At 41.2% G+C, this 144,179-nt stretch overlaps 2 protein-coding genes and 1 pseudogene across 7 annotated transcripts; all 3 read right to left on the bottom strand.

The window, feature by feature from the left end:
- Window positions 1–6,363: 6,363 nt before the first annotated feature.
- On the bottom strand, window positions 6,364–54,804 carry Card8 (caspase recruitment domain family member 8). 4 transcript variants are annotated; one of them, XR_015738821.1, is made up of 12 exons: window positions 54,595–54,803; window positions 52,135–52,959; window positions 39,818–39,931; window positions 38,076–38,225; window positions 34,730–34,916; window positions 33,609–33,832; window positions 28,100–28,362; window positions 20,528–20,653; window positions 19,545–19,686; window positions 16,394–16,445; window positions 7,577–7,621; window positions 7,060–7,150 (listed from the first exon to the last, which is right to left on the bottom strand). XR_015738821.1 is itself a non-coding variant. In XM_087910377.1 (11 exons), the coding sequence occupies exons 2-11, from the start codon at window positions 52,391–52,393 to the stop codon at window positions 6,855–6,857; spliced, it is 1,806 nt and encodes a 601-aa protein (XP_087766503.1). In that variant the 5' UTR covers window positions 52,394–52,959; window positions 54,595–54,804; the 3' UTR covers window positions 6,364–6,854. The 4 variants fall into 4 exon arrangements, 3 of the variants coding, with proteins under 3 accessions (XP_087766503.1, XP_087766504.1, XP_087766505.1); XM_087910377.1 differs by lacking the exon at window positions 16,394–16,445 and having other exon boundaries at window positions 6,364–7,150; window positions 54,595–54,804; XM_087910379.1 differs by lacking the exons at window positions 7,060–7,150; window positions 7,577–7,621 and adding an exon at window positions 7,632–7,702.
- Window positions 42,229–43,423, bottom strand: LOC148120909 (SIN3-HDAC complex-associated factor pseudogene; annotated as a pseudogene).
- Window positions 54,805–68,636: 13,832 nt separating the features above from the next.
- On the bottom strand, window positions 68,637–142,286 carry LOC125409583 (NACHT, LRR and PYD domains-containing protein 1a-like). Of its 3 annotated transcripts, XM_087910366.1 has the most exons (17): window positions 142,154–142,286; window positions 138,630–139,468; window positions 137,453–137,623; window positions 103,322–103,399; window positions 100,542–101,571; window positions 99,909–100,373; window positions 93,669–93,839; window positions 92,746–92,916; window positions 91,130–91,219; window positions 88,935–89,026; window positions 84,173–84,272; window positions 82,168–82,391; window positions 79,841–80,103; window positions 79,226–79,351; window positions 78,217–78,358; window positions 70,208–70,252; window positions 68,637–69,784 (listed from the first exon to the last, which is right to left on the bottom strand). In XM_087910366.1, exons 2-17 carry the CDS (start codon window positions 138,895–138,897, stop codon window positions 69,492–69,494), a joined length of 3,729 nt encoding a protein of 1,242 aa, XP_087766492.1. In that variant the 5' UTR covers window positions 138,898–139,468; window positions 142,154–142,286; the 3' UTR covers window positions 68,637–69,491. The 3 variants fall into 3 exon arrangements, with proteins under 3 accessions (XP_087766492.1, XP_087766490.1, XP_087766491.1); XM_087910364.1 differs by having other exon boundaries at window positions 99,909–101,571; XM_087910365.1 differs by lacking the exon at window positions 103,322–103,399 and having other exon boundaries at window positions 99,909–101,571.
- Between the last annotated feature and the right edge of the window lie 1,893 nt (window positions 142,287–144,179).

The raw sequence follows: 144,179 nt of genomic DNA, 5'->3' as shown, positions 1-144,179 counted from the left end.
ATTAACAGTAGGACTAATTTCCATAGTTCCATTTGTATTATACCATTGCTGTCTCAATTCTGAGTGAGAATATTTTCCTGAGGGAAGCTAAAAGGGCTCCAATCAACAATTTCTCCATGAGAGATATTAATAAGCACTTGAGGTTTCTCACTTTTACATTGTTGCCAATGTACCCGGTCAGATTCCTTGTTGATAACCCACATCTCACAAAATGGAAGGTTTAAGGAATTAGAAGCATTAATCTCCTGTCCTCTAAAACCAGATGCATGAAACATGTAAAACTTATGAAAATCCTGGGTAGTATTAACTATAGGTCAGTGCCGTCTTGTCTCTGCCACGCGTTTCTACTGTCTGTGAAATGGTGCTTGGCTGGAACTGATGGAGGTGACCTGAAAGTAAAAGAAAGAGCGGAGCGGCCTCTGCAGTGCAGATTGTGATCAGAGCAGCCGAAGGACTCTGGTCTCCCCTGGGGATGGAAGACTGTGGCCAGGTGCAGGGCTTGGGCTTCATAGGGCAGAAGAGGAGGCTCTGGGGAGGAAGGTTTTTCAGGAGTGAGTTCTCTAGTTTCATGAATCATGTCGGTGGATGTTCTCCTTACTGTGTTGGCTTTCCTGTCCTGCAGGTGTGCTATGCTGAGTCAGGGGTTCTCAGCTTGTCTAACGTTTCTTATTTTAGGTGATTAAGGTCATTTCTCTGACCCTGAGGACAGATAAATAGAAGGGGGATGTATTCTCTCATTGGCTGTTTCCTGAAGGAGGGAGAGAATGGAGGTGGGGTAGGCTCTGTCCACAGGGTTTAAAGGGCCATAGATTGGGGTGACTTCATGTAGCAGGAAAAGAGTTTTGACTTGATCTGCTGCAGTGGATCCTGTGATCACTGTCATTCACTCCTGGAGAAACTGTGAACACAGTTAATAGACAGGGGCTACAGTGAGTAAGATGAGACCGAAGACAGGAGACCCAGTAAGCTCCTAGCCTAATGTGAATCTAGTGATGGCAGTGATTTGATCCAGAAGGGACTTGTGTGAAACTTTTAAAGGACAGGGAAAATGGAAGGATGAGGATGAGGAGGAATGGAGAGATAAAGGGGAAGGAGTCAGAGTGGGAGGGAACCTGAAGCCCACCCTTAGGAAGATGACCGTCACTGGATACTTGTCTGGTTCTTAATATAGTTTTGGGCCTCTCAAAAAAGCTTGTGTTTGTTGGTGCAGAAGCAGCGCTGTCCCTGGAGGAGGGCACAGTTCCCACCACCAGCAGTAGACAGGAGATCTAGGTCTCTAACTTTGGAGAAGCACAGCAGCAATAATGTGACTCAGGGCTAGCCGTGGGAAGTGATGGAGGGGGGATTAGGAGGGTAGGCATCTGAGGAGGGGAGGGTGGGGAATTATAGGGGTGGGAAAGCAAGAAGATGGAAATATGCAGGCATGGAACATGACCGCAGGGAGGATTAGAGGATGGGAATCAAGGGAGAAGGGTTGGGGATGGAGGAAAGGGTGTTGGGATTACAGGGACAGGAGCTGAGAGAATAGGAAGACAGGAATGGAGGGTGCAGGGATGGAGGGTGCAGGGATGGAGGGTGCAGGGATGGAGGATGCAGGGATGGAGGATGCAGGGATGGAGGGTTCAGGACACTCACTGCTCTGTGTTCCTCAGATTCTTCCCTTTCTAGTGTCTCATTCTAAGGAGATCAATCCTTCAGCCATCACTGTATCAGAGGGTAGGATGAGGAGAGGTAGCACAGAGTGCAGGACTCAGGTCTGAGCCTCACTTCACTCATTTTCTAAAGTACAGCCTTCCAAGATTGCCAACAGGTCCCAGTTCAGCAAAACTCCTGGATCTCCCAGATTTGTGCTCTGGATTGAAAGACCTGGATAAATCCAGATCCCCCTAGCAGGAAAACAGAGCCAAAAATCTAGCAGGAAGAGAAGAATCAGAAATCTAGGATTAACCAATTTCAGGGTTTCAGGAACTAGCTGAAGATAAAGGTAGATTGTAATCTTGAGAAACAGAGAGATTCCCCCTAGTAATTATCACCCCCTAGTAATTATCATTGGTATAGGAACTGGCTGATTACGACCTTGAGAATGATCTTGAGAGGCAGGGAGTTGCCCCCTTGTAATCACCACTGGAATTTTCAGAGTTTTCTGTGATACCCTCCCTGCCCCCCTTTTCGGATTACTGGGCTGTGTGGTTTCTTCCTATAAAAACTACTTCTCCCAGTCACTCGAGGTCGAACTATTCCCCTGCGTGGGTTATGAGTCTCGGCCCCAGTGCACTGGTCCCCGTCTTGTCGTCTTGTCATTAAACCTCGTGTGATTGCAGCAAGGACGGTCTCTCGTGAGTTACTGGGGGGGTTCGCGTCATCCCGAGACTTGAGTGAGAGTCTCCCCTAATCGGGAGTCTTTCAGGATCTCTGTACTTCCTCTCCTCCCTGTAGCCTGTCCAGCTCACAGACTCATTTCAGTAAGTGGCTCTCAGGTTCCAAATCCTTTGAATATTTTTGACTCTTGATGCTGGAGATGGCAATGGAAAGCCTCCCTCCACATGCAGTTCCCACTGGCCCCCAGTGGCAGCTAAACGAGCGTGTTACTTGCAGGCCAAGGAGAAAACACCTACGTGCCCCAGGATTGCATCTATGGCATCTACATACGCGTTTGGCAATGTTACAGATGATTCTGGTTATAACAATTCTACTAGTGTGCTTGCTCTGCATGTTCTTTTTCTCCGTCCACACCAGTGCCTTCTGAAAATATGGATGTGCTGTGTGATAATATGAGCCTTCCTGATCTGATAGAGAGGGCAGGCGTTAAAGCTGTGAAGCAGGTGACAGGGAAGGTGAGCAGAATGATAACACTCAGGACAAGCACACAGCCTCTCAAGCCTCAAGTGCCGCTGTGAGATTTGGTGAGATAGACACTTCTGAGAGATGGGTGAGTAGAGGAGACAACTGTGAATTATCATTCTTTAAAAAAATTTAAAAAAGTTTGTGTGTGTGTGTGTGTGTGTGTGTGTGTGTGTGTGTGTGAAAATGTGCATTTTAATGTGCAGCTGTGTGTGGGTTCCCATGGAGTCCAAAATAGTGTGCTGGTTCCCGTGGAGTTTATGCTCCATGGCATTAGTTGTGAGCTGTCTGGTGTGGGTGCTGTTCAGTCACCCATCTCAGCACTGTACATCAGTTTCTTAAACTGTGAATCCCACCTCCCCATAGGATGACAGAACTAAATGCAGTTGCAATATTGTGCTAAGAACCAAAAGGTTTGTGCATATGCAATGGCCAAGCTTGATTCACACTGTGCACTGAACCTGCAGTGCTTCATATGGTTTGCACCACGTGACTTGTGCACACCTGTGGCTCTGGGCACACAGCATGAGTACTTGGCACTGCATGAAGTGGCACACCACAGCCCGAACGAATGTTCCTTGAACATCTTGGCTCCTAGTCTAGGCTATTGCTTGCTCTGATTACAGCATGTCCCATAGAAGGGTTCGAGAATCTCTGAAGGAAGACCGCAGGCTCAAGTAGTATGTAAAAACAAAGAGCATTTATTCTGCAGAAACAACCAGCACGCAGGGTTGGCCACTCGTACAAAATGGCTACAAACTGGAGGAGAATACAGGCTCCTTTTAAGCACAGCTAGGGGAATGCCACGAACAGTTAGATCATCTCCAATGTGATAGGTGACTGGGGTTCTGATCTTACCCTCTTTGGACATATTTGGGCACGTCTGGGTGTGGCGTGTAACTCGGCCCAGGGGTGTGGGTTCATGCGGGTTCTGAAATGAAGACTCAGAGACCCTTGAGAATGAACTTGGCCTCTGTGGCTGAGGGGGCTCAGTCTCGGTGAACTGAAGCATTTTCCCTTCATCTCTAGGCATCTTATTTTTTTTTTCTGTATTTATACTTTAGCTAGTAGATTTCCATATCTCCAAACAAATTGAATGAAGCTTCCAAAAATACAATGCCAGGTGCAAATACCTGATTCATGAGGTACCATGGTTTTCTGGGTTCCCTCTAAACCAAATTTTGCATAGACTTTGTATCCATGGGAAACTCTCAGACAAGATTTACATAGGGCAACAAAAGCTGTTTGTAACACAAAGGATGGATTAGGGGCAGAGCGGAAACTTCACAGCTAGGCCAGGTATGACCCAGGGAGTTTTCACGGCTAGTGGAGGTTGTTTGCTATCCCTCTGGTGCCAGGTCAGTGGGACATGTTTCAGGGGAATTGCAAGAACTGCCCTTTTTGGTCACTGCCTTGAGACACTGTGGTGACTGGCTTTCTTCCTCATCCCTGCTGTCAGAGGGGATGTTGTTAGGAAGGGAAGTTGTTCATTCTTAGGAACTGAAACCTAAATACAGTTGTACAAATGGTGGGAAGTTCAGTCTCTTTATTCCCTCTTGAGTTTGGTTCCATCTCAAATCCTTGAGACATATTTAGGGGCTGATATTGGGATTTTTAAAACCATTAGCTGAACTGTGGAGATTCACTCCTTAAAGAATCTTATAGGGGCACTGAGAATGCAGGGACTATAGAGTAAAATGAGAAATAACAAAATCACAGTCTGTCTATTGCAGAGAGGACCATGAGCCAAAAGGACCAGTTAGACAGCTGTTTGAGCTGTTTTAACCCTGATTCTCTGATTACTCCAGAGTGGTTAGCATAAAAACAGCTATGCTTCCCCCTGGCTTCACAGAGTCCCCCTTATTAATCTCGGCCATGATGATTTTGCAAAACAACTTCAGCCAGGAAAAAAAAGGAAGCTTCTAAGTGAACGATGGATTTCCCCAGCTCTAAGAGGTTATTATCAATGGCTTCTCTTAGGAGTTACATTTTTTTGTCCTGCAATATGGGAACTGAAGTCCCTAGTCTTGCTGACCCAGCTAATCCAGATCTGAGTAGAGTTGAGACTAGAACAGTGACTGCCCCCAGGGATCCTTTATGTCTGGCCTTGGGGAGGGAAGGAGCTGTCTTTCTATTTTCTCATTGGTTTGATAGAGGATGCAAGGTGTGAGTGGAACCAAGACACAGAATTCTCCCATTTGGTGTAGGATCTGGGAGTGAACACAAGAGGTGAGGCCTAAGGAGCAGGCCCTGCAGGCATGATCAGAGGTACCAGAGAGTCTGAGCTACCTTAGGGGAAGATTTGGCTCTCATTACAAAGGTGTATACCAGTGAGGGCAATTTGTTTCCTTTGGCCAACAATACTGTCCATGCTGTGCGCCATTTCTAAGGTGACACCGGGGCTTGTCCCCTAGCCCATCCATAATACGACTCTTTTGAAGTCTGCATATAGTTAGTGGACACCTATTATACCCTCTGCATATAGTTAGCGCACACAACTATACCCTCGGAGTAAGGAGGTTGTGTATCCAGGCAAAGTTGGCAGTCAGTGGTCCATTCAGACTGAGAGGTGTTTAGAACCCTATAAAGGTTGCCTTTAGGAGGTCCTAAGGAGTAGATAGGGTCAGGGAAGCAAGCATATGGACATCAGATCCAGGATGAGTCAAAGGGACTTTTGTAGCAGAAATTTGTGGCCGTTGAGTAGGAACCAGCATCTGGAGTACCAACAGGAGGATGGGGTTGGGTCCCAGTGGGATCTATTTTGGGCTAACAGTTTGGACAATGTAATATATGAATGATAATATAAATTATATTATGATAATGAAGGATAATTCAAAATCTCTGACTGATGAGCATAGCATTGGCCTCCAGGTCCCTCTCTCTTCCCATTTTAGGGTATTTTTCCTTTTTGGGTAAACTTTATCACAATGGGGTGAGAGGGAGACATGGGTCCTCTCTTAAGTCTTCTGTCGACTGTGATAAGTCCTTTGTTGGGAAAGGAACTTGTTCATCCTTAAAGAACTGAAACCTAAATTCAATTATATAAAGTGATGGGAAATTCAGACTCTTCACCCTGTACATACAAGATTTTCTGCTCTTATGGAAACATGATAGCTTCATTATGGAACATAAAGATTTAAATATTTTCCTATTTTGCTTCTTCAGCATGTAAGAATCAAGTTAGCATATCTTTACATTGTATTATATGAGAACATTTGGTTTTAAAATTTGTATTTTAAGTTGTTGATGAGTTACATAAAGAGATGCTAAGTGAATTCTGTCCTGGGATTAGGACAGACTTTCCACCAGCTTCTGGAATGTGCACTGCACATCTGCACTAAGTACCAGGAATGCAAAATATCCACCAACTCTGTGAGACGCTAAGGTTCCCTGTGTCTGTAGCACCAACTATTCAATAGAGATTTAATTCCTTATGCAAAAATAAACAAATACATCCACTAAATTAGATTGAAAATTTGCTTTCATCTTTAACAAATGGTAAAATTATATCACAACAAAGAGTTGTTTAAAAATAAATTTATTTAAGATTAATTTTGAGTAAAAATGTTTGATTTATGTACTTATATATCTACATACCCAGAATTATATAAAAATTATTTGGGTAAAAGGAATAGGAAATGTTTAAGAAGCCCTCTTCCTTTCATTTTCATGGAAAAGTACCATCTTTTGTCTCCATTCCCATGTTCCCCAGTCCTGTTTGAATCATGGAAGATCAGGTGGGCACAAGCCTGGCCACTCAGGTCATGAGAGCAGACTGGACAAGGCCTGAATGACTTGGTGGCTCCACTGGAGATATTTACTGAGATGTCCATCCCACATGAACATACGTCTGGGGAAGGCCAAGAGGGAATATCTGGGTCCCCAAGAGTCTCTTGGAAACAATGCCACCAGGAAAGCAACTCAGGTGGCCATTGGGTTATAGATGTAGAAACTTAGGGCAGAGCAGAGCCAGGAATACTCACGTGAATGCTCACACCTCAGCCACTAAGATGTCAGGATCCCACGGAGACACTGCTTGACTTCTCAAGGAGGTCCATGATCAGGTAAGGATGGGTCTCCTTCAGAGCTCGGTAGACTTGGTCTTTGCAGGCCCTGGACCAGGACCGGCTGAAGCTGAAGAGCTTCCGCATCTTGTCTTGGTTAGTAACTTCAGCCCGCACAGCCTCATACTCCTCTTCACTCAGCACCAGACACTGAAGCAGGTTGTCCAAGAGAGGGTCCACTGATGTCACTCGGGCCACCAGCTGCTCCCTATGCTGGTCTATGAAGTGTAGTGAGGCAGGAATATCTAGGGGCAAAGATGAGGCTGACAGTGAGCATAGAAAGGCTTCTCCATGGTCTCTCTCACTCGCTGCCCACTTCTTGCTATTTTTATGCATTTCATCTGCACCCCTGGCTCCCTTTTTCCTTTTTCGATATTTTTCATTTGAAAAATATCGGTGCCCTCCTTATGCCAGTTACTAGTCTGACAATTTGCCTGACCGGGAAGGGGGGCTTAATGGTGGGATATTCATATTGGGAGTGGGTGGAGTTGCTGTCAACATGGGAAGCAGCAAGGGGCGTGAGAGGAACTCTGTCCTGAGCAGGCACCTCTTCTACCTGTCCTGGTGAGTTAGTGAGGTTCCCTCCTTTCTCATTGCCATTGTCTCAAAGGTCAGGTGATCTCCCAGCAGATTGCTATTGGTTTCTCTGGCCTCATATAGTTGTTTCTTACCTTTTTGAACTGCAGGCATCATGGGCTGTGCAGGTCTGAGGTCCCCTGGAAGACAGGAGAGATGAAGCATCTGTAAGGATGTCTGTCACCGACACTCAGTGCTCTCTGTGCAACTCACAACCGCGCCTGAGATTTTGAGAATGAGCTACATAAATTCTGATATAATCTGGAAGGTGAACATTTCCTTACTCACACAAGGAATCTGGGCACCAGGCCTAACAACATTGAGAGAAAAAAAAACATGTGAATGAGGAAATAGACATTTCTCCCACAAGATCACAGACTCAGCTTTATCATAGACTGAATTTTCATACAAAACTAACTAAGTCCCTCGTTGGCTTAAATAATTTGACATTTGATTCTTGGTAGAAAGCTATTTTCTTGATTTGACCTTGTACACTAACATGTCACAAATGCATGTTCTTGATTTTATGGCAGAAACAGTATGAAGTAAGACTGAACACATAGAACAGATTTTAGCATCAAGTGAAGGGGTTAATAAATTTGAGCTCGTGAATAAGTCCCAAGAGTTTGAGAAGACTCTAAAATTCACGCTTCTCTAACAGTTTAGCAAAGTCATCTGAATGACTGAGTTTGTAGTATTGGAAGCACTGGTTTCATTTGTAGGAAGGAAGGATGATATTCCTCACACTCTATGCTAACTGGGTCATCTTGGTGCATCCTGACTTGCAGATAAACTCGAGCATCTAATGAAGACAACGACAGAGTGACCATGAATTTAAAAACCAAAATTTAAGATTGAGGACACAAGACAGCCATGATTATAATCTTCCAGTATCTGAATCCTTTCTCATGTAGAAGGGAATAGACATTAATGAGTCCCAACTAAAATTAATTAACACGTAGAAGAGGTTGGTTTAATATAAAGAAAAATAGCAACATTGCTCCCATCAGCTAAGGATCACACTATGAGATGGGTATGAACAGTATTTTAACCTTTCTGTTCATCCTATGAGTTACTCATTCTGACCATCAGTTTACAGTTGAGGAAGGTCAGACTCAAACGAGTTAAGTCATTGCCTGAGAAGTAGGGGCTGAAGATAAGATTCAAACCCTGGCTGATGCTGGGGCAGGTCAGTTCTCCAACTGACTCACTCATGATGAGGCTGAGCAAAGCCTGTTCTCTGACCACATGAGGAGCCTGTTTGTAGCAGCTCAGGAGCAGGAGCCATGACTGTGTGACAGCTGTCAAGGGCTGGGCATCCAGAGGAACTGATTAGGAAAGCTTGGTTTGGGCATTGTGAGGGCTGAACTAAGACTGTGCTGAAGTAACAGCATCACTTGAGAAATTTCCCTATTTGTTTTTTCTTGTTCATGTCAGCTTGAAAATATGGATGAGTCTACAATAGACAAACAAATAAAACCCCCAAAAATTTTGGACAGAAAAATCTAACCATGGAAATGAAACCACATTACACGAAAAATGTTAAGATACACGTTAAAGAAATTGAGGAAGGCCTTAGAAGGTGATAGGGCACCCCCTGCCATGCTCATTTGTTTGGAAGAATCAATATGTGAAAATAGCCACCCCATTAAAAGCACATTACATACTCAAAGCAGTCTCAATCTATATGCCAGGGACATTTTTCACAAACAGAGTGGAAAAAATGCTGAAACACATGTGGAACTATAAGCAACACAGATGTCCAGGTAATTATGAACAAAAATAATTTTGTGGAAAGATTCATCACACCTGATTTCAAATTAATATTACAGACATAGCAAAAAGATGTGCAGATAAACAGAATAGAAGGAAGACCTAGATAAAATCCCCATAACCACTGACCTTTGACAAAGAACCCAAAATATACTTTGGAGAGAACGCAGCCTGTTCAACAAATGGCACTGAGAAGCCAACACGTGGGAAGAGTAAACAAGGCGCCTATACCTCCCCTTTAGAAATCAACTTCAAATGACCAAAGACCTCAATGTGAGATCCAATACTCTGAAACGGTGGAGGAAAAAGTAGGGAGAACATGTCAACACAGAAGCAGAAGGTAGGATTGTGTGAATAAGACTCCAGTAACACAGGAAATAGATCCAATAGTTGATAAATCACATCTCAGGACACTAAAAAAGTTCTGCATAGAAAAGGAAACTTAATGGAGCGAAGATACAATCAAGAATGGGAGAAACAATTTCCAAGCTAACATCTGATAACAGAAGATAATACTGATGGAACTAAAAAACCTAAATGTCAGGAAAATAACCCAATTCTAGGATTGGCCATAGCAGTAACAAAATGCTCAAAGGAAGAAATACATATGGCTAGTGAACTCTTAGCAATTAGGAAAACACAAATTTAAATTATTTATGATTCCATTTCATCTGTTGAGATTGTTCACTACCAAGGATATAAATGTTAATGAATGAGGGGCTGTTGTAGTGCACACCTTTAATCACAGCACTTAGGAGGCAGAGGCTGGTTGATTGTAAATCTGAGGCCAGCCTGGTCTACAGAGAGAGAGAGAGAGAGAGAGAGAGAGAGAGAGAGAGAGAGAGAGAGAGAGAGAGAGTTAGTTCCAGGATAGCTAGCGTTACACACAATAAAACCCGATCTCAAAAAACTAACAACAAACAAACAAACAAATGATAATGAATGCTGAAGTATGTGGGGACAGAGAAACACATACACTAGCATGTTAGAGTTCAAACTAGTGCAGCTGATGTGGAAATCATTCTGGATGCTTCTTAAAAACTGGCAATATAACTACCATATAACCTAGCCACACCACTCTTGGTAATATATTCAAAGGAATATATTTTATACCAAGGAGACATTTGCACAACCAGCTTATGGAACTTCTGGTCACAGTATCTAAGATGTCCATCAATAGTTAAGCTGATAATTAATGTTTGCTACATGTATTCCATGGAATTTTATTCAGGTATAAAGGAAATGGCCTTATGAAAGGCAAGTGTACACAACAGGAAAAATATTGGGAAAGGTAAGCCAGGCCCAGAAAGAAAACCACCAATCTCTCACATGCAGCTTCTGCCCTGAAGGCTTTAGTTCTGTGGGTTTAACTTGGTGAACCTCTGGAAACCAGAAAACTAGAAATGGGCAGGGCTTCAGGGAGAAAAGGAATACAGTATTGGCAAAATGAGGGGAGAGAGGAAATATTGGGAACAGAGATGTTCAAACAGCAAGAGGGGTGGGAGCGAAGGTGATGAGTAGGTCAGTGGGATGGATCCCAGAAAATGAAGACAGTATTTAAAAGTCACAATGAAACTTATTAATTGGTAATCCAACATAAAAGTCATAAAGGAGTTAGAATGGAAGACACCCTATGAGGTTTGAAATTGGAAGTCTGAGAAGTAATGTGTTTCAAAACAAAAACCCAGTTCCAGTTGTGGAATATCTTCATAGGAGCTTTTGGTCGGGGAGGCCCTGCAGGTCCCCAAGACAATATAGGTGCACTCATTCTTCTCTGTTCCCCATCAGAACTAGTGAAGAAGACATTGTTGCTGAAGACACCACACATCTTGGGTATGTGGTATAGAGAATTCAAACTGGAACTGAGTTGGAAGCTTTCTTTTGATGCCAAACTTTTATAGTGCCAGATGGTGTTATGCAGGCTGCTGAGAAGAAAAAGACACCAGCAACCTTCCTGATAGGCCAGATGGTCCTTTTGCTGCAGTAGTGGCACAAGAGTGATGGGAGCAACCATTATCTACCTCATTACATTTCAGGCCCAATCACAAGATAGAATCTATCCCTACAATAGAAAGTTAGTAGGGTAAACAAACCCAGGTCTTTCTAAATCTTAGTCCCTTGAGAGAAGCTATTATTGCCGCTTAGTTAAATGGACATAGCTGATGTGGGATTCCCCTCTGTATGCTGTGAATACCACTGGCTAATAAAGAAGCTGTTTCGAGCCTGTGATAGGGTAAAGCAGAGCTAGGCAGGGAAAACTAAACTAAATGCTGGGAGAAAGAAGGTGGAGTCAAGAGAAGCCATGTAGCCCCACTGGAGACAGAGGCTGGAATTTTACCCAGTAAGCCACAGCCTCATGGGAAACACAGTTTAATGGAGATGGGTTAAATTAATATGTAAGAGCTGGCTAAAAAAGAAGCTAGAGCTAATAGGCCAAGCAGTGTTTTAATTAATACAGTTTCTGTGTGGTTATTTCGGGTCTGAGCTGCTGGGCAGCTGGGAAACAAACAAGTGGCCTCATACTACACATAGCATGAAAGCCCTTTTAAATATCTGTGTTTGTACCACAGAAAAAGCTGCCATCCGTGTTCCTCAGAAGAGTCTCTCACTTATGTGAGTGGAAGTGAATGTAGATACTTAAAGCTGTGTAGGATACTGAGAATAGGGAATGGTTGAGCACTCATCCATATAAGTAGATATTTTTACCACACCCTTAAGGCTCTAGGAACATTGTGGAAGAGAAACTGGAAAGAATGTAGGAACAGAAGGTATGGAGAAGGGTTGTGAAATGCTCTCTTCTAAGCATGACATGACCATGGCCACAATGGACTCTTAGCACCTGTACCTACTGTCTCTGGACTAAACAAGTAGGGCCTACCCATAAGTCAGCAGGACACGGGAAGAAGCTCACAGGGACAGTACCACTAACTGTTAAACTATTGGCCATTAACAGATTATGGAGACAAGGGAGGTATACATTCTATCTGTATGTCTGCTGGTGAGCTCACTATATTTTACTGGATAGTGCAAAACCCATGGGAACACAGATGGCCCCAGTTAAACTCTGTGAGACACAAAGCAAAACTTTATGAATGTGGAAATGAGATTTGTACTGAAGAAGAGGGGCTGCCAGGAGTTGGAGGGAGATAAGAAGGTGTGTTTAGGGTAGAGTTACTAGAATGCACTATATGCATGTATAAAATTGTTAACAAATTTTATTTAAAATATGTGTATAGATTTGAGATTGAGTATCTCATGTTAGCAAAGTCCCCTTATTTTAAAGCTGAGATAATATGTGAACTGGAGCCAGATGGTTTGTGTGTCTCCAAATCTGTCACTTCAAGGGCAGTGGGGGAAGAAATCAGGGATACAAGACTGAGAAATGGAGCTTACAGTATGCAATGATTTGGATATGATGATGCTCATGTGTTGAAGGACTAGTCCTGCAGTCATATTAAAAGGTGATGGTCCTGAGGGCTATAAATTTATGAATGACATTATACACTAATACACTCATAATGGTGTGAGCACTGAGAACATAAACTATTTAAGAATGTACATTGGGAGTGTGTGTCATCCCTGGGCGGACAGTCAGGGAGGGAGCACAGGGCCCCTCCAGCTCCTGCTGCAGGGGCTTCATTGCTTCACACAACCCTGCCTCTCCCAAGCCTGCCATAGTGTCTGTGAGGCCCTTGGCCCAGGAACAGTTCGTGCTGTGCTCCTGCACTGAGGAGATCCACCCAGAGAGTCAGCCACAGCAAAGATTGGACCAAGACGCCAAGACTCTCCTGGTTGCATTTAAAGAAGAGATGGGCAGGCACCAATGTAAGAATTCCTCCAACAACCTGAAAGGCAACATGACAACACCAGAATCCAGGGATCACACAACAAGAAGACTTGAACACCCTATTCCAGAAGAAGTAGAAGAAATCGACTTTAAATGTAACATTATGAAAATAATAGAGAATCTTAAACAGGATGTGAAAAACTGCTTTAAAGAAATGGAGAAGACAAAAAAAGGTAGAAGAAATGAATAAATCTCTCAAAGATATCCAAGAAAGCCAAGAAAAAGCAATCAAACAGGTAATGAAAATAGTTCAAGACTTGAAAAATGAAATAGAGGCAATGAAGAAAGCACAAATCGAGGGAAGGCTGAATATGGAAAATCTGGGTAAATGAACAGGAACTACAAAGAAAAGTATAACCAACAGAATACAGAGATATAAGAAAGAATCTCAGACACTGAAGATACTATAGAGGAAATAAACTCATTGATCAAAGAACAAAACAAATCCAACAAATTTTTAACACAAAACATACAGGAAATCAGGGACACGATGAAAAGACCAAACCTAAGAATAATAGGGGTAGAGGAAGGAGAAGAATTACAACTCAAAGGTTCAGAAAATATATTCAACAAAATTATAGAAGAAAACTTTCCCAACCTAAAGAAGGATGTGCCTATGAAGGTACAAGAAGCATACAGAACACCAAATAGACTGGATCAAAACAAAACAAAACAAAAAACAAAAACAAAACATTCTCTCACCATATAATAGTCAAAGCACAAAACATACAGAATAAAGAACGAATATTAAGAGCTACAAGGGAAAAAGTCAAGTAACATTTAAAGGTAAACCTATCAGAACTACACCTGACTTCTCAATGGAAATGATGAAAGTCAGAAGGTCTTGGATAGATGTGCTGCAGACACTAAGAGACCATGGATGCAAGCCCAGACTACTATACCCAGCAAAGCTTGCATTCACCATCGATGGGAAAAACAAGATATTCCAGGACAAAAACAGATTTAAACAATATGTAGCCACGAACCAACCCTCACAGAAATACTAGAAGAAAAATCACAAACCAAAGAAGCCAACAGCACCCATAATAACACAAGCATCTGACAACCCTCCACCAGCACAACTCAAAGAAGGGAAACACACAAACACTACCACCAGAAAAAATAACCAGAGTTAACAACCGCTGGTCATTAATATCACTTAATAGCAATAGACTCAATTCACCTCTAAAAAAGGCATAGGTTAAGAGAATGGACATGAAAACAGGATCCAACATTCTGCTATTTACAAGAAACACACCTCAAACACAAAGACAGACACTACCTCAGAGTAAAGGGTTAGGAAAAGGTTTTTCAATCAAATGGAACAAAGAAACAAGTGGGTGTGGCTATTCTAATATCTAACAAAATTGATTTCAAACTAAAATCAATCAGAAGAGATGGAGAAAGATACTTTATACTCATAACGGGAACAATTTGGCAGGAGGAAGTCTCAATCCTGAATATTTATGCCCCTAATATAAAAGCACCCACATATGTAAAAGAAACATTACTAGAACTCATAGCATACATCAAACCCCACGCTCTAATAGTAGGAGATTCAACACTCCTTTCTCACCAATGGACACGTAAACCAGACAGAAACTTAACAGAAATAAGAGAACTAACAGATGTAATGAACCAAATGGACTTAACAGACATCTATAGAACATTTAACCCAAACAGAAAAGAAAATACCATCTTCTCAGTATCTCATGGAACCTTCTAAAAATTGATCACATAATTGGTAACAAAGCAAACATCATAGATACAAAGAAATTGTAGTAATCACCTGTGTACTATCAGTTCACCACGGAATAAGTTAGAATTCAACAACAATTCTAACCCCAGAAAGCCTACAGACTCATTGAAACTGAACAATCAAGTACTAAACCACCCCTGGGTCAAGGAAGAAATAAAGAAAGAAATTAAAGTCTTCCTTGAATTCAATGAAAATAAAGACACAACATACCCAAACCTATGGGACACTATGAAAGCAGTGCTAAGAGGAAAGTTCATAGCACTAAGTGCCCACATAAAGGAAACGGAGAAAGCATACATTAGAGACTTAACAGCACAGCTGAAAGCTCTAGAAAAAAAAGAAGCAGATGCACCCAGGAGGAGTAGAAGACTGGAAACAATCAAACAGAGGGCTGAAATCAACAAAATAGAAACACAGAAAACAATCCAAAGAATCAATGAAACAAAAAAGCTGATTCTTGGAGAAAATCAACAAGATTGACAAACCCCTATCCAAACTAATCAAACAGCAGAAAAAGAATATGCAAATTAACAAGATCAGAAATGAAAAGGGGGGCATAACCACAGACACAGAGGAAATTCGAAGAATCATTAGATCTTATGACAAAAGCCTGTATGCCACAAAATTGGAAAATGTAAAAGAAATGGACATTTTTTATATAAGTATCATATACCAAAATTAAATCAAGACCAGGTGAATAATTTAAATAGACCTGTAAGTTGTGAGGAATTAGAAGCTGTCATCAGAAGCCTACCTACCAAAAAAAAAAAGCCCTGAACCAGATGGTTTCAATGCAGAATTCTATCAGAACTTCCAAGAAGAGCCAATACCTATAATCCTTAATGTGTTTCACAAAATAGAAACAGAAGAGTCATTTCGAAACTCCTTTTATGAAGCTAGTTACCCTGATACCAAAACCACACAAAGACTAACCAAGAAAGAGAATTACAGACCAATCTCACTCATGAACATCAATGCAAAAATTCTCAATAAAATATTGGCAAACTGAATCCAAGAACACATCAAAAAAAATTATACATTAAGATCAAGAAGGCTTTATCCCAGAGATGCATGGCTGGTTCAACATACGCAAATCTATCAATGTAATCCATCATATAAATAAATTGAAAGAAAAAAAACCATATGATCATTTCATTAGATGCCAAAAAAAGCATTTGACAAATTTCAACACCACTTTATGATAAAGGTCTTGGAGAGATTAGGGATACAAGGTTCATTCCTAAATATAATAAAAGCTATATACAGCAAGCCGACAGCTAACATCAAATTAAATGGAGAGAAACTCAAAGCCATTCCACTCAAATCAGGAACAAGACAAAATTGTCCACTCTCTCCATCCCTCTTCAGTATAGTGCTTAAAGTTCTAGCAATAGCAACAAGACAACATAAGGAGATCAAGGGGATTCGAATTGAAAAGAAAGAAGTCAAACTTTCACTATTTGCAGATGATATGATAGTGTATATAAGTGACCCCAAAAACTCTACCAACGAACTCCTACAGCTTATAAATACCTTTAATAATGTGGCAGGATACAAGATCAACTCCAAAAAATCAGTTGTCCTCCTATACACAAAGAAAAAAGAAGCAGAGAGGGAAATCAGAGAAATATCACCTTTCACGATGACCACATATAGCATAAAGTATCTTGGGGTAACTCTAACCAAGGAAGTGAAAGATCTATTTGACAAGAACTTTAGTCTTTGAAGAAAGAAATTGAAGAGGATACCAGAAAATGGAAGGATCTCCCATGCTCTTGGATTGGGAAGATCAACATAGTAAAAATGGCAATTCTACCAAAAGCAATCTATAGATTCAATGCAATCCCCATCAAAATCCCAACAAAATTCTTTACAGACCTTGAGAGAACAATAATCAACTTTATATGGCAAAACAAAAAAACCCAGGATATCCAAAACAATCCTATACAATAAAAGTACTTCCGGAGGCATTACCATCCCTGACTTCAAACTCTATTACAGAGCTATAGTAATAAAAACAGCTTGGTATTGGCACAAAAACAGAGATATTGACAAATGGAATCGAATCAATGACCCGGATATTAATCCACAAACCTATGAACACCTGATTTTCGACAAAGGAGCTAAAATTATACAATGGAAGAAAGAAAGCTTCTTTAACAAATGGTGCTGGCATAACTGGATGTCAACCTGTAGAAGAATGAAAATAGATCCATATCTGTCACCATGCACAAAACTCAAGTCCAAATGGATTAAAGACCTCAGTATTAATCTGACCACACTGAACCTGTTAGAACAGAAAGTGGGAAGTAGCCTTCAATACATAGGCACAGGAGACCACTTCCTAAGTAGAACCCCAGTAGCACAGACAATAAGAGCAACAATGAATAGGTGGGACCTCCTGAAACTGAGAAGCTTCTGTAATGAAAAGGACACTGTCATTAAGACAAAAAGGCAACCTACTGAATGGGAGAAGATATTCACCAACCCCACATAAGGCAAAGGTCTGATCTCCAAAATATATAAAGAACTCAAGAAACTAGACATTAAAACTCTAATTAACCCAATTAAAAAATGGTGTACTGAACTGAACAGAGAATTCTCAACAGAAGAAGTCCAAATGGCCAAAAGACACTTAAGGTCATGTTCAGCCTCCTTAGCGAACAGGGAAATGCAAATCAAAACAACTTTGAAATACTATCTTACACTTGTCAGAATAGCTAAAATCAAAAACACCAATGATTGCCTATGCTGGAGAGGATGTGAAGCGAGGGGAACACTCATCCATTGCTGGTGTGAATGCAAACTTGTGCAACTACTTTGTTAATCAATGTGCTGGTTTCTCAGGAAACTGGGAGTCAACCTACCCTAGGATCCAGCAATACCACTCTTGGGAATATATCCAAGAGATGCCCAATCATACTACAAAAGCATTTGTTCAACTATGTTCATAGCAGCACTATTTGTAATAGCCAGAACCTGGAAACAACCTAGGTGCCCCTCAATAGAAGAACGGATAAAGAAAGCGTCACACATATACACGTTAGAGTTCTTCTCAGCTGCAAAAAACAATGACATCTTGAATTTTGCATGCAAATGGATGGAAATAGAGAACACTTTACTGAGTGAGATAACCCAGACCCAAAAAGAGGAATATTGTATGTACTCACTCATAAGTGGATTCTAGCCATAAAGAAAGGACATTTAGCCTATAATTTGTGATCCTAGAGAAGCTAAATAAGAAGGTGAACCCAAAGAAAAACATATATTTATCCTCCTGGATATTGGAAGTAGACAAGTTCGCCAGGCAAAAGTTGGGAGCACTGGGGTGGGGGAGGTTGAAGGGGAAGGGGAGATGAGGAGAGAGAAGGGAGAAGGGGAGAATTAGGGAGCGCTTGGGGGAATGGGATGGTTGAGATGGAGGAAGCGTCAATATGGGAGCAGGGAAGAAGATATCTTAACTAAGGGAGCCATTTTAGGGTTGGCAAGAGACTTGGCTCTAGAGGGGTTCCCAGGTGTCTAAGGGGATTTCCCCAGCTAGGTCCTTGGGCAGCTGAGAAAAGGGTGCCTGAACTGGCCTTCTTCCATAGCCACACTGATGAATACCTTGCATATCACCATAGAACCTTCATCTGGCGATGGATGGAGATAGAGACAGAGACCCACATTGGAGCACTGGACTGAGCTCTTAAGGTCAGATGAAGAGCAGGAGAAGGGAGAACATGAGCAAGGAAGTCAGGACCGTGAGGGGTTCGTCCACCCACTGAGATGGTGTGGCTGATCTAATGGGAGCTCACCAAGGCCAGCTGGACTGGGACTGATGGAGCATGTGATCAAACCGGACTCTCTGTATGTGGCTGACAATGAGGGCGGACTGAGGAGCATATGATAATGACACTGGGTTTTGATTCTACTGCATGGACTGGCTTTTTGGGAGCCTAGTCTGTTTGGATGCACACCTTCCTAGACCTGGATGGAGGCGGGAGGGCCTTGGACTTCTCACAGGGCAGGGCACCCTGACTTCTCTTAGGACTGGAGAGGTAGGGAAGGTGGAGGAGGAGTGGGGGGAGTGGGAGGAAAATAGGGAGATGGGAGGAGGTGGAAATTTTTAATAAATAAAATTACAAAAAATTATTGCAGAAAAAAAAGAGTGTACATTGGAAGAAGTAGGTCTCTAGAGGCATGACCTGGAAGAGAATATTTGCATGGACTTCATTCTTTCTTGCCTCTTCTCCTTCTCCTTCCCTTCCCTCCCCTCTCCTCCCCTCTTCTCTCCTCTCCTCCTCTTCCCCTTTTCCTCCTTGGTTCTTAATCTTAACTCCTGCTCTCTGCCACCTCTCCGCTTCAGAGGTCCCAGATAAACAGCCTCTTCTCTCACAAGCTCCCTATCCATGATATCCTGTTTCACATTAGACGCAAAAAGATGGACGCAGCTTATTATGGACTGAAACTTATTTCTAAGACCATGAATCAAAGCAAAACTTTCTATTTGTAAGTTGTTTTTCTCACACATTTTGTCAAAATTGGGAATTTCTGACTAACACAGCATCATAGATTAATCTGTGGTCAGACCCTCTGTTTTGGATCTAGCAAAAGCCACACAACTAATCTGGTCATTTCATGACACCTAGCATTAGTTGCCTTTCTTCTGCCCTTTGGGTATCTGGACCTAAACAGATTTTACCTGGTTTCAGCAAGGCTTCCCATATGAGATTGCTACTCTTCTTGTCTATGATTTGCAGCTTAATCCCTAAATCCATGTGGCCAACATAGATCTCGGAGAAGAGCTGGGATTCCCCGGGGCTCCGGTAACACAGCTCCAGTTCCTGGAGAGAGAAAGAATTACTGTGTGAGGATCAACTACTCATCCTGTGGAAGGGATGAAGGTGGGCTGTCCCCACCCCCATACTTTCACGATCTTGCTCACCACATTAGACACTGGTTATCTTTCACACTGAGGTAACCCACAGCCTTTGCATACACGTCTTTACTCAGAAGGTTGAGGACCCAGCTGGGACCCCCATCCTGCTGATTCTGTTCTCATCACTCTGACAAAAACATGACAGGAAGCAACTTAAGGAAGGGCTGATGTTGTTTAGTTTTATAGTGGGGAAAGCATGGAAGCCGGGGCTCTAGTCTTGGTGGCAGGAGCTTGTGGCACAGCTTGTTATATCCAGAGGATCTGCAATCTAAGTCTGAGGTGGGGAGAAAGGCATGGCTGTAACCCTCAAGGACAGCCATTAGTGGCCTGCTTCTGATGGTCAGGCCTCACAAATTTGTTTCACGACTCCCCAGATATTAGCAATAACGGGGGGTCAAGTGTTTAACATTTGTACCTGTAGGAGACTTTTAAGATTCAAACCATAACAAGTGAGAGCTCATCCTGAAAGTCCTGCTCACACATCTTAAGCCAGGACTTGCTGTCCATGTTAGGCAGGTCCCTTCTCTATGCCATGTTGAATCTAATTCCTCGATTCTCCAGGCCTTCTGTTTTTCTGTGTGACCCCTTAAACTGCTTTCTACCTAATGTCGATGTATTCCTCCTCTTCCTAAGCCCCAATTATTTTCTCCTCAATCTCAGTTTGTCGCAAAGCCCTGTAACCTGCCCCACAGGGTTCCCAAGTCTGGCATCTGATCCTGAAGAGTAGCAAACTCCTGGATGCTCACCTCAGGGATGATTTCCAGCTTCTTGGAAGCAGACACTGTGTAGCGGGAGCCAATGTAAAGATAACCTAGTGGGGGTGGCTTGTTTATTCGAACAAACTGAAACTTCATTTCTTCATCATCAATGGCCTAGGGAACATTGCAGACAGTGATTTAGCTAGCTTTCTGGGCTACACATCTCTCTGGTCTGAATAAGGTGAGGTGGTCGATCAGTAAATTGGTGTGGAGTGGGGTGGTAACACCTGCTGGGCACCCTTCAGACTTGTGTTCTGTTACACAGTCTGTTCAATTATTGGCATCTGTCATGTTCATTGTGGGACAGGGTCCCTGCCAGAGAAGAAGGGAGTTCCTTGGGTGTGGAGCATTCCCATCCTTCTGGTGGGTGGAAAGAGGTCATAGAAGGCCTTGCAGAGATAAAGAAACATTAGAGGCAGGTGGGGGAGACTCTTGTGTGAGGGACCCAGAAGAGAGTAGAATCATCACTAGTGTTCTCTTTACAGAAGTATATTCCCACTACAAAGTGTGGGACAATTCTGTATTCTGTCAATTATGTTTTAAATAAATGCTGATTCTCCAGTAGCAAGGCAGTAAGTATAGGAAGGACAACCAGACAGGAAGTAGAGGTGAGACAATGAGAACAGAAGAATTCTGGGAAGAGGGAAGCTCATTCCTCCGCAGTCCTGCCCAGACACCGAAGAAGCAGGATGTGACCTGCCCCGCTGAAAAATGTACTGTGGCCTGAGTCCTGGGAAGACCAGCTAGCCCTGTTGCCCTGCTGAGCAGTTCTTCCCAGAGAGGTGAGTGGGTGCTAGCCTGGGCAGCCTGCCTGCCTGTCTGGGAAGGGAGCACAGCCCTCCCCGCCTCAGCTTCTGCGGCAGGGTCTTCGGTGTTCCAAGGGACCCCTCCCCTCCCCCCACTGCTGCGGGCCCTTTGTCTCCTGAGTCCTGGGAAGACCAGCTAGCCCTGTTGCCCTGCTGAGCAGTTCTTCCCAGAGAGGTGAGTGGGTGCTCACCACTGCCCAGGAAGAGAGCACAGCCCCCCCCCCCCAGCATCTGCAGCAGGGTCTTTGGTGTTCCAAGGGACCCCTCCCCTCCCCCCACTGCTGCAGGCCCTTTGTCTCCTGAGTCCTGGGAAGACCAGCTAGCCCTGTTGCCCTGCTGAGCAGTTCTTCCCAGAGAGGGCTGAGGAGCTCTATCCAGAGAGTGCTGTGAAGTCCTACCCAGAGAGTGCTGAGGAGTTCTATCCAGAAAGTGCTGAGGAGTTTCATCCAGAGTGGAAGAGATGGGCAGGCGCCAATGCAAGAATTCCTCCAACAACCTGAAAGGCAACATGACACCGCCAGAATCCAGGGAGCTCGAAACTAGAAGAATTGAACACCCTACACCAGAAGAAATAGAAGAAATTGACTCTAAGCGCTTCTTTATGAAAATAATAGAGGAAATTAAACAGGAGGTGAAAATCTGCCGTAAAGAAATGGAAGATAAGTATAACAAAAAAATTGAGGAAATGAGTAAAGAAATGGAAGAGAAATATACCAAAAAGTTTGAAGAAATGAGTAAATCCGTAAATGAAATTCTGGGAAACCAAGAAAAAACAATCAAACAGGTAATAGAAACAGTTCAAGATTTGAAAACTGAAATGGAGTCAATGAAGAAATCACAAACCGAGGGCCGGCTGGCTATGGAAAATCTGGGTAAACGAACAGAGACTTCAGAAACAAGCTTAACCAATAGAATACAAGAGATAGAAGAAAGAATCTCAGACTCTGAGGACACCATAGAGAAATTAAACACTCTGTCCAAAGAAAACAGCAAATCCAACAAATTCTCATCACAAAACATTCAGGAACTGTGGGACACAATAAAAAAACCAAATCTAAGAATAATAGGAGTAGAAGAAGGAGAAGAATTGCATTTCAAAGGTCCAGAAAATATACTCAACAAAATTATAGAAGAAAACTTTCCCATCCTAAAGAACGATATTCCTATGAAGGTTCAAGAAGCATACAGAACACCGAATAGACTGGATCAGAAAAAAACATCCCCTCGTCATATAGTAATCAAAACACAAAGCATTCAGACTAAAGAAAGGATATTGAAAGCTGCAAAGGAAAAAGGTCAAGTAACTTATAAAGGTAAACCTATCAGACTTACACCAGACTTCTCTATGGAAACCATGAAAGCCAGAAGGTCCTGGATAGAGGTACTGCAGAAACTAAGAGACAATGGATGCAAACCCAGACTACTTTACCCAGCCAAGCTATTGTTCACTATCAACGGAGAAAACAAAATATTCCAGGATAAAAACAAATTTAAACAATACGTAGCTACTAATCCAGCCTTACAGAGAATACTAGAAGGAAAATCACAACCCAAGGAATCCAACATTCCCAACACTGCCTACATTAACTCAGACATTTAGCGACCCTCCACAAGCACAACTCAAAGAAGGAAAACACATACACGCTACTACCCAAAAAAATGACCGGAGTCATCGATCACTGGTCATTAATATCACTTAATATCAATGGTCTCAACTCACCTATAAAGAGGCACAGACTTAGAGATTGGATACGAAAACAGGATCCAACATTCTGCTGTCTACAAGAAACACACCTCAACCACAAAGACAGACACCTACTCAGAGTAAAGGGTTGGGAAAAGGTTTTCCAAGCAAATGGACCTAAGAAACAAGCGGGTGTGGCCATTCTAATATCTAACAAAATCGACTTCAAACTAAAATCAATCAGAAGAGATGGAGATGGACATTTCATACTCATAACAGGAACAATTCATCAGGAAGAAGTCTCAATCTTGAATATCTATGCCCCTAATATAAAGGCACCCACATATGTAAAAGAAACTCTTCTAGAACTCAAGGCAGTCATCAAACCACACACACTAATAGTAGGAGACTTCAACACTCCTCTCTCATCAATGGACAGGTCAATCAGACAGAAACCTAACAGAGAAATAAGAGATTTACTGGAGGTACTGAATCAAATGGACTTAACAGACATCTATAGAACACTCCACCCAAATAGGAAAGAGTATACCTTCTTCTCTGCAGTTCATGGAACCTTCTCGAAAATTGACCACATACTTGGTAACAAAGCAAACTTCCACAGATACAAAAAAATATTAGTGACCACCTGTGTCTTGTCAGATCACCATGGATTAAAATTAGAATTCAACAACAATGGTACCCCCATGAAGCCAACAAACTCATGGAAGTTGAACAGTCAACTACTAAATCACCCCTGGGTCAAGAAAGAAATAAAGAAAGAAATTAAAGTCTTCCTTGAATTTAATGAAAACAAAGACACAACGTATTCAAACCTATGGGACACAATGAAAGCAGTGCTAAGAGGAAAGTTCATAGCACTAAGTGCCCACCTAAAGAAAACAGAGAAAGCACACATTGGAGACTTAACAACACACTTGAAAGCTCTAGAAAAAAAAGAAGCTGATTTACCCAGGAGGAGTAGAAGACTGGAAATAATCAAACTGAGGGCTGAAACCAACAAAATAGAAACACAGAAAACAATTCAAAGAATCAATGAAGCAAAAAGCTGGTTCTTGGAGAAAATTAACAAGATTGACAAACCCCTATCCAAACTAATCAAACGGCAGAGAGAGAACTTGCAAATTAATAGGATCAGAAATGAAAAGGGGGACATAACCACAGACACAGAGGAAATACAGAGAATCATTAGATCTTACTACGAAAGTTTATATGCCACAAAGTTGGAAAATGTAAAAGAAATGGACATTTTTTTAGATAAGTACCATATACCAAAGTTGAACCAAGACCAGGTGAACAATCTAAATAGACCTGTTAGTCGTGAAGAACTAGAAGCTGTTATCAAAAATCTCCCTACCAAAAAAAGCCCAGGACCAGATGGTTTCAATGCAGAATTCTACCAGAACTTCCAGGAAGAGCTAATACCTATACTCCTTAATGTATTCCACAATATAGAAAAAGAAAGGTCACTGCCAAACTCCTTTTATGAAGCTACAGTCACCCTAATACCAAAACCACACAAAGACACAACCAAGAAAGAGAATTACAGGCCAATCTCACTCATGAACATCGATGCGAAAATTCTCAATAAAATACTGGCAAACCGAATCCAAGAACACATTAGAAAAATCATCCATTATGATCAAGTAGGCTTCATCCCAGAGATGCAGGGCTGGTTCAACATACGCAAATCTATCAATGTAATCCATCATATAAATAAACGGAAAGAAAAAAATCATATGATCATTTCATTGGATGCTGAAAAAGCGTTTGACAAAATTCAACACCCTTTTATGATAAAGGTGTTGGAGAGACTGGGGATACAAGGATCATACCTAAATATAATAAAAGCAATATACAGCAAGCCGACAGCTAACATCAAATTGAATGGAGAGAAACTCAAAGCCTTTCCACTAAAATCAGGAACACGACAAGGCTGTCCACTCTCTCCATACCTCTTCAATATAGTGCTTGAAGTTCTAGCAATAGCAATAAGACAACATAAGGGGATCAAGGGGATTCGAATTGGAAAGGATGAAGTGAAACTTTCGTTATTTGCAGACGATATGATAGTGTACATAAGCGACCCCAAAAACTCTACCAAAGAACTCCTACAGCTGATAAACACCTTTAGTAACGTGGCAGGATACAAGATCAACTCCAAAAAATCAGTGGCACTCCTATACACAAAGGATAAAGAAACGGAGAGGGAAATCAGAGAAACATCACCTTTCACGATAGCCACAAACACCATAAAATATCTTGGGGTTACTCTAACCAAGGATGTGAAAGACCTATTTGACAAGAACTTTAAGCCTTTGAAAAGAGAAATTGAGGAGGATACCAGAAAATGGAAAGACCTCCCCTGCTCTTGGATTGGGAGAATCAACATAGTAAAAATGGCAATTCTACCAAAAGCAATCTACAGATTCAATGCAATCCCCATCAAAATCCCATCAAACTTCTTCACAGACCTTGAGAGAACAATAATTAAGTTTATATGGAAAAACAAAAAACCCAGGATAGCCAAAACAATCTTATACAATAAAGGAACTTCTGGAGGCATTACTATCCCTGACTTCAAACTCTATTACAGAGCTACAGTATTGAAAACAGCTTGGTATTGGCATAAGAACAGAGAAGTCGACCTATGGAATCGAATAGAAGACCCAGATACTAACCCTCAAACCTACGAACACCTAATTTTTGACAAGGGAGCTAAAGGTATACAATGGAAGAAGGAAAGCGTCTTTAACAAATGGTGCTGGCATAACTGGATGTCAACCTGTAGAAGAATGAAAATAGATCCATATCTATCACCATGCACAAAACTCAAGTCCAAATGGATTAAAGACATCAACATCAATCTGTCCACTTTGAACCTGATAGAAGAGAAAGTGGGAAGTAGTCTACAAGATATAGGCACAGGAGGCCACTTCCTAAGTAGGACCCCAGCAGCACAGACAATAAGAGAAACAATGAATAAATTGGGACCTGCTGAAACTGTGAAGCTTCTGTAAAGCAAAGGACACTGTCAGTAAGACAAAAAGGCTGCCTTCTGACTGGGAGAAGATCTTCACCAACCCCTCATCAGACAAAGGTCTGATCTCCAGAATATACAAAGAACTCAAGAAACTAGACACTAAAACTCTAATTAACCCAATTAAAAAATGGGGTACTGATCTGAACAGAGAATTCACAACAGATGAACTTCGAATGGCCAGAAGACACTTAAGGTCATGCTCAACCTCCTTAGCGATCAGGGAAATGCAAATCAAAACCACTTTGAGATACCATCTTACACCTGTCAGAATAGCTAAAGTTAAAAACACCAATGATAACCTATGCTGGAGGGGATGTGGAATGAGGGGAACACTCATCCATTTTTGGTGGGAATGCAAACTTGTGCAGCCACTTTGGAAATCAGTGTGGAGGTTTCTCAGGAAACTGGGAGTCAACCTCCCTCAGGACCCAGCAATTCCTCTCTTGGGAATATACCCTAGAGATGCCCAAACATACTACAAAAGCGTTTGTTCAACTATGTTCATAGCAGCACTATTTGTAATAGCCAGAACCTGGAAACAGCCTAGGTGCCCCTCAATAGAAGAATGGTTAAAAAAGGTGTGGAACATATACACATTAGAGTTTTACTCAGCGGTAAAAAATAATGACATCTTGAATTTTGCATGCAAATGGATGGACATAGAAAACGCTTTACTGAGTGAGGTAAGCCAGACCCAAAAAGAGGAACACGGTATGTATTCACTCATAAGTGGATTCTAACCATAATTAAAGGTCTTTGAGCCTATTATTCGTGATCCTAGAGAAGCTAAATAAGAAGACGAACCTGATGAAGATTATTTACCTATCTGCCAGGAGGTAGGAAATAGTCAAGAGTCCCAGGTAACCTTGGGTGCATGAGGGGGGGGTGGGAGGGTTGATGGAAGGGGAGAGGGTTAGAGAGAAGGGAGTAGGGGAGGAATGGAGAAAGCTCGGTTGACCGGGATGGGGGGAAGGGAGGAAGGATGAATGTGGGATCAGGGAAGAATATATTTCAACTAAGGGAGTCATATTAGAGTTTACAGGAAACTTGATTATATATGGGATCCCAGGTCCAAGGAGAGATCCCCAGATTGTTCTCTGGACAGAGGAGGGGGTGCCTGAATCGGCCTTGGCCCGTGACCATACTGATGAATATTTTGCTTATCACCATAGATCCCTCATCTGGCGTTGGATGACGATACAGATGGAGGCCTGCGTTGGAGCACCGAACTGAGCCCCCCAAGATCCAAACGAGGAGCAAAAGGAGGAAGAAAATGACGAAGGACTGCGAGGGATACTATCACCCACTGATACAAGGGGTCGGATCTAATGAGAGTTTACCAAGGCCAGATGGACCGTGACTGAACGAGCATGTGATCCAACCAGATTCTCTGAATGTGGCCGGATTTTCTGAATGTGGCTGGCCTGCAGTCTTTCCGAGAAGCCATTGACAATGACACTGGGACTGGTTTCCTCTGCATATACTGGATTTTTGGGATCCAGTCTGTTTGGATGCTCACCTTCCTGGACCTGGAGTGAGGGGGGAGGAACTTGGACTTCCCACAGGGCAGGAGACCCTGACTTCCCTAGGGGACAAAGAGGGAGGAGGAGAGGGAGGGGGGGAGTGGGAGGGCGTTGGGAGGAGGGGCGTAAATGGAAACTTTTTATAATTTAATAAAATTACAAAAAAAAAATAAAAAATAAAAAAAAAAGAAAAATGTACTGTGCCATGTGGATAACATATACTAGAATGATGAACAGGCTAATATAAGTTATAAGAGCTAATACGAAGCCTGAGGTAATGGGTCAATCAATTTATAACTAACGCAGACTCTCTGTGTGATTTCTTTGGGACCTAAACGGCTGTGGGAACTGGGCAGAACAAAAACCCCAACAAGCAGGCCCTCATATTACACTCCAAGTTGAGAATCTCTCCAAGGGGTTCATTTGCTACATCTCAAGTTTTTTGCCATCCCACCCTGGTCCCTCTTTTGTGGACATCAGTGTCACCTTCCGAATGGTGCAGTCATTGGGGACCAGGTAGAGATGAAGGGTGACTTCCTCGACATTGATGTGATAGTAGATCAATGTGATGGGAGTGATGGGGATGAGGCTCCTGATGGTAAGGTAGATCCTCAGTAGAACTCCCACTGGGGAGAAGCTTGGGTTTTCCAAGATTGTGTAGTTCTGCTCCACCCTGGTTGGAGTTTCTAGGACCATCCCATATTCTTGAAAGTGGGCTACATGGAACCAGGAGATGTCCACCTGACCTTCTGTGAAAGAACAAATTCAAAGATGGAGATTTAGTGTTTCCATTGAGCCATATTTGTCTGGAAAATTATCATCAGAGGACTTAGAATGACTGTGGTGGTTTGAATGAGAATGGCCACCATTGTTGGTGGAACTGTTTGGGAAGGAGTAGGAGGTGTGGCCTTGCTGGAGGAGGTGTGTCACTGGGGTGGGCTTAGAAGTTTCAAAAGCTTGTAATTTTTCTAATTTCCTTTCTCTCTCCTCATTGACAATAAGGATGTAAGCTCTCAGCTACTGCTTCAGCACCAAGCTGCCTGCTGCTGCCATGCTCCCTGCCATGATGGTCATGGACTCACCCTCTGAAGCTGTAAGCCCCAATAAAGTTTTTCTTCTATAAGTTGCTTTGGCTATGATTTCTATTTAGTTTGCATTTAGTTTGATGTTTATAAGAAAAAATTACAACCAAAGTTTAAATTTTATTAATTAACTTCCAGTTATAATACAGCAGAACTGTTTCCTCATTATCAATTCACTATGGCAGAGAGGTAAAGGTGAGCTGCTGTCAGAGGTGACTCATGCAGACTGCCCCTCATTGGAGGCAGTTTACTTTTGACCTTGGCTAGCTGCTGTGAACATTCACAGTGGAGTGGAAGTTCTTGATGGTCACATCCACAGATGCTGTACACAGATGTTCTTACACAGCCTCAGAGGCGACTTTCAAAAACCTGACAATCAGCAGGTTCTTTGAGGCGCTGCCGCCACCAGCTTCAGGGTCTTGGAATTGGCAGTTTCCCATAAATTTTTATTTGCAGGATGGAGTTTTTCTGCTATCAAAGAGACCTAAATGTCTTTGTTCACTGAATACAGGTTGGATGGATCCCTTTAATGATTAGTGCCAAATGTGGACTTTAATTCTAGAATTATTTTGAATGTAGGCCTCAGAGCAAGATAGATATTATCTTGATTGGATCGATGGAGTAGGGAAGCCTTATCCACTGTGCATGTGGCATCATTCCACAAACTAGGACTCAGGTCTGTGTAAAATGGAGAAGGTCACATGAGCATAAACTTTCACTGTTCTTTCTCATTCTGTTGACAGAGGTTACCAGGTGTCACATGCTCCATGTTCTCAGAATTCCATGTCATGATGGACTGTTCCTTTGGACTGTGAGGAAAATAATCTTTTTAAAAGTTCCTTTGGTCAAGTATTTTGTTGAGTTACAAGTGAAGTAACCTGGACAGAAAATTGGTATCAGGACTCAGGGTTTTGCTGTATAAACAGAATCACGTGGTTCTTAAGCCTTTGGAACTGTTTTGTGGCTGGAATATAGAAGAGTTTTGTACCTAGTACTAGGAAAGCCCTTCCATGCTGAGGGCAGAGTTTATGGGGATATTTGGGTGGAAGCAGGAAAACAAGAACGCTGAGAGAGACAGTGGAGGCAAGTCCACTGTTGCAGAGAGTAGCAAGGTTTCTATTGGGAACTGTAAAAGGATCCATTCATGCAATTTATTGGGTTAATGTCCTGAATATAAGGGAAGATGAATTTAAACATAAGGGAATAATTTGGCAGAAGAAGTCTCAAGACAGAAAAATATCCAGAATAATTCTACAAAATCATCTATAATTTTTAGAAATCAGCATCACAGTGATAATAGAAAAGGTGTCCTGAGAATAAAATCTCACTCTTCATAGGCTCATCTTTTGAAGATCCAAATTTCATTTAAAGGCAAAAGCCTTAAGTGATCGTGTTCCCTGTTCCACAAATGCAAATGCCCAAGGAGGTGTCCCCCATGGTCAGCACACCATTCAGCTATGGTCCAGGGTGGGAACATCTCAAGCTGTCAACAAGACTTGGCAGAGCCATTACTATAGTTTTTAGCCATGAAAATGCTAGATTGATGGGTATCATGCTGTACAGTTTCAGATAGTAGCTGAGGCCAGGAAATGTGCCTGAATCAAAGACCCTGTAAGGATCATGAGAGCTCATCATATGGACCTTTGAAAGTGTAACCTAAGGTGGAATGAAGATGCCAGAATCACATTTTTTGGCTAAATAATGGTTTAGGGAAGGAATAGAGTAATGGCCCTAGGAGAGGATATGTGTGCTTCAAGTGGTAGAACTGGAAGGGAGTTATCTATGTCCTTTGGAATACAGTGGATGACATCATGATCTCCATAACTGGACATGGAACTGCAGGATTTGGTGTTTATGCTGATGGAGTTTGGTCTTGCTGTGGTCTTCTAATCAGTCCTTGGTATGCCCTGATTCTTTTATTTTGACATGGCCATGTCTGTTATTGTACATAACCAATGTATGTTATAAGTTGTTTTCTATCTTACGGGAGCTCAGAGTTAAGGTTGCCTTGAGTCGCTGTCGAGAGGAAGACCTTTTGGACTTTAAACTGTTGGAATTATTAAGGACTATGGAGACCTTTGAAGTTGGATCACATTTTGATTTAGGAGACAAAACTAAAACTTTGGAAGATGAAGGGGAAAGTTACGAATTAAAGTGACGTGCTTGGGTGTTAAGCTGACAATGGTAGGATCATGATGATGAATCTCACCAGCCAACTTGATGTGACCCCTGTTAATGGAGGGACAACTCTGCAGCTCACCATGTTCGCATCCCTTCAGCACTGAGTTTGCTTCCAACTTGCACCATGACAAATAGTGCTGCAGTGTGTGCCGTTTATCCGGGAGCATTTCTATTTCTGTCGATGGAGGCTGCTTGTTCTTTTCCTGCCTGCCCACACCCAAAATAATCACACAGTAACTATATTAATTAAATCACTGATTGGCTTACTAGCTCTAGCTTCTTATTGGCTAGCTCTTACATCTTAAATTAACCCATTTCTATTATTTTGTATTTTACCATGAGGTTTGTGGCCTACCAGTAAGGTTCTGTCTGACAGCTTGTGTCTTTCTCCTTTGGCAGCTACCTGGTATCTCCTTGACTCTGCCTCTTTTCTCCCAGCATTCAGTTTAGTTTTCCCACCTAGCTTTATTCTGCCCTCTCATAGACCTAAGCAGCTTCTTTATTCATTAACCAATAGAAGCAACACATATACAGAAGGACTTCCTACATCATATTTCTCTTAGGTGATTGCTTTGGAACCAACAGCCACCAGAAAATGAGGCAATGAAATTGCTCCCATCAGTAGTACAGCTTAGGATTTCCATCAATGACATGCTAGTAAACAGTTTCACATGGAACCACACAGCACTAAAATGCCCTCTGTGTGACAGTTCTGGTCCTTAAACCCTGGCTCTCCCCAAGTCAGCTTCAGCCCCAGCACCAGATCCTGGCACCCATGTTTTGTGCTGTGTTGATTTTCACAGAATCCCAGAAGATGTACCTCTCCAACTTCCCTTCTTGCTAGGGAAACTGGTCATGACCTTCCTAGGACTTGAGGGGAATGTAAGGGGCTGGACTTTTATTGTTAAAACAAGAAATTTCCTGAGGCATCCAAGATGACTTGGTAAGTTTTGGGTTTTTGGATACAGAGATTGACTATATATCTCGGTCCAGAAGTCACCCTGCTCTTGCCTAGTCTTCAGAACTCTGGGACCACAGGTATGTGTCGCCATCTGTCCCTGTGACTGTCCTTCCAGTACATATTGTTCTATAAGCTTTAACAGAATCACATATATTTACTTTTCCAAAGGTGTAGTTTTCAGATCGGAATGGAAGTGAGAAACAGGAAAGGCGGTGACCTTCAGGGAAGAGCTTGAGTGGCGACTGCGGAGGTGTTGTTCTTAGAGAGACCAGGAGCTCTGTGTAGACCTGCTGCACTGGCCTCCTTAGACACACTGGGAAGTCACCATCTGGGTATCAGTGCTGCTTGTCAGGGTCTGGAGTGCAAGACCTCATGAGTTTATAAATGTAAGTATTGTCTTTCTTTGTTTTGTGAGTTCTCTTCAACTGAGTCCTGTTTGCTTTCTTCATCTTCATCTGTTGTCTTCTTTGGGGCTTGGCATTAAATGCAAATATTTTAATTTGAGGGATGCTTTGCTTGTTTTTTTATTCATGATTCTCATATCAGCTGGAACCATCTGCTTTTCTAGTTTTTATGACTTCTTCAACTGCCAGGTCTTCCTTCTTGGATCTATTCCTCATCTTCAACACTACCAACAAACACCATCTCCATCTGCAGTGAGCTGGATTCTCCTGGTCCCTGTGGTGGGTCCAGTGTTGTGCTCCATGAATGTACAAGGCCTGATTCTCTTGCTTTCATTTTTTTTCCTTTTATAGGTAGAATCTGGATGTGTAGTCTAGGTCGCACTTGAATTCTAAATTCCCTTGCCTCAGTCCCAGAAGTGCTAGGATTACAGGCATATAGTAATACTTTCTTTATGAGATCTTTCACTGAGAACTTTGTATTTGTTAAAACATCTTCTTTGTGGTCACATGCTCTGCTTGTTTAGCTTGTTGTTCTTGTGGGACTCCCAACAGTGGGAATGTCTCTGACTCTTTCCTTTTCTCAAGACCATTTTCATCCTGCAGGGTTGCCTGGTCTACCCCTTGTGCTTAGTCTTATTGCGACTTGTTATGCTGTGTATTTTTGATATAACTTGGGAAGCCTGCTCTTTTATGAAGGAAGACAGAGGAGCAGTGGATCTGGAGGGGAGAGGAGGTGAGGGGGAGAACTGTGATGAGCACAGAGAGAGGGGTGGGTGCGGTATGTATGTACCGTATAAGAGAAGAATAAATAAAAAGAAAAAAAAAAACCTCTGAAGGAATCAGTTTGGAACACTTTATGAGTCCCACCCTGATTTCTTAGGAAACCCCTCTTCTGTTGCTCCAGTTCTCAAATAGAATCTGGTGGTGCCATTTTCTCCCTGTCTGCAGCTGTTCAATGGATTACAGTGTTGGAAGACACTGGGTAGCAATGTTTCTTGTTAATTTCTTTAGTCTTACTTTGCAGCAATCTCTTCAAATTGCTCAGTTTATTCTAAGTTCCCTGCTGGGCCCATGAGGGACATGGTGTGTAAAGAACATTTAATAATCACCAGCAAATACTGCTACTGAGGACATCACTTTCCACTCAGGGACTCCTTCAGGTAAAGCAGAAAGAAAGTCATAAGGCTGGGAGAGACGTGCTTCAAAGAGGGGATGAGAAAACAACTCAGTGTCCACCTTCACAGTCTGCTCTGCCTCACTAAGGAAGCCATAGGCCTTTCCTCATCACCATCACCCTGTGCTCTGCTTTAGGACATGGCAGGTCCTCCCATCACCACCACCCGACTCTTTATGCTTCCCTTGGTTACCTTGGAGATCCACAAAGTGAGGGAGGTACACAGCAGCCACAGCTCCCTGCTCAGCCTTGATGTCAAACAGAGGCCCGGCCACCATGTGACTGTCCGGCAAGGGAGTCTTGTCCAGGTGTTGGCTCCAGGCACAGAATCCAATCTCGATGGTCACTGCCCTTGTCACCACAAAGTGGAGTCCTGTGCAGGGACAGTGGTAGGAACCATGCACAGGGAACTGAACTCTAGAAAAGGGAGAGGCAGACACCAATGAACACCAGCTCTGCTCTTCCATTAGGTGCAGACCCAGTGCAGGACTGGGGACTCAGCAGACTTGAGCCAGATGGTTCTGAGTTCTGGTTCCACTTCTAGCTGTATGTGGATCCCTAACTAAGTCAGTGAGCACAGATCTGTTTCCTCATCTGTATATATGGATAATGACAATACCAAATACTGAGTGATTTAGAACAAAGTTTTGGGGCTCCAGCTAGGACCTTGCACACTAGCCAAAGACTCTACCACTGAGGTCTATCTTCAGGTTTTAGACTTTATGTTCCTAAAGTATATATTTAAGGTTACGTATGAGAAAGAGAAATGAAATATAATGAGGGGGTTAGTGTTGTTTACATTATGAATAAATTAATCTGCAAAAAAGTCAAAAATTAAGATAATAAGCAAAGTTGAGCACAGATGTTTAGATGGAATGAAGGACTCACATCAGCTTATTGATGTGGTAATGGTGGGCTGGTCATGGAGGATGAGGTCCTGTCTTACATACAGGGGAGGCACAGGGAAATGTTTGTGGGTGAAGTCACCTGATGTCCTGGACTCACTCTGCTGTGACAGTGATGACAAAAGGGGAATGTGAGTAGTTGAGATGAACTTGAAAAAATGGTTGCTGGAGCTGAGTATTTGGACATGGAATTCTTGTGCTCTCCTGTTTTGCACGTCAGAAAAATTTTATGATAAAGATCCCTATTTTCATAACAGCCAAACTTCTTATTCCAGTCCTGGCATTGCCTCCCCGGTTGGTGAGGGGAGGAGGAGACACAGTAGAGAATATACAGGTGCAATCTGTGGGGGGTCCTTTGTGGAAAGTGTGCTTGGTAAAGGCTAGCCTTTGCCAGGCAGAGCTCACTCACCGGTACAGGTTTCTCTCTCTGTCAATCACCTCAATAGCAACAGGCCCTGTAGGGCCCCAGAAGTCATCTTCAGTCCACGGTGGTTCCATGTGCTTGTCTCTTGAAGAGGCAGGAGAATATGGATTGAAGGAAGCCAGCAATGCCAGTTGTGAGTATTCCTCCTCGCACTCCTCCTCAGACTCCTCCTCTAGAAGAGGCCAGGCAGTGGTCACTATGCCTCCTCAGCCCTCCCTAGTACTGGTCTAAGGTTCAGCTCTTTCCTAGGTTGGCCAGCCATCATTCCCAGGGATGATCTTTCTAATAGTTATCCAATATTAGGTGCTCTGGAGAAGTCATATATATATATATGAAACACTACATGGACTTAGCAGGTTACATTTAGATATTTATTTGAATATATATATATATATATATATATATATATATATATATATATGTGTGTGTGTGTGTGTGTGTGTGTGAAAATAAGACTTAAATAATGAGATCATGAATTTGAGATGAAGCAGGGTGGGGCTATAAGAAAAAAGTTATTCTGAAATATGAGAAAGAGAAAAACCTTTGTTTTTAAGTTTGATTAGGAAATTACCTGCTCCAATGATCCTAATGAGGTTAACTTTAATACTCTTATGATCAGTGGTTAACAAACCCCATTAAAACACACACACACACACACACACACACACACACACACACACACACACACACAGAGAGAGAGAGAGAGAGAGAGAGAGAGATTGGTGGGGGAGGGAGACAGAGATAGAGACAGAAACAGAGAGAGAGAGTTACCTGGCTATATTTGGCCAATGTTTGTCAACCTCAGCTGGCCACTTATTTTTGTAAGCTGAAAATAGCAGAAATAATATTTAAGAGTGCAAATAGTTAGATAAAATCAGAAGAAGACCATTTCATGTTAGGAAAAGTATATGAAATTCAAAATTTAGTGTTTAGTGTAAGAGGACTGACCATGAAGGAAAGGAAGAAATCTGAAGGGAAGGGGAGGGGACAAGAAAGGGTAATAGAGCCCATGTGTCATAAAAGGAGGGAGGCTGTCTGGGGAGAGGAAGGGGCCAGGAAGAGAGGGAGGAGTAGAGGCGTGGACAGCAAGAGGAAATTAAAACACAGACTGGTGATGTGTATATGTTAAAATGCCACAGAGCCCATTTCTGCATGTTAGTCAATACAACGAAAGAAATAGCAAGGCACTGCAACCACAGCAAAACAGCAAATCAAACAAAAGGTAGTGTCCACAAACAGCATGGTGCACAGTTGGAGCACAGCATGGTCATTTGGTGTTCTGTCGTCTGTTCATCTTTGAGACTGTGTCAGCAGAGCTGTACAGGTGTGATAGAGACCCACAGAGCCTACAGTATCAGTCAACATGTCCCTTACTCAGTTTCCCTCCTTTCCTCTTGATACATTACAATGCATGCCATGTGGATTGAACATTTGCTATGAAGCTGTTGTTAGATATTATGTTATGTTCTCAGATGAGACTCCCCATCAGGACTTAGAATCAATGAGAACTGTCTCTTCATTTGGTCTTTGCTGTTGATAACACCTAATACCCCTGCCTGCCAGGGTCCTCTAATTCATAGGCTGTTCAGTTACAGCAACTCTTTAGTCCTCATGGCTTCACACTTGCTATTGTCGTTCCTAAGGTTGCTGCACTGCATGGATGTTACTGCATTTGTATGTGTGTATAGAAGTCTCAAGTCCTTCCTGTTTTCCTTCTTCCCTTTCTTTCTGTTTTGAATGTGAAGTGGTGGGACTGATTAAGTCAGTTGATGCTCTTTAAGCCTAGGTCATATTTTAAGGCCCTGGATTCTACAAGGTCACTGCAAAGCTGGCAGTGGTAGGAATCCTTCTCTTTGAGTGTAGCTCAGATTTCAAAGGTGGCATCTCCTAGCACTGAAAGGCTGTGTTGCTCAAAGTCAGGTCCTTAGCACCCAGAGCCTTTACTTCCCTGTCTTTGGTGTCACTGTCTTTATTGCCCTGATGACAGAGAAAGGGAGACAGAGGTGTTAAGTGTGTAGATTGTAACAGTGAAGGATGAATTAAGGTTTTCAAATTTCACTGAGAAGTCTGCTGGTTATTTAGGTCTGTAGGCTGAAGATGATGCCCATATGTTGCAGAGGAACTTTGAGTGACTGCCCAGGCAGCCAATGTCTCTGTTGTCAGGTAATTTTCAGTTTTCCTTAATTATGACAGAAAGTAAATTAATTATAAAACTCTGGAATCACGAAGACTGGATGGATGGTGGAGTGTTTTCTCTGAATTTGTTAAATGCAAATGGACTGAATGTATATCAAAGCTTCTGTCTCACCTGGTCCTGTAACTGTTCAGTCCCACAGAAGCACACAGAGGTTTATATTAATTACAAACTGTTTGTTCTATTAGCTCAGGCTTATTATTAAGTAGCTCTTACAACTTAAAATAACCCATAATTCTTATCTACATTTAGCCACATGGCTTGGTACTTTTTCTCAGTGAGCCATTCTCATCTTACTTCCTCTTCATCTGGTTGATGACTGTATCTCTGTCTTTCCTCTTCTCAGAATTCTCCTAGTCTGGTTGGCCTACCTATACCTCCTGCCTGGTTACTGGCCAATCAGTATTTTATTAAACTAAAACTAGTGACAAATCTTTACAGCGTACAAAAACATTATCCCATAGCAACTGAATATATGTTAAAGTTAAAACCTTTCATTTTTGTTTAGACAAAAGGGGGAAATGTTGTGGAATGTTATTTTAAGATGTGTTATATTTTTTTATGCTGTGGAACATTTATTTTAATGATGCAAAGATGGGTTGAACTCTTTTTTTGCTGCATTTGTTGAATTCTGTGAAGCTGTGTTATTTTGTCTGTCTAAAACCCTCGATTGGTCTAATAAGGAGCTTAAAGGCCAACAGAAAGGCAGGAGAGAGAACAGTCATGGCTGGCAGGCAGAGATAGAAGGAGAAAAAGAGCAAAGAAGAAGGAACTAGAATTAAAGGAGAAGAGGACACCAGGGGTCAGCCATCTAGCTACACAGCCAGCCATAGAGTAAGAAGTAAAGAAAGTATAATAGAACAGAGAAAGGTAAAAGCCCAGAACAAAAGGTAGATGAGATAATTTAGGAGAAACTGGCTAGGAAGAAGCCAAGTCGAGGTTAGGCATTTACAAGTAATAATAAGACTCCCTGTGATTTATTTGGGATGTGGATGGGAGGCCCTCAAAATAGTCAATGACACACAGCTACACTTTAAAGAGCCAAGAGTAGAAAACAATCAAACACAGAGGCTTGCATGTAAAGAACCACCATCTACATCACTAAAAGTCCCACTGCCAGCTGCCAGCTCAGCTTACCTTGGGTTTTGAAACCAGACTCCTCAGATTTCCATTTATCAAGCTCAATATTTGATGTCAGAATTGATCTCCAAAATTCATGCTCTGAGTACATTCCTTGTGAAGAACCTTGGTAAGGAGTGGGATCCACAGAGGGCGGGATTACTGCACCTGTAAATGATGGCCATGGGAAGGGGCAGTGATTGTGTGATTGTCAGAGAGGCAACAGCAGCAGTCAGGGCAGCAAGGCTGGGGTCCTACCTGCTTATCCACATGCCCTTCTCCACAGTGTCCTGGAGAGAGTGATGCTCTTACAGGTGCTGCAGGCAATGATCCTGCACTGGGACCATTAAGTTGACACACCTATGCTGATCTACTCTAGTCCTAAGTGTGAGTCTCCATTCTTCTCTGAGTCTCAATTCCCTCCTGTGGGTCTCTGAGCTTCTACCCAACAGAAATAGGTAGATTCTTACTGTGTAGCTCAGGCTTCCCTTGAACTCCTATTTTCCTGCATTAATTTCACACTTTCTAGGATTATTGGAATATGTCTACGACCAGTCAGCCATCATGTTTTTGAAGCCTTTTGATTTTTCTTAGTGTTCGATCTACAGCTTCAATGTGGATATAGTGTCCATCAGACAGAGTGATTCAGAGATTCTTGGGGGCTCAGGAAAATATTTCAAATAACAGCTGACTGTTACTAAGTGGCACTCAAGGGAGGAAGGTGAGAGTCTTTTAAACAAAGCTTTGATAAGCTATGAAAATGAGCATGGAAGTGTGTGATGGAGTGGAATTGTTTTAGTGGAGCAACTTGGAAGAAGGGAATAGTGTGGAAAAAACATGAAAGGAGGATACTGGTGGCAACAGAGGAGCAACCTTTCTTGGGAGAGAGATAAGAGCAGTAGAATATCTGATACAATATCAGTGGAGTCTTCCTCAACCCATGTGCACTGGCCTTCTTGGGTGCAGCCTGAAGATGAGAGACCTGTGCATGATGCTGAGTCAGCAGCAAAACATGGGTGAGCAGAGTCAATGCTCAGATACTGAAACTGAGACACAGACTGTGCAATGTCCTTTTCTGTGGCGTGCATTAAATGAGCTAAGGTGACAACTACAGGCCTTGGCTTTTGATTCTGTATTCATCATTCTCAAGACTTTATGTGGGGTGGGAAGAATGGAATAGAAGGGAAAGACAAGGGTTAGGTGTGGGAAGGACTTTCACAGAGTAGCAGCAGGATGAGGGAGGAATAAATCATTTCTCAGGTCCCATTATTCTAAATTCCAGCCCTGTGTCTGTCGTTCTATGCTGTGAGCTAGGCCAAGATAACCTCTTTCTCCAGACCTTGTGCACTAGAGAGTGGTGGCTACTTTGATGCTCGAGAAGAAGAGGCTATGGTGTAGCCTTGCTAAGCTGAAAGAAGGGAAGTCAAGATGAAGCTGAGGCCTTTTCTCTCCTTGGAGTCCATCTTCATGGAACTTCAGGACCTGTATGACCCCTGGAATTTCAGAATCAACTTATATTTTGAGCTGAACTCTGGGTGCCATTTTGGGCTAGGCTCACTGCTGACCCCCATGGGTTCCAGTTTCTTCATGTGTCAGAGCCCAGGGGCATTTCTAGCCTGTAACTCTTTGCACTCTACCATGGATCCTCTGGTCTATTTACATTGCCTGTCCCAGGTCCCCATACAGGGGGAGGTTCACCTGTGAAGAACTACCATCTAGGTGAACTAGAGGTCCCATCTCCAGCTGCCAGCTCCACTTACTGTCACTGCTGTATCCAGACTCATTAGATCCATACACATCACGCTCAGAATCTGAAGTCCGACTTGGTCTCCGAGGTTTATGTTTATGTTTCTGCATTTCCAGGACCGTTGAGCCTGGAAATGAAGAAAGGGCCATGGGAAGGGATAGTGGTTGTGTGATTGTCAGAGAGGCAGCAGTAAAAGTCAGGGTAGCAAGGCTAGGGTGCTGCGGGATGGTTTACAACTTGTAATTGCCTGCTGGGGCGTGGCCCCATAGACTATTTACCCGGATGCGGAAGCGCTTCAACCCCCCCCCCCCCATGCCCCGTTCCCGCTTGTCTAGTTCGGTTTGTTTTGGATCTCATCTCCATCTGCCATTCAAGCAGTGAATCCTGGTTTTGTGAGTTTTCCCCCTAAATAAATAACTGTCTGTCTCTCAGTTCTAAGCCAGTGTGAGATTTCTTTTAAGCGCCCAATATCTTTACCATCACTGGGGTCCGACCTGCTTATCCTCACACCCTTCTCCACAGTGTCCTGGAGAGAACGCTGCAGGAAACAGTCCTGCACGGGGACACGAAGTTCACACACCTATGCTGATCTATTCTAGTTCTGTGTGTCAGTCTCTGTTGTTCTCTGACCCTCTCTTCCCTCATATAGGTCTCTGAGTTTCCATTCCACATGAATAGTTAGAATCTTACTGTGTAGTTTAGGCTCACCCGGAGCTCAAACTCCTCCCACATTAATTTCATAAATTTTGGGATTATAGGAGTATGTCTGCAACCAGGTAATTTAACTTTTTTTGAAGGCTTATTATGTTTCTTAGTGTTTGACCTACAGTTTCAGGGGGGATATTATGTCCATTACACACATAGATTTTTTTTTTGTGGAATATTAGTTGAATATATGTCACATTTGTTTATGTTGTGGAATATGTGTCTAATGATGCAAAGATGTATTGCATTCTTTTTTTTATTTTCTAGTAAGACTAAATTTATTCAATACCCTAGAGTAAAAGTTTTGATTATAAGTATCCAACAGTATAAAAAGTACAAAACAGATCTGTAGATTTCTAATATATTAATACAAAGTGCATGACTACATACAGTACATCCTACGGCAGAGAGTGGAGGGGAGAAGACTGTGGTTGAGGTCTAGTAATAAATAAATAAATACAGAAGTAGAGATGATCCATCAAAGTATATTCTACCACTAATACTGCAGCCAAAATGTACAAAAGAAACATCCCGTGTCAAAGCACCGCGGGAGAATGGTAACGGCTGAACTCTGTACTACACCAAGGGCTGTGGAGAACCAACCCACTCACTGGGCAGTCTGTGCATGCGGTGGCTTGTACTAGGTAGGTTTTTCCAAAAACGAAGAGACACACAAAATGTAAAACTATAAAACTATAGGATGCCACAAACTGTGGCCCTCCCCGTTGTGAAACACCAACAGACTTTTAAAAATCCAGTTTTTAAAATAGCCATGAGCGACAGAATACTAAGGCAGCCACACACCCCTCCCTCTAGAAGAGGTCTGAAATGGCACTATTTTTCCTGAACTCTGAAAAGAGGCAATCGGACAACTTTCAGTCTGGCTCAACTGAGAAGCCCTTACTGAGATCTCCACACGAGGAGCTCCATTCAGCTATCTTGATGTTCAGAAGCCCAACTCCAAGAAGCCGACCCAATCCAACCAAACAACTTAGCCTCAACACACAACTCTTTTCTTCTAATCAAACTTTAAATAGAGAGAGAAAAAAACAATAAGACAAAACCCAAAACCCTAATAAAGTTATGACAAGGCAAAGAGCTACTCTATAGATAAAAAAAAACCTCCACAAAAGGTCAACTGAGGTAATCCAGAGCTAGAACTGAATCGTGTGGATTTCAGTGAATCCCAGACAGTTGTGTAACACCAATGTCAATTGTTTACACACTGTAAGCCCTCTAAGAAATGTGCCCCAAGCAGCATCAACTGTGCCCCACGCATCCCCAGGACTTACACATTCTGTTTAAGTAGTTTATAACCACGTGTTCTCTACCGCATGGTGATGCTTTGGTACTATCCCTATAGGACCTTGCTCATCCTACAGGCTGGCCTTCCCCAGAAGGAGCTCTGGTTCTGTTTTCTAAGATTCACATAAAGTCTTTTTATCAAATATGATGAGGGGAGGCGACTCGGTGCTGCCTGTGTGTTCAGAGATTGCTTCCTCCTTCAAGCTATTTGCAGAAAGCTCAGTCTGTCCTGCGTAATCATCAGTAGTACAGGTCTGAATCATCAGAGCCTTGGCAACACCTTAGCATTTAAAAATTCTTAACTACCTCTAGGGGGCAGGTCATGCTACTGAGTTATGACAAATAATCATGAGGGAAAACAAGTGTAGCCAGCCATATAAAAATGCCCCAACCACTGCCTCTCCACAGAAAGACTAAACTACATATGGTTTATTTATCACACACAAATCCCATCTCTGTCCCCTGAAATTCCCCTACTTCCATTCATTAGAGGGGATTTAAAAAAAAAAAAAGACTTTAAAGAGCACTTTACAGCAGCATTCAGCTTTCCTATGAAATACCCAGCATCTTAAATATTATGTACACTTCTTTCTTGTAGTAAGCTAGAAGAAACTGGCTTCAAAGTTTGTTGGATGGGGGGGATGGGTAACCCATGAAACTATTTTAGAAAAATGTCTTTTGGCAGAATAGCAGGTATCCAAGTTAAAAATAGGAGGGTCAATTTGTTGCTTTGTGGTCTTTTCAAAGTTTAAAATCGCTCTTTGTTCCCTTCTACATGAACCTCAGTCACCACTCCTGAGTGGAGATGGGCAGAGGCGCCGGCCCCTGCTCCTCGGGCTTCTCAGCAGCTGCCTTCTTACTGCTGCAGCAAGGCTTGAAGAGATGCGTGTCGATGAGGACCTCCCCAAAGCGGCCCTTGTAGATGATCCCACAGCAGACCTTCTGTCTTTTCCAGTAGGTAAGATCTAAGAAGGAAAACACTGGAGTCCTACTAGAGCTGGACGCCATCTCTGTGTCTGAGCCGTCGTCTGACTGGTTACTGTAGCAGGGAGACTGGGCAGGGGAGGCACTTGAGGTGGTGCTGTGAGCATCCGAATTGTGGCGTTTAAACTCCTTCTGCAGTTTACTGATCTGGTTGCTTTTCATCCTGTTTCCAGACAGAGTTTTCACTTTCTTTGGTTTCAACGTTGTCTTCAGACTGGGTCCTGCCCTTGCATCTACCACGTGATTCCAGTTTTTTTTTGATCCCGCCGGCAACTTCTTCCATCTTTTCACGAGCAGCACACAGGCATTGCAGATGTCTCCTGAGCGAGTCTCGTGCAACCCAAAACAGCTCTGGAAGTCCTTCTCGTAGCGTTTACTGTCCGTGAACCGAGAACTGGAGGACTTGGCTCTGCAGATACAGCAGCCCTCTATACTTCGGTACATCTTTGGCTTGTGAAAACCAAACATCTTCTCTTCTGGGCAGTAGCTTCCACGCGCAGCAGTGTCCCCACGGTGCGGACTGCACCAGGCCAACCCCCTGCAAGCACTCCCTCCGCCTGCGCCGAGTCCAGAAAGATTGTCTCCTGCAGTTCTCCAGTTGCTACCGCGGACGGACGTGTAGATTCCGCTTTCCCTCTCTTGCATTCTTTTATGTTGCATTTGTTTAATTCTATTAAACAAATTTTTATTAATATTACTTTGCCTGTCTAAAATACCTAACTGGTGTAAGAAAGAGCAGAATGGTCAATACATGGGAAGGCAAAAGGACAGGCGGTGCTGGCAGGCAGAAAGAATAAATAGCAGTAGAAATCTGGAAGAGACAGAAACACAGCCTGCTAGTACACAGAGAGGACCAAGAGGTGAGTGACCACCTGCCCGGTGGGACACCCCATACTGGGGCAAAACCCTGGGCCCCTCCCCGACCTGCATCAGTTTCTCTAGCCAGTCAGCAGGAGAGTTTCTTACATGTAGGTTGCTCCAATACCCCCATACCACACATTGGACCCCCGCAAGCTACAAGTCCCACCCCACCCCTGAATCCTCCTATCCCCCTGAAACCTCAGTAGAACTCTGAAATACAGCCTGCTACTACACAGACAGGCTACTACAAGAGCCAGCCAGTAGGTGAGTTTCCTGCAGGTAGACTGCTCCAAAACCCCTGAGACTCAGAGAGTGACAGTACAGAGCAAACCAAGAACAGTTCCCAAGACACAGTTATTGCAAGGATTGGACCAAAATGCATAGACACTGCCAGCATCAATTGAAAAAAAGAGGTGGGTAGGCACCAAGGCAAGAATTCATCCAACAAAAGAATAAAATTAAATTAAAAAAAAGAATTCATCCAACAACCTAAAAAGCAACATGGTAACACTGGAACCCAGTAGTCATACAACAGGAAGACTTGATCATCCTAACCTCGAAGAAGAAGAAAAAAACAATTTTAAATGTAACTTATGGAGATGGTGGATACCTTAAAAAGGAAATGAAAAACTCCCTTAAAGAAATTGAGGAAAAGACAAACAAAAAATTGAAAGAAATTAATAAATCTCTCAGAGAAAATCAAGAAATAGCAATCAAACAGGGGAAGAAAACAGTTCAAGACTTGAAGTCTGAAATAGAGGCAATAAAGAAAACACAAACTGAGGGAATTTTGGATCTGAAAAATCTGTGCAAATGAACAGAAACTACAGAGGCAAGCATAACCAACAGAATACAAAAGATAGAAGAGAGAATTTCAGGGCTTGAAGATACTATAGAGGAAATAGATTCATTGGTCAAAGAAAACATTAAATCTAACAAATTCTTAACACAAAACATCCAGGAAATCTGGGACACCATGAAAAGACCTAACCCATGAATAATAGGGATAAAAGGAGAAGAACTCCAGCTCAAAGGCACAGAAAATATATTCAACAAAATCATAGAAGAAAAATTTCTCAACCTAAAGAAGGATATTTCTATGAAGGTACAAGAAGCTTACAGAACACCAAATAGACTAGATCAAAAAACAAAACAAAACAAAACTTCATATAATAATCAAAATGCAAAACATACAGAATAAAGAAAGAATATTAAGAGCTGCTAAGGAAAAAGGTCAAGTACCATATAAAAGTAGACCTATCAGAATTACACCCAACTTCTCAATGGAAACCATGAAAGCCAGAAGGTCCTAGGCAGATGTGCAGCAGACACTAAGAGACCACAGTTGCAGGCCAGACTACTATACCCAGAAAAGTTTAAATCATCATCGATGGAGAAAACAAGATATTCCATGACAAAATCAGATTTAAGCAAAACATATCCACAAACCCAGCCCTAAAGAAAGTACTAGAAGGAAAACCCCAAAACAAGGAAGCTAACTTCACCCACAAGAAACACACTTCAACCTCAAAGACAGACATTACCTCAGAGTAAAGGGTTGGGAAAAGATTTTCCAATCAATTGGACATAAGAACAAGTGAGTGTAGCTATCCTAATATCTAACAAAATAGACTTCAAACTGAAATCAATCAGAAGAGATGGAGAAGGACACTTTATACTCATAACAAGAACAATAATACATAAAGATGAAGTCTCAATCCTGAACATCTATGCCCTAAATTCAAGATTATCCACATATGTAAAAGAAATATTACTAAAACTTAAATCACACATCAAACCCCACACACTAATAGTAGGAGACTTCAATACCCTACTCTCTCAAATGGACAGGTCAACCAGACAGAAACTTAACAGAGAAATAAGAGAACTAACAGATATCATGACCCAAATGAACTTAACAGATATCTACAGAACATTCTACCCAAACACAAAAGAATATACCTTCTTCTCATCAGCTCATGGAACCTTTTTTAAAACTGACCACATATTTGGTAACAAAGCAAACCTCCACAGATACAAAAAACAATGGAGTAATCCCCTGTATCTTATTGGATCACCATGGTTTAAAATTAGAATTCAACAGCAACACTAATTTCAGAAAGTCCACAAACACATGAAAATTGGACAGTGCTCTGTTGAACCATATCTGGTGTCAAGGAAGAAATAAAGAAATTAAAACTTCCTAGAATTCAATGAAAATGAGGGACAACATACACAAACCTATGGAACACTATGACAAGAGTGCTAAGAGGGAAGTTCATAGCACTAAGTGCCTACATGAAGAAAGTGTAGAAAGCTCATGCTAATGACTTAACAACACACGTGAAAGTTCTAGAACAAAAAGAAACAGACTCACCCTGGACGAGTAGATGACAGGATAATAATAATCAAACTGAGGGGCTGAAATCAATAAAAATAGAACAAAGAAAACAATACAAAGAATCAATGAAACAAAGAGTTTGTTCTTTGAAAAAAATCAACAAGATAGACAAAACTTTATCCAAATTAATCAAAAGGCAGAGAGAGAACATCCAAATCAACAAAATCAGAAATGAAAAGGTGGACATAACAGATACTGAGGAAATTCAGAGAACTATTTGGTCAAACTACTAAAACATGTGCTCCACAAAATTGGAAAATGTAAAAGAAATTGGCAATTTTCTGGATAGGTACCACATATCAAAATTAAATCAAGACCAGGTGGACAATTTAAATATAAAATTGCAGGGCCGGGTGGTTCCAGTGTAGAATTCTATCAGAACTTCAAAGAAGAGCTAATACCTTTACTCCTCAAAGCATTCTACATAAAAGAAACAGAAGGAACTTTGATAAACTCTTTTTTATGAGGCAACAGTTACCCATACACCAAACCATACATAGACTCAGCCAAGAAAAAGAATTACATGTAACATGAGGGCAGGCTTGTTGGGGTTTCTATCCCGCCCGGTACCCCACAGCCGGCAAATCCCAAAGAGAAATCACACACAGGAATCCATAAGGTTATAAACTGATTGGTCCATTAGGTCAGGCTACTTATTAGTTCTTATGACTTATCTTAACCCATTATTCTGATCTATGTTAGCCACACGGGCTCAGTACCTTTCTCAGTGTGACAGCTTACATGTTGCCTCTTCGGTGGTCTGCACAGAAATGGCAGAGGAACCTCCCTGCTTCCCAGTATTCTCCTGTTCTCATTGCATCACCTCTACTTCCTGTCTGGTTTTACCGCCTATACTGCCTGCCTGGCCAATCAGCGTTTTATTAAAATATGATTGACAGAATACAGACAATTCTCCCGCATCAATTACAGACCAATCTCACTCAAGAGCATAGACGCAAAAATACTCAGTAAAATACTGGCAAGCCGAATCCATGAACACATCCAAAAAACCATCCACTATGATCAAGATGGCTTCATCCTAGAGATACAGGGATGATTCAACATATGAAAATCTATCAATGTAATCCACCTTGTAAATAAACTGGAAGAAAATAACCATATGATCATCTCATTAGATGCTGAAAAAGTATTAGACAAAATCCAACACCCCTTTATGATAAAGGTCTTGGAGAGATCAGTGATACAAAGAACATATCTAAGCATAATAAAAGCAATATACAGCAAGCCAACAGTCAACATTAAATGGAGAGAAACTCAAATCAATCCCACTAAAATCAGGAAGAAGACAAGGCATCTTGTCTTCTTGTCCACTCTCTTCATATCTATTCATCATAGTTCTTGAACTTTTGGCTAGAGCAATAAGACAACAAATGGAGATCAAGAGGATTTAAATTGGAAAGGAAGAAGTCAAACTTTTGTTATTTCCAGATGATATGATAGCACACATAAGTCACCCCAAAAACTCTACTAGGGCACTCTTACAGCTGATAAATAACTTCAGTAATGTGGCAGGTACAAGATCAACTAAAAAAAAATCAGTATCCTTCCTATATACAAATGATATAAAAGAAGCTGAGAAAGAAATCAGAGAAACATCACCCTTCATAATAGCCACAAATAACATAAAATATCTTGGGGTAACAGTAGCCAAAGAAGTGAAAGACCTGTACGAAAAAGAACTTTAAATCTTTGAAGAAACTGAAGAAGATACCAGAGAATGGAAAGATCTCCTATGCTCTTGAATAGGTAGGATCAACATAATAAAAAATGGTAATTCTACCAAAAGTAATCTAAAAGTTTCAATGAAATCCCTATCAAAATTCCAACACAATTCTTTACAGACCTTGAAAGAACAATAATGAACTTCATATGGGAAAACAAAAAACCCAGGATAGCCAAAACAATCCTCTACAATAAAGGAACTTCTGGAGGAATTACCATTCCTGATACCAAGCTCTATTATACAGCTATAGTGATGAAAACAGCTTGTTATTGGCATAAAAACAGAGAGGTTGACCAATGGAATAAAATAAAAGACCCAGACATTAATCTACACACCTATGAATACCTGATTTTTGACAAAGAAGCTAAAATAATACAATGGAAGAAAAGAAAGTATCTCCAACAAATGGTGCTGTCATAACTTGATGTCAACATGTAGAAGAATGAAAATAGATCAGTATCTACTCCCATGCACAAATCTCAAGTTCAAATGGATTAAAGACCTCAATATAAATCCAACCACACTGAACCTGATAGTAGAGAAAGTGGGAAGTAGCCTTCAATGAATGGGTACAGGAGATCATTTCCTAAATATAATCCCAGTAGCATAGACACTGAGAGCAACAATAAATAAATGGGATCTTCTGAAACTCAGAAGCTTCTGTAAAGGAAAGGACACAGTCAATAAGACAAAAAGGCAGCCTACTGAGTGGGAAAAGATCTTCACCAACCCCACATCAGACAGCGGACTGATTTCCAAAATATATAAAGAACTCAAGAAATTAGGCATCAAAATTCCAAATAACCCAATGTAAAAATGCAGTACAGAACTAAGCAGAATTCTCAACAGAAAATTTTGAAATGACCGAAAGACACTTAAGGAAATGTTCAACATCTGTAGCCATTAGGGAAATGCAAATCAAAACAACTCTGAGATACCATCTTGTACTTGTCAGAATGGCTAAGATCAAAAACACAAATGATAGCTTAGGGAGAGGATGTGAAATAAGGGGAACACTCATTTATTGCTAGTGTGAATGCAAACTTGTATAACCACTTTGGAAATCAGTGTAGCAATTTCTCAGAAAATTGGGAATCAACCTACCTCAGGATGTAGCCGTATCACTCTTGGGCATATACCCAAAGAATGCTCAATTATGCTGCATGGACATTTGTATGAACTATGTTCATAGCAGCATTATTTGTAATAGTTGGAACTAGATGCCCCACAACTGAAGAATGGATAAATAAAATAAGGTACATTTACACATTAGAGTACTACTCAGTGGTAAAAAACAATGACATCTTGAAATTGCATGTAAATGGATGGAACTAGTAAAAAACCATCCTGAGTGAGTTAACCCAGACCTAGAAAGGAGAACATGGTAAGTCCTCACTCATAAGTGGATTCTAGCTGTAAAGGAAAGGATACTGAGTCTATAGTTCATGATCCTAGAGAAGCTAAGTAATATGGTGAACCCTAAGAAAAACATACATAGATGCACGTGGAAAGGGGAAATAGATAAGATCTCTTGACAAAACTTGGAGCATGGGGGTGAGGGGAGTAGGGAGAGCAGACAGAGAAAATGAGGGAAGAAGGGGAGTGGGGAGGAGAACTTGAGGGAATATGATAGTTGAGATAGAGGAAGAACAGAAATGAGAACAAGGAGAGAGATGTTTTGATTGAGGGACCTATTATGGAGTTAGCCAGAAACCTGGCACTATAGAAATTCCCAGGAATCCACAAGGATGACCCCAGTTAAGAACCTAAGCAATAGAGGAAAGAGTGCCAGAGCTGGTCTTGCCCTGTAGTCAGACTGATGAATACCTTAAATATCACCATAGAACCTTCACCCAGCAACAGATGGAAACAGAGGCAGAGATCTGCATTGACACACTGGACTGAGCTCCTAAAGTTCAGTTGAAGAGTGGGAGAAGTGAGAATATGAGCAAAGAGGTCAAGACCATGATGGGGACACCCACTGAAACAGCTTACCTGAGCTAATGGGAGCTCACCAACTCCAGCTGGCCAGGGAAGGAACAAGCATAGGACCGAACTAGGCCCTCTGAATGTGGGTGACAGTTGAATGGCTAGGGCAGACTGTGAGGCCACTGGGAGTGTCACCAGGATTTATCCCTACTGCTTGTACTGGATTTTTTGGAATCTATTCTCTTTGGATGGATACCTTATTCAGCCTAGATATAGTAGGGAGGGCCTTGGACCTTCCCTAAAACAATGTGCCTTTCCCTCTCTGAGGAGTAGGTAGGGGTGGGTTGGGGGTGGGGGATAGGAAAGAAAAGAAATCTGAAGAGACAACAGGACATGAAAGGAGAACAAGAGGAGTACACCTGGGGTCAGCCACCCAGCTACATAACAACCCACAGATAAATCAGTACAGAAAGTTATATAGAAAGGTTCAGAAAAAAGTTCAGAGCCAAACATTAGATGGAATAATTTAAGTTTAGAAAGGCTGGCTAGAGTCAAGTCATGTGAGGTTGTGCATTTAAAAGCAAGATACAGTTAACAAGACAAAATGGCAGCCTACAGAATGGGAAAAGATCTTCACCAGCCCCACATCACACAGAGGTCTGATCTCTAAAATATACAAAGAACTCAAGAAATTGGTCATCAAAATAACAAATAATCCAATAAAAATGGGGTACAGACCTAAATAGAGAACCCTCAGCAGAGGAATCTAAAATGGCCAAAAACCACTTAAGTAAATGCTCAACGTCCTTAGCCATCAGAGAAATGCAAACCAAAATGACTCTGAGATTCCATCTTAAACCTGTAACAATGGCAAAGATCAAAAACACTGAAGACAACTTATACTGAAGAAGATGTGGGGTAAAGGTAACACTCCTGCATTGCTTGTGGGAGTGCAAATCGGTACAGCCCCTTTGCATATCAGTATGACAATTTCTCAGAAAATTAGGAAACAATCTACCTCAAGACCCAGCAATACCACATTTGGGTATATACCCAAAGGATGCTCAATCGTATCACAAGGACATGTGCTCAACTATGTTCAGAGCAGCACTGTTTGTCATAGCCAGAACCTGAAAACAACCTAAATGCCCCTCGACCAAAGAATGGATAAGGAAAATGTTGTAATTTGCACAGTGGAGTACTATACAGCAGGAAAAAACAATGACATGATGAAATTTGTGGGTAAATTGATGGATCTAGAAAACATCATATTGAGTGAGGTACCCAAGACTCAAAAAGACAAATATCATATGTACTCACTCATAAGTGGCTTTTAGACATAAAGCAAAGAAAAAACAGCTTACAATTCACAATCCCAGAGAACCTAGACAATAATGAGGACACTAAGAGAGACATACATGGATCGAATGTATATGAGATGTAGGTAAAGATAAGATGTCCTGAATAAATTGGGAGCATGGGGTCCATGGAAGAGAGTAGGAGTGGGGGAGTGGAGAAAAATATAACTCAATAAAAAATAAAATAAATAAAAATAAAATAAAAATCTCCATGTTAAGTGTCCCCCTGGAGCCTGAAATGAGGAAGATTGGGCTCTGAGAAAGAAACAGTTGTATGGTTGTCAGAGAGGCAGAGGAAGGAGCCAGGGGAGTAAGCCCAGGGTCCTTTCTCCTTACCCTCATAGCCTTCTTCACTGTCACATGGGAAGAATGATGCTCTCAGAGCTCCTGATGAGGAAAGATCCTTCTCTGGGACCACAAAGTTCACACATCTGTCCTGGTTCTATATTAGACTCTTATCAGAATGTCTTCTCTGTAAGCCTCAGCTCCCTCATTGGGGCTCTGAGCTTCTGTCCCACCAGGTTTCAAACTATTATAATAACAGCAGCAGCAATTGCATGGGCTTGTTCTTATAATACCTGAACATTTACTGAATATTGACTATTTATGATTCAACATGGATTATCACTTTACTCCCACAGCCCAAGGAAATATGTTTTTACTTATTTATAAGCGACTTGTACAGGGTGATGGAACCAACACTGGAGCCCAGCTCCAAAGTCTGGTAACTTAAGTTGTCACCCAGCACTCCTTTTGGGGACTGGCTTGAACCCTGTGCTCACTCTTTTCCTGAATGCCAGCCTCTTCCCACTCCTGAAGCTTCAGAATGTTCATTCCCAGGGGTCTGAGAATGCACTGCTGTAGGAGAGGGTGTGGGACTCTAAGGCTCACTTAGGAGTTTCTGCATGCCTTCTGGTTCCAGGCTGTCCTGGGCCTGTGAATCCATTGGAAAGGAGATTAGCCTAACCATGGAAACCCCAGAAGGCGGGCTCAATGGTGATGAAGGAGTCACAGTAGTGGTTTGGGGTCCTTGTTGTACTTACTTATCACTAAGTCCTTCTCTGCTGGGGCTTTGGTCTGCTGTGGCTCCAGATCCATCTGCTTTCTCTTGGGGTCCAAGACCTGTTGGCCCTTTTGCTGAGCCTCCTCTGTGCCTCTCGCCTTCTGGGACTGGGCTTCTTCCATGGCCATAGAACCCTCAGAGGATGCTTGACTGTGCGCCTCGCACTGGTCTTGCTTTCGTTTTCCCTTCTGCTGCTGCTCCAAGTTTGAGAGCAGTGGATCCTTGTCTCTGCCAGCCATTTCTGTGCTGGGAAAGGGTGTTTTACCAGAACTGATGGAGGAGAACTGGAAATAAAGAAAGAGTAAAGCAGCCTCTACAGGGACAGATAATCCTCTGATCAGAACAACTGAAGAACTTGGGTCTCTTTTGGGGATAAAGACTGTGTGTCCTGGTGCAGTGCTTGGGCTTTATAGAGCAGAAGAGGGAACTCTGGGAGGAAGGTTTATTGGTGGATGTGTTCTCTAGAGATTCATGAATGATTGCCAGTGGGTGTTCTCTTTACTGCTTTGACTTTTCTATCAGGCAAGTGTGCTGTTATGCTGAATTGGAGGTTTTTCAACTTGTCTAAGGTTTGTTATTTTAGGTCATTAAGGTCATTTATCTGACCCCGAGGACCAGTAAAAGGAAGGGGGTGTATTCTCTCATTGGCTGCTTTCTGCAGGAGGGGGATGATGGAGGTCGGGCTAAGCTCTCTCTTGGGTTTAAAAAAGGGAATAGGTTAGGGTGACTTCATGAACCAGAAAAAGAGTTAACTTGATCTGCTGCAGTAGATCATGTGATTGCTGTCATTCACTCCTGGGGAAATCTGTGAAAACAGTTAATAGACGGAGCTATAGTAAGTAATGTGACACTGAAGACAGGGGACCCAGTTAGCTCCTAGTCAGGGTAGCCATTGTCCTAATATGGACCTAGTGATGGCAGTGATTTGAACCATGAGGAACTTGTGTAAAACTTTAAAGGACAGGGAAAAATGGAAGGATGAGGATAGGAGGAATGGAGAGATCAAGGGGAGGAGCCAGAGTGGGAGGGAACCAGAAGCTCATCTTTAGGAAGATGACTGTCACTGAATCTTTGTCTGGTCCTTAATTAAGTCTTGGGGCCCTGTCAACCAGCTTGGGTTTGTTGGTGCAGAAGCAGCTGGATCCCTGGAGGAGGGCACAGTTCTCGACACTAGCAGCTGACAGAAGATCTAGGTTTCTGACTTTGGAAAATTGCAAGAGAAAAGACTTGGTTCAGGCCTAGCCGTGGTGATGGAGTTGGGGAATGGGAAGGTGGGCATCTGGAGAGTGGAGGGTGGAGAAATGTAGGGATGGGAAAGCAAGAGGATGGAAAGATTCAGGACATGGAACATGACAGCAGGGAGGATTAGAGGATGGGAATCAAGGGAGAAGGTTTGGGGATGGAGGAAAGGGTGTTGGTATTACAGGGACAGGGACAAGAGAGGATAGGAAGACAGGATTGGAGGGTGCAGGGATGGAACATGCAGGGCACTCAATACTCTGTGTTTCTCAGATTCTTCCTTTTTCTAGTGTCCCACTCTAAGGAGATCAATCCTTCAGCCATTACTGTGACAGAGGGTAGGATGAGACGAGGTAGCACAGAGGGGGAGTCAAGAGCTCAGTATGAGTTCAGGCTATCCCCTGCGAAGGAATTTAGAAGTCTCTTGTCCATGGGTACCACACAGGGAGAATAATCCAGAGCCAACAAAGTTGGAAGGACAAATTACACAGAGAAAACCAAAGAGCCACATGGACAAGTGTGGGGCGTTAGAGTGACCCAAGACTTTCCAAGAGGACCCCAAAAAAGGACAAAGGGAACATTAGTTCTATGACCTTGTCCAGGAGTGAAACTGGTGAGGCTGGTCTGACACTGGAGCCAGTGCCTCGGAGGAACTGAAGTTGTGGCTTTTGGGGACCTGACTCTTCTCCATGGACTGTGGTTTTCAGTCATAAGGCAACTGTGTCTCAGGGATACTGTGCTCTCTTAGCACATTGTCTGACTTAGCTCTCTTCTGACCTTGGCTGTCCCCTACCATCCCTCAAATAGCATAAATGATGCCATACTTCCTAATAAACATGTTTGGCCTATATCATCAGTTTATGCAAGAGCTGTTGCTCCCAGCTGTTGTTTCTGTCTTCTTTGTTTCTCATCCTAAGTCCTCCCACTTAACTCCTCCCCATTCACGACCCTTATTCCTGCAGCTTCAGGACAGACAGGAGAGAGGAGGGTGCAGGACAGGCTATAACAGCAGCAGGCACATGAAGTACACAGGTGAATCCAGCAACCTCCCACCCCAGAGCTGGCCTGCAGACTCTCCAAGCAGGACTGGAGCCTGGGCGCTGGCTCTCAGGACAGGTCCCCATGTCTTACACAGTTAGGCCAGCACGTATCTTCCCATACTTCAAACATTTTGGTGGTGTCTGTTGGTCCCACTACTCACTTGTTCCTCCATTGGCCATCTGGTGTGTGTCCCTGGCCGAGGCTCCTCAGCTAGAAATCACGCTCTTTAAAAGTGATAGAGTCTGGCTTCTCCAGGACGCCAGACATCAGAGTCTGCGCAGATGTTCTTCCTCTGAAACTTGATAGTGGAGACTAAGCAATGTTCAGCTCAGCTCATTTCCTGTTGTAAAGACTCTGCAGATGCCTGGGCTGGAGGAGGAGTCAGGCTTGAGAACTTCTTCCGGGCTTGCAGAGGCCCTGCCTCCTGAGTGCAGGACTCATGTCTGAGCCTCACTTCCCTCATCTACTGAAGTGGGGCTGGGGGTGGGGTTGGGGGGGGTGCGGGGGTGGAGTGGGAGTGAGGGGGTGTTTGTTAACAGTCCCAGTTCAGCGAAAGCTTCTGATCTCCCAGATTTGTGCTCTGGATCTCTGTACTTCCTCTTCACCGTGTAGCCTGCCCAGATCACAAGTTCTTCATTTCAGGAAGTGGCTGGTAGGCCCCAAACCCCGGGGCTTTTCTGACTGCTGGAATCTCCTAAATCTCAAATCTGGTATTTGATTCCTCCTAATATCGTTTTTTTTTTTCTGTAGGTGTGTGGAGTCTGTGCATGTTCTTATGCATGCATGTCTGTGCATGTGTATGATTTGAGAATGTATGAATACAGTTAGTCTAGCTACTTAGACAGCTGGAGGGACTTCCTGTTTCCTCCTTCTGAGCTCTGGGATCACAAGCCTGTAGCCACGCCCAGCAGGCATCTGTGAGGATGCTGTGGATCAGAGCAAAGGTCCTCATGCTTGCATAGCAACTGCTTTATCCACTGAGCCATTGCCACAGTCCTGACACTGGCTTGTAAACAGACCTGTAATCTGACCCTTCTCACTGTGCCCAAGGAGACTGCTGGTCCAGTCAGCATCCTGGGTGTGTGCTCCACCTTCCTACCTCTTCCTGCTGATGCTTCATGGTCTATTCTCAGTCTTGAAGCCAGAGTCACAACCTAATATGTGAATTACCTTCTTACCTCTTTCTTGCAATCCTCCCTGTCTCGCTCTGAAAGAAACACAGGTTCCTTTCCCTGGGTCTCGAGGCTCTATATGGCCTGACTCACCTCACCCTGCCCTATTTCTGTCATTGGATCCCACTTCTGGCTCCTCACTCATTCTATTGTGGGCCACCTGCTCTACCTTCCTACTGCTCAGCTTTCCTTGAACACACCAGGAACTTGCTCACCTCCAGACCTTTGCGCTGGCTTCACCTTTCTCTTGGGATGACTTCATACCAGGTAGAAACTAGCTGCCTGCTTTCTGAAATAGCACTGCCGCTCCTGAATTTACCCTCCTTTATTCTTCTGTTTGTCACTTGTTACCACCAGCACAAACTTGCTTTCTTTCTGTCACTTCTACAAAATAGAATGGAAACTCTCAGAGACAGTACTTAGCTTGTTAGTTTGTTGATTGCCATGTCCCCTGGGCAGAGATTAATACACAGCCATCAGTATCAGCACAGAGGGGCTCACAGTTTCTGGGAACTGATTATTCCTTTAATATCAACATTTATTTATTTATATGTGTGTGTGTATGTACATGCACACATGCCACTAATCACATGTGTTAGTCATAAGAAAACATTCAGGAGTCAGTTCTTGCCTCCCACCATGTACAACCCTGTGATCCAATTCTGGACATAAGGTTTGGTGTCAGATACCTGTTGTGTGAATATCTACCTGGGAAAACATGATTGATAAAGGAGGGCCACACCCGTTGTTGGGTGCCACCCCTCGATAGGTGGCCCTTGATTGTATGAGAACGCAGGTCTAGCAAGCCCTGGAGTGCAAGCCAGTAAGCGATACTTCTCTGTGACCCCTTGATGGGGAATCTCTGTCAGTCAATGGTCTTTAAGAGGTGAGACCAGGTTAGTGCGTGACCTTTTGGGTAGCTGAAGAAATACACCGGCCTGCCCAGGATTCGCTCTCTCTGTGGTTCCCACGCTACACAACTGAGGTTGGACTTCTCTTTCTTGTTTCATGAGTTTGCCCCTTAAAATAAAGAAAATATAATTGGTTTATCTTAAGAGTTAACCTGGGATTTTTGGACCCGAATCTGGCAACAGCTTCTGCTGCAGTGCTCTGGCAAATGTTTTCTTATGCAGTGTATTTTGATCATTCAGACCACTACAAGTACCAACCACAAATATTAAGAATTATTCTTTCTCTATATCCTAAGCAGCATTTTTTAAAAAATGGATAGTCATTTTCACTGTGCTGAGACCCTGTGATGGTTTGAGTAGAATGGCCCCCATAGCTCCTATATTTGAATGTTTGTCCTCAGTCTGTGCAACTATTTGGAGAAGATTTGTTGTGTGTCCTTGTTGGAGGAGGTGTGTCACTGGGGGGTGGGCTTTGAGAATTCAAAAGCCCACACAGTTCCTAGTGTCTCTACTTCTCTCTCTGAATTCTGCTTGTGGATCAGGATGTGAGCTCTCAGCTACTCCTCCAGCACCTTGTCTCCCTGCCTGCTGCCATGCTCCATGATGGTCACGGGCACCATCAATGATCTCCAGATGGCATTCTTTAAATTTCATGTGGTCCCATTTGTCAATTGGTCCCATTTTCTTCATGAATGGAGCCTTCCTCAGAGAGTACTTAGCTCTGCCCGCATCAGGAAGTGTTTTCCCCAATTTCTCACTAGCAGATCCAGAGTTTCAAGTCTTGTGTTGATGTCTTTGGTGCATTTGGAGTTGAGTGCTCTGCAGGGTGAGAGGAGAGGATTGTTCTTCTACCTGCAGGTGTCCAGTTTATCAGCACCACTTGTTAGCGAGGCTTTCTCTTTGCTGATTAATAAATACTTTGTCATCAATGAGTGTTTTGTTTGCCATTTTCCTTTAGAACAAGAACAAAAAATCCCCTTATTTTTGTCATGTGAAACTTTTTCCATCCAAAACATTCTTTTTCAATGGATTGTTTTCAAGTCAGAACTTATTTGATAAGTTATTAAAAAAAACATGAAATAATTTCAAACTGTCTTACTATAGGATGAAAACACTGCCAGGATACTTGATTAATTTATTGTTAAAATTGATAAATCTTAGTCTATCTGTTTTGATAAGTCATGGTTCCAGAACTCTGAAAACCACACACATGCTTCATGTTCTTTGTAGAGTCATTTCTTGAGCTGCTTAGACTTGGACAAGAAAAGAAACAATAAATACAATTAAATTTCTTGAGTTTAAATAATTTGATGTTTTAAACAACATTTGGTTCTATGCATTTGCACACTTAGTCTGTATCTGCATTTAGCATGTAGCTTCATTTGTGTACGCTCGAATATTTGTTGACCAACTTTGTGTAACTTTTCTGGGGAGATGTAAAATTAACACTTGCCTCTAACTTTCCAAAACACAAAGATTGACTTATTAGCCAATCTTATTGAATGTAAATGCATTTGTTAGAGATTCCTCATGGAGCAATGAAAGACCACAGACATTTACATGTTACCCCCAATTGCTTCTTCCCCTTTCACCAAATTTTGGCTTGGCCTCAGAATTAATTTAAACGTTGGTTTCTACCACCATCTAGTGTCAACAAGGCAGAGGTGACCCAGGCTCACAGTTTTATGTGTCTGTCTTTGACCTTGTTAAGGTTCTGCAGGTTGAGCAAACACTGTCCATCTTGGGAGCATTGGCTTGTTTCCTGCAGGGTGGCATGTTGGATAGCTGCATTCATCCTGCTGTAGGATGGGGATGACAAGAATTCAGAGGTCTGGGTCATTCTCCAGCTGGTCCAAAGTTCAGACCAAACATGACTGCTACACCTTGAAGGAAGCATGCACACTTGTTAAAACACACTTCCTGCATGGCCATGGTGGCTAACACGACTACAGACCCATTGCAGCTCCTGTACTAGACCTTATAGACAAGAGTAAAGAGTGATAAGAAATTGTTGATACACTTCTAGAATGGGTTGACTGCGTCCGTATACTGTTGAAAGATGTGACAGTTTGAAATTATGCCAGAAGGAAGAAGCGTATAAAATTAGATCAGATTTTACTAAATGGAAATAATGTAACAGTGCTGGTTTCTGGAAAAGAAAGGGGCTGAAGTGACAATGAATTTCCTTGAAGTATGTTACATTCTGGTTTTCTAAAACCTTTAATGTCTAGATTGCATAAAGCAAAGCTTTTTGTTAAAGGGAAATATTTTAAATATATATACCCTTTTTCTAAGCTAATCATGATTATTTTGGAAAAAGAACAGTTTTTAATACTTAAAAAATAAAGATGATTATGGCATAAAAATTGAGATTATTTTAAGAGCCAAGTATTTTGTTTTTAAATTTTATAATGTGTCTACTGTAAGACAAACAATGCTAAATACAAATTCTAATATCGTAGGGAAAGACCAGATGAAAAACACAGCCACCCCCACCCCACACTCTCCAGGCACAGAAGCAGGTTCCCTCTGCTCTCTGTTGTGTCTATTGGTATCAGGTCACACTGACAAACAAATTTTATTGACAGCTAATCCAGAGCTTGTAAATAGACAGAAATCAGTCTTTATTAATGAGCATTTGTAGAAAAAAAGAAAGCTTTCCTCCAGCAGACAGCCACTTAAGCAGATAGTTGTCATTTCCTAGCCCAATGTCAAGTAAGTTTCTCTCATTCAAGCCCCTGACTTAAGGGCATTTAAAACCCATGAACCCTTAATCATCTTAAAGTTCAAATTTCAGAAGTTTTACTGTTGTAATTGTCTTTACTTATCATCAACACAAAGGGAGTAAACTTGTGAGTAATTTTCCTTTTCTTTGTATAAAACCTGTCTCTCCCAAATCACTGGCTCATGTATGATGAAAGTGTGCTTTTAAGTCTTCATTTAAATACTTATTGTCCCTTTGAGACTAGTTTGCTGTGGGATTCCCCTCCCTATGCTGTGACTATGCTTTAGGGAAATGAACAAGCAATCTCCGTTTACACTTATTAAAGGATCTGAAACTCACTGTAGATTCAGGAGTCTCTTGGTGGCACCACACTGGGGTTGTATTAAAATGACAATAGCTATGCAGGCTGCACAGATCACATCTTAGGGCCCCAGCATAGAAAAGGCATAGAATTTCTTTGAATGAAAATTAATACTGTGATATTCTATTTTCTGACCATTTTTTCCTGTGAATGTGCCAGTATCTGGCTGAAGTAACAAAACCCTAGGCCATTGCCAGGTGACATGCCCTCTGGAGGTGCAGAGCTGAAGACTCAGTTATGGAGACTGTGTCAGTCTGTTGGACACAGTCTGTCCTGTCATGTCTTGGTTCTCAGAGCATCCTAACCGCATCTGTAGAAGGCATGGGTTACTTAGAACACTCAGTGACCTTGCGTTCAAGTAAGCAGCCAGAAGAAAGGGATGTGAACTTGTTTTTATAACCAATTCTTAATGAAATCAAATTTAGTAGACCTAAATATATTTCTTTTTATGGAGTTTAAAAGCTCAGATTACTAAATATATATTTAACTATTGATATTTTAGCATTTCCTCTCATTTACAAATAAATCCATTGTGTTGTATTTGTTGAACACATTTAAGAACATTTGCTTCACTTGTAATCATCAATTTGTTTAAAGTTATTTCTAAATTCTCAATGAAGTCAGTGTAGCAGAAACGGAGTTCAAAACTTGGAATTACCTCTTGTCAACTAAAACCCTCGAGGATTCTGGATGAGAATCTGAGGGGAAGCTGCCTGTCTGTGGCCCAGTACAGCGCAGGAGTGAGAATAATGAAAATACTGTGTTCTAGGGGAGAAAGAGAGGAAGAACTTCAGAGATCCACACAGGCAGAGCTAGCACACCTGCAGACTTCAGAGGAGAAGATGGGAGGCACTGAGAAGCCGGGTTAGCAGCTATGACCATGGGCCTGGTAGGGAGTAGAGGCTTGATCCAGAGTGAAACCAGGTGGCCTGGGGAAAGAGACTGGCAGGTCTTTCTTTGTGGCCAATACACAGTTGCATGACCCTCAAGTCCTACTCTGGTAGATTGGTGAGCAATAGAGGATCCCATTTTGTCATTCTTTTATAAAAATTAAAAAAAATGTGTGTGTGTGTGTGTGTGAGTGTGCACCTGTCTGACTATGGTGCTAGGAGTAGAACTCTGACCCTCTGCAATAGCAGCAAGTGCTCTTCATCTCTGAGTCTTACATCTGACCCCCATTTCACCTTTGTGCATCTGCTTCCTTCTCCCTCCCTCTCTCCCTCCCTCCCTCTCTCCCTCCCTCCCTCCCTCCCTCCCTCCCTCCCTTCCTCCCTCCCTGTATCCTTTCCAACAGGGTTTCTCTGTATAACAGTCCTTGCTATCGTGGAAGTCACTTTGTAGATGAAGCTGCTCTTAAACCCACAGAGATCCACCTTCCTCTACCTCCCAAGTGCTGAGGTTAAAGGTGTGCACCACCATCACCTGGCTGATTCACAGTATCTTAAACTGTGAATCATGTCTCCATATGGGATGATGTAACTGTTGCAAAATTTTGACCAGGCCAAAATATTTGTGCATATGTAATGGCCAAGCTAAATTCAAATGGGTACTGAATCTGAGGTGTTTCTGCAGTGTGTCCCGTGTTGCATCACATGACTTCCTTGTAGCTGTGTTCTTTTCACTGCATGAACCTGCACAACACACATTCCCTATGGTGCCCCTGAAAGACCTTGGCTGGGTCTAGGCTGTTGTTTGCTGTGATTACAGCATTTCCCTGTGCATACAAGATCTTCTGCTCTTATAGAAACATCATAGTTTCATTATAGATTATAAAGACTTAAATATTTTCCTATTTTTGTTCTTCAGCATGTATCAAGTTAGCATGTATTCGCATTGTGTTATGGGGATTATTTGGTTTACAAGTTTGTGATTTGAATTGCTGACGAGTTACATAAAGAGATGCTAGGTGAATTTTGTTCTGGGATTAGGACAGACTTTCTACCAGCTTCTGGAATGTGCATTGCACATCTGTGCTAAGACCAGGAATGTAAAATATCCACTAACTCTGAGAGACACTGAAGTTTCCCTACGTCTATAGCACCAACAATTCAACCAAGATTTAATGCCTCATTAAAAAAATAAACAAATAATTCATTCCATTAGTTTGAAAATTTGCTTTTATCTTTTGTTAAAATTACATATCTTCGGTAAAATTATATTACAACAAAGAGTTGTTTAAATAAATTTCTTTAAAATTTTTATTTTTAGTAAATATGAATGAATTATATTTTATATAGCTACACACACATAATTATGTAAAAAATTGGACAAGAGAGGTTGAAGTTGAAAATGTTTTTTAAGTGTTGAATATTTTTTCTTTTATAGAAAATAGATTTGCTATTCTTTCAATATATCCTGAGTATGGTTTTCCTACTCCTATTCCTCTGAATTCCTCTCTTCCCCCACCTCCAGATATAATACCTTTCTGTTTCTCATCGGAAAAGTACAGTCTTCTAAGAGATAATAACCAGTCTTTCCATGTCTGCCCTTCACCCCTGCATTTTTTCCCCAAAGAAGAATAAGAAGAATAAGATCCACTTTGTTCCTCCATCTTTCCCACTCTCCATCACTTACTCATTTGTCATTGTGGCACTGGGAGCTGCGGTGTGTCACACATATACACCTTTGCCCAAACAACTTTACTTGCAAGTGTTCACTTTAATGAGTGGTTGGTCTGGTTCAAAGCCTCTGATTTCTGGTATGCCATCAGTACTGGGCCTTCATTGAAACTCCTCTTTGACATTCTGCTGTTGCCCTGAGTCAAGGAGCTCCTGCTGCTATGTCTCAGCAGGAAATGTCCCTTCACAGGCTTCAGTAGGTCACAGTGGGGTAGAGGGTGGGTTGCTTCATCTCAAGCCGTGGACGTGGGCCTGGGTGGTAGCTGAGTTGGTCAGTCTGGACCTCTGCATGAAGCACAGTTAATAAAAGCTCAGATTGAGGATTGGGTTTCAACCTGAAGATTCAAAAAGCAAAACCAGCCACTGGCTCTGACCTCATCCTCAGTGTGAAATGGCGATCCTGCCTCCAGGAATCTCAGAATGAGACTGTGACTGAGAACTGTTTTCTCCTGTTTTATTATCCTCTCTAGGGCTGGGATTAAAAGTATGCACCACTAGATTAAAGGCATTCACTGCCCGGTTTCTATGGCAAGCTAGTGTGGCTACTGGGATTAAAGGTATGTGTTACCACTGTCTGGTCTGTAAGGCTCATCAGGGGAGCTGTTTTAATCTGATTTTCAGGGAAGCTTTCTCAGGTGAGGGACAGAGCCAGCTCTCCCTTTCCTGAGATTTCATGGCTACCAGGGAAGGGTAGAGCCAGTTCTCCTGTACTGTCGCCATAGGAGTCAGTTCTTAGGAGTCCATCCATGCCACTGGGGGATAACTCTCCTACTGTGGAGGCAGTTAAGGAGTGGGACCAGCTCTCTCATGACCAATGAGGTGTGAGGCCAGTTCTGGTGTGCTCAGGTCACCAAGACCAGGTCTCCTGCACCTAAGCCATCAAGGCCAGCTCTTCCAAGAAGAACAGGGCCAGATGTCTATACTATATTTTTGCTCATCTACCCAGACCCCATGGGGCAATTGTGGTGGGCCTCTGGGTGCCTTTTACCATTCCTGGGCACCAACCTATGTTTTACCCCACTTTTTAATTTGACTATTTTTTTGATATCTAGTTTCTTAAGTTCTTTGTAATATTTTGGATATTAGCCCTCTATCAGATGTGGAGTTTGTACAAATCTTTTTCCATTCTGCAGGTTTTGTCACTTTGTCCAACTGATGGTGTCATTTGCCTTAGAAGTCTTTCAATTTCATGAAGTTCCATTTATTAATTTTCAGTTTTAATGCCTACACTGTTGGTGTTCTGTTCAGAAAGTGGTCTCCTGAGTCCATGTATTCAAGGCTATTCTACATTTTCTTTTCTATCAGGTTCAGTGTATCTGGTTTTATGTTGAGGTATTGATCTCTTTTGACTTGAGTCTTGTGCAGGGTGATAGATATGAATCTGTTGGCATACTTCTACTTGCAGAGATTCAATTTGATAGATACTATTTGTTTAAGATGCTGTCTTTTTTCCAGTGTGTATTTCTTGCTTTTTTTCTTAAAAATTGGTGTCTGTATGTGTGTGGATTTTTGTCTGGGTCTTTAATATGTTTTCAGTGATCAACAAGTCTTCCTTTATGACAATATCAGGCTGTTTTTATTCCGATTGGTCTGTAGTACAACTTGAAATCAGTGATGGTGAGGACTCTAGCAGTTCTTTATCAGTCAGGATAGTTTTAGCTCTCCTTTTTTTTCCCCATATGAAGTTGAGAATTGTCGTCTCAGGTCTGTAAAGAATTGTGTTGGAATTTTGATGGGGTTTGCATTGAATCTGTAGATTTCTTTTGGAGGATGGCCATTTTTACTATATTAACCTTCTGTTCCATGAGCATGGGAGATCTTTCATCTTCTGATATCTTTGTAATTTCTTTTTTCAAAGACTTAAATTTTTTATCACACAAGTCTTTCCCTTGCTTGGTTAGAGTTACCTCAAAGCATTTTATATTATTTGAGGCTAAGGTGTTGTTTCCCTAATTTGTTTCTCAATCAATTTGTCATTTGTATATATGAGGGATACTGACTTTTGTGAGTTAATTTTATATCCATCTACTCTAATGAAAGTTTTTGATCAGCCATAGGAGTTTCCCAGTGGAATTTTTAGGGTCACTTATGTATACTATTTTATCATCTGCAAATAAAAATATTTTGAATTCTTCATTTCCACTTTATATCTCTTGATTTCCTTCAGTTGTGTTATTGCTCAAGCTAAGACTTCAAATACTATATTGACTAAGTATGGAGAGAGGGATAACCTTGTCTTGTTCCTGGTTTTGGTGAAATTGCTTTCAATTTTTCTCCATTTTAGTTGATGTTGGCTATGGGTTTGCTGTAAACTGCTTTATTATGTTTAGGTATGTTCCTGTATCCCGAATGTCTCTAGGACTTTTGTCACGAAGGGGTGTTGGATTTTGTCAAAGGCTTTTTCTAATGAAATGATCATTGTTTTTCTTTTTTATCTTTTAGTTTGTTTATGTGGTGGATTACTTTAGCTAATTTTCATATATCGAAACACCCCTGCAACACTGGAAAGAAGCCTACTTGATCATTATTGATGATCTTTTTGATACATTCTTATATTTGATTTTCAATTATTTTTGAATTTATTTTTTAATGATTCTTTAAAAATATTAAATGCTTTTTCTTTTTATTTATTCTTTATGTCTTTCACATCATGCATGCCTATCCCATTTATTCTCCATTCCTTTATATTCACCCTCTGCCCTTGCAACCTCTCCCCTCAAAATAAAATAAAATTTAGAGGAAAAAAAAAGAATCAATCTCATCATGGAAGCTGTAGTGTGACTCAGTGAGACATACAAAAAACCCTTTATTCATTTATTTTCACTTGCAAATGTTCATTGCGGAGTCACTGATCTGGTACAAGGACTCTGGTTTCTACTGCGTTATTGATTCTGGGTCCTCACTGGTCTCCTTTTGGATAGCCCGTTGTTGCTCTGTGATATGAAAATCCTGTATCTTTGGGCCTACAGTACTGGCCTCTTCACTTGATCCAGCAGATTGATGTTGGGGTGGCCAACTCATAACCCTGGTTCAGGGCCTGGGTTGTTGTAGGTTTGGTCAACCTGCCAGCTCCCCCTCACCCTCACCACAATGGTGAGCTCTCCCGCACTGCCTTGGCTAGTTCATTCCCTGCAGTGATGAGCAATGGGCAGGGCCAGTTCTCCTGCTTTATGCTTTCAGGGTTGGCTCTCCTATGCCTGCATCATCAGGCACAGCTCTACTGTGTTGCCCAGACTAGATGCGGGGGCCACTCTCCAGAGTGCTGCAGCTGGTGGGAGGTAGAGACAGCTCTCCCACTCTTATGACCTCAGGACCAGCTCTCCCACCATCTCAGGTATAGGGGGCTATAGAGAGGGAATTGTTCCTCCTCCTGTGCCCAGTATGACAGATGAGGGTCAATGCCAGATCTCCCATGCTCACATTCTTGAGCTGTCTCACCCCAGGTCACATCAACAGGGTCAGCTCTGCTGTGCTGCCCAGATGAGGTACAGGGCCTACTTTCCCAAGTGCTGTAGCTGGGAAAAAGGAGGGTCAGCTAGCACCCTTGGCACCTGGAGGAGATAGAGGTTGGGGGGCACCTTTTCCTCATGCCACTGCTACATCACAGATCGGGGAGGGGGAACCAGTTACGCCCCACTCATGTCCTCAGTGCTGGACCACCTGTACCCCTGTTTATGGGGTCAATTCTACTGTGGTTCCCAGGTGAGGCACATAGCCTGCTCTCCTGAGTGCCACATCTGATGAGGGTTTGGGTCAGGTCTCCCAGATGCTGCAGGTGGCAAGGGGTAAGGGGTAAGGAGTGAGGAGCAAGGGGCAAAGGAAGGCATGTTTCCCTCACCACATGACAGGCATTACCTGCTCTCCCATTCTTACTCCCTTAGGTTCAGATGGATCTTGCCCCTTGATCGATATTGTGCTGCCCAGGTGAGGTGTAGAACCCTCTCTCCTGAGTGCTTCAGTTGGTGCTGGGCAGGACCAGTTTTTCAAAGTATTGCAGTCAGTGAGGACCAGGACCAACTCTGTACAGCCCTATCTTCTTGGCCTTCTGTGGTATTAGGAACCACAGACTGGTGTGGGGCCATTGTCTATATTCTGTCAATTATGTTTTAAATAAACACTGGTTGGCCAGTATCCAGGCAGGAAATATAGGCAGGACAACCAGACAGGAAGTAGAGTCGGGTCAATGAGAACAGGAGAATTCTGGGAAGGAGGAAGTTCATTCCTCCTCAGTCCTGTTCCAATCACAGAAGAAGGAAGATGTGATTGCCCTGCTGAAAAAGGTACCAAGCCATGTGCCTAACATAAATAAGAATAATGGGTTAATATAAGTTATAAGAGTTAATAAGAAGCCTGAGCTAATGGGCCAATCAGTTTATCATTAATATAGACCTCTTTGTGATTTCTTTGGGGTTAAATGGCTGTGGGACCTGTTGGGAGGGCAGAAACCAGGTAGGACAGAAACCCTGACAACAACAGACATCAACACAGACCTCAGCTGCATCAGGGTCATGAACCCAGACCTAGGCCCCAGTAGTAGCCTAGACCCAGACTTCACCATGGCCCTGGGTGGCAATCAAGCCACCCTCATCTGCCTGCTCCTCACCACTTTCACCTCTTCAGATCTGTCTTGGTTCACAGGACATGAACCATTCTGTCTTTCCTTTCCCATACCATACCATACCATACCATACCATACCATACCATACCATACCATACCATACCGTTGTATACCATAATTGTGCCTGTTTGCCCTGTGCCACATGTTGGTCTCTTCCTATTCAACCCATCATGTCTCTTGGCAGGACCATCTTTCCTCCTCAGAGCCTGGGACGTTCACCCTGGGTCTGCTTGTGGGTCTTGTTGTCCGACACAGTCTGTCATGGTGCTGGGCAGGTTTCTGCTGCCAAGAATCATAGTGATGTCTGGCTACCTAGTACCAGAGGGCAATGAAATTCTCTCTGCCCCAAGTCTAGAGACCGGAGTGGACCCGTGCTTGGCCTCTGGGGTCCCCAGGCTTAGACCACAAATATTTTATAAGTATTTTTGCATCTATATTCGTAAGGGAAATCTGTAATTCTCTTTCTTGATGAATCTTTCTTAGTTTGTGACCTCACAAAATTAATTTGACAATGTTTCTTCTATTCCTATTTTGTGAAACTTTGGTATTAAGCAGTATTGATATTAAGTCTTCTTTGCAAATTTGGTAGAATTCTACTCTAAAATCATCTGGTTCTGGTCTTCCTTTTTTGGAAGTCTTTTAATTACCTCTATTTCACTTGGGGTTTTAAATGTCTTTAGATTGCTTATCTGATCTTGATTTATCTTTGGTAAGTGGTATATATTGAGAAAATTATTCATTTCCTTTAGATTTTCAATTTGGTGGAGTACTAGATTTTAAAATACATCATTATGAATCTCTAGATTTCCTTGGTGTCTGTTGCTATGTCCTCTTTTTTGTTTCTGAGATTATTAATTTGAATATTAATTCTCTTCCTCTTAGTTATTTTGAATAGGGGTTTGTCAATTTGTTGCTTTTTATCAAAGAACCAGCTCTTTGTTTCATTGTTGTAGAATATTCCTTTACACTGTGTGAACATATGCCACTGTGATTGGTTTAAAAAAAACAGCTGAATTGCCATTAGCTATATAGAAAGAAGTAAGGTAGGACTTCTAGGAACAGAGAGCTCTTGGAAGAGGAAAGGCAGAGTCATCAGCCAGATGTCGAGGAAGCAGGATGGGCAATACAGAGTAAAGGTAGCCAAGCCACATAAAAGAATATAGATTTGAAAAATATAGGTTAATTAAGTTATAAGTGCTAGTAGGACAAGCCTAAGCTAAGGCCAAGCTTTCACAATTAATAAGTCTCTGTGTCATTTTTTTGTGAGCTAGCAGCCAAAAGAAAAATCTGTCTACATTTCATTGATTCTTTGTACCTTTCTTTTTGTTTCTATATTAATGATTTTAGCCCTGTTGCAGCCTTCTTTCCCCCTGCCCACATCTCCTGTGGATTCCACAGACATCCCCCTCCCAAAATCCCTCTCCCCACTTGTTGCTTTATCCTAGTTCGTAATTTCAGCAGACACCCCCTGATAACCCACAGGGTACTCCTGCCAGGGAAGCAGGTGGCCTGTTTATAGATTTTCCTTTCTCCTTCTGTACTTCTAGATCCAGTTCTCCAGTCCCAGCCCCAGTGCTATGGCAGACTTCCTGGGATGAGGTCTCTTCATTGTCCCTTCCCTCATTTCAAGGAGACTCAATAAGCGAATCCTTGTTGAACACTCTGATCTCCTTTCCCCTCTGAACTCCTTCAGACCCTTAGCCTATCCCCATTTCCAAGTGTCAGCTTCCAATGACAAGAAATACCCGGAAACCCCATGGGCCACACGTATCAGATCAATAAAATTTCATACCAGGCAACGGTTATCACATCTCTTAAAATCCAGAGAAGAAGCAGAAACCAAGGAACAAAACACCCACCTAAATAAAAATAAATCAACAAATAAGCCCCTAGACCTATAATCATCCCAATTCTGGATGCTTAGATGCTAGCATGAAAACACAATCAATAGCATCTGGGTCAATATGTCTCCACGAGAGCCCAGCTATCTTGCCACAGCAGGCCCTGAGTATTCCAACATAGTAAAAGCACAAGAAAAAGAACATAAAAGACTGTACAAAGATGCTAAAGGTCCTTAAAGAGGAAATTAATAAATTCCTTAAAGAAATCCAGGAAAATACAAACAGCATGAGGAAATGAATAAATCCCTAAAACATCAAAAAAAGACAAATAGCAGAAAAAAAACGAATGAAACTGTTCAAGACTTGATAAGGCAATTAGAATCAATAAAGAAAAACCCACACTGAGGGTGGGAAATGTTTCAGAAGCCCCCTTCCTTCCTTATTCATCAGACACTCACTTTCCAGGGAAAGCACCATCTCATTGTCTCCATCCCCATACATTTCATTCCTCTTGTATCATGGTGGGTCAGGTGGGTGCAAGCCTGGCCACTCAAACTATGAGAGCAGGCTGGACAAGGTCTGAATAGATTTCCTGGCGCCACTGTAAGTTTTATCAGATGCTATCCCACATGAACATCTGGCTGAGAAAGGCCAAGAGGAAACATCTGAGTCCCCGAGATCTCCTGGAAACAATGCCATTAGAAAAGCTACTCAGATGGCCACTGGTTTATGGATTTAGAAACTTAGGGCAAAAGAAAAGTCAGGCAGACCCAGAAATCAAATGAGTGCCAAACCCTCATCAACTAAGATGTCAGAATCTCATAGAGACACTTCTTGACTTCTCATGGAGGTCCATGATCAGGTGAGGATGGGTCTCCTTCAGAGCTTGGTAGACTTGGTCTTTGTTGTTCCAGCTCCAGGACCTGCCAAGGCTGAAGAGCTTCCGCATCTTGTCTTGGGTGGTGGCTTCAGCTCGCACTACCTCATACTCCTCTTCACTCAGCACCAGCCTATACAGCTTGTCCAAGAGAGGGTCCACTAATGACACTCTTGCCACCAGCTGTTCCCGATGCTCATCCACAAAGTGTAGCAAGGCAGGAGAATCTAGGGGTGAAGATGAGACTCACACTGAGCAAAGAAACATTCCTCCATGGACTCTCCCACTGGCTGCCAACTTCTTGTTCTTTTCACATACCTCATCTGCATCCCTGGCTCCCTTCTTCCTCTGGGAAGTCATCAGAAAACATATATGTACCCTTCTTGAGGCCAGTTATTTGTCTGATGTTCTGACTAACCAGGGGGTTTTGTGGTGGAGTATTCAGGTTGGGAGTGGGTGGAGTTATTGTCAACATGGGAGCAGCAAGGGGCATGAGAAAAATTCTGCCCTGGGCATGCACCTCCTTTGCCAGTCCTGGTGAGGTTTGCAAAACAATACTTTTTTCTTTCTCACTGCCCTTCTCTCAAGGATCAGATGATTTACCAGCAGAATACTATTGGCTACTTTGGCCTCATATAACTGTTACTGACCTTTGTGGGCTGCAGGGATCATGGACGGTGCAGATCTGAGATCGCCTGGAAGAAAAGAGAGATGAAGCATCTGCAATGATGCCTGTCACCAACACTCAGTGCTTTCTATGAAACTCCCACCCATGCCTGAGATTTTGAGAATGAGCTACAGAAATTCTGATATAATCTGGAACGTGAACATAGCCTTACTCACACATAGAATCTAGGCTCCAGTTCTATCACCATTGATAGAGAAGACACGTGAATGAGCAATAGATAATTCTCCCACATAGTCACAGTCTCAATTTCATTTTAGACTGAATTAGTTATAGAGAATTAACTAAGTTCCTTACATGCCTAAATCATTAGACATTTTATCCTGGGTAGAAAATTACATTTGGTTCTTGTTTGACCTTGTACAGTCACATGCCACAAATGTGTGTTCTTGATTTGACTGCAGAATCAAGATGAAGCAAAGACTGAGCAAATGGGAACAGTGAGTTAATTTTAGCACCAAGTAAAGGATGTTAATAAATTTCAGCTCATGACTAAGCCACAGGTTTGAGAAAACTCTAAATTTACTGTGCTCTAACAGCTTAGGGAAGTCATCCCAATGACCCAGTTCATAGTATTGGGAATTCTGATTCCATTTGTACGAAGGAAGGATGATATTCCTCACACTCCATGCTAGTTAGACCATCTTTGTGCATCCTGACTTGTAGATATACTGGAGCATCTAATGAAGAAAGTGATTGAGTAACAATGAATTTAAAAATCAAAATGTAAGATTGGAAACACAAGTGCAATATGATTTTAATCTTCCAGTATTTGAATACTTTCCCATATGGAAGGTAGTATATCTTAATGAGTCTCTGTGTTGGGAAGGTGGATAGTGGGAGGAGAAGAGGGAGGGAGAACTGGGATTGGTATGTAAAAAAAATCAATTAAAACAAAACAAAATCATGACAAAGGGGTTAAATTAATAAAGAAAAGTAACAACATTGTTCCCATAAACTAAGGATCACATTATGAGATGGGTATGAACAGTATTTAACCTTTCCAACCATCCTATGAGTTACTCATTCTGATCTTTAGTTTACAGATGAAATAGACCTCTAAATGGGCCACAGTGTTGGATAAATGTACGTAGGCTTGAGAGAGAGAGAGAGACAGAGAGAGAGAGTGAAAGAGAGAGAGAGAGAGAATAGACAGTTATAAAAGAGTACAGACAGTCAGATTAAAGGAATAAAGATAATAAAATAAATATTAAACTTGTAGAAAAAGTATAGAGTAAGAAAAATAAGCCACGTAAAGACAGAAAATACACAGAGAGTCTGGATTATGTATAGTATTGTGTTTTCTTTGAATTTTTGACTGTAAATGAGCTAAGTACAGAGAGACATTTCATCATAAGGGCTGCTAAGCTAAACCAACATATATATTTTAAAGGTATCTTGATTTCAAAATTTGTGTCTAAGGACATGTTGTTTTGGAAAGCAGGTTCTACTTTTGTTTCCACAGAGGATGAAAACCTGTGGATTTCTTACAGACTAATGTGGATTGATCAAATAAGACCTCCTGAAACAATGGCCCATATGCTCCAACATTCATAACGGCTTCAGGATTGCTGGTTGACATGGACCCATGGCAGACCTGATTAACAGCATCCCCAATCAGCAGGAAGCAGTCTAGAGAATTATGCCCAAATTCCCAAATATTGTTTATAAATGTTTCTTTACATTTAGAGGGGGATATATTATAGAGATGGATACTTTTCATTGGTATGGATCTTGATCTACTGATATAAATTTTAGGTCAATTTTGTTGTATGTATATTTCTACTCTTGATTAAGGTATTGTGTTTATGCTACTCATTTAAAAATGTAATATAAAATTAAGAAATACAAGTTAATAGACAGTCATTTATAACAGTCAAGTTTGTAGTCATGTTAGGTTTTCTAGATATATAGAGATATATTTCAGTTAGATAGATAATCTTTGAACCTTTCAATGACCTATGGATATAGCATTTACAATGTTTTAAGAACCTAAGACTTTTCATGACAATGAGACATATCTGCTCCTGTCTGCACCAATTACTTTGAGAGGCTCCGTATGGAGTTTGTTAGTTATTTGGGCAAGAAACTGCTCTTATCTGAACTGCTTGATGTTATTCTATATGAACTGGAATCGCAGGACCCATAGAAAAATGGCTGCTGCACTGGGCTAAATGTGAGACTGTCCTTCGGGGTTCCTGCTTCATGAAAGAGTCTGCCAGACATTCTGCAGGACACAGAAGAAAGCTACTGATAAACTTTGCCAATACAAGGCAGAACAAATCTTCAAATTTCCTGTTTCATGGAAAAATCTGTCAGATACTATGGTCCTGAAGATTGGATGCTCCAAAGTTACAGAAGAACTTTGGGCAACTGTCCAGGCAGCAAGACGTCTCTGTCAATTCTAGAGTTTTGGAAGTTGCTTACAATGCACTTCCTGTTTACTTAGGTAATATTATAACCTTCTGGAGTCTTTGATGGAGTTGAAGAATAGACAGTTATAGTTACTCTTTTCCTTAGTTATGATAAAAGATAAAGTAGATATAAATGTTATAAGTGTAGTTCTTGCTTGATACATGTTTTGTTATATATAATCTTGCTATGTTAAAGTTAAAACCTTCCTTTTTATTTAGACAGAAAAGAGGAAGTGATGTGGGAGGTGATATATGTAAATCCCAGTCTCTGGCCTCCATCTTTGGAGGTCCCTCACTTGTGCCCCTTGAACCTTGGCCCCTCCCTGAGGAGGGTCAAGGTAACCTGTCAAACCTTGACCCCTCCCCAGGAAAGGTCAAGACCACTCCCCCAGGCTATTTAAACTATTCCCCAGAAAATGAATACGTGGTTTTTCCTCTTCCTTTCTGGTGGTCGTGTTGGCAGCTTTCCAGTTCCCCTTGGGGCCACCTGAGAGTATAGGAGTCCAGTTAAACCTTGATATCTTTTAATTTGGTTTGTTTTGATTTGGCTTAATTGGAATTTTGAGTTGGCTGAGAGCTCTCGTTAGAAAATATTCCTAACATCTTGGAGGTCCCATTGGTGGTGGTGGGGCCTTTCGTGTGGCCCATGGCCACGTGTTGAAAGCACCTTTGTTTCTTCAGCTCTCTGTGCCAGGCTTAAATCAGCTCCCAGGCTAGAGCAGCTGCATCTTGGTGAGTCCCTTTTTCTTATCCTTGCTACTAGGGTTTTGGGGGACCCACTTGTATTTACTTTTGTCAATAATCAGGCTTTTGTGGAAGATGTGGGCCACACCAAAAGCCTGATCCAAACAGTGACAGCTGAGACTTTCGCTGCGGTGAATTTTGTTTGTTTTAGGGACGCCTAGCATTCAATTTTCACAGCCCCATTCTGGCCTAAGAGCTATTTTGGTGGATGCGCTATAATAGACTTGAACCACACAGTGGGTATAGACTTTTAAATGGGCACTTACAATTCGAAGTCAGATCCGCTATCACCCTTGGGATGCCTCTTACAAGATCTTTATAAATTGGGACTGTCCAATACGATCTGTCTTGAGTGGCTAATTTCTCTATGCACTAAGATTTGGCCCCAATATGATCTTGACAATGGGACGTGTTGGCCACCAGAGAGAAACCTTAAGCTAACTGTCCTCTGGGACTTAGAAAATTTTTGTCTTCATGGGGACAAATGGACAGAACTCTCATATGTCCACAATTTCTGGGCTCTGCATTCTCACCCATCCCTCAGTAGCCAGTGTCTCTCAGCACCAGTCTTGGTCGCTAGGGTCGCCATACCTCCAGATTCCTGTCACCTGGGAATTGGGACCCTGATAATTCCAGCTGGACCATGCAGCCAGAGACACTGGCCCCTCCCTCACTCCCTGGAACCCTTACTATCCACTCCCTCCTGACTTTTCCAGTAAAGGCAACTGTATTCCTTTTCCCACACCATGAAGGCCTGGTGTGAAAGTATTCACCCAGCCAAACCCTTGTTCTCATAGTCAGATCTACAGAAAACTAGTTCTGCACAGCTATCCTTATTGACAGTTGACAGGACTTCCACAAAGAAAGGAGCCCTAAGCAGGAGGCACTGAGCAGAGAGACAGTATGTCTGCTCTTCCTGATAAACAGGTCTGAATGGCCCTGAATTCTCTAGCAGCAGACTCAGGAACTTGTACTGGCCTTTGCTCTGACCTAACAAGCTACTAATATTCTGTATTTACCCTTCACCTTTGATGGAGGAGGGTTATCTGCCTATTGTGTTATTTTCATTGGTCAATAAAGAGACTGCCTTGGCCCCTTGATAGGACAGAAAATTAGGTAGGCGGAGTAAACAGAACAAAATGCTGGGAAGAGGGCTATGAGCCAGAAGCCATGGAGCCAGCCACCAGGTCAGACATGCTGAATCTTTTCCGGTAAGCCACCACCTCGTGGTGCTACAGATTATTAGAAATGGGTTAATATCAAGATGTGAGAGTTAGCCATAACTAACTCTCTAGAGATAATGGGCCAGGCAGTGTTTAAATGAATATAACTTGTGTGTTATTATTTCTGGGGCTAAGCTAGCTGTGCAGGAGCTGGGTGAGGCGAAAAGCAGGCCTGCCCGCAGCCCCTCACTACACATCTTGGATTCAATTGTCATAAGATCATAGCCCAGGGTATTAACTGCTTATGCCTTTATCCCTAGAGATACAGAAAAAAGGCTGGGGTCACTAAAACCAGCCCTAGAAAATGAAATTCCTTCTCACCTGGGTGCCAACAGGCACCCTAATGGAGCTACAAGGAAATTCCCTTAATTTAGGTAGCTAGATGCTGATGCAAATCAAATACTTTAGCCTTTCTCCCAGGCCCATGGGTTACTATGGTTACCAATGCTGTGTTCCCAGCCACCAGTGAAAGGAAGTTGAAGTTTCAAGTTAAGTGCAACAGCACTGCTGTATTTTTCTACATTTATTAATTGTAAACTTCTAGCTTAACTAGTTACACTTAAGAAATGTAGTTAGTGCATGAAAACTTCTGTTTAGAATTTTGTACTGATTTAAAGTCCCATTCTTAATTAATCCTCCTTGTAGCTGCTGGAGAGCTCTACAGCCACGCCTTCCCCTCTGAGATGTAAGAGAGGTGCCTCCTTTGCCTGCCTTTGTGATTCTGGGAAATGTATGTTTGATACTATTGTTACTGCCTACAGAACTGCTAACGTGTCTGCATGTCTATATAGACTGAAAGCCTTGTGGGGCTTGTCCTTCATCTTCCTCAACCAAGGAATAAAGGAACATGCAAAGGAGACATGAAGGAGTCACTTTGTTCTATCCCTTAGATCCTTTTTCCCAGCCAGTTTTAGCTTGCCCTACATGTTCTGAACCCCTGTTCTGAACCCCAAGGGAGTGCTGAGGCTGGGACTACCAATAAAGTTCTGTTCACAATAGCTAGGAAATGCAACAAGCCTAGATGTCCATCCACAGTTAATTTGATAATAGAAGTGTGGCATTTACATACCATGGATGTTTTTTAGGTGTGACGAAAATGGCATTATGAAAGGTAAGTGTATACAATAGGAAAAATATTGAAGAAGATGAGCCAGGCCCACAAAGAAACCACCACATCTCTCACATGCAGTTTCTACCCTGGAGGCTTTAGTTCTGTGGGTTTAACTTGGTGAACCCCTGGAAAACAGAAAGATAAAAATGGGCAGGGGCTCAGGGAGGAAAGTAAGACAGTAGTGTATTGATAAAATGAGGGTAGAGGAGAAGGAATACTGGGGGCAGAGATGTTCAAACAGCAAGAGGGGTGGGGTGCAGTTGATAAGTAGGTCAGTGGAATGGGTTCCGGAAAAGGAAGACAGTATTTAGATGTCATAATTATTTGACAACCTATTATTGAAACCTATTATTTGACAACCCAATACAGAAATCATAAAGAGTTTGAATACAAGACACCCTATGAGTGTCCAAATGGGAGATCTTAGAAGTAATGTTTCAAAAACAAACCCAGTTCCAGGTGTGGGAGATCTCTATAGCAGCTGTTGGGCATGTAGGCCCTGGACATTCCCAGGACAATACATGTGCTTTTCCTTCTTCTTGGCTCCCTATCAGAACTAATGGATAAGACCTTATTGCTGAAAACACCATGGTATTTTGCAGGTTGCTGAGGAAGAAAGGGTATCAGCAAACCATCCTGCCAGGCAAGTTAGTCCTTGTGCAAAGTAGTAGGCACAAATTTGATGGAAGCTCCCTGATTATTCTTCAGGCCACTGCCACAAAATAGAATCCAACCCTAGCATTTTAAACTGATAAAACAAAGAAACCCAGGTCTTTGAAAGTCTTAGGCCCTTGAGAGAAGCTACTATTGTTGCTTAGCTAAATGGACATAGTGTCAATGTTCTTCTAAATATCTATTTTTATACTGCAGACAACAGCTCCTTTCAGCTTTCTTCAGAAAAGCCTCTCACTGCTGTGAATGGAGGTGAATGTATGTACAGGATACTGACAATAAGGGATGATTGAGTACTCATCTCTATCAATAGGTATTTATACCACACCATTGAGACTCTAGAAACACTGTGAAAAAGAAATTAGAAAGAATGTAGGGATAGAAGATATGGAAGGGGTGTTCTCTCTTCTAAGCATCACATGACCATGACCATTATGAACTCAGAGAACCCGCACCTACACAAGTCTGGACCCACACAAGTAGGGCCTGCCCATCAGTCAGCTAGACGTGGGGAAGCAGCTCACAGGGACAGTACTATTAACAAATAAATTATGGGAGAAGGGAATGTATACAATCAATCTGTACCCACTTTTGAACTCACTTGCTTCTACTGGGTAGTTCAAACTGGCAGGCACACAGATGAGCCTAGTTAAACCCTGAGAGACACAAAACAAACCTTTATGTGGGGAAGAGATTTGTAGAAAAGAAGAGGGGCTGACAGGAGCAGGAGGGAGATAAAGTATGTTTAGGGTGCATTTTAAGTGTGTATAAAATTGTCAAAACACAAAATGTATTTAAAATTATGTATGGATTTAAGATTAAATATCTCACGATGGCAAAAATCATTTTAATGTAACTGTTCACATTTAAATGTAAACCGGTGCCTGTATACTTTGGGTGTCTCAAAAATCTGTCATTTCTAGTGTATTGGGGGCAGAAATCAGGATGCAGAACAGAGAAAATGGGACCTAAGGTATGCGGTGGTTTGGATATGGTGTGTTCCCAGATAAATGAGCATGTGTTGAAGGATTAGTCAGTCCTGCAGCAGTTATTAGAGGAGACTGGTCCTGAGGGCTGTGATTTTATACACTAGTTCATTCATCATTGTATGAGTTCTGAGAAAGATATTGGAAACTATATTGTGCACCTTTGGAGGAACTGGGTCACTGGAGGCATGACCTATAATAGAATATCTTGCAGGGGATTCCTGCCTCTTTCTCTCTTCTCTCCTCTGTCTCTCTTCCTTGTCTGTTCTCCTTCTCTTCACCTTTTCCTGCTCCTCTCCTCCCCCTTGCTCTTTATAGAAGGAATGGTGAGCTGCTTCCCGCCACCCGCCTGACTAGCTTTACCCGAAATAATTACACAGAAACTGTAGTCTTTTAAACTCTGCCTAGCCCATTAGTTCTATCCTCTTATTGGCTAACTCTCACATCTTGACTAACCCATATCGAATAATCTATATGCCACCACGGAAAGATTCTAACCCACGTCCATCTTGGGCAGGAGAAGCATGGCATCTGCCTGACTCTGCTTCTTTCTCCCAGCATCCTGTTCTGTCTACTCCACCCACCTAAGAGTTGGCCTATCAAAAAGGCCAAGGCAGTCTCTTTATTAACCAATGAAAGTAACACATTGACAGAAGGCCCACCTACATCAGCTCTCACTCTAACTCTACTCACCTGTTTTAGATCAAGTAAAAGCCACATAACTGATATGACTATTTCATGACACCAAGAATTAATGACAACACACCTTCCCCATTCAGTCCCTTTCTTCAGCCTTTGGGGTATCTGGACCTAAATAATTTTACCTGGTTTCAGCAAGGCTTCCCATACAAGATTGCTATGTTTCTTGTCTCTGATTTGGAGCTTAATCCCCGAACCTATGTGTCCAACGTAGATCTCAGAGAAGAGCTGGCATTCCTCAGGGTTCCGGTAGCACAGTTCCAGTTCCTGGAGAGAGACAGAGTTGGGGGGCCGTGTGCGAAGCCTCTACTTGTGTGAACAAGGGCTTTCTGCACCCCATACTTTCTTGATCTTGCATACCACATTAGACACTAGCTGTCTTTTGCACTGAGGTAACCCACAGCCTTTCAGTGCACATCTTTACGCAGAAGGTTGGAACATTGTTGAAGAGGACATAGAGAAAACATAGCACCAGAAGTTAAGGAAAATTCTGCAGAACCCAGCTGGAACACTTATCATCCTATTCCTTTTCTTATCACTCTGACAAAAACCTGACAGGAAGCAACTTAAACTAAACTTATTTTGTTTAGTTTAATGGTGGGAAATACATGTAACCTGGGGCTACATTCTTGGTGGCAGGAGATTGTGGATCAGCAATTAGCTAGTTGAGGTGGGGAGCAGGGTATGGCTATAACCCTTATGGCCTGACACTAGTGGCCTGCTTCTCATGGCCAGGCCTCACATATTTGTTTCCACAACTTCCCAAACACTAGCACTAACTGGGAATAGAGTGTTTAACATTTACACCTGTAGGGGACATTTCAGATTTAAACCATAATGAATGAGAGCTCACCTTCAAGGTACTGCTCATGCATCTTAAGCCAGGGCTTGATGCCTATGTTAGGTTGATCCCTTCTCGGTGTCATATTGAATCAAACTTCTCAGTTATCCAGACCTTCTGTATTCCTGTGTGGTCCCTTAAATTGCTTTCCACCTATAACCTTATTCATTCAACATTCCAGTTGGTTTTTTGTTCTTGTTTTTGTTTTTTTCAATCTGAGTTTGCAACAAAGCCTTGTAACATGCCCCACAGGATTCCCAAGCCTGAAGAAAAACAAACACCTACATGCTCACCTTTGGGATGATTTCCAGCTTCTTGGAAGCAGAAACAGTGTAGCGGGAGCCAATATAAAGAGAATCTAGTGGGGGTGGCTTGTTTATTCGAACAAACTGAAACTTCATTTCTTCATCATCAATTGCCTAGGGAACATTGCAGACAGTGATTTAGCTAGATTTATTGGCTACGACATCTGTCCTGAGTAAGGAAAAATGGTAGATTAGTATATTTGTGTGGGGTGGGGTAATGACACCTCCCGAGCACCCTTCTGCCTTATGTTCTGTCACACAGACTGTTGAGTTATTTGTTTCTGTCAGGTTCATTGTGGGAACAGGGTCCCTGCCAGAGAAGAAGGGATCTGACTACATGTTGGATATGGAGCATTCCCATCCTTCTGATAGGTGGAAAGAGGTCATAGAAGGAAGGCTATGCAGAGATAAAGGAGTTTAAAAGACAGTTGGGGAAGACTCTGCTGTGAGGGACTCAAGAAGAGGGCAGAATCATAAGTACCATCATGATTTATAGAACTGTATATCCCCTCTAAGTGGAGATTCTCTCCAAGGGCTCACTAGCTGTATCTTAAGTTTTCTGTCAGCCCACCCTAGTCCCACATTGCTGGTCCTCAGTGTCACCTTCCGAATGGTGCAGTCATTGGGGATCAGGTAGAGATGAAGGGTGACTTCCTTGACATTGAGGTAATAGTAGATCAATGTGATGGCAGTGATGGGAATGAAGTTTCTGATGGCAGGGATCATTCTCAGTAGAACTCCCATTGGGGAAAAGCTTGGGTTTTTCAGTACTGCATAGTTCTGCTCCAGTCTGGCTGGAATTTCTAGGGCCAGCCCATGTTCTTGAAAGTGGGCCACACGGAACAAGAAGATATCCATCTGTCCTTCTGTTAATGAAAAGATTCAAAGATGTAGATTCAGTGTTTCTCTTGAGCCATACATGGCTGGAGAAACAGCGCCCTAGTCTTTAGAATGACTGTTGCTGTTTGAATAAGAATGGCCTCCATAGTTTGTGGAGCTGTTTGGGAAGGAGGTGTGGCCTTATTGGAGGAGGTGTGTCTCTGGGGTGGGCTTAGAGGTGTCACAGCTTGTGCTATTTCTAGCTTCCTTTCTCTCTCTTCCCTGAAGATAAATATATAAGCTTTCAGGTACGACTCCAGTGCCACACCTGCTTGCTTTCTGCCATGCTTGCTGCCATGACGGTCATGGACTCACCCTCTGAATCTTTAAGTTCAAATAAAATATTTCTTCTATAAGTTCCTTGGTCATGATGTCTTTTTCAACATTTACTTATTTTTTGATGTTTATAAGAAGCACACTGTGAACCAAAATATTAAATTTTAAAAATTATTCCCCAATGAGAACAGAGAAGATCAACAAAACATTTCCAGAGTATTGATTCACAATGCCAGGGAGATGAGTATGACCTTCTGCTAGAGGTGATTCATGTGGACTGTCTCTTATTGGAGCAGCCTTGTCTTTGACCCTGGCTAGCTACTCAGGGAGGCATTTACAGTGTAGTGGAGATTCTTGATGGTCTCATCCATAGTGTTATAAGAATACAGCCACAGAGCCATTGTCAGAAAATTTATACCCATCAGGTTCTACGAAATGCTTCCATCATTAGCCTCTGTACCTTGGGAATGGTAGTATCTGCTAATGTCTTTGTTGCAGGATGGAATTTGCTGTTATGAAAGAGACCCGAGGGTACCACGCTTTTACCCGAGGGTAAAGCTGCCAGGTCAGACATGCTGAATCTTTCCCAATAAGCCACGACCTCGTGGCGACATACAGATTGTTAGAAATGGGTTGAATCAATAAGTGAGAATTAGCCAATAAGAGGTTATAACTAATGGGACAACCAGTGATAAAAATAATACAGTTTCCGTGTAATTATTTCAGGTAAAGCTAGCCGGGTGGCAGGCGGGAACGCAGCCCACCACTCCTTTACAACACCTACCTTTGTCCACTGAAGACAAACATGGATCATCCCTAGAATGGTTAATATCAAATGTGAGCTTGATGAAATCTAGAATCACCTTAGATGCAGGCCTCAGGGCACAACAGAAAGAGATTATCTTGATTGGAATAATTGATTTTGAAGGACTTACCCACTGTGGGATCCTTGGACTAGGATCCAGGGCTATGTTAAGTGAAAAAGGCCACACGAGCAGAAGCATTCACTGTTCTCTGCTCCCTCTGTTGACACAATTTACCAGGCACCAAAAATTCCCTCTTCTTAGACTTTCAAGTAGGATGAACCGTTTCTTTTAAATGTGAGGCAAAATAAGTCTTTTCTCTTAAGAATTTTTGGTCAAGTATTTTATTTGTGCTACTGGACATGGAAGTTGGATAGAAAATTGATATTGGCAGTTGGGTCATTGCTATAACAAACTTGATCATATTGTCCTTAGGCCTTTGGAACTGTTTTGTGGTTAGAATGTGGAAGAGTTTGGTTCTTAGGAATTGAAAAGCCCTACCACGCTGAGAACAGAGTTTACTGGGATATCCTGGTGAAAGCAGGGAAGACAAGAATGCTGAGAGAGACAGTGGAGATCAGCCCACGGAGTTTCAGAGAATAGCAAAGTTTCTATTGGGAACTTTAAAGGGATCCATTAATGTGACAGTTTGGCCAAGAATCTAGTTTCATTGTGTGAATGTCCTGAATGTGAGTAAAGCTGAATTTACAGAGAAAAGATGAATTTGACAGAAAAGTACCAGAACAGGAAACATATCCCATACCATCCTCAGTCCTCAGGGAAAGTAGAGGGAACTAACCGCTCTTTAGAAAATACTCTTGTTAAGATGACTTTACCCAGTCAAGGTGAAGCTCTTGCCCCTGGCTCTTCTCAGAAAACCCTTTTCCACCTCACCCTTTGAACTCATGTATGGATGACCGGTTCTAAATCCCAGCCTCTCACCTAAACCCTCACCTCTCCCTGATTGGTTACCTTTGGGATCCACAAAGTGAGGGAGGTACACAGCAGCCACAACTCCTTGCTCAGCCTTGATGTCAAACAGAGGCCCAGCTGCAATGTGACTGTGCTGTAAGGGAGTCTGGTTCAGGTGTTGGCTCCAGGCACAGAATCCAATCTCAATGGTCACTGCCCTCGTCACAACAAAGGAGAGTCCAATGTTGGGACAGTGATAGGAACCAGGTACAGGGAATTGAACTCTAGAAGGGGAAGAGGCAGACACTAGTGAATGTTAATGTTGCTCATCTACTGGATGAGGCTGTGCAGAGCTGGGGACACAACATACACCATATTACTCTGAGTTCTGGTTCCTATGCTGTCTCTATATGGATCACTGACAAAGTCATTTAACCCCCAAATCTGTTTCTTCATCTGTACATAGGGGTAACAACAGCACAATCTTATAGACTTGTGAGTATTGAGTGATCTAGAGCAAACCTACAGGTAACACACACCTAGGGTAGATAGCTGTTCCCGTGATAATAATGAGGGTAATGAAATAGGTGTGTTGTGTTGTGTGTGTGTGTGTGTGTGTGTGTGTGTGTGTGTGTGCTTCTGAGGTTCAAACTAGGACCTGGTGCACACTTGGCAAGGACTCTACCACTGAAGTACATTTTCAGTTTTTAGTGTTTATATTCTTAAAGATTTTATTTCCCACAAATAAGATTCCATCTGTTAGTATTAGTGATCAGTCTTGGCCCAGAGACAATGCTTTACCAAGATCTTCAGTGCTTTTCTCAAGGCTTCCCATTTGGTAACTAGTGGACAAGTGTCAGCTTCTGTGGGAGGACATTAAAGTGACAGTTTCTCCAGCTGAGACAGTGACCATTGGTGCGGGAGAATTATCTGTATTCTGTTAATCATGTATTTTAATAAAATGCTGATTGGCCAGGTAGGAAGTATAGGTGGGTCAACCAGACAGGAAGTAGAGGCGGAGTAATGAGAATAGGATAAGGCTAGGGAGGAGAAAGGTTCCTCAGCCACTCCTGCACAGACCACTGAAGAGGCAGCATGTAACTTGCCCAGCTGAGAAAGGTACGGGGCCATTATGGCTAACATAGATGAGACTAATGGGTTAATATAAGTTATAAGAGTTAACAAGAAGCCTGACCTAATGGGCCAATCAGTTTATAACCTTATGGAGTCCTATGTGTAATTTCTCTTTGGGATTTGCCGGCTGTTGGGGTACCGGGCGGGACGGAAACCCCAACAAGCCGGCCCTCATGTTACAGACTATGACAGTGTTGGAGGAGGATCCAGGTTATAGAGGACACCATTACTGTGGATATAGTCACCCATTACTCATAGGACTATGGCCCTTGGAGGACAGGCCTGCTGTACGTATCCTCATGGTCTCAGCTCCTAGTGGGTTCTTGGCACACAGTGGTTGTTAGTAAGCAGGAGTGCAGAGACTACAGGGATTGGAGGGAAATCCAACAGACAGAAGAAACCAAATATAATCATGGCAGGGATGCTGCTTACAGCACGAATAAAACAACCACCAGAAAGTCCACGTTTCAAATCGTGAGCCAAGTTGAGCACAGATGTTTAGATGAAATGAAGGACTCCCATCAGCTCTGTTCATGTGGTAATGGTGTGCTGGTTATGGAACACGACATCCTCTCTTAACTATGGGGTAGGCAGAGTGAAATGTTTGTGGGTGAAGTCACCTAATGTCCTGGACTCACACTACTGTGACAGCGATGACAAAGGAGGAAATGTGAGCAGTTGAAACAAATTCGGGAAAATGGTTGTTGGAACTGAGTTATTAGGTAGGGAAATTCTTGTGCTCTCCAATTTTGTAAATGTTTGAAAATTTCATGATAAAGTCCCCTATTTTTATAACAGCCCAAACTTCTTACTCCGGTCCAGACATTGATACCTGCATTGGTGAGGGGAGGAGAGGACACAGTAGAGACCAGGCAAAAATTGTGGGATGTGTGCTGGGGAAAGTCACCTTTTCCAGGCAGGGCTCACTCACCTGTACAGGTTCTTCTCTCTGTCAACCACCTCTGTAGCCACAGGCCCTGTAGGGCCCCAGAAGTCATCTTCAGTCCCCAGTGGTTCCATGCACTCATGTCCTGGGGAGGCAAGAGAAGTTGGGTGGAAGATCACTAGTGATGCAAATTATGAGCATTCCTCTTCCAGAATAGGTCATACAGAGGTCACCCTTTGTTGTCCAGGCTTATCTCCAGAGCTTTCTCTAGTGTTGGACCATGGCTAAACTCTTTTTCCAGGTTCTCTGGCCTAAGCTTTAGCAGGAAGTGCAGCTGCAGTTTTTATTGCTGTTCCTCAGGCTACCTACATGCTTTTCATTTATACATATACATTTGGTTTTATTGTTTTCCTACTCTTCTTTTTTGAACAACCATAACATCTGCTGTCACACCAGCTCCTGTGTTTTATTTCCTTTTTTCCTATTCTTTTCTTTTCTTTCTCTCTCTCTCTTTCTTTTCTTTCTTTCTTTCCTTTCCTTTCCTTTCTTTTCTTTTCTTTTCTTTTCTTTTCTTTTCTTTTTTTTTTTTTGGGACAGGATTTCTCTGTCTGTCCTGGAACTCACTTTGTAGACCAGACTAGCCGTAGACTCACTGAGATTGCCTACCTTTGCCTCCCAAGTGCTGGAATTACAGGATTAAAATGATTAAAGGTGTGCACCATCACTACCTGGCTTTCTTTCTTTCTTTCTTTCTTTCTTTCTTTCTTTCTTTCTTTTCCTTTTTTTTCTTTTTTCTTTTTTTGACAGTGTTTCTCTATAGCTTTCATGCCTGTCCTGGCACTAGCTCTTGTAACCAGGCTGGCCTCGAACTCACAGAGATCCGCCTGACTGTGCCTCTTGAGTGCTGAGATTAAAGGCATGTGTCACCACTACCCAGCCTTTCTTTTATATATATATTTTATTTTTAATTCATTTTACATACCAACAACAGTTTCCCTCCCCTCCTTCCCCTCCTCTCCCATCTCTCTCCAACCCACCCCCATCTGCTCCTCAGAATGTGTAAGGCCTCTTACAGGTGTCAACAAAATCTGGCACATTCAAATGAGGCAGAACCAAATGCCCCCCATCCCCCACCCATCAAGGCTGAGCAAGGCATCTCACTGTATGAAATAATCTTCAAAAAGCCACTTCATGCACTAGGGATATATCCTGGTCCCACTGTCAGGGATCCCACAAGTAGACCAGGCTACAAAACTGTAGCCCACATGCAGAGGGCCTAGTTTGGTCCCACGCAGGCTTCCCAGCTTTCAGTCTAGAGCCCGTGAGCTCCTGCAAGTTTAGGTCAACTGTCTCTGTGGGTTCTCTGTCATGATCTTGCCCCACCTGCACATATAATCCCTCCTTCATCTCTTCAGCTGAACTCCCATAGCTCAACCTGGTGCTTTGATGTGAACCTCTGCATATACTTTCATCAGTAATGGAATGAAGGTTTTATGATGACAGTTATGGTAGTTACCAATCTGATGACAGGGGAAGACCAGTTTAGGCAAGCTCTCCATTTTTGATAGGGGTCTTAGCTTGGGTCATCCTTGTGGACTCCTGGGAAATTCCCTAGCATCAGATTTCTCCCTAACCCCATAATGGCTCCCTCTATCGGGACATCTCTTTCCTTGCTTTCCCACACTATTCCTTCATCAACTCGACCATCTTGTTCCTCCATGTTCTCATCTCCCATCCCCTCCCCTTTACCATCCCCAGGCCCCAGTTTACTTGGGAGGTCTCATGTATTTTCTCTTCCCAGGGCGATTCATGTGTTCCTCTTAGGGTCCTCCTTGTTACCTAGCTTCTCTGGAGCTGTGGATTGTGGTCTGTTTATTCTTTGCTTTATATCTAGGACCCACTTATGAGTGAATACATGCTATGTATTCTTTCTGGGTATGCGTTACCTCACTCCAGAATGATTTTTTTTTCTACTTCCATCCATTTGCCCACAAATTTCATGATGACATTGTTTTTAACAGCTGAGTAATACTCCATTGTGTGAATGTACCACATCTTCTTTATCCATTCTTTGGTTGAGGGGCATCTAGGTTGTTTACAGGTTCTAGTTATTATGAATAATGATGTTATGACCATAATTGATCAAGTGTCCTTGTGGTATAATTGAGCATCCTTTTGGTATATGCCCAAGAATGGTAAAGCTGGGTCTTGAGGCAGATTGATTTCCAATTTTCTGAGAAACCACCATAGTGATTTCCAAAGTGACTGTATAAGTTTGCAGTCCCACCAGCAGTGGAGGAGTGATCCCCCTACTCCACATCCTCTTCAATATAGGCTGTCATTAGTGTTTTTGGTCTTAGCCATTCCTACAGGTGTAAGATGATATCTCAGGGTCGTTTTGATTTGCATTTCCATGATGACTAAGAATGTTGAGCATTTCCTTAAATGTCTTTTGACCATCTGAGATTCTTCTGTTGAGAATTCTGTTTAGATCTGTACTTCATTTTTAATTGGATTATTTGGTATTTTCATGTCTAGTTTCTTGAGTTCTTTATATATTTTGGAGATCAGCTCTCAGTCAGATGTGGGGTTGGTGAAGATCTTTTCCCATTCTATAGGGTGCTGAATTGTCTTATTTACCATGTACTTTGCCTTATAGAGGTTTCTCAGTTTCTGGAGGTCCCATTTATTGATTGTTGCTCTCAGTGTCTGTGCTGCTTGTGCTATATTTAGGAAGTGGTTTCATGTGCCCATGCATTCAAGGCTACCTCCCACTTCCTCTTTTACCAGGTTCAGTCTACCTGAATTTAGGTTGAGGTCTTTGACCTGCTTGGACTTGAGTTTTGTGCATGGGGATAGATATGGTTCTATTTGCAATCTTATACATGTTGAAATTTAGTTATGGCAACACCATTTGTTAAAGATGCTTTCTATTTTTCATTGTAAAATTTGTTTCTTTGTTAAAAATCAGGTATTCATATGTGTGTGGGTTAATATCAGGGCCTTCAATTTGATTCCATTGGTCCATGTGTCTGTTATTATGCCAATATCAAGCTGTTTTTATGACTATGGCTCTATAGTAGAACTTGAAGTCAGGGACGGTGATGCCTCCAGAAGTTCCTTTATTGAACAGGATTGTTTTGGCTATCCTGGGTTTTTTGTTTTTTCATATGAAATTGAGTATTGTTCTTTTGAGAACTATGAAGAATTGTGTTGGGATTTTAATGGGGATTGCATTGAACCTGTAGATTGCTTTTGGTAGGATTATCATTTTTTTAACTATGCTGATCCTACCTATCCAAGAGCATGGGAGATTTTTCCATTTTTTGATATCTTCTTCAATTTCTTTCTTTAAAGACTTAAGGTTTTTGTCATACAGGTCTTTCACTTGTTTAGTTAGTGTTACCTCAAGATATTTTATGCTATTTGTAGCTGTTTTAAAGCGTGATATTTCTCTGATTTCTGTCTCAGCTCATTTATCATCTGTATATAGGAGGGCTACTGATACTTTTGATAATTTTGTATCCTGTCATTTTACTGAAGGTATTTATTAGCTGTAGGAGTTCTCTGGTAGAATTCTTGGGCCACTTATGTATACTACTAAATCATCTGTAAAAGTTTTGTCTTTTTCTTTTCCAGTTTGTATCACCTTGATCCCCTTTTGTTGTCTTATTGTTCTAGTTAGAACTTCAAGTACTATATTGGGTAGGTATGGAGAAAGTGGACAGCTTTGTCTTGTTCCTGATTTTAGTGGAATCTCTTTGGGTTTCTCTCCATTTAATTTGATGCTGGCTTTTGATATGTTGTAAATGCCTTTATTATGTTAAGGTATTTTCCTTGTATCCCTAATCTCTCTAAGATATTTACTATGAAAGGATATTGAATTTTGTTGAAGGCTTTTTCAATATCTAATGAGATGATGCTGTGGGTTTTTTCAGTTTGTTTATATGGTGGATTACATTAGCGGATGTTTTAATGTTTAACCATCCCTTTCTTATTAGTCCATAAGCACTGAGTTTCCCAGCATATCTCAAGTGAGTATGTTGAGACCAGAACATAACTCAAAATATAGGTGAGCATAGATAGACATATGAATTCCAGGCCATAGTACCCCAGAATGAGACACAGAGCCCTGATATAGAGCCTTATGCAAAATACTTGAGTAAGGGGCATCAGCAGCCCCCAAAGCTGGGAAAGAAGGAAGCAGTATTCCCTGCTGTTTCTAGGTGTGGAATGTCTTGCAAGGTTTGTTACTCCTATTGGAGACAGAGGGATAGAAATGATGACTATTTCCAGATCATCTGTTGCTGGTAATGTTCCCCCACAAAGGATATTGCACCAATAAAATCTCAAGATTATCTTTTCCTCAACAAAATCTGGAAAATGACAACACTAATTGACATGCTAATGTGGATGGGAAAAATCCGAAAATGTCCCACTTCTAAATGAAGAGTTATAGGCAATTAACAGCTGATAGAAGAGGGATAAAAAATCAGTCTTCCTGAGGGAGCTTCCTGATAGTGTGTCTAGTTGGACTCAATAGGTTATTTAATGGACTGAAGTTGTGTAAATGCACATATATTTAACAATAATATTTAAGAACAAGTCATAAATTTGAAAGAGTTTGTTGGTGGGACAGAGAAGTTGTTAGAGTAGTCAGACTTATGGTTGGAAATGATATACATATAGTGCTTGTGCATTAAATTCTAAAATAAAATTAAATTTAAAGAGAAAGAAATGATGACTTCCTCCCACAGATACCCTTTCATCTGCCAATCATGATGCTCTGAATCTATCTTTCACATACCCAACTGTAGTTTCTGCTGCATGAATGAGATCAGGTTGGCCCTCATTTCTTCTCCATCTGGATTCTTAGTAGGGTCCATCACATGTGGATTCCTAAAGAAAAAGGTTTTCTTTCCCTCAGATGTCAGGGAAACCAGGGCTTTGTTCACAATATCCCCACATAAAATCCAGCTCACCTGTATTCAAACTCAGTACCATGCATCTTAGGTAGGCCAGAACTCTATGAAGGCCCCTATCCTCCTGAGCATCTATGCCCTATACCTGAGATCATCTCAATTCCTCTTTCTTCCAATTTGAGTGTTTTCCCAAGTGTTTACTCATTAGAAAGTTAATCCCCAGTGTTATAGTGTGAAAGGATGAAGGATAAGACACAATGAGGTCACGAGTGCTCTGCTGTCATGAAGGGGTTAATGGCATCATCACAGGAGTAGATTCCTGTGCCCTGACAGGACTTGTCACAAAAGCCAGCTTGACCTTTCATTTTCAGGCAGTTGCACAGTCAGATGGAACAGGAAGAAGGATTCTCTAGATGCACAGTCCATGCCCTTTCCCTTCCCTGTGTTCAAAGCTGAAAGAAATAACCTCAATTCTATATGTTTAGTGTCCAGTGTCAGACATTGTGTTACAGCTGCCCAAAACAAATAATTACTCACCCTGAATGCCAATCACCTAGACAGGATCTTCTAAATCTCTCTCCTTTCTGTTTTCTACTCTTCCCTTCCACAGACTCCATCCTTGTCCCAGGATGGAATGAACATTGTCCTGAACCTCTGGCAGGCGTCCCTGCTTCAGGTCTGGTCCCTTCTAGCACATTTTCTACATTGTACCTGACCTTAAAAAATGGGTGGAGATGCCCCTTCACTACTGGGGTGCTGGAATGCCTCTCATTTCCTCTGGGGAGAAACAGAAGGTTCTTAGGATGGTTCATATAGTTCTTTCTGTGGCCCCCGTCTCTCTCCAGGCCTTACTATGTCACCCTTTTCTGCTCAAATCTAGACCAGTGGCTCTCAAATCACTGTGTTAAAATGTCACCTGGACAGGATGCTAAGTCGGAAAGCTCACTGAAGGAAGCTGCCACACCTGAGATTCTGAGTCAGCATGGATGGAGTGGGGTCAGAGCACCTGCATTTCTGTGGAGCTCCCTGGTGATGGTGAGGCAGAGCAGATGGTCTTACACATGGTTTCCTGTCTCTTAGTGGAGCTTCTTTCTCTGCTTCCTTATCCTCTGTGTCTGCCTGGAATTTTCTTCTTGTATCAACCCCACATTTCTCATCTTTGAGATCTCACCTCAGTTTTGGATGAGGTCAGACAGACCATTGCTACACTCATAGGTTCCCAGGAACAATTCTGTAGATCCTGAGGAACACGTGTCCCCTCACTGTTGGTATCTAGTGATAACAAATGGTGGATCTGTCTGCCTTGCTCACTGAGATGCCCTCAGACCCCAAAACAGTGTATGATGTACAGTTGGTTTTGCACAAATGTTCACTCAATGAATGGATAACCATCCTATGTCTATAGCACCCTCGGTCTCACATGTGGCAGGACAGCTAGGAACTTTAGGAAGAAGGAATTCATGGTCACGGACTGAAATTGACTAAACTGGGAGAGAGCATGGGACTTTAGCAGAGTTTGTGGGGTGGAAAATGGCTTTCCTCTCCTGAGGTCCTAAATTCTGTAGTACATACAGTGTTTGTGTATGTGTGTATGTGTGTGTGTGTGTGTTCTTGTGTGTGGCATGCACATAATCCTGTGTGTATGTGTGTGTCTGATCATTAGGGTTGGTATAATGATATATAGTGATACTCATAGTGGTTTTGTTTTCTAAAAGATTTCTTTGTGTTTTTCTTAAGAGTGGTTTCTGCTTTCACTGTTCCTGTGGTTTGGGTTTACAGATGGCTACCATTGTCACTATGGCTGTGTGCAGAGAAGTTACCATTAATTCACATTTCATATCTTATTTTTCAGAAGAAAGAACTTATATAAGCATGTAATATGATCCTATTTATTTTTAAAAATTAAATGTACAATTTCCCAATACATAGAACCCTTCCTCACTTTTGCTGTGGTTTCCTGGCTTCTTCCTGGCTCTATTTTTCTTTCTCATCACATCAATCCTCTTTTCCCACTCCTCAGTTCTGAAACAGCCACATATAGGGCAGGTTGATCAGAGAGACGCCTATGTCCATTCCTTACCATATGCTCAAGATGTACAGCTTTGGATTCCTTGCCTCCAGGGCCCTGAGGTCCCTTATCACCTGGTCACTGAGATGGGCCTGGTCCAGCCTGAAAATACAAGAGGGGACAGTTTCTTCTGGAATACAGCACAGGACCACAAGGCCTAGGCTCTGGTGTCTGTAGATTGAGCCAGTAAGAAATCTTGAGCCAAAATCAGGATGATAAACAGAGAGCCCAGGATGAATAGAGAGAAATTTGTCCATAATAAATTCTAGGTTGGGCTTGGTCAGTATGCAGGGAGATCTGAAGTAAGGATGAAGACCTTTGGAATGTTCCAGAGATAAAAGGAGGGCCTGGCCCTTTATACCCCTCCCACACAAGTCAGTCACTGGAAACAGACTGTCCTGGGGAAGATAACATGGTCAGAGATGAGGGGATTTTGTTGACAAAGGGCCACAGAGTAGCCATCAGCTATTCCCAGTGGCTGGAGGTCATGACCATAATCCTAAAGGAATTCTGGACAGAGGACAAGAAGTTCCTGTGGTGAGACACAAGCCCCTCCAGGGCTCCCATCCTTATTTGTTTTAGGGCTTTCCCCAACTCTGCTTTTGTCTGGGTTGCTGTCTCCTGGTTGACCCAAACAAGATCCATTTCTCCTTCAGTTAAGCCTGCAGCAGACCCTCTTACAACAATATACTCTCACAATACTATTGACTCCACAGCATTCAGTAGAAATTGCCAATAGAGTCATGGGCTAACGGGTAATCCCTGTCAGTCTATCTCTACCTAGCTTCAGCAGGACAGAGCTGCTGTGGGACAATGGTCTTGTACCCTGTCACTTGTATTTTAATAAAATGCGGATTGGCCAGTAGCCAGGCAGGGAGTAGAGGTGGGGCAATGAGAAAAGGAGAATTCTGAGAGGAGGAAAGCCTGAGTCTGCAGTCGTCACAGAGGAAGCCAGACACAGAGGAAGCAAGATGAGAATGCTCTGCTGATAAAAGGTACCAAGCCATGTAGCTAACACAGACAAGAATTATGGGTTAATGTAAGTTATAAGAGTTAATAAGAAGCCTGAACAAATAGGCCAACCAGTTTATGATTCACATAGACCTTTGTGTGTTTCTTTGGGACTGAATGGCTGCTGGACTGAAACAATACAGAAACCTCTGTCAACATAGAGCCTTGTGTGTTTGTGATTGTATGTCTAGGGTCGAGACCAGCACTTGGCACTCATGGTCCCTGATAAGCATGCATGCATGGATTCTTGAATGAATAAGTGATTGAAGCACTGTCCTGGAGTAAGGCAAACCTGGGAGTCTTTCAGGATATACAGACTTGCTAATACATATGATTCCACTGTGCCCAGCTACCTACCTGGTATTATCTTCTTTTTTACATATGCACATTTTGTATCATTACAATCCATGAGGTAGGTATGGCATTCCATTTAATAGATGAGGAAACTGAGTTTTAAAGAAGACAGTGACTTGTCAGAGTCACTGGTCATGAGCCAGGCTGACTATGCTGACTATGAATTATCTGTCCCTTTTCTTTTCTATATCTTGTCATTTAGTAATGCACCTGTGTCCCACCCCTTGCCTTCTGCCCAGAAGGAATCCAAGAGTCTTACTTACCACAGGATTCTGAGGTTGCATGCAGGATTCCTGAGCCCCTTACACAACAGCCTCACACCACGGTCACCCAGGCCATTCAGTTGCAGGTCTAGCTCAGCCAGCCTGAAACTGGCACTGAGCACTGAGGCCAGGTCCTCACAGTGGCTGGATGTGAGGCCACAGTTGACAAGCCTGCATGGGAGATGATCACCATCAGATTCTCCAGGGCTCACTGCTCTTGGGAACTGCACTATGGTCTCCCTTTGTGAGCCCTGGCATGTTGTGTTAGCAGTGCTTAGCTTTTCTCTTGCCTTTTCTAGTCTGGGCAGATAATTCCATGCTCCCCAGGACTGAGCTGCAGAATCATGGAGCACAGGTTGAGATCCACTGCTGTGCTGTGACTGGCCATGGCAGAGCTCCTCTAGCCCCAGGAACACTAACTGGTGTATTTGAAGAGCCATCTGATATGTCATTCACCAGCCATAGAGCCACTAGTCATGATCTCACTAGTCGTGATCTCACTTGTCAAGTGAAATCCTAGTAAAGATGGAGTCTATAGAGCAGAAGGTGGCTACAAGTACAGAGAGCAGGAGGAAGTGGGGACGCCATTCCCTGGCCTGGAGCTTTCTTCCCTCTGCTTCATTTAGCCTCCTCCTCTGTGCTCCTCAGTTCTCCCGCAGCCACTTCCTCAGGATGTTTGCCCCACTGGAGTCCTCATGGGCCTGTTGTTAGCAATAGCTAGTGGGGGTCCTTGCTGAATGTCAGTCTTTTATGACTCCAAGAATCGATTTGTTTAATGTAACAAGTCTGTCATCTGTCACAGGTGTGGTCAAGAGAGTTTAGTGGATAATTGATGAGTACTTAGCCTCACCATAGACACAGCTTTTTCCTTTGTTCTTTTGCCATTCATCCATGCTTCAGGGTACATCCCAGGCCAGACTCACCACAATGTCCTTAGTTGACATGCAGGGCATCTCAGTGTCTTACAAAGGCTCCTCAGTGCAAAGTTGCTCAGTGGGTTTCCACTTAAGTCGAGCTTCTGCAGACTTCCTGTGAACTCAAGGGTGGAGAAGAAAATCTGCCAAGTGGAATTAGTGATTGGGGTCCACCTGGACCTGAGGGAGAGAGAGAGATAGAAAGAGAGAGAGAGAGACAAGGACATGAGGGAAGTGAATTGTGTGTGGATGTTCTAAGGTGCACAGCCCCACACAGCAGCTTAGGTTTCTAGCTGCCTGAGCACCAGGTGTCAATATGTCATACCCAGGATTTACCAGCTTCTACTTGCTCTTTTTATCCAACATCTGGACCCTCTCCTCTGGGTGGTTCCTCATTTACATTCTTATATTCTAGCATGCTGTGTGCTCATTTTGTGTGTCTGTTTCTGACTAGTCTGGGTGTCCCACAGGGTGTGAACAAGTGCTTGGCATCTTTTCTTTTGAATCTATAGTACCTAGCACAGGGTCTGGTATAATGGAGTACCTTGGTAATTCAGACAGCCTCTTCGTTTTAATGTGAATAAAACTTATTTCTTTTGGAACAGCATTCTAGAGTCTCATAAATGAAAACTAAAAAGAGGGGGTGAGAAGAGAGCTCAGGAGAGGTGGTTGAAAATGACTCTGTTGTGGGATGCTGAACTGATGGAGGAGGGTCATCTGTCTATTGTTACTTTCATTGGTTAGTAAGGAGACTGCCTTGGCCTTTTTGATAGGCCAGCCCTTAGGTGGGTGGAGTAGACAGAACAGAATTCTGGGAGGAAGAAGGCAGTGAGGCAGTCACCATGACTCTCCTCTCCGAGTAGGATGCCGGTTAGAATCCTCCCGGTAAGCCACCACCTCATGGTGCTACACAGATTATTAGAAATGGGTTAGATCAATATATAAGAGTTAGCCAATAAGAGGCTACAGATAATGGGCCAGGCAATGTTTAAATGAATACAGTTTCCATGTAATTATTTCGGATAAAGTTAGCCAGGAGCCTGGTGGCGGGATACAGCCCACTGCTCCTTTTACATATTGGCTCCCAGCACAGAAATGAACTCCACGTAAAACCTGAGAGAGCTTAAAAAAATAAGGAAAAGAGAGTTTAACACAGATTTTGCTGTTTGCTAGGGTGTGCTATAGAGAGATTTCCTGTTTCAGCATTAGCGGTAGAAAAAAAGCTGCGCCATTTTAAACCGTGACTTCCTGGGTTCTGCCGCTGGTGCAAACTCCGGCTATGGAGCGTTTCTGGGTCCAGACGTTGATGTGCCCACGTGAGGTTGGGAAAAAAATACTCTGAGACCATGCCAATGGCTCAGCGCTCCCTGCCTGCACCTGTACAGACGGCAAAATCAGGCTTAGGCAGGCGGGAAAGCATGGCAGATTTCTGCCTCCATACAGAGAGATGTTTCCAGGCTACACAGTGCTCTGCATGTCAGATTTGGCTGTAACTTGGATGAAAAGAGTTTCTGTGCTGCACGCTCAGTCTCAGAATTGAACTTCTGAGTGCAGCTCCAGTGTGGACCTGCTCTATGCCTAAAACTATGAGGGACTCTGAGGCTGGAGTGGCTCCGGCTCTGCTCCACCATGCTAAACTGTGCTAACCTCAGGCAAAAACGATCATAATTATCATAATAAAAGCACAGTTAAGGTTTATACTGGACAAAAAATAGACAGTACCATATTACCTCTACATGGTGCAACTTAAGTTTTTAAAAACTGCTTAACATATTAAGAACTGCTCCTAAATACTAACAAATTTACAAACTCACAATAAAACAGATTCAGACATACAAGACTTATAAATGGGTCACAATGTTGGATGACTGTACATAGGCTTTGGAGAGAGAGAAAAAAGAATATAAAAAATAAAATTAATGCCTTAAAAAAGAATAAAGTCTTCAAAGAGACAAATTACAAATAATTATAGATTAAAAAAATAAAAAAATAAGCTACATAAAAATAAAAAATTCACAAAAAGTCTGGATTATATACATTATATTTTCTTTAAAATTTTTGATTATAAAGGAGCTAAATACAGAGAGACATTTCATCATATGGACTGTCAAGCTAAACCAAAATGGATATCATAAGGGTATAATGACTTCCAAATTTGGGTCTAAGGATATGATGCTTTGGAGAGGGTCTTCTTTTGTTTTCACAGAGGATGAGACCCTATGGATTGTTTCTATCCCAATATGGTATGATAGACCACGCCCTCCTAAAAGGTTGCCATAAACACCTTCAAAAAATTACTTCACTCAACTGCCAACTGAGATAAACCTGACACACAGGTTACACCATAAAAGATCTAATTAACAGTGCCCCCATACAACAAAAAAAAGTTTGGAGAAAAATAACTGTGCCCATTTCCCAAACATTGTTTATAAATGTTTTTTTTACATTTAAAGGGGGATATTAATTTACATTGGTATAGATTTTAAGGCCAATTTTGTTATATGTATTTATACATTTCTACTCTTAATTAAGGTTTTGTGATTGTGTAGGTCATTTAAAAATATAATGTATAATTAAAAATATAGGTTGTTAATGGATAATCATCGATAATAGTCAAACTTGTAGAAATGTTAGTTTGATTTTCTAGATGTGCATAGATATATTTAAGATAGGCATTCTTCATATCTTTCAAAGACTACAGAACATGGCATTTAATGTTTAAATAACTTAGGGCTTTTCATGACAATGAGACACGTCTGCTCCTGGCAGCACCAATCTACTTCAAGAGGAAGATGGGCATTGAAGAGGCTCCTTATGGAATTTGAAAGACATTTGGGCAAGAAACTGCTCTTGCCTGGACTGTTGCATAAGCTGGACACAGAGAACCCACAGAGAGAGGACTGCTGAACTTACCTAAAGGTGAGATGGTCTTTCAGGGTTCCTGATTCATAAAAGAATCTATGAGACATTCTACAGGACACAGCAGATAATGACTGAACTGTCTTTGAAATTTCCTGCTTCATGGAAATGTCTGCTGGATACTATGGGTCTGAAGGATGCCCCAACGTTACAAAAGAACTTTGGATGACTGTCCAGGCAGCGAGATGTCTCTGTCATTTCTAGAGTTTTGGAAGCTGCTTATTTCTTATTTCCTTAGGTAATATTATATCTTTCTGGAGTCTTTGATGGAGTTGAAGAGCGGTTAGTTATAGTTATCCTTAGTTATGATAAAAGATAAAGTAGATATAAATATTGTAACTGTAATGCTTGCTTGATAACTATTTTGTTATTTAAAATTTTACTATGCTAAAATAAAAGCCTTTCTTTTTTCCTTAAACAGAAAAAGGGGAAATGATGGAGGAGGGTCATCTGTCTATTGTTACTTTCATTGGTTAATAAAGAGACTGCCTTGGCCTTTTTGATAGGCCAGCCCTTAGGTGGGTGGAGTAGACAGAACAGAATTCTGGGAGAAAGAAGGCAGTGAGGCAGTCGCCATGACTCTCCTCTCCGAGTAGGATGCCGGTTAGAATCCTCCCGGTAAGCCACCACATCATGGTGTTACACAGATTATTAGAAATGGGTTAGATCAATATATAAGAGTTAGTCAATAAGAGGCTACAGATAATGGGCCGGGCAATGTTTAAATGAATACAGTTTTCGTGTAATTATTTCGGATAAAGCTAGCCAGGAGCCGGGTGGCGGGACACAGTCCGCCGCTCCTTTTACACTAAACATGATCATAACATCTACAAATGTGCTGGTTCATGTGGTCTCTATATCTTTTCAGGAGAAGCAGGAAGAGGAGAGATAGATAGATAGATAGATAGATAGATAGATAGATAGATAGATAGATAGATAGGCAGGCAGGCAGACAGAGATGGAGAGAGACAGAGTCACACACAGAGAGACAGAATCTTAGAAAAATTGACAGAGAGATAAATTCACAGACACAGAGAGAGACACACAGAGTGAGATAGACAGACACACACAGAATGACAGAGAGAGAGAGAGAGAGATCAGAAACCAAGCATACAAGTGCAGGAGAACCCTGAATTTTAAACCAGCCTAAGCTACAAACTCTAAGAGTCTGGAAGTAGCTTTGTGTCTAGTGTGTGCAACATTTGATCCTTAACACTGTAAACAAAACAGTGTAACAAACTCAAAACCACAAATTACAAGACTGAGATTAGAGCTGACCAACTTTGACTGAAACAAAAAGTTTAGGATGTTCTCTTTTAACTTTACAAAACCAGCTGCTAATGAGAAGATAAAGGCAGGGAAGTCCATCCTAATCATATAAAATAAGAGTCAGTGAGGAGGTCACCCTAAAGAAGACAATGTATGTTTGTATGCTTGCTTGTCTGTATGTACTCTATACATACAGAAACCTGCAAAGACTTAAGGCAGAGCATCTGATCCTTCGGGGCTTTAGATAAAGGTGATTGTGAGCATCTGATGTGGGTGGTGGGAATGGATCTACATCCTCTGCAAGAACTTTAAGCTCTCTACCATGGAACCAGTCTCCCAACTGCCAAAAGATGGTGGCTATGATGCATGTTTAACATTTACACTAACTGAAAGTGAAACTTCAGAATGTGCTATCATAAAACATGACACACCATTATGAGCCACCTGCACTAAAGTTTCACACTATGGTAGTTTGAAAGAAAATGGCCTCCAAAGGGAGCAGCAATATTAGGAGGTATAGTCTTATTCTAGTAGGTTTGGTCTTACAGGAGGAAGTGTGTCACTGCGGGGGTGGGCTCTGAGGTCTCATATGTACTCAAGCCATGTTTAGTGAGACAAGCTATTTCCAGTTGCCAGCATACCAATATGTAGCAGATACCTCTCAAACACCATGTTTTCCTGCACACCATGTCCCACCATGATGATAATGGACTGAACCACTGAACTGTAGGCAACTCACCATAATTAATGTTTTCTTTGAAAGAGTTCACATGGTCATGTTGTATCTTTACAGAAATAGAAACCCTAACTAAGACACTTACCTGCCATTTTCAATTCCTTGACTTTCATGAGCCTCCACCCTTTTTTATTTACTATGAAATAACTTCCTCACTGACTTCCCTGCCTTTACCTCCTCATTAGCAGCTGAAGCCTCACCTTCTCCTATGCAATTGTCCCTAGGCTCTTAAGGCCACTGTCCTTTTCAAGCAGGCTGGCTTTCCTTGTTTCTCTTGCCTTATCTGGCCTCTGTCTCTGGACATACTCAGAATTCTTAATGCTGTCCTCTTTGAGAAATGGAATTCTGGTTGATACAAACTTTTGTTTCGATGATTTATATATCCTCATTTTTCTACATCAAGTATGTTTTTATTAGTCCATCCTAATCATATATAAAATAAGAGTCATTTATACACATATTAAACAACTTTCTATATGTGTGTAAGACAGTTTGATTATGTCTGCTCTCTTTTACCACTTTCCCCTCCTTTCTTCATCCTCTTCCTGTTCTCTAACCTTTTCTTTTCGCATGGGCCCTTGCTGTGTTGTTCAGGTTGGTGACAAAGTCCTCAGCTCTAGATAACTAGCATGTTCCTGACTATTGCAACAGTCACACCCTATGTAATTAGAGTGGTTGATTGTCTTCTCTCTCAGTTTTGAAATCCTCGGGGCAGAAACTGTATTTCTCCTCTTGAGATTGATTGTTAAGACCTGACTTAAAAATAAGTGCTTAATGAATCATCTAGAGAGCATAAAGGCACATCCTGATACCGAGTAACCACTTCTGCACAGTGACAGGGGCCCCTGGAACAAGAGGCCTATCTTGCTGCTGAGATTGATAGGAAGCTGGGAAGCCTCTGGGTTGAGTGCAAGGTTCATGTTGCCTTCATTGATACATACAGGAAAGTGATCTGGGTTGGAGAAACATAAGGACTGTTAAAAATACTCCTTCTAAGGTATGTTGGGAAGACCTTAGGGCCAAGGTCACTGTCATGGGGAGTGGGGATGGCATCTCTTTGGGTTGTATAAGAAATTTATCAGAGAGAAATCATGGTAATAGAGGATCAGTGGGCCATTTGAACCTGTGAAGGGTGAAGAAAATTGAATCAGAAAGGTGGAGAGGTAAAAATCCATAGCCCCATCACATAATCAGGCACATAGAGGCAATTAGAGAAAGGTGATCAGTTAGATGCCACTGATGACCTGTAGCCTTTGCCTTGTAGCCAGCTAAGAGTGCTGCTGGTGCTCAGAACATGTGTGCTCATGGGATCCATAGATACTCACAGAACCATCCTGGGGGCCTTTGAGATTTTTCTCTGCTGTCCACCCCCATTCAACTGAAGCCACTTGACATGACAGCAGTACTTAATGCAGAAAGTGGCCACCATGAGTTCCATGTCTGTCTGGATCACCATGTACTCCACTCCTCTCTGGGACACTGGATGTACTATATCCTTTGGGGAACGTACATTTGTTTCTTGATAATTTTGCATCACCTGTGTCAGGAGCTCTTCATCCTGAATCTCATAAAGACAATGGAGAAAACCCAGAGAATATGGTTTATGGCACAGGGTTTCCTCTAGGATATACCATTGTAGGTTCAACCTTGTCTCCAAAGGCAACCTGCAGGCAAAGATCTTCTCCATTTCTCTCATTCCATTTTCACTTAAAAGACCAAATAGGAAGCGCACAGTGGGTGCCTCAAACAGGTTATGTCTTCCATAGATGTCCTTCAGTGTTTCCATCGTTCTGTAGATACACAAATAATCATGTCTCTCCTCATTACACTGAAAGGTCAATGACATTGCTGCAAAAAACTCCTGGAGACACAAGTGGCCAAAGCTGTAACTCATAGAGTTGGGTTGCTTTTGAAGGATGCCCACCTTCAGGAAAGTGACAATGACATTGCTACCTAACCTTTGGATCCAGAAATCGCTCTCACTGAACAGGGTCCTTCTTTGGCAGATCCCCTCAGTGGCCAGTGAGCAGAGCCTTCTGAGATGGGTCCTCTGGACACGACCTGAGAGAGCCTGGGAAAGGTATTCCAGGCAGAGGGATGTGGTGGTCCGTGAGGTCAGTTTGAGGTCTTCTCCCTGATCCATCTGTTCCTTCAGGCAGGTGCAGACAAGCCAGGACACCCAGGGCACCACACACAGTGTTGAGAGCACTGGGTTTGATTTAACCAAGTTAAAAGCTGCCATTGCTTCTCTTTTCTCTGTGAAATATTTGGAGATATAGTTCTTCCGTCCAGCTTTGGAGAAACCGAGGACTTCTACCAAACAAGGCTGCCTGAAAGAAGGAATAAGCTTCTTCAGTTCTGTGGTCCGAGCTGTGAGCAGCAAGTAAGCCCCAGGCAGGACAGATTTTCCCAGCAAACTGCCCAGCAGGGTGTGGACTGGCTGTGGCTGACTCCAGTGCAGACAGAGCTCAGGATTCTTCTCCCTCAAGACCCATTCAGGCTCATCTATGCCATCCAGGATGAAGAGCAGCTGCTTAGGGTGAGACAAGATCTCCCTGATGGGAGCTGCAGGCAGAGTCTGGTCTTTTGCTATGAGCTCAGCCAGACTCAGCTGCTCACACTGGGCCAGCTCTCTGCAACTGAAGTAGAAGACATGCTGGAAGCGATCCCTGTAGAGCTGACCTTCCTCCCATGCTCTCCTCACCTGCCTGGCTAGTGTTGACTTCCCAATCCCAGCAGCTCCCTCTAATACAACTAATTGAGGCTCTTCCTGGGTATCTGGGTCTGGGTCAAATAGTTCTTGGATTTCAATCAGATATCTTCTCTCCCCTCCTTTACTTTTATGCAAGCTTTCCCTGTTCAAGGTCTTCCAGCCTCTTGGGCAAGGTTTTGGTAGAAGTAGTAGCTGAGTGAAATTTTGTAGGGTATTCTCCATTTTCCAGGACTTAGTGTAGTAAAAATTATCTCTTCCTTTATTCTGATGTGTTTCTGAAATGAATCACAGATTAGGAAAGAAAGATGGAGCATGAATGAATCCATTAGAGTTGTTTGGTTTTGATTAGTTCCTTCCTTTCTCTCTTCCTTCCACCCTCAACACCTGGATGAATTTAGGCATCTGTCTAAACTGTACAGCAGACTGGCTATGGGCGCTGTGATATTCTTATCAGTGTAGTGCAAAGAATGTGAGCTTTAGAGTAGAAGAATCTAGTTCAAGTCTTTACTTGATTAATAATAATGGTGGTGTATGATGTTCATTCATACTTCAGATATTTATTGATGTCTTACTCTGTGCCATATCTGCTCTAGTGGTTGAAACTGAAGAGTGAGTTCACAGACATAGCTCTGTCCTCTTTCTGTTTATGGGATAATCTCATAGCTCCACTGAGCTTCTGTTTTTTCATCTGTAATTTGGGGGCTGTGATCTTTCCATGTAGGAGGCCATGGAGTACTGGAAAAAATGATAGACATTAAAGTCACTGCCTGCTCCTGAGAGATCCCATTGGTCCCCACCATTTCAATTCTGACAACATCATTCTGTAAGTCCTGAGATTCTGGGTCGGAAGGGATGGTTTTGGGATGCCATAGAATGGATGTCTCAGGACATCGACTTGGTCCCCTCTCCCCAGGCCTGGCAGCCCAAAGCATATTTTGTACTTCTTCCAGATATCATTGATTACAGAAAGCCTTGGTTGTGGCTACTATTTGAATGTCTTTTGTTCCCACCGAAACTCAGGTTGAAACTAACGTTGAAACTCCAGTTGCCAGTATAACAGGAAGTGGACAAGGGACTGGTGTGAGTGTTTGGAGTCATGGGGGCAGGCCCCTTATTAATTGATCAATACTTTTCTTCTAGGAATGGGTAAGCTGCTGTGGGTAGGTGTTCCCTTTCTCTTCTGCAGGCACCCACTTCCTGTATAGGTTTTCTTAAGCAGAGTAGTCATAGTCTCTAGTTTCTGACTTCTGGACTCCAGAACTGTAATTAAATATACAAATGGTGTGGGAGAATTGTCTGTATTCTGTCAATCATATTTTAATAAAACGCTGATTGGCCAGGCAGGCAATATAGGTGGGAAAGCCAGACAGGAAGTAGAGGTGGATCAAAGAGACTGGGAGTATTCTGGGAAGCAGGAAGCTCCCTGCAGTTCTACCCAGACCACCGGAGAGGAAATATGTAAGCTGCCCTGCTGGAAAAGGTACTGAGCCACGTGCTAACGTAGATAAGGATAATGGGGTAACATAAGTTATAAGAGCTAATAAGTAGCCTGACCTAATGGGCCAATCAGTTTCTAACCTTATGGAGTCTTGTGTGTGATTTTCCTTGGGAGTTGCCGGTTGTGGGGTACCGGGCGAGACAGAAACCCCAACAAACCGGTCCCTCATGTTACATACAACTTCTAAAAACAAACAAAAAATAAAAAAAAACAAAACCTAACCAAACAAACAAACAAAAAGCCATTGAGCGCCATGGTGTACTTCCATAGTTCATCACTCAGTAAACAGAGGCAGGCAGTCAAGAGCTCATGGCCAACTTTTCCTAATGGTAATTTCGGAAACGTTCTGGGCTATAATCAGTCAATCAATCCATCCATCAATTAAACAATCAATCAACAAGAATAACAATAGTTACCCAGTCTCTGTTTCTTGTCAATGGAAAACAAACTAACATACTTGCTTTCGATTTAACCTGCTCTATCATTAGCCACAGCACAATTGGCTGGCTTCCGCCTCCTGCCCTTACCTCTTTCCTCCAACAAGTGCATCTGAGGACTCTTCCCTCCAGGTTTGGATCTGCACACAAAGCTCATCTCAGCATCTTCTTTGGAATCAGATCAAGATAAGAGAAATAGGAGGATGCCCCATGAACCAGAATCCAAGTTCATTCCTCAGCACCTCAGGTTGCCTAAAGTACAAAGAAGTTGCTTGTCCTATCTTAGACAAGGTGCTGGAGAAAACTTCAGAGGAGCACAGAACATATCATCAGTTCACACAATGAGCTCTTGAAAAACTGGCTTCAGGGGCCAACTTGCATCTGAAATAGGATCTATAGATCTGTTCTCATTGTCTTCTATAGGAGAACATCTACTATCTCCTGAGTCCAGCATGCTGACCTCTCATGTCTATGGCCAAGATATGCCTGTGTCAGGCCATTTCTTCCAAAGGTACCAAGAGAGGGCTCAACTTTTCCTAGGCTGTGCTCTCCAAGACCTTTCAGCTGGGATGTATCTATTATTGTAGGACCCAGCCATGACAAGTTCATGAGAGGCCTGAATCTCAAGGACCACAACTGAGACCACCCAGGTACCACCCAGGAACAAACCACCCAAAGAAAATTCCTAAAGTTCCAACCATGTAGACAGGATCACCTGTTAGCACACACCCATCACTTTTCACCCCAACCTATGTTATTATAAAATTACCACCCCAACTGAGCTTGGGGCTCTCTGATCGTGCCAATGCATTGGGTACATGGGGAGTCCGAGAGTCCCTGTAAGAACTTGAATAAGAATAAAGGCTCTTTGCTTTTACACATGGGACTCAATCTCATTGTTTATTTGGGGGGACTCTGTGAATCTGGTCATAACATTTGGGGGCTCTCTAGGATCCCCAAAGCCCACTGGGACCACTGCTTTGTAGAACCTTCAGCCAGCCGGTAAGTTTTCTGTATTTATGTTTTGTTTTTCTGTTTTGGATATTCTTCTGTAAGTAGGCCCAGAATCTGTATGAGCGTGTAGATAGTCTGAGTAGACACACTTGAGGTGTGGGTACTGAGAAGATTTTCAAGAGCCCATCTGTATGGGATTGATCCCTCTGGTTAATTTTGGGTCCCAGGACTTTTCTGTATGAGATCAAATCTCTTTGGTTTCTGTAAAAGGAACGAGCAGGTTGTACCTGCATTCTGGCATGGAGTTGACATCTTCAGTTCCTTTTGCCTCCAGGCACCAGGAGGCCTTTGTGTTGCTTTGTGAGCTGGGTTTTTTTTTTGCGTTGTTATTTTGGTCTTTTGTCCAACCTCCTTCTGACTTACAAGAGTGATATAATGGGACAGACTCAAATCACGACTTTTTTGGTTTTGATACTAGGTCACTTACATGACTTTAGAGATAGGGCCATAAGCACAGGGTTTGAGCTTTTAAAAGGTGGGTTTATTTTCCTAAAAGGTATAGGATGAACAACCTCTATCACCTTGATCATTTCATTGGAATGAGGCAGTCTTGTCCCATAGCCCAGGGTCAATGTGGGCAGCCATACAAGCAGGAGGCTGCAGGGCAGCATGATTGTGTGGGCGGGGTAGCTGGGCTATGCAGCCTTGTAAAAATGTAGCAAGGTGGCTAGCCACAACTTGCAAGGGATGTGTATGCATAAAAAGGTTTTAAAACATTTGGATTATTTTTAATACTGCAGGAAGACATTTAAGAGATTTTAATTTTGCAATTTTGTTAAGAATAATTTTTAAAATATTTTAATTAATAAGTCTATGGGACATTTGTGCTTATAAAATGTTTTTTATTGTTAATGTTTGGATTTAAAACATAAGGGTAAAAATTAGGGTCACAGCAATAAGCACCAAATATTAACCAGAAATTGGAATGTTCATTTCTTGTAATGTAGCAAAACAATGGCCAAAGCAGTCTGGCAAAGGGCTTGGAACAATTTCTCAGCCCATTGAGTATTGACCTTTTGGTGGTTAAAAAACAAAACAAAACATTTTGAACCATCTGCATGTTAGATGTTTGTGTTAAGATTCATGACAATGGAAAACTGTACTTGTGAAATAACAACAGGTACAATTTTGTAATGGGGAGATAATCACAACACAGGGAACTTAAAAGTTCGAAGCATTAGAAGTTTGAGAACCAATGGCTTAGAAAATGTCTGGCTTTACTCAAGGTCTATTCAGGTTTAAAAATGTCTCCTTCCTTGTCTTTGCTAACTTTATTAAGCTCAAGTTATTTGGATAAACTGAGTCATATGAATCTTTTATGTTTCACTAAGAAAAGCTTCAATTCAATATCATCATTTTTAATGCCAAATCTGACAGAAATGTAATGTAAAGTCCTATGATGATGGAAGTTACAAAATAATCTCACACTAGCTCAGAATTGAGTATAATAAAGAGTTATTTATTTAGGGGTAGACTCACAGATGACAGTTCTCTACACAAGTGGAGAACAGGAACTGAATCCAGCAACTGAAAGAGAGAGACCAAATGCACGTGCTTTACATTGGCATTTATAGTGGACTGGTATCTTAAAGTGATGGGGGAAGCTTTGTTAACCAATCACCTCTAAGAAGTGGAATCTAATTAGGTGTGGCTACCTGGAGGCCATGAAAGAAAAACTGTAATGGACCAGGTGCTTGCTCTCTCTGGGTGATTCCCACGGGACACAGTAGAGCTTGAACTTCCCATTCTTGTGGCATGAGTTCCCCCTTAAAATAAGTAAAACTATAATTATTTATCTTGAAGCTGGCCTGGTTATTTTATGAATTGAGTTAACATTTACAGTTGGCTTATGATGCCTTTTTCACATCACTATTTTTATTTCTAGGGTTTAGTCTTGTCCTCAATACTTTTTTTCTTAAAAATATGGTTTAACAATAGGGAAATGGTGCAGTCTTTACAGACTGAATCCAGGCTTCTTAGGGAAGAAGTTGGGAATCTGAAGAAGGACACGATCACTTTAACTAACAATTTTCAGTCAGCTGAGGTACTTTTAAGCATGGTACAGACTGGTATGAAACTTCTTGGAAAGGAAGCTGTACATCTGAAGAAGAATACAAACACTTTGAATAACAAAACTCAGTCGAATGAGGTGCTTTTAGTACAGACTGATAACAAATTTTACAAAAAAAAAGATTGTGCATCTGAAGGAGGATACTAAGACTTCACTTAATAAGGCTCGGTCAACTGAGATATTTTTGGAAAAGGTACAGACTGATAGTAATGTATTTAAAGAGAGATTCAGCACTCTGGAGAAAGAAACAGCTGATTTGGCACATAAAACCCAATCCATGACAGTGGGTGCTGAAGCATTATTTGAGAGAATTTGCACTGTTGAATGTATTAATCAGACTCTGTCAAAGGGGTCTGACAGATTGACTGATAGAATGTCTCTCCAAGAAGGTAATATGCATGCCATGAATATTATGTCCAAGGATGAGACATTATCTCTACTGGACAGACTTCATACTTTTGAATCCTCAATGAGGACTTTAGAGCAGAATTCTGAACAAGAGGTCCAGATATTACAAAAGGCAGTGGTAAACAGATTTGGAAAAATTGAGAAAATTATCGAATTTGATGACCAGGAACAAACGGTAAAAAGGTAAAATTTAACTTCGTCAGTACTTAAAAATCTCTGGGATAGCTTCCCCAGAGTTCTACCTGCCTTCCCAGTAATAACATCAGAAAAAGTATCTGGCTCCAAATATCCTAAGGTTGTCAAAGAATATACATGGGAGCCTATACATATGACTGATTTAAAAGAAATTAAGCAAGCAATTGTGGCTTACAGAATACATTCATCCTTTGTTAGAGAAATGGTCAAAACGTGGGCTTTCAGTAACAAAGCCATACCACACGATTGGGCTCAGTTAATATCAGGAGTCCTAGAAATTGGACCACAATTGCATTGGAGATGTTTTCTTAAAGAGGAAGCTAGAATTTTAGAGCAACAAGAAAAAGCAAAAGGACTTGAGATTTTCCTAGATCAAATTCTAGGTGAAGGACTTTACTCTGATCCTCAGGATCAAGCTCTTAATGATGACCACACCTTGTCTCTATGTACCACAGCAGCTTTAAAGACTTGGGACAGTATTCAGGAACTAGGAAAGAGAGCTGAATCATATCTTAGGGTTAAACAGGGTCAAAGAGAAGCTTTTAGTGTCTTTTTGCAAAGACTAACTAGGGTTGTACAAATAGGGGTAACTGACCCAGAAGCTAGATGTATAATGATTGAATCTTTGGCCTATGAAAATGCCAACATAGAGCGCAAAAGGATCCTGGGGTCTTTAAAGATCAAATCAGCACCCATGGATGAATGTGTCTTGCATACAATGAATGTTGAGACACTTTACTATGGTACTGAAGCTTGGATAGGAAAAGAAATTTCCAATGGTAAGAGAAGACATCAAAATACCAAATGTTTTAATTGTGATAGAATGGGACATCTGAGAAGGGATTGTAGACAATGGATTTCTAGGAATAATGCCTCCTCTGGGAATGACAGAAATAGGAGGACTCAGCCTTTAGATATGTAGGAGATGTGGCAAAGGCCAACATTGGACCAATGAATGTAGGTCAACAAAAGATAGACAAGGCAGCCCAATACCATCAAGAAACACCATGGGGGGGGGCTCTCACAGGCCCCCATGATGAATGTGGTCCAGTCATTCCCAGTTACTGTGGAGAACATGTTTCACCAGGAAAATTAAAAAATCCAGTGCTTGCTGTCAAAAGCAATAATGATCTGAATTATGGAATAAATATGGAGGATAAGTCAAGAACTCTGGTAGGACAGAGGAAACATATATTCTGGCAGACTTCTATAAATGAACAAAGACCAAAGTTAAGAGTGTGTATAAATGGCATATTTATTGAAGGCATATTAGACATGGGTGCAGATGTAAGTATCATTACTCCAAAATCTTGGCATCTGAATTGGCCTCTTCAGGAGGGAGATGTTCAGTTCCTGGGAATTGGAACCCTATCTCAGGTAAGACAAAGCATGAGATGGGTTGAATGCATAGGGCTAGAAGGGCAAATAGGAAAACTAAGGCCATGTATAACTAATATTGCAGTGAATTTATGGGGTCATGACCTATTGCAACAATGGAATACCCAGATTAATATTCCTGTAGCCCCCAAAATTTATGTTCTGAGGAAAATATTAGAAGATATAACAGATGACTGACACTGGCCATTCAGGCTGTACTAGAACACAAAGAAACTGATAACCCTTCAGATGTACCAACAGCCCTGCCTTTAAAATGATTGACTGAGAAACCAATATGGATTAAGCAATGGCCCCTAGCTGAGGAAAAACTGCAGGCTTTAGAACAGCTGGTACAAGAGCAACTAAATGCTCAACATATAGAAGAATCTACTAGCCCTTGGAATTCTCCTGTATTTGTTGTTAAAAAGAAATCTGGAAAATGGAGAATGATGACATATCTTAGAGCTATCAACAAGTTTAACCAACCTATGGGCCCTCTGCAATTTGGAATTTCTCTGCCCTCTCTGTTGCCAAAGAGATGGCCTCTCATACTTATTGATTTAAAGTTGTTTCTTCACTATACCTTTACAAGAAAAGAATAGAGAAAAGTTTGCCTTCACAGTGCATACTTAAAATAATTCTCAGCCTACTAGGAAATACCAATGAACTGTCCTCCCACATGGAATGCTCAATAACCCCACCATGTGCCAATACTTTGTCAGCCAGCCATGGGAAATAATACATAAGTAATTTCCTAAGTCTATAATTTACCATTACATGGATGACATTTTTTATCTGATTCAAATACAGATATTTTAGAAAGAATGGTTGATAAAGTAAAGGAAGTCTTGGCTAAATGAAGATTACAGATTGCTCCTGAAAAGATCCAAAAAATGATTCTGTTAATTACCTGGGTTACAGAATAGATTTACAGAAAATCAGAACACAGAAGGCACACATTAGGAGAGACCGGTTATGGACTCTTAATGACTTTCAAAGACTGTTAGGAGATATTTCCAGTCTACGACTGGCTGTTGGGATAACACCTGATCTAATAATTCATTTAAAAAATCTTAAATGGTGATAAAGATTTGAATAGCCCCCAGAGAATTAACAGCTGAAGCAGAAAAGGAACTGGCAGTGGTTGAAGAAAAATTACAGGAGGCACATGTGGATAGGGTGAATCCAAATCTTAGTTGTATTCTAGTCATATTGCCTTCCAGAATTTCTCCTACAGGAATTTTAATGCAGAGTGATGATATTATTTTAGAATGGATCTTTTAATCACATAAATCAAGTAAAAAATTAAAAACTTATGTGGAAAAATCTCTGAACTAATTATAAAAGATAAATTGAGACTTTGTCAACTAGCAGGTATAGACCCAGCAGAAATTATAGTGCCTTTCACTACTGATGAAATAAAAGAGTTATGGGAAGATAATAAACCATGGCAAAGAGCTTGTGCTAAGTTTTTGAGAAAAATTAATAGCAACTATCCCAAAAGTGATAGACTTAACCTTTTATAAAGAGAACTTCTTGAATTCTTCCTCTAATAGTATGTGATGCTCCAATAACTGGAGCCTGTACATTTAATACTGATGCTAATAAATCAGGGAAGGAAGGTTACAAATCAGACAAATTGAGTAAGGTAGGACAAAGCCCTTATAATTCTGTCCAGAAGGCAGAATTATTTGCCATTTTTATGGTGCTAAGGGATTTTAAAGAACCTCTTAATATGGTTACTGATTCACAATATGCAGAAAGAGTTATCTTGCATATTGAAACTGCTGAATTTATACCAGATGATACAGAATTGACTTCATTGTTTATCCAAGTGTAAGACATAATCAGGAATATGTTTTGTCCAATGTACATAACACACATTTGATCCCATATGGGTCTGCCAGGTCCTCTAGCACAAGGTAATGAAGAAATTGATCAATTATTGATTGAAAGTGTGTTGCAGGCCTCTGAATTTAATAAAAAATCATGTCAATAGCAAAGGTTTAAAAAGGAGTTTTCTATTACATGGCAACAAGGTAAGGAAATTATATAGAGATGCCCTACTTGCTCTTTCTATAACCAAACACCACTACCTGCAGGGACTAACCCAAAGGGTACTCAAAGGAATGAAATCTGGCAGATGGATGTGTTCCGTTTTGTAGAATTTGGCAAATTAAAATATGTACACCACACCATTGACACTCATTCAGGTTTTCAGTGGGAAACTGGTTTAAGCTCAGAAAAGGCTGATTCAGTAATCACACATTGATTAGAAGTTATGGCCATCATGGGTATACCTGCACAAATAAAGACAGATAATGGTCCAGCATATGTCTGTAGGAAAATGAAATGTTTTTTTTTTTGCTTATTATAATATTAAGCATGTTACAGGCATACCACATAATCCTACAGGTCAAGCAGTCATAGAAAGATCAAATCAAACTATAAAGAATACGTTAAACAAAAAGGGGTGGAAAATGCCCTCAGAAATAGATTACACAATGCTTTATTAACCTTGAATTTTCTTAATGCTAATGAGAAAGGGACAACAGCAGCAGAACGACATTGGATAATAGAAAAGTCTTCTGAATTGAATCAACTGGTTTATTTCAAGGATGTGCTGACCTCACAATATAAGCCAGGAGAGGTGCTGCATTGGGGAAGGGGGTTTGTGTTGGGGAAGGAGAAGAAAAATTATGAATATCATCAAAGTTAATGAAGATTTGGTTTAAAGAGGAGAAACCTCTTGAAAACATATAGGATGGGATTAGGGTTCTGTTCTTGTCTTTTCAGGAAAACACTCATCTTCAAAAAATTTAAGGGATCCTGGATGTTTGAATACTGACAGTTGGAAAAAATAATTACCCAATAAGGATCATCTGCCCACAACACATCGTTCCCTATGAGTTCCGTGGAGACCAATGCTTGATGGACATAAGAGGTGAGACAACAGTGGCATGGGGACCCTGGAACCCCCACTCCCTAAAAGTTCCACATGGGAGAAAGGCCAGGGGCCCTCCTCCCCAGGTACCTTGGCATTTCTAGTAACAGCAGGGAGCTGGTCTGCTAGACAGCCATCTACCCTGCCCTCAACATGTTGTTCCCTGCAAGCTTCATCTAGACCAACATTTGATGGACATACGAGCAGCCAGCAGGGAGCTTGTCTGCTAGACAGCCATCTACCCCACCCCAATGCATCGTTCCCTGTGAGCTCCGTGGAGACCAATTCTTGGTGGACATAAGAAACATAAGATTTGAAGGAAGAGATGGGAAGGTGACAATGCAAGAACTCCTCCAACATCCTAGAAAGCAACATGGTACCACCAGACCCAGTAGACACACAACAGGAAGACTTGATCATCTTAACCCAGAAGATATAGAAGAAAATGACTTTAAACATTGTTTAATGAAAATGATGGAGACCTTTAAAGAGGAAGTGAAAAACTCCCTTAAAGAAATGGAGGAGAAGACAAACAAAAAGCTGGTAGAAATTAATAAATCCCTCAAATAAACCCAAGAAACCCAAGAAAAAGTAATCAAACAGGTGAAGGAAACAGTTCAAGATGTGAAGACTGAAATAGAGGTAATAAAACACAAACCAAGGGATGACTGGATATGGAAAATCTGGGTAAATAAGCATGAACTACAGAGACAAGTATAACCAACAGAATAAAAGAGATAGAAGAAAGAATCTCAGGCGCTGAAGATTCTATTGAGGAAATAGACTCATTGGTCAAATAAAACACTAAATCCAACAAATTCTTAACACAAAACATTCAGGAAATCTGGGATACCATGAAAAGACCAAACCAGAGAATAAAAGGGGTAGAAGAAGGAGAAGAATTTCAGCTCAAAGGCACAGAAAATATATTCAACAAAATTATAGAAGAAAACTTTCACAACCTAAAGAAGGATATTCCTATGAAGGTACAAGAAGTTTACAGAACACCAAATAGACTGGAAAAAAAAAAGAAATTCCACTCACTATATAATAATCAAAATACAAAATATACAGAACAAAGAAAGAATATTAAGAGCTGCAATATAAAAAGGTCAAGTAACATATAAAGGAAAACCTCAGAATTATACATGACTTCTCAATGGAAACCATGAAAGCCAGAAGGTCCTGGATAGATGTGCTGTAGACACTAAGAGACCATAAATGCAAGCTCAGACTACTGTACCCAGGAAAGCTTTCATTAGCCATTGATGTAGAAAACAAGATATTCAATGACAAAAACAGATTTAAACAATATGTATTCACAAACCCAGCCTTACAGAAAGTACTAGAAGGAAAGCCACAACCCAAAGAAGCTAACTACACCCACAATAAAATAGACATCTGATAACCCCCCACCAGCATAACCCAAAGAAGGGAAACACACAAACACTACTACTGAAAGATAACTGGAGTTAGCAACCACTGGTCATTATTATCGCTTAATATAAATGGACTTAATTCACCTATAAAAAGACACAGGCTAAGAGCATGGATATGTAAACAGCATACAGCATTCTGCTCATTACAAGCAACACACCTCAACCTCAAAGACAGACACTACCTCAGAGTAAAGGGTTGGGAAAAGGTTTTCCAATCAAATGGACCTAAAAAACAAGTAGATGTGGCTATCCTAATAGTTAACAAAATTGATTTCAAACTAAAATCAATCAGAAGAGATGGAGACGGACATTTTATACTCATAACAGGAACAATTTATCAAGATGAAGTCTAAATCCTGAATATCTACGTCCCTAATTCAAGAGCACCCACATATGTAAAAGAAACATTACTGAAACTTGAATTACACATCAAACCCCACACACTAATAGTAGGAGATTTCAACACTCCTCTCTTGACAATGGACAGGTCAAACAGACAAAATCTTAACAGAGAAATAAGAGAACTAACAGATGTAATGAATCAAATGGACTTAACAGACATATATAGAACATTCCACCCAAACAAAAAAGAATATACCTTCTTCTCAGCATCTCATTGAACCTTCTCTAAAATTGATCACATTCTCAGTAACGAAGCAAACATTCACAGATTAAAAAAAAATGAGGTAATCCATTGTGTCTTATCAGATCAGCATGGATTAAAGTTAGAATTCAACAACAATACTACTCCAAGAGAGCCTACGAACTCATGGAAACTGAACAGTCAACTACTGAACCACTCCTGTAAAGGAAGAAATAAAGAAAGAAATTAAAATCTTCCCTGAATTCAATGAAAACGAAGGCACAACATATCCAAATCTATGGGACACTATGAAAGCAGTGCTAAGAGGAAAGTTCATAGCACTAAGTGCCCACATAAAGAAATTGGAGAAAGCTCACATCAATGGCCTAACAGCATGCCTGAAAGCTCTAGAAAAAGAAGAAGCAGACTCACCCAAATGGAGAAGAGTTGAGGGCTGAAATCAACAAAATAGAAACCCAGAAAACCATACAAAGAATCAATGAAACAATGTGCTGGTTCTTTGAAAAAAATCAACAAGATTGACAAGCCGTTATCCAAACTAACCAAAAGGCAGAGAAAGAACATCCAAATTAACAAAATTATAAGTGAAAAGGAGGACATAACAATGGACACTGAGGAAATTCCGAGAATCATTAGGTTCTACTACAAAAATCTGTACCTACCAAAATTAAATCAAGACCAGGAGAGCAATTTAAATAGGTCTATAAGCCACAAGGATATAGAAGCAGCCCTCAAAATACTCCCAACCAATAAAAGCCCAGGGACAAATGGTTTTAGTTCTGAATTTTACCAGAACTTTCAAGAAGAGATAATACCTATACTGCTCAAAGTCTTCCACATAATAGAAACAGAAGGCTCACTGCCAAACTCTTTTTATGAAGCCAGTTATTACCCTGATACCAAAACCACACAAAGATTCAACCAAGAAAGAGAATTACAGAGCAGTTTCACTCATGAACATTGATGCAAAAATTCTCAATAAAGTTCTGGCAAACTGAATCTAAGAATACATCAAAAAATCATCCATCATGACCAAGTAAGCTTCATCCCAGAGATGCTGGGCTAGATCAACATACGGAAATCAATTAATGTTATCTACCATATAGATAAACTGAAAGAAAAAACATATGATCATTTCATTAGATGCTGAAAAAGCATTTGACAAAATTCAACATCCCATCTATAATAGTCAAGCTTGTAGTCATGTTAGTTAGATTTTCTAGATGGACAGATATGTATTTCAGATGAATAGGCATTCTCCAAACCTTTCAAAGACTACAGAATATGGCAGTTATAATGTTTTAAGAACTCAGTACTTTTCACAATAGTGAGACACATCTGCTCCTGGAAGCACCAAGCTACTTCAAGAGGAAAGTGGGCACCGAAGAGACTTCTTATGGCATTGGTTACCCATTTGGGTAAGAAACTGCTCTTTCCTGGACTGCTTGATGCTATACTGTATGAACTGGAAAAGCAGGACCCAGAGAGAAATGATTGCTGAACTTGTCTAATGGTGAGATGGTCCTTCAGGGTTTCTGCTTCATGAAAGAGTCTGCCATACATTATGCAGGACACAGAAGAAAGTGACTGAAAAACTGCTAATATAGGCAGAACTGTCTTTGAAATTTTCTGCTTTGTGGATGCTGCAAAGATACAGAAGAACTTTGGGTGACTGTCCATGCAGTGAGATATCTGTGAGTTCTAGAGTTTTGGAAGTTGCTTACAATGCACTTCCTGTTTACTTAAGTAATATCATATCCTTCTGGAGTCTTTGAAGATAGTGCCTGAATTGGCCTTATCCCATAGCCACACTGATGAATATCTTGCATATCACCATAGAACCTTCATCTGGCGATGGATGGAGATAGAGACAGAGACCCACATTGGAGCACTGGACTGAGCTCCCAAGGCCCAGATGAAGAGCAGAAGAAGGGAGAACATGAGCAAGGAAGTCAGGACCGCAAGGGGTGTGTCCACCCATGGAGATGGTGGGACTGATCTAATGGGAGCTCACCAAGGCCAGCTGGACTGGGTCTAAATGAGCATGTGATCAAACCGGACTCTCTGAATGTGGCTGACAATGAGGGTGGACTGAGGAGCCAATGATAATGACACTGGGTTTTGATTCTACTGCATTTACTGACTTTTTGGGAGCCTAGTCTGTTTGGATGCACACCTTCCTAGACCTAGATGGAGGGGGAGGGCCTTGGTCTTCCCACAGGGCAGGGCACCCTGACTTCTCTTAGGACTGGAGAGGGAGAGGGAGGGGCAGTGGGGGAGTGGGAAGGAAATGGGGGATGGGAGGAGGTAAAAATTTTTAATAAATAAAAAAGAATAAAAAAATAAATAGTTATAGTTTTCCTTAGTTATTATATCAATATTGTAACTATAATTCTTGCTTGATACTTGTCTTCTTATGTGTAATTTTACTATGTTAAAGTTAAAATCTTCCTTTTTATTTAAACAGAAGAGAGTAAATGGTGTGGGAGGTCCTTTAATGAATAAAGAAACTGCTTTCAACTCCCTTAGGGTTACAGGGGTGGGGAGAGGGCCTGTGGAGGGAGAGGGAATGGACTGGGAGGAAGAGAGGGAGTGGGAATTTGGATTGGTATTTTTTAAGTAATAAAAAAGAAACTGCTTTCAGTCAATAGGAGAGCAGGGTATAACAGAGTTAGGTGGGAAAAAACTAAACTGAATGCTAGGAGGAAGAAGGTGGAGTAAGAGAGAAGTCATGTAGCCCCACTGGAGACAGACACTGGAACTTTGCCCAGTAAGTCACTGCCTCGTGGAAATACACAGATTAATAGAAATGAGTTAAATTAAGATGTAAGAGTTAGGCAATAAGAATCTAAAGCTAATGGCCCAAGAAGTGATTTAATTAGTATAGTTTCTGTGTGGTCATTTTGGGAGTCTAGGCAGCTGAGAAACAAACAGATGGCCTCTCATACAACATTCATCTGCCAGATTTCATTCCTTTGAGTACCCTTTGGGTTACTCCCTGCAGGAAGCAGTGTTTGGTTATAGAAAGATAAAGTAGGGCATCTCTTTATAATCTCCTTATCTTGTTGTCATGTAATAGAAAACTCTTTCTTTAAACCTTTGCTATTAACATGATGTTTCTTATGAAATCTTGAGGCCTTCAACCAATAATTGGTCAATTTCTACATTACCTTGAACTAGAAGACCTGGCAGAGCCATATGGGATCAGATGTGTGTTATGTATATGGGATTAAGCCTATTCCTGATTATATCTTGAACCCAAATGAATAATGAAGTCAATTCTGTATGATCTGGTATAAATCCAGAAGTTTCAATATGCAAGAGAACTCTTTCTGCATATTGAATCAGTAACTATAATGAGAAATTCTTTATAATCCCTTAGTAACCATGAGAATAACATTTAAGTCTGCCTTTTGCACAGAATTATAAGGGTTTTGTTCCACCTTACTTAAATCTTCTGATTGTAACCTGACTTTCATGATTTATTTGTATAAGTATAGAATGTACGAGTTCTAGTTATTGGTATGTCACATACAATGTTGGGAATGATTCAAGTAGTTTTCTTGATAAGGTTAATTCTATCACTTTTGGGATAATTGATATTAATCTCTCCTAAAAAATAGCTCTTTGCCAAGGTTCATTCTCTTCCCATAATTTTTTAAATTTTATCAGTAGTAAAAGGCACTATAATCTCTGCTGGGTCTTTTCCTGCTAGTTGACAAAGTTTCAATTTTCCTTTTATAATTAATTCAGAGACCTTTTTCACATACGTTTTTAATTTTTTACTTGGTTTATGTGGCAAAAAGATCAATTCTAAGGTAATATCTTCTCTTGCATTTAAATTCCTGTAGGGGAAATTCTGGAAGGCAATATGACAAGAATGCAATTAAGATTTGGATTCAACCTATTCACATGTGCTTACTGTAATTTTTCTTCAATAACAGTCAATTATTTCTCAGCCTCAGTTGTTAATTACCTGGAACTATTTAAGTCTTTGTCACCTTCTAACTTTTTGTTTCAATAAATTATTAGATCAGGTGTTATCCCAACAGCCAGTCATAGTCTGGAAATGTCTCCGAACAATCTTTGAAAGTCATTAAGAGTCCACAATTGGTCTCTTTTGGTGCCTTTTGTGTTCTAATTTTCTGTAAGCCTATTTTATAACCTAGGCAATTAACAGAATCTCCTCTTTATATGTTTTCAGGAGCAATTTATAATCCCCATTTAGGCAAAACTTTTTTTTTAATTTCTTTAAACATTCTTTCTAAAGTATCTATGGTTGAATCAGATTGCAAAATGTCATTCAGGTAATGGTAAATTACAGACTTAGAAAATTTCTTCACATATTATTTTCAATAGCTGACTTACAAAGTATTGACACAGGTTGGGGCAATAGAGCATTCCCTGTGGGAGGATGGTCCACTGGTATCTCATAGAAGGCTGAGAATTATTAAAAGTAGGCACTGTAAAGGCAAATTTTTTCTCTGTTCCTTTGTTGTAAAGGTAATATGAAGAAACAATCTTTTAAATCAATTACTATGAGAGGACATTCTTTTGGTAATAGAGAAGGTAGAGGAATTCCAGATTGTAGAGGGCCCATAAGTTGAATTATCTTGTTGACAGCTCTTAGATCTGTCATCATTCTCCATTTTCCAGATTTCTTTTTAACAACCAATACTGGAGAACTACAAGGGCTGATAGATTCTTCAATATGGTGAGTATCTAGTTGCTCCTGTACTTGCTGTTCTAAAGCCTGCAATTTCTCTTCTGTTAAAGGCCATTGTTTAACCCATATTGGTTTCCCAGTTAACCATTTTAAAGGTAGGGCTGTTGTTACCTCTAAATGTTTGCTAGTTGCTTTGTGTTCTTGTACTGCCTGAATGGCTGGTGATTTTTGAGTATATTTCCTTATAATATCCTTCCAAGAAACTCATGACTGTAGGAATGTTAAGCTTGGTATTCCATTGCTGCAACAGATCATGACCATATAAATTTACTGCAATAGTTGTCACATATGGCCTCAGCCTTCCTCTCTGTCCTTCTGGACCTATGTAATCAACCCATCTTGTGCATTGTTTCAATTGAGATAGGGTTTCAATTTCTAGAAATTGAACATCTGCCTCTTGAAGAAGCCAATTTGGACATCAAGATTCTGGATTAATGATACATCCATAACCGTGTCTACTAGTCCCTCAATTACAATGTTATTTACATGCACTCTTAGCTTTGGTCTTTGTTCATTTATAGAAGTCTTCTAAAATATACAATTCCTATTTCATTTTAGAATTTTTGATGCAACCTCCATATTTATTCCATCATCCAGAACAGTATTTTTTTTTTTTTACAGCAGGCAATAGATTTTTAAATTTTCATCGTGAGACATTTCCTCCACAGTGACTGGGAATGACTGGACCATGTCTGACTTGGGGGCCTGTAAGAAACTCCCCAAGGAGTTTCCCCATGGTATGTGGTTGCCTTGTCTGTCTTCTGTTGATCTGTATTAATTGGTCCAATATCAGCCTTTGCCCACTCCTCCTACAAATACCAGAAGGCTGAGACCACCTATTCTTGCCATTCTCAGAAGAGACATTATTCCTAGGAATTCCTTCTCTACAGTCCCTTTTCTTATGTCCTATTCTAACACAATTGAAGCATTTGGCATTTTGGTGTCTCCTCATACCATTGGAAATCCCTTCTCCTACCCACGTCTCAGTACTATAGTCAAATGTCTCAACATTCATTGTATGCAAGATACATTCATCTATTGGTGCTGATCTGTCCTTTAAAGGTCCAAGGATATTTTTGAATTTCAAGTTAGCATTTTCAAAAGCCAGAGATTCAATAACTACTCACCTAGCTTCTGGGTCTGTTACTCCTATTTGTACAGCCTTAGTTAATCTTCGCAAAAAGTAACTAAAGGGTTTTGTCTGGCCCTGTTTAACCCTAGTGTATGATTCAACTTGTTTTCCTGGTTCTTGAATCCTGTCCCAAGCATTTAAGGCTGCTATATGGCATAAGGACAAGATTTGTTCATTGTAAATAGCCTGATCTGGTGAGTCAGCATAAGTGCCCTCACCTAAAATTTGATCTTGGCAAGTGTCAAGTCCTTTTGCTTTTCCCAGTTATTCTAAAATTTTTGCCTCTTCTTGCCAATAGCATTTCTACAGTAGTTGTGTCCCATTTTACATGACCACTGAAATTAATTGAAGCCAAATGTGTGGGGTAACCTTATTGTTAGAAGCCCGCGCCTTTATCATCTCCCTAACAAATGGTGAATGCAAGCCATAAGATGGCACTGTTTGCTTGATTTCTAGTTCATTCATACTATAGGTATTCATCTACATTCTTTGGGTCCTTTTGGGCATTTAGAACTTGATGCTTTTTCAGAGGTGGTTACAGGGTAGGAAGCTAAAACCCTGAGTAAGGCATCTCTGACTCTAACAGGTATTGGTGATGTTATATCCTGTCCTTGTACCTTCCCTTCCTGCTCATCAGCTCTGATAATTTCCTCAATCATTTTAAATCTTTTTACTACTGTCTTTTATAAAGCCTAAATCTCTTGGTCTGTATGCATTTCTAGTGACTTCGTTGAGGCACCTAGCCTCTGGTCCTCATTCTGTACATGCAATTCCAAGGTCTGAAGTTTTTCCTTTAAAGATAACATCTCATCCTTGGACATTATTTGGAGAGCGTGCAGATTGCCTGCCTGGAGAAATACTTTATCTGCTAACCTATTATAACTTTTTAACAGATTCTTATTGTCCAATTCAACAGTATGGATTCTTTCAGATAATTTCTCTATACCCTTTGATATGGATTGAATTTTATATGTCAAATTAATATTATTTTTAATAGAATTATTTTTTCTGCTAAGTTTTGATTTTTGATGGTATTAATTTTGTCAGCTAGCTGTTTATTACTAGTCTGTAAAGACTGTATCATTTTTAAAAGTGCCTGCTTCTTGTCTCTGTTATCAAACCATTTTCTTACGTATATAATATGAAAAAGAAAAGTAAGTCCCAATAGCCAATAAATGGATGTATCAGAAAAACCATTTTAACCTTGTAGAATACCATCCATAGTATAAGCAAAAAGGTTATTAAATTCCTTGTTGGTAATATTGTCTGCAATCACATAATTTTTAAGTTTGCTGATTAAATTATTAATCAAATAGTTACCTTTGTTATGGGATTTCAGTAAATTGTTGTAGGTGTAATAATCTTTAATAGTCAGCAGATTTTATAGTTGCAACTGCATGGTGATGAGATTCAATGGGCGGCAGCCTAAACAGTCTCACACTTTGGTGCCTGCTTAAATACTAACAAATATGCTTTGCTCTTTGCTTAAGAACAATTAAATCAATTCCATACATGAAGAGAACTGCTTCTTTCTTTCTTTTTTTCTTTCTTTTTTTTTTTTGGATCAAGGATTCCAGAGCTCATGAGCAGGGAACACAAACCAGAAGCTGTGCAAATACTGCACAAGTCACAGTGTGGTAGGGAAAGTGGTGGGTTGGGGGAAGCATGCACAAGCCTGGGGAATTTCCAAGTAGCTGCACTCAGCTTCTTTGTGGCAGGGTTTGTGTAAAAACCTGCTTAGGAGGTGAAATCATGTCAGGTAGGTAGGGATGGGAGACTGGGCTATGGACCTTCTGGGCCTTTTAGGCTGGTCCGCCCAGTAGGCATGAAGTTGGGATTCATGTTGGGCACCAGATGAAAATAGAAGTTACAAAATAATCTCACACTAGCTCAGAATTGAGTAAAATAAAGGGTTATTTTTAGCGGTAGAGCCACAGATCACATTCCTCTGCACAAATGGGGAACAGGAACTGAATCCAGCAGTGAAGAGAGAGAGAGAGAGAGAGAGAGAGAGAGAGAGAGAGAGAGAGAGAGAGAAAGAGAGAAGAGCAAGCACACATGCTTTACATTGACATTTATAGTATAAGAGGCCACGTCTTTGTGGACTGGTATCTTAGAGACTATTGGCTAAAGGAGTTCCCACAGCAGTCCTAGTCTTATAAAAAATCTGTTAACCGACTGTAAAATGTTAAGAACTACAAGTTACTAGCTGTCCTTATAAATGATCATGTCCATTAATTATAGTTATGCTAAGTACTACTGATATAATTAATTACAGGGATAAACTTTACTTAGTTCCCTGTATATGTTTTCAAAAGTTAACCTTAAAACAAGTAACCAGAAATAAAGTTGTCTATTTAGGTATACCTGGGGCAGCCCTCAAATACTTCAGAGATATGAAGAATATGACATTTAAAATGTTGATCAGTGAGCTTATTATATAAGACAGAGACTCCCAGATCCTGGTAGTGACCTAAGGTCTTCAAAGAAGATTATGGGGTACCATGATGCCTCCACCTGGATTTGACAATGCTTACCACTGGGCAAGATACTTCAATGTAACACTTGCCTTCAGGACCCAGCCTAGACTGTGAACAGGCAGTAGGATACTGGAGAATAGATTGTACCCATTTTGCCAAGAGAAAATAAGGTTGGTCTTAACCAATGTTTCTCCACAAGAAAAGATTTTCACCTTATGGGCCTTGTGAAGACTGCTATTCTGATACTTCTGCCTCAAATGCTATGGAGACCTGGGTATGGCTAAGTGGGTATGGACTGGTCCCTGTTATTTTAGGCCTCTTGGTCTACACTCAGGTATAATTTATCCTTCTTGGATCTCTGATAGTATTGATGGCTGGTAAACTATAACTTTGTCATCTTAGCAGCAGGACCAGGTTATTCCCCAAGGTGGTAGCCAGCTCGTTAGCTCTTTTAATATATAAAAATCAAGCCTTGATATGTGTCTAAAAATGTCTGAGGATATAAAAACTTATAAGCTTTAAGGGTCTCAGAAAATGATTTGAGATGTAAATGCTCTCTCTCTCTCTCTCTCTCTCTCTCTCTCTCTATATATATATATATATATATATATTGTTTCAGATTAATTTTTCCTTATATGGTATAGAATTTCAGAGTTTAGCCTTTAATAGAATTCTGATAAGTTGGTAGAACAGTGACTACTTGATGCTCAGTCACAAGCTCAAGATTTTGGATTTATTTTGGTTGCCATCTGAATATAAACTTAAAGGTGTTCTTTATCACGCCAAAGATATCTCTGTCTAATTTTTACCTGGCTCTCAGGACACACACACAAAAATGTACGTAGGAAAATGTCTGTAGTTTTTGCTAGGACTCAAATGAATCCACTCCTGCTCTTTTACAGACACCCATTTCCTGCTTTATTTTTGCTGTGTGGATTTCAGTATAGATTGATGATACTAATATATCTAAAACTTTTATGTCTTTTGTAAAACAAAAATTCATGTAGGCTTCAAAAGTACAGCCCAAGTTTCCCTCACCTGTCTATTCCTGAGGATAATATTTTTATCTTCTCTGGTCTGGGACTCCTCCCCTTCCCACTTACTAAGAATATAAGCCTGAAAGTTTCAAATATAATGTTTTCCTGTAAGTTCATAAATTTTAATTTCTGTTCCTAGTTTAAACATTTACCAACAGGTTTCCATTTGGCTGATTGACACATCCAAGCATTAGCTGCTGACTACAACCTGCTCCAGATGACTGTGAGCCCTGGACTTGCTGAAAGCTAATGTGGACCAGTCCAGCCTATGTGAATGCTCCTGTCTCTTCAGCATAGTCAGCGACTCAGATGCTTCTGATAAATGCCCCAAGTTGTCTGAATTCTCTTCTTACCTTTGACTAACCTTTCAGCATTCTTGGGTGATGTGGGATTACTCTCTGTATGCTGTGAATGTGTTTATTACCATTAGTTAATAAAGAAGTTGCTTTGGCCTATGGCAGGGAAGAATAAAGTCAGGTGGGAAATTCAAACAGAGATATATAGAGAGAGCATAGGTAGAGTCAAGAGATGCCACGTAACTGCAGAAGGAGGTAGATTCCATGTAGCTGCCCAAGAAGCAAGAAGTAACAAACCACAAGCCTTGTGGTAAAATACAAAATAATAGAAATGGGTTAATTTAAGATTGAAGAGCTATCAAGAAATATGCCGTAGTTATCAGCCAAGCAGTGTTATAATTAATACAGTTTTTGTGTGATTATTCAGTCTGGGCAGCCGTGAATGAAAGAGCAGTCTCCAACTACACTTGGGCCCTGATAACAACACCCCAATGTCAGCTCAAGGTAGTTACAGAAAAGAACATGTCATGTCATGCTCCTTGCCCAAAATTGGTTGAAATGCTGAGACAAGAGGGAACTCCCTAGCATGGGGGACAAAAATCACTATTTATAATTTCTGTTGACTTACCAAAAAATAGTCCAGAGTTGTAATTAATGGATTTATTAACTAAAACGGTTCTTAAGTCCCAATACCATCCCCTTATATTCCTGGACAAGCAGAACCCATGTCTGATTCCTATCATTGGTACTCATGAAGGGGGAAATGTAGGGACAAATCATGATAAGTTTAATAGAGGCCTGAGTCTCAGTAGTTTACTCTATTGGAATATCTGGTTCTATGAAAGACCACAAACTGAGACCACCCAGGTACCAACTAATAACAGATCATCCAAAGGAAATTCCTAATGTTCCAACCACTGTAGAAAGGATTACCAGCGAGCACACACCCATTGCTTTTCTCCAGGATCCTTCTAGACAAATATCAACCAATTAGGGGTCCCAAATATTAGAAAGTCTTCATCCCAACTTCTGATATCATATAAAAAACATTCACCCCAGTGGAGCTTGGGGCTCTCTGATCATGCCAATGCATTTGACATACCGAGAATCCAAGTTCAAACTTGAATAAGAATAAAGGCTCCTTGCTTTTACATACAGAGCTCAGTCTCCTTGTTGATTTTTGGGGGCCTCTACAGATCTGAATATAACATTACTATGTACACATCTAAATACTCTTCAATACTGTCAGTACTGAAGTATAGAAGATATTAAAGTTCAGTACTTTAATATTATCTGGGGCAGCAAGTTAACAAGTCTAAAGGAAAAGCATATGAACTAGAATTTTTATCCCAATAACCCCTGTATATGCTGCATTTGAATTGTGTCCCCTATCACTTCAGACACAGAAAGCTGAGATAGGATCCACAGAGCAATATAATTATATAGACTTGCTCCACTGATGTGCACTGGGTGTGAATGGGAGTCTCTGTGTCGATGAACACAGAAGAGCAATAGAAGAAGATTCCAGACATCAATTTATGTGTTCATAAGCACATACAGTGCAAAACCCCACATATGTAGGCCTCAAAACATTCAAAGATGTACACATACATGGATGTTTATCACACATATACACATTCAAAAAAAGTCAACAAAAAAATCCACAGAAAATGGATGGAAATGGGAAATATCCTATTTAGTGGGATAACCATGCCCAGAGAGTTAAACACCAAATGCTTCTGTCATATGTATATCATATGACATATAATCATATATTATGCATATGATCCATATATTTGGATTTCTTTGAGTTAAATTTTGAGAATTTCCTATTTATATCATTTCTACCCACTTAACTTCCTCTTCAACTCCTCCTGGGTCTCTTCCTTCCCTCTCAAATTCACATTTTCTTGTTTAATGATTGTTACATATATACATAATGCTTACATACATACACACGTACTTGTATGCACCCACATTCTGCTGTGTATAATTAGTTTTGATGTTATATATTTAATGTTGGCCATTTGGGACTGGATAATTAAGAGGGACTAATCTCTGGAGAAGACTGACTCTCCCTCTCTCAGCAGCCATTAATTCTCCCGTAACTTTTCATCTAGAGATGGGACCACAACACTTTGTAAGCTAATCAAAAACATAACTTAAATAAATGTAGGCTAGGGAGTAACAGATGCTCAGTGCTTTCCTCAGAAGACATGAGTTATTGAAGGCAATCCCAGTGACAAACATGGAGTACCTCCCTAAGAGTTACTGGTAAGGAGGATGCAGAGACTCCAAAGACAGCAAAGCCTGTTGCTATTGCTCTTGGTAGTCTCCCAGAATAAGAGTTAAGACTCTATTGATGAAGATACAACATACTTTTGTTACAGGACTTAGAGACTCCAGGTTGGAACAGATATGAAACTTCTTCCATGTGGGTAACTTTTATAGTACTTTGAGGACATTGGAGGAGAAAGCCATCAATGATATTACCTGGTGGTGACCCTGAATGCTAAAATACTAACCTGCCAGGGGAGACATGCTCACAGATGCACTAATGTCATGTTGCAGGGTAGCCACCTGCCTCTCGATTAGATCCGAGGAATTGCTGATAGATTTGAAAAACACAAGAGGGAATTCATGTCTGTAATGTGGTCTAAAGCTCAGGATGTTATTCCCTAGGGACAGATATATTGATATTTTGCTGAATGGGAATATTTTAAAATGAACTTTTGAATATTTATGTTTATAACCCTAGATTAATGGTTTTCTAAACTTTGGGCATTTGGTTTTGCCTGGTTGATGGAAGAAATAGGGTCACTTCAGGATGAATTTTGGTTTAGAAGCAGCAGAGGAGCCGTTTATTTGTGAACTGACTACATTTGCTTCACAAAATATCTTTTAAAATAATTGTTTCACAATTCAAGGTGAAAACATTTAATTAAGATGTAAACCTTGGCAAGTCAATTTCTGCATACCAAAACATCTTATCCGAAGGAAACAAATGCCAAAGCAATTCGCTGTCACACGTTATTTTGATTTTTCAAATTTCCTCACAACAGAGTTTCACAGACACTTTGAACCCTTCAGGAATAACTCAAATAAGACTCAAACATTTCAAACAGAAGATGGTCATTACAAAAAGTAACAGTCATGAAATTCAAAGTCCAGGTGCTAATACTCAGGAATTCAAGGCAGCTGCAATACTCTGTGGGATTTCCCTATACCCTTACCTAGTCCAGAGAAGCTTCTCTCTGCAGTAGGAAGCAATTACTACCTTGAAATCCCTGAGGGGATTTGGGAGTGAATAAGATCAAGTTTAAGTATATAAAGACATGAACTTTTCAAACAATTAAATAAAAGCTATTTTAGACCTACACTCTCAAACACAGAACCCCCCCACTCTGCTCACAGCCCCTTGCCAGGGATGCTGACCTCTTTCTAGACACTCTCCCTTCCCATGTGACTCACCTGATTACCAGGAACATCTTAACTTATCCTGGTGGTATGCTCTGTGTGTTCCCTGGCACACACACCCTGGCAAAACTCAACAACCCGTAGCTACTTGCCCCTCATCCATTTTCAGGCTCATCTTGGCCCACACATCCTGTGCTTTGATCCAGCCTGCTGAGTCTGCTTGACCGGGCCCAGACAGCATTCACCCCAAACCCCAGACCTGAACCTAGACCCAGATCCACCTGCATCCTTCCTAACCACAGGTTCTGGCTTGGTGGCACATCCTGTGTTTAGGCCAAACTTTTTGTATCCATATGAGAAACACAAGCAACAAAAGAAGCCCATATGCCCAGGTATCATTGCAATAACAAGATAAAAGGTCTATGAAGAGCCCAGAAATAGAAAAACTGTAAGCCCATACACACATTCTGGGGATATTGGAGCTGACAGTCACTGTGGACAAAGATTAACTTTTAACAATTGCTCCCTGCCTTACAGCAAGCAGTTACTACAAACAAAGATTAACTTTTTCTTTCTTCTTTTTTTACAAATTGAATTTTATTCAACAATTAAAGTATGCCTATTCACTCAATGCACATGGAATAATAAGTTGGAAAGCCCTTTCCACAACTAAAGGAGAATGGTTTGCAATATTATGTTATGACCGAAACTTGATGGAATAAGTTTAAAATGCTCCCAGTTTATCTTTACCCCTCTTGTGGAAATTTTGGCTCCTGTCAACTCCCCCAACTATATTTCTATTTAAAAATGCAGTCAGGGTATGTTCATGTTGAATCATCCATGACCTCATATGCTATTTCACTATGATCTGATACAGAAATGACACGAAAGGAACTCACTTGCAGGGGTGTGATGCTGCAAACTCATCCAAAACAATGTTCTTAACTTCTTACAATACCTCTCTGTCTTACAGCCCCCAGCAACTGTTGCCTTTATGTGATCCTCTGTCTTGAATTAATTGACTTTCGTTCTTTCCAGCTATGGGAAAAGCAGCTGTGCCAAATACACAGCTTTTACATGTATCTTAAACTTACACTCTGTAATCAAAAATTATAAATCTTAAAATGTAATGTCACTCTAGGCCTAAACTCAAGATTATCAAAATCCCTTTAATTCTTCTCAAGCCTAACCTCAAGATTGTAAATTCTCTTTGGCCTACCACCTGGGGCTTGATTTTCACTGTAAGAGGAGGCTCAAAACCTGATCCCATCATCAAAGTGTCAGAGGCCCAGACTCTGACCTGGCTCCAGTGAGTTGGCAACATAGTTTTTGGAATAAAGTTTGTTTCTAATTGATAGACTTCAGTTGATCTGTTTCTCAGTATTTGTGCATCCACAGGACCCAACAGTCAGGATAATATTTGCCACCACTCAATTCAATAGTCCCATAAAAATATTCTTTAGTGAGAACTACCTAGAAGGATCCTAGGACCAAGAATTTAGTTGAACAAATGTAAACCTCAAAGAATTAAGGAGTCTAAAGAAGTCACAAAAAACTAGTTCTATGAGCTTAAAGATAATGAACTCAAAGAGAATAGATGCCTGAGTGTTGTACAAGAAAACACAAACAAGGATAATTTAAAGAACAACGGTAGTTCAATATTCGAAAACTTAATTAAACAGAAATAGAACTATTGAAGAGACACCAAGCTGAAATGAAGATGAAATTTAAAAACTTAATATCACAATTAGAAAAACTCAAAGGACAGCCTTATAAGTAGAATGGATCAAGTAGAAGGCAGAATATCAAGACTCACATTTAATAAAGGAATTAGACTACACGAGCAAAGAATATTTACAATACAAAAATAAACAAATAAAAAACTGTATGAATACATAGGAAGTGTGGGGCACCAGGAGAGACCAAATCTCCTGAAGGATAAGACTCCCAGGACATTGCATAGACCAGATCTTCAACAATATTATAGAAGATGAAAACCTGCGGATTCCTTACAGGCTATTGTGGTTTGATGGAACAAGACACCCATGAAAGGTCTCTATAACCCTAAAAATACTTTACCCAACAAACAGCAGGAAGTAGTTTAGAGAAAACTATGCCTAACTTCCAAAAAAGCAGCCCTCTCCCTTGCAACAATTGTTTATAAGTGTCTATTTTCATTTAGATGGGGATATGATACAGGGATTAATACTTTGTGTTAGTATGGACTTTGGTTTATTGATACAAATTTAAGATCAACTTTGTTATATATATTTCTATTCTTGCTTAAGATATTATGTTTATGCAGTTAATTTAAAAATGTAATGTATAATTAAAATTACAGATTAATAGTCATTTATAATAGTTAAACTTATAGTCATGGTTTTCCAGGTATACAGAGATATAATTCAGTTAGATAATCTTCAACACTTTGAAGACCTACAGAATATGGCATTTAAAGTGTTTTAAGAACTTAGACTTTCCTAGACAGTGAGACATGTCTGCTTTTGGCAGAATAATTACTTCAAAAAAGTTGATGAGCATTGAAGAAACTCGTTATGAAATTTGCCTTCAATGTGACAGGGCTAGCTATATGGGCCAGAAACTGCTCCAGCCTGGACTGCTTGATGATATGCTGTGTATATTGGACATGTGGGACCCACAGAAAAATGGCTGCTGAACTTGCTGAAAGAAGGTGAGATAGTCCTTCAGGGTTCTTGTTTCATGAAAGAGTCTGCCTGACATTCTATAGGACACAGAAGAAAGTTACTGACAAATTACCAGTATAGGTGAACAGTCTTAAAAATTTCCTGCTTCATGGAAAAGTCTGTTAGACACTATGAGCCTGTGGTTGAAGATGGATGCCCCAATGTGGCAGAAGAACGTTGACTATCTAGGCAGTTAGATATGTATGTCAATTCTAGAGTTTTGGAAGTTGCTTAAAATGCACTTATCGTTTACTTAGGTAATATATCTTTCTGGGGGTCTTTGATGGAGATGAAGACTATATAGTTATAATTACAGTTTTCCTTTGTTATGATAAAAGATAAATTAGATTTGAAACTTTAGACTCATAAAGAAATATTGTAACTATAATTCTTGCTTGATACCTGTTTTATTGTATGTATTTTTACTGTGTTAAAGTTGAAATCTTTCTCTTTATTTAGACAGAAAATGGGAGATGATGTGGTATTTCCCTCTGTATGCTGCGAATATGTTTTATTACCATTATTTATTTAAAAAGCTGCTTAGGGTATCATTCACGGAACCTTCATCCCACGATGAATGGCGATACAGATGGAGACCCACATTGGAGCACCGGACTGAGCCCCCCAAGGTCCAAATGACGGGCAGAAGGAGGAAGAAAATGAAAAAGGAAATAAGGACTGCGAGGGATGTGATCACCCACTGATACAAGGGGACGGATCTAATGAGAGTTTACCAAGGCCAGTTGGACTGGGACTGAACGAGGACGCAATCCAACCAGATTCTCTGAATGTGGCCGGATTCTCTGAATGTGGCTGGCCGGAATCTTTCTGAAAAGCCATTGACAATGGCACTGGGACTTGTTTCCTCTGCATATACTGGATTTTGCGGATCCAGTCCGTCTGGACACTCATCTTCCTGGACCTGGAGGGAGGGGGGAGGAACTTGAACTTCCCACTGGGCAGGAAACCCTGACTGCTTTTAGGGATGGAGAGGGAGGAGGAGAGGGAGTGGGGGGGAGTGGGAGGGTATTGGGAGGAGGGGCGGAAATGGAAACTTTTATAATTTAATAAAATTACAAAAAAAATAAAAAAATAAAAAAAATAAAAATACAAGAAATAAAATAAAATAACCCCTTAAAAATAAATAAAAAATAAAAAATTGTCAAAAAAAAACAAAAAAAAAATAAAAAGCTGCTTAGGTCTATAGCAGGACTGTATATAGCCAGACTGGAAGAAAGAATATATATATGCTGGAAGCAAAGACCTGTATTTTGAGATCTATATTTTGTTTACAGACATCTTAAGCTCACAAGTTAAGTAAAATATTCACCTCTATCCCCTCTGCAGGGTAAGTTCCAGGGCCTAGGAAATTAATCTGGTATTTTATCTCCTAGTGAGACAACAGGTTCCAGGCTTTAGAAGCAATTAGCACCTCTTTTGGTAGTTAATATCTCTTTCTCTCAGCCAGAGACTTTCCAGTCTTGAATTCCAGGAGACCAGGCTTTCCTGACACCTTCCCCTCCCCCTGCTCATTTGCTATATAACAGTTTCTGAGGAATAATAAGATTTGCAGCTTGATCAGAAGGCCTGTCTTGCTGTCATTTCTCGTGTCTCTTGCCCTTCCATTCCTTCCTCTTCTAGGTTTATCAGGGACCCCCATTTGTATGCTTCTGGATCATATATATATATGATATCATATATATATAAGAGAGAGAGAGAGAGAGAGAAAGAGAGAGAGAGAGTTGGTGTCAAAGAGACACCATGTGGCTGCCGAAGGAGAAAGATGTTGGAACCTTGCAGGTAGGCCACAGCCTCAGAGTGATATTCAGATTAATAGAAATGGGTTAATAAAATATATAAGAGCTAGTTATGAATATGCCTGAGTCATTGACCAAGTAGTGTTGTAATTAATATAGTTTCTGTGTGATTATTTGGGTCTTGGCAGCCAGAAAATGAACAAGCATTCACGGGCTACAGCAAGGTATCCCTAAAAGTGCAATGTTGGCACTTACATCTTGGTAGTAAGCAACAGCTGTTATGAAATATTACTTTAACTATGCAAAGGTATATTCCATCTTTTACTGAATTTTTAACTATATAAATAAGTGTGATGTTTGTTTATGCTTATTTTTTTAACTATGTAAAGTGTGTTACATTTGTTTTTCCTTACCTGCCTAAGGCACCTGACTGGTCTAATAAAAAGTTGAATGGCCAATAGCTATATATATGTATGTATGTGTATGTAAATTTGTGTGTGTGAGTGGGTATAGGTGTATGTGTGTGTCTCTCTCTGTGTAAAACAGTAAGAATTAAAAAAAAAAAAGAGGCCACGAATTTGAGAGGGGGCTGAGTGAAGCCATAAGGAAAAAAGTTATTCTAAAAAAAATGAGAAAGAGAAGTTTTGTTTCTTAAGTTTGATTTTACTTAGAAAATTTCTTTCTCCAATGATCCTAATGAGCTTTGTTTTAATAATGTCATGATCAGAGATTAACAAAGTTCATTGAAACACACACACACACACACACACACACACACACACACACACAGGGGTACCTTGCTATATTTGGCTAATGTTTGCCAACCTCAGCTGGCCACTTGTTTTTGTGAGCTGAAATGGTGGTTATGAGTATAAATAGTTAGATAAATTCAGAAGAATATTTCAAGTTATGAAAAATATATGAACCCCAGCCATCCTCCACTACATCTGCCACCACTGACCACAACTGGAGAGGTAATTGTCTTGGTTCTTGGCTGGAGGAAACTTCTTTCTAGGCCCTAACCCTTGGAGGCACATCCCAAGCCCCACCCTTACCCACTGAAACCCTAGAGACCAAAGAGCAGACTCCCCAGCCATTCCTCAATTCATTTGCCATCTGCAACTACTAGAACCTTGGCCCTGATGACACCTGGAGAAGCAATGACCGGTGCTTGGCCCTGCTTAAACCTATAGGAGACCCAGAGCCACATCAGTGACTGTCAGAGGTATGATCCTACCTGTACCTGCAGGAATAGTGACCACCTAATCCAAAGACTCCACCTACATCAATTGGAGGAAGAGGGACCCCCTGAAGCACAGGTCCCACCTGTACCCATTGGAGGAAGAGATGGGTAGATAACAGTGTAAGAATACATTCAACAGCATAAAGAACATTATGGCACCACCAGAAACTAGTGGTTCTACACCAGGAAGGCCTGAACCTCCTAGCACAGATGCAACAGAAGAAAATAACCTTAAAAATTACTTTATGAAGATGATAGGAGCACTTAAAAAGGAAATGAAAAATTCCCTTAAAGAAGTGGAGGGAAAGACAAAAAAAATGGAAGAAAGCAATAAATCCCTTAAAGAAAGCAAGAAAAGTCAAATGAAAACAAACAGGTGAAGGAAATGGTTCAAGACTTGTATACTGAAAGAGAGTCAATAAAGAAAACAGAAACTAAGAAAATTTTGGAAATGGGAAATCTGGGTAAATGATCAGAAAATACAGATGCAGGAATAACCAACAGAGTACAAGAGATAGAAGCAATAATTTCAGAAGATATTGTAGAGGAAATAGATTCATTGGTCAAAGAAAATGTTAAATCCAACAAATACTTAACACAGAATATACAGAATAACCAGGACACCATGAAAAGACCAAACCTAAAAATAACAGGAATAGAAGAAGAAGAAGTCCAGATAAATGGCACAAAAAATACATTTAACAAAACCATGGAAGAAAACTTTACAACCTAATGAAGGACATGCCTGTGAAAGTACAGGAACCTTACAGAACACCAGATAGACTGTACCAAAAATAAATTCCCTTGCTACATAATAATCAAAACACTAAACATGTGGAATAAAGAAAGAACATTAAGAACTGAAAAAGGAGAAAGAGTAAGTAACATATAAAAGCAGACCTATCAGAATCACACGTCTTCCCAATGAAAACTGTGAAAGCCAAAAGGTCCTGGACAGATGTTCTACAGGTACTAAGAGACCACAGATGCCAGACCAGACTACTATACCCAGCAAAGCTTTCAATCACCATAGACAGAGAAAACAAGATATTCCATAACAAAATCAGATTTAAACAATACCTAATCCACAAATCCAGCCCTACAGAACTAATTAGAAGGAAAACTCCAACCCAAGAATGTTAGTTACACCCATAAAAGTACAGTCAATAGATAATTCCATACCAGCAAAACACAAAGAAGGGCAACATACACAATACCACCACTAACAACAAAAGCAAAAATAATAGGAAATAACAATCATTGGTCATTAACATATCTTAATATCAATGGTCTTATTTTGCCTAATAAAAGACACAGGCTAACAGAATAAATTTGAAAACAGGATTCATCCTTCTGCTATATACAAGAAACACATTTCAACTTCAAAGACAGATATTACCTGAGAGTAAAGGATTTGGAAAAGATTTTTCAATCAAAATAGACCAAAGAAACAAGCTGGTGTAGTTATCCTAATATCTAACAAAATGGACTTCAAACTGAAATTAAATGAAAGAGATGAAGAAGGGCATTTCATATTCATCACATGAAAAATACATCAAGATAAGGTCTCAATTCTGAACATCTATGCCCCAAATATAAGGGCACCCACATTTGTAAAAGAAACATTACTAAATCTTAAATCATACATCAAATCTCACACACTATTAGTGGGAGACTTCAACACACAAATCTCACCACTGGACAGGACTTCCAGACAGAAATTTAGCAGAGAAATAAAGAAACTAACAGATGTTATGACTCAAATGGGTTTAGCAGAAATCTATAGAATGTTCACCCAAGTACAAAAGAATATAACTTCTTCTCAACACCTCATAGAATTTTCTCTAAATCAACCAAATATTCAGTAACAAAGCAAACCTCAACATATACAAAAAATGGAATAACCTTTTGTATCTTATCAGATCACCATGTCTTAAAGAATTCAACAACAACACTAATTGCAGAAAGCCTACAAACTCATGGAAATGAACAATGCTCAAATGAACCACCCTGGATCAAGGAAAAAGTGAAGAAAAAATGAAGGACTTCCTAGAATTCATTGAAAATGATTGCAGAACATACCCAAACATATGGGACACTTTGAAAGTAGTGCTAAGAAGAAACTTCATAGCACTAAGTGCCTACATAAAGAACCTGGAGAAATCTCACACTAGTCACTTAAGAGCACACCTGGAAGCTCTAGAACAAAAAGAAGCAGACTCACCCAGGAAGAGTAGATACCAGGAAATAATCAAATTGAGGGCTAAAATCAATAAAATAGAAACAAAGAAAACAATACAAAAAAGTCAATGAGACAAACAATTGATCTTTTCAGAATACCAACAAGATAGACAAAATTTTATCCAAACTAACCAAAAGGCAGAGAGAATATCCAAATTAGCAAAGTCAGAAATAAAAAGCAAACATAACTACAGACACTGAGGAAAAATAGTGAAAATCAGGTCATATTTCAAAAACCTGTACTCCACAAAATTGGAAAGTTTAAAGGAAGTGGACAATTTTCTGATACCACATACCAAAATTAAATTGAAACCAGATAAGCAATTCAAATAGCCTTATAACACCTAAGAAAATAGAAGCAGTCATCAAAATCTTTCAACTAAAAAAAGTCCAGGGTCAGATGGTTTCAGCACATAACTCTACCAGAATTTCAAAGAAGAGCTAATACCAATGCTCCTCAAATTGTTCCACACCATAGAAACAGAAGGAACATTGCCAAGCTCTTTATTTAAGAGGCTATAGTTACCCTGATACCCAAACGACACAAAGATGCAACTAAGAATGAGAAGTACAGCCCTATCTCACTCATGAAAATTAATATAAAAATGGTCAACAAAATGCTGGCAAACCAAATCCAAACACATATCAGAAGAATTATCCACCATGATAAGGTAGGCTTCATCTTAGAGATACAGGGATAGTTCAAAATAGGAAAATCTGTCAATGAACTCCATCATATAAATAAGCTGAAAGAAAAAAAACCCCACATGATTATTATGATCATTAGATACCAAAAGAGCCTTCAACAAAGTCCAGCTACCCTTCGTGATAAAGGTCTTCGAGAGATCACGGATACAAAGAACATATGTAAACATAATAAAGGCAATATACAGCAAGTTAACAGCAAACATCAAACTAAATGGAGAGAAACTCAAAGCGATTTCACTAAAATCAGGAGCAAGACAAGGCTGTCCATTCTTTCAATATCTATTCAATATAGTACTCAAAGTTCTATCTAGAGCAATAAGATAACAAAAGGAGATCAATGGGATTCAAATTGGAATGGAAGAAGTCAAACTTTCTCTATTTTCAGATGCTATAATAGTATACATAAGCTGTAGGAGCCTACTCCTACAAAATCAGCAAGGGTACCTGGAGTAGGGATCCTCAAGGCCAAAGGAAAGTCAGAGGAAAGAAGATGAGACAGAAAACAGGATAGAATCAGGAGGTCTGTCTGGCAGCTTGTTGGTCAAACCAAGCATCCAAAGAGCCCAGAGTTTATTTCAGAACTTGCTTATATGCAAAGGCAGAAGAAAGCACAGCACAGATGGTCAGTCAGTATCTAAGCACAAACCATTCCTGTCTTTGAGTAAGAAGTCTCTTATCTGACATGTGCTTGCTGCTTGTAAGCAGCCTCACTTTCTATCTTGATGTTCCTGAGGTTTGGTGTTAGCAGTATACTTTCTACCAGATATAGTGTTGTTTTCTCATGGACTAAATCAAAAGTCTCTCAAAGCCCTTAAGGTTATTGAAAAAAGTAGAGTAGGCAAGCTTTACTCAAAAGACATAAGACAGAATGGATTCCAGATGGAAACTGAGTCAGACATGTTCCTAAAAAATTCTAACAGGGCACCACTCAGCTTATAAACACGTTAAGTAATGTGACAGGAGATAAGATTAATTCAAAAACATTCAGTAGCTCTCATATATACAGATGACAAATAGAATGAGAAAGAAATCAGAGAAACCTCATCCTTCACAATAGCCACAAATAACATAAAATTTCTTGGGCTAACTCTCATCAGGCAAATAAAGGTCTTTATGACAAGAACTTGAAGTCTTTGAAGAAAGAAACTGAAGAAGATATCAGAAAAAATGGAAAGCTATCCCATGCTCTTGTATAGGTATGATCAATATAGCAAAAATAGCAATCCTACCAAAAGCAATTTACAGATTCAATGCAATTCCCATCAAAATCCCAGCACAATTCTTCACAGTCCTTGAAAGAAAAATACTAAACTCCATATGGAAAAACAAAAAATCCAGAATAACCCAAACAATCATGTATAATAAAGGAATTTCCAGAGGCATCACCATCCCTGACTTCAAGCTCTACTATAGAGCTACAATAATGAAAAATCTTGATATTGGTACAAAAACAGATGGGTGGATCCATGGAATTGAACAAAAGACCCTGATATTGATCCACATACCTATGAACTGGATCCACACAATATGATCCTATAACTGGATGTCAACATGTAGAAGAATCCAAATAGATCCATATCTATCCCCATGCACAAAACTCAAGTCCAAGTAGATCAAAAACATCAGTATAAATCCAGCCACACTGAGCTTCATAGAAGAGAAAGTGGGAAATAGCCTTGAACACATTTGCACAAGAGAACACTTCCAGTAGGACAGATACTGAGATCGACAGTTATTAAATAGGACTTCCTGAAATTGAGAAGCTTCTGTAAGGCAAAGGACATAGTCAACAAGACAAAAGGCCAGCCTACAGGATGGGGAAATCCCCTGATGTGGGATTTCCCTGTGTATGCTGTGATTACCATTGATTAATAAAGAAACTGCTTTGGGCCTATAGCCGTGCAGAACAAAGCTAGTTTTGAATGGTAATGCAAGCTATGGTAGAAAGTAAACTAGGTACAAAACTTTGAACCAAGATAGAAGAGATAATGGAGTATTTTCTCTGTATTTGCCAAATGCAAATGGACTAGACATTGTTGATATACTTATTACCTGTATGCATTATATATAGTTATTGTACTTATTGCATATAGTTTTTCTGATATAAGTTATAACTTCTTTATATTAGACAATAGGGGAAATATTGTGATATTTTGTTTGTGATCTAGCAAATAAAGCTTGCCTGAAGATCAGAGTGCAAGGTAGTCACACTAGTTATCCACAGAAATTGAGCAGTGGTGGTGTACACCTTTAATACCAGCACTAGAGAGGAATATAAGGCAAGATGAGGCAGGAACTCGCTCTCTTTTCAGTCTGAAGATTTCATAGAGGTAAGAGCTCTCTAGTGGCTTGGTTGCTTTTCCTTTCTGATCTTCAGCTTGAACCTAATATTTGTCTCAGGGTGTTTATTATTCATATTACACTTACCTTCACATCTGAATTCATAGTCCTCAGGTACCCATTTATCAAACTTCTTCTTTGAGATCTGAAAGTTTCTCCAAGACTCACAGTCTGTGCTAAATAATTCCAAGTCTTCTGTCCATTCAAGGGACTGCATGTTGGGCATGCTTGAGGATCTGCGCAATGAGGAAGGATGGCCTATGGGAAAGAGACAGTGGTTGTGTGTTTGTCGAAGAGGCAATGGTAGAAGCCAAGCAAGCAAGGCTGGGGTCCTTCCTGTTTATCCTCATACCTTTGTCTGTAGTCTCATGGGGAGAAAGACACTCTTACAAGTGCTGCTGAGAAACAGTTCTGTTCTGGAACTATGAAGTTCGCACACCTGCCCTGGTTCTACACTAGTGCTCTGTGGGAGTCCCTATTCCTCTCTGAGCCTCAGCTCCCTCCTGTGGGCCTCTAAGTTTCTGTTCCACATGGTTACAAAGTATGATAATAAGATTAGCAGCAATTGCTTAGGTTTTTGCTGGTAAGTATTGAACATTTATTGGATATTAGACTGTTTAAAATCTTATGTGGATTATTATTTTACTCCCACAGCTCTAGAAGACTGCTGTTTACCTTACCATTTCCCAGATAGAGATAATGAAGGAGGCCATAATCTGCCTCTGCCTAGCTCTAAAGTCTGGACTTGTAATTTCAGTCACTTAGTGTTTCTCTTGGGAGCTGGCTTGAACCCTGTGGGAGCCCCCCCCTCCACCTCTCTCTGTCTGTCTCCCCTCTTTCAATTTTTTGAGACAGGATTTCTCTGTAGCTTTGGAGCCGGTCCTGGAACTAACTCTTATAGACCAGACTGGCCTCAAACTCACAGAGATCTGCTACCTCTGCCTCCTGAGTTCTGGGATTAAAAGTGTGTGCCAACACCACCTGACTATGTGTGAGCATTCTCAGAGCCCATTTGAATGACTGCCTCTCCCCACTACGCATCTAACTGTTTCTCCCCAGGGTTGTCAGGACCACATGAGGGCATGAAATTAACTGATGTAGAAGACCATATGTGGCTTAGCCTTATGCAAGGCTTCCTGTTCCAGACTCTCCACAGAATGTGAATACAGGCTAAACAGAAGTTTAGCCTGCCCATGGAAACCCTGAAAGGAGGGCTCAGTGGTGATAAGGGGTCACAGAAAGGGTGGGTTGGGGTCTTACTTACTTAACATCAAATCGTCCTGTGACAGATAATGTGGACTTGACACCTTCAGGCTCTTCAGTCTCCTAACGTTGTGGGAGGGGTTCAAGACTTGATGACCCTTATGCTGAGCCTCCTCTATGCCAAGGACCTTCTGAGAGAAAGCTCTTCCTATGTTGGTAGTACCTTCAGATAATGCTTGGCTGTGCAACTCTTGTCCATACAGCTTCAGCTCTCCCTTCTGTGGCTGTTCCAAGCAGGAGGCCGGTGGATTTTTGCCTCTGCCAGCCATTATGTGCTGGGAAAGGGTGTTTGTCTGGAGCTGACAGAGGAGAGCTGGAAATAAAAGAAAGAGTGGAGCAGCCTCTATAGGGACAAATTGTCCTTTGGTCAGAACAACTGAAAATCTCCAGTCTGTCCTGGGGATGGAGACTGTGTGTTCAGATGCAGAGCTTGGGCGTTATAGGTCAGCAGAAGGAGCTCTGCAGAGGAATGTTATCTATCATTGGATGTGTTCCTTATAGTTTCATGAATGACGCCAGCGGATGTTCTTTTGCTGTGCTGACTTTCCTGTCATGCAGGGGTGCTGTTATGCCGAATAGGGGGACTCTCAGCTTTTCTAAGTTTTCCTCTTTTACGTCATTAAGGTCATTTATCTGACCCTGAGGACAGATAAAAAGAAGAGGTGTAGTCTCTTCTTGACTGTTTCCTGTGGGAGGGGGATGATGGAGGTGGGGGTAGGCTCTTTCCCTAAAGTTTAAGAAGACATAGGTTGTGGGGGGACTTCATGAACCAGGAGAAGAGTTTTAACTTGGTCTGCCACCATGGATCCTGGGGTTATGGTCATTCACTCCTGGAGAAACCTGTGAAAACAGTTATTAGACAGAGGTTACAGTGAGTAAAATGAGACCGATGACTGGGGACCCAGTGAATTCCAGGTCAGGGTAGTCATTGTCCTAATGTAATTTGATCTAGGAGGAACTTGTGTAAAACTTTTAAAAGACATGGTAAATTGGGGGTGTGAGTATAAGGAGGAATGGAGAGATCAATGGGAGGAGCCAGAGTGGGAGGGAACAAAAGCCCATCCTTAGTAAGATGACTGTCACTGAATCTTTGTCTGGTCCTTAATTAAGTCTTGGGCCCTCTCGACCAGCTTGGGTTGTTGGTGCAGAAGCAGCGCTGTCCCTGGAGGAGAGCACAGTTCCCACCACCAGCAGCAGACAGGACATCTAGGTCTCTAACTTTGGAGAACCACAGCAGCAAAGACTTGGCCCAGGCCTAGCCATGGAAAGTGATGGAGAAGGGGGAGTGGGAAGGTGGCATCTGGAGAGTGGAGGGTGGGGAAATGTAGGGGATGGGAAAGCAAGAGGATGGAAGGATGCAGGACATGGAGCATGACAGCTGGGAGGAATAGAGGATGGAAATCAAGGGAGAAGGGTTGGGGAATGGGGTTAAGGGTGTTGGTATTACAGGGACAGGAGCTGAGAGGATAGGAAAACAGGGATGGAGTGTGCAGGGATGGAGTGTGCAGGGATGGAGTGTGCAGGGATGGAGGGTGCAGGGATGGAGGGTGCAGGGATGGAGGGTGCAGGGATGGAGTGTGCAGGGATGGAGTGTGCAGGGATGGAGGGTGCAGGGATGGAGTGTGCAGGGATGGAGGGTGCAGGGATGGGGTGCAGGGATGGAGGGTGCAGGGATGGAGGGTGCAGGGATGGAGGGTGCAGGGATGGAGGGTACAGGGATGGAGGGTGCACAGATGGAACGTGCAGGGCACTCACTGCTCTGTGCTCCTCATCCTCTCCCTTTTCTAGTGTCCCACTCTTAGGAGACAGTCCCTCAGTCATTACTGTGACAGAGAATGAGGTGGAGAAATGCAGCACAGAAGGGGACTCAAGGGGTCAGTCTGAGTTCAGGCTGGGCCCTGTGAAGGAATTGAGAAATCTCCACACAGGGGAACAATCCAGAGCCAAATCAGATGGAAGGAAAATTACCCAGAGAAAGTCAAAGAGCCACCTGGATAAGTATGGGGGGTTAGAGTGACCCAAAGTTTTCCTAGAGGTCCTGATGAAAGGACAAAGGGAACATTACTTCTATGACCTTGTCCAAGAGTGGAACTGGTGAGGCTGATTTGACACTGGAGCCAGTGACTTGGAGGAACTGAAGTTGACCCTTCTGGGGACCCGATTCTTCCCCTGGTATTGCAGGGAGCAACCCACATGTTTGTCCCACCTGCCCAGCTACCTTAGCCCCAAAATAATCACACAGAAATTGTATTCATTAAATCATTGCTTGGCCCAATAGCTCTAACTTCTTATTGGCTAACTCTTACATATTAGTTTAACCCATTTCTATTAATCTGTATATCATCATAAGGTCGTGGCCTACCAGCAAAGTCTCAGCACGTCTATCTCCGGTGGATCCATGGCATTCCCCTGACTCTGCTTTCTTCCTCCCAGAATTCAGTTCTGTCTTCTCCACCTACCTAAGTTCTGCCCTACCTATCAGGCCAAGGCAGTTTCTTTACTTATTAACCAAAACAAGCAACACACAGAGAGGACTTCCACATCACCTCCCTTTTCTATTTAAATAAAAAGTAAGGTTTTAACTTTAACAGTAAAATTACATATAACAGGTATCAAGCAAGAATTACAGTTACAATAATTCTATTTACTTTATCTTTTATCCTAACTAAGGAAAACTATAACTATTTATATATTCTTCAACTCCATCAAAGACTTCAGAAAGATATAAATACCAAATCTGAAAGATTTGAAGAATACCTAGCTAAATGAACTATATCTCTATACATCTAGAAAATCTAACTAACATTTCTACAAGCTTGACTATTATAGATGGTTCTCTATTTATCTATATGTTTTAATTATACATTACATTTTAAAAGAAGCTACACAGTCACAATACTTTGATCAAGATCTGAACTATATATACATATTACAAAATTGACCTTAAATTAGTATCAATAAACCAAGATTCATGTCAATACAAATCTCTATAGCACCCTGGGCTGTAGTTTTCAGTTGTAAGGCAGCTGTGTCTAAGGGATCCTGTGTTCTCTTAGCACATTTTCTGACTTAGTTCTCTTCAGACCTTGGGTGTCCCCTCCCATCCCTCAAATAGCATAAATGATGCCGTACTTCCTAATAAATATGCTTGGCCTATATCATCAGTTTATGCAAGACCTGCTTCTCCTAGCTGTTGTTTCTGTCTTTTTTGTTTCTCATCCTTAGCCCTTCCACTTAACTCCTCCCCATTCACGACCCTTATCCCCATAGCTTCATGTCAGACAGGAGAGAAGAAAGTGCAGGATAGGTTATGACAGGAGCCGGCACATGAAGCATACTGGTGAATCCAGCAAACTCCAGCCTACCAGAGCTAGCCTACAGACTCTCTAAGCAGGGGTGGAGTATGGACCCTGGATCTCAGTAAGTTCCCCATGTCTGCCACAGTATACCTTAGTGCATTCAGACCAGCACTTATCTTCCCACAACTAACATAGTTTGGTGGACTCCGCTGGTCCCATTACTCACCCTGCTTTTCTTCGGGGTCTGCTGGTATGTATCCCCGGCTGAGGCTCCTCAGCTGGAAATCATTTTCTTCAAAAGTGAAAGAGCCTCTGGTTCCTTGAGGAAGCCAACGTCAGAGTCTGCGCAAATGTTCTTCCTCTGAAACCTGATAGTGGCAGTTAAATATTACTCAACTCATTTCCTGTTGGGAAGTCTCTGCAGAAGCCTGGGTTGCAGATTTAGCCTTTAGAGTTTCATCCAGGTCTGCAGAGGCCCCTACCTCCTGAGTGCAGGATACATGTTTGAGCCTCACTTCACTCATCTACTAAAGTGCAGTCTCCCAGATTTTCCAGCAGATCCCAGTTTAGCAAAAGCTCTTGATCTCCCAGATTTGTCCTCTGGATCTCTGCACTCCATCTCCTTCCTGTAGCCTGCCCAGTTCACAAGCTCTTCATTTCAGGAAGTGGCTCGAAGGCCCCAAACCCTGTCTTTTCTCACTCCTGGAGTCTACTAAATCTCAAATCTGGTATTTGATTCTTACTAACATCTTTTTTTTTTCTCCTGTAGGTATGTGGTGTGTTTGCATATTTATATGCATGTGGAACATGTACTCATCTAATAACTTATGGATTTGGCTAGTGTAGTTAGTCATTTAGTTTTTTTCTCCTGGGATCATAAGCCTGTAGCCACACCCAGCAGGCATCTGTGAGGATGCTGTGGATCAGAGCACAGGTTCTCATGCTTGCATAGCAGCTGCTTTACCCACTGAGCCATTGCTGCAGCCCTGACACTGGCTTGTAAACAGACCTGTAATCTGACCCCTCTCACTCTGTCCAAGGAGACTGCTGGTCCAGTCAGCATCCTGGGTCTGTGCTCCAGCCTCCTACCTCTTCCTGCTGATGCTTCATGGTCTATTCTCAGTCTTGAATCTAGAGTCACAATCTAATATGTAAAGTAGTTTAAATAAACTCATAACCTCTTAGTGTGGGAAGTCTTTCTGCATATGTGTTGCTTTTACTGGTTAATAAAGAAGATGTTTGGCCTGTGATAGGGCAGAATAGAGCTAGGTGGGAAAACTAAACTGAATGCTGGGAGAAAGTAGGTGGAGTTAGTGAGAAGCCATGTAGTCACTGCAGGGAACAGATGTACCAGAACCTTGCCAGTAGACCACAAGCCTCATGGTAAAATATAAAATAATAGGAATGGGTTAATTTAAGTTGTAAGAGCTTGCTAGGAATATACTAGAGTCATTGGCCAAGCAGTGTTGTAATTAATTCAGTTTCTCAGTGTGTGAATATTTCAGATCTGAACAGCTGGGATACAAACAAGCTGCCTCCAGCAAACATATTGGCACACTAATGTGTGCCAATTATATCCATGTAAAACCTGAGAGAGCTTGGAAAGAAATTCTATACACACACAAAAAAAAACAAAGTTTAGTCACATTATTTTTTCAGATAGGTTCTATTTGCTGGTGGCGAGCAGGAGTGTCATAGGTCCTTCAAGAGAGGTACAGTAAAAAACTGAGCAACTTCTTTAAAAATGGTGGCTTCCTGGTTTGCCAGCACAAATGATTCTAATTCTTTTGAGAGGTCCAGCTAGTGGGCATTTAAATGGGGTTTGTGTACAGAGTGCTATAACTTGCTTAATGGCAGCATAGACTCGTTGTGTGTCTGAAAATGGGACGGTGTGCATGGTCCTTAGAAGCAGTAAACATGTCTCTGCTATGTTGGACTGGGTGGAGCAAGCAGGCAGGACCTCGGAGTTGGACCTAGCCATCCACACTTAATTAAATCATAAAAAGCATTCTTGGTCAAAAATAATTACAGATTTGCATGCAATAAAGACAAATACAAATGGAAAAGACCTCTAAATAGGTCACAGTGTTAGTATGTAGGGGTGTGTGTGTGTGTGTGTGTGTGTGTGTGTGTGAGAGAGAGAGAGAGAGAGAGAGAGAGAGAGAGAGAGGAAAAAGCTTATAGACTGTTACAATATAAAAGAATACAGTCATTAGAGTAAAGGAATAAAGAGAATAAAATAAATATTAAAC

Source organism: Myodes glareolus, chromosome 9 (genome assembly GCF_982192425.1).
Source record: "Myodes glareolus chromosome 9, mMyoGla1.1, whole genome shotgun sequence".
Taxonomy (NCBI): domain Eukaryota; kingdom Metazoa; phylum Chordata; class Mammalia; order Rodentia; family Cricetidae; genus Myodes; species Myodes glareolus.
Note: the sequence above shows the minus strand (reverse complement) of the source record. Positions and strands in the feature narration are given on the sequence as shown.

Excerpts from the sequence above, each read along its gene's own strand:
- LOC125409583 (XM_087910364.1), bottom strand. The coding sequence starts at position 138,897 with ATGGCTGGCAGAGGCAAAAATCCACCGGCCTCCTGCTTGGAACAGCCA. Across the intron at positions 101,572-103,321 it reads GCACTTGTTGGAGGAAAGAG|AAACACATCAGAATAAAGGA; the intron begins GTAAGGGCAGGA and ends GATTCATTTCAG. Across the intron at positions 84,273-88,934 it reads GCAGCAGAAACTACAGTTGG|GACATGAGTGCATGGAACCA; the intron begins GTATGTGAAAGA and ends TTGCCTCCCCAG.
- Card8 (XM_087910377.1), bottom strand. The coding sequence starts at position 52,393 with ATGGCTGGCAGAGACAAGGATCCACTGCTCTCAAACTTGGAGCAGCAG. Across the intron at positions 33,833-34,729 it reads AGAGAGAGAAACCTGTACCG|AGTTCAGTTCCCTGTGCATG; the intron begins GTGAGTGAGCTC and ends TCCCTTTTCTAG. Across the intron at positions 7,622-19,544 it reads GGAAGCCTTGCTGAAACCAG|GGGACCTCAGACCTGCACAG; the intron begins GTAAAATCTGTT and ends CCTGTCTTCCAG.